Raw genomic sequence first — 107,649 nt, forward strand, 5'->3', positions numbered from 1 at the left:
TGGAAACAAACCATAATCTGGCTACCATGAGCTCAGTGGACATCAACCCGGTACAGCAAGCACGTATCAACGAGGGAGTTTTAGTAGAAAAACATGACCAAGTTCTTTGGGTATGAACAGAACAACATCTCTCAACTGAGAGCTATCTCATCAGGAAGTCACTCATTTAATACCCTCATCAACCCCTCTAGCTCTGACACCTATACTGCCACTGCTGCATCCTCTTCCCTCTTCCCAAATCAGCTGCTGCTGATCAGAGAAGCCTCTATACCCCACCTTGAAGTTTACACTGGTGAGTTGGGAAAGTGTTAGGGGTTCCTGTTGCTAGCGTGGTTTTTGGTCGTCAGACTCCTCAGATTAAGTCGAGATCGTTTGCATGGTTAAATTATTATGACTTAGGGCTCTGAAGTGGGCACAGGCCATAATTCATAAAAGAACACTAACTGCACTTTTTGCTTGAGAAAGTATTTGATTGACTTTTTGATCGTTCTTAAAATGCCAATGATGCACCTAATAATCTTCTGAGGTTGTGGCAGAGACAGCACTACTCTGCATTTTCTCAAAGGGGTGACAGAGATTGGATGGGAAGCTAAAGCTCTGTGAGGTGTGGCTCTAAAGAAAATGAAGGACGAGCTAGTTTCTAGGGATGACACAGACTCATCCCTTCAAGCTGGGCTCAGACTCAGATCAAAATGGTTCCCAGTTCCCAGTATGCCATGTAGCATGCTCCCAGCTTCTGCTTCCTGGCGAAGCAGGCTGGGAGTAACTTCACCAGAAAGTAAACACATTCCACCTGGAACATCAGACCAACCCAATTCAGATCAGCAGAGGTTCAGATGCAAAGTAGCAGCAAAGAAGACATACTGGTGAGTGGAAGGCCCTGAGTAAAAGTGGTTATCCCAGCTGGGCATTTGTCAAAGCTGGGAAGGCACCTAAAGTGCCATCTGATCGAGGAGAGGCCAACTGCTGCCTGAGCAAAAATCCTTAGTGATGCCGTATGTGTCAGAAGTATCGGAACAGTTGAGACGCATTTTTTAAACACCGTGTCTCCGTGGCTTTTAAACCCCAAAACACGCTGCGCCAAAAACTGGTCCAGCCCAAGGATCGGGTCCCCCGACACAAACAGAGTAACATAGTGTACGCTGTTATGTGCCAGGAGGATTGCCAGGATTTATACATCAGGGAAACAAAACAACCTCTGGTGAAGCGGATGGCACAACACAGAAGAGCTACCTCGTCAGGCCAGGACTCTGCAGTCTATTTACACCTACAGGCCAGTGGACACTCTTTCAATGATGAGGATGTACACATGCTGGACAGGGAACAACGCTGGTTTGAGCGTGGAGTCAAGGAGGCCTTTTACGTGAAAAGGGAAAGACCATCCCTGAATCAAGGAGGGGGCCTAAGGGTACATCTTTCGCCATCTTACAATGCTGTGATTGTAGGCATTTCCCAACTCTCTGTGAATGGCACTCATGGCCATTAATCAGTGGTCTTTGATCAGTGGGTTTTGATCAGTGGTTGCTGATCAATGGTCATGACAGTTTGCATATTAATGATCAAGGAACTGACCTCACAGCCCATTGTTCATTCAGTGGGCTAGGTTCAAGTATTGTGCAAAGGTACTGTTTACAAGGTTGGGGAAACCTACAGTCAGCTGAGACTGAAGAAGTCACTTGGATGAGTGACTGTTTCTCCCACTGAAAACGATACGTCCAGATGAACAGAATCAATCTTTTGGGTTACCGGTGAGTTCTTTGCCCAAAGGTGCATGCCTGCCAGTTTCTGTATGAGCGCTAGCGGGTTCCACTAAGCCAAATCCCCTAGACTACTGATGCCTGCAAAGCTAAGAAACCATAGTGCTACAGAGTTCGACTGATTATGGGCAAAGTTTTCTAGATTCAAATCTTATGTCACGGATAAAAATCTTACTTGAAAGCCTTCCAATTCCACTACATGCATTAGCTTTGAATGGAACAATAACTTCCTGGATTACCCATCAAACCAAACCCATCCATCTTATCCTGTCTAACCAATATGAAAACATATTTATTTGTTTCGGAAGCGTCACAGATAGTTCTAGGTCACCTATGGCTCATAAAACATAACTCTGATATTGATTGGGTAAAGGGAATATAACTGGTTGGAGTACACTTTGTCATACATACCTCTGTTCCCCTAGAAAACTGCAATCTAGCCAAGATTTTGCATAAAGACTGAGGTCTCTTCTTGCCACCACATCAACCTATGACTGTGCATGATCCCACAATCCACATTTCCCATAAGTTGCTCTAACCTGTCATGTCCTGAATGTGAGGTGATGTATAAATATATCTCAGAATCGTCTGTGAAGGTTCTCAGTCATCCAGGTCATCATAGTATAAGCAGCCTGGAAAGAAAAGCGTCTGGACTTCTTTAAGTTTCTTGAAGACTGAAGAAGCTTCTCGGATGAGAGGTGAAACATCTTCAAGAAACTTAAAGGAGTCCAGACGTTTTTCTTTCCAAGCTCCTTAGAATATCATTTATTTAGAATCATTCGGCCATCTTTTCCCAGGGTTTTTTTTTTTTTAAAAGAAAGACAAGACACTTTACCCATACATGACTACCATAAGTTAAATAGCATCACTATCAAAAGTAAATCCCCTTTGCTTGCCATTAATTCTGCTTCTGAACCTGCGCAGGATGCCACTGTCTTCTCCAAGTTGAATCTGCACAATGCCTGGTAGGAATCAGAGAGAACAACAAATAGAAAAATTCCATCAACAAATCATTCAGACACTTGATTATCTGGTAATTCCCGTCGGATTAACTAATGCTACGTTCACACTGCAGGTCTTAATGCTCAATTCCGATTTTTTGATCAAATCGGATTTTTTTTGTCTGCTCGTTCACACTGCAAATAAAATGCGACAGCAAACGATCTCTAGTGTGAACGCTCAAGGCGGCCCGCATACGCAAAAGAAGATGTCACACACAACGCGCTCTGTTTAGACCCGTAGATATTGTTTGACTGATGGCCCTTAATATAAAGACTTCGGACTTTACGTTTCCCAATTTTTGCTTTAAGTTATTTTGTTATTTACATAATAATGTAGATAACCTAATAATTATCCTTATTGCTGTTTTAGAGAGGAGCGGTGCTTCAAAGGATAGTTGCAGATTTCTGTCAGAATCTGCAGATTATACAGTACAAATAAAATGTTCACGTTTCTCCAACGTTGTCTTCCCAACAGTTTCACTGATATCTACACTGGATGGCTAGGAAGCGTTCGCGATGTCTTCTCGGGCGCTGATAATTGGCGTCTGTCTTGTGTCGGTGACGTAAAAGACGGATTTAATGCGACATGACCATTCAAACAGCAGTTGTTTTCTAAAACATCGGATATGTATCGGATTCAGTACCACATACGAAAGTGACCCAGATCGGATTTGGAAATATCGGATTTGTGCCGTTCACACTGTCATACCATGATCGGATATGGGTCGCATAGGGTCAAAAAAATCGGATTTGATGCACTTTCGCCTGCAGTGTGAACGTAGCCTAATGCACCTTGCTGTGTTTCTGTTGTCAGTGCTCTGTGATGGCTAAGCTGGTTTGTTTTTGTATATCTGGACAGATATAGCTGACATCCTGTTTTTTCTGTAAAACAGGCACCACGGAAACTTTTAAAGCACAAATTATTTGTAAAAGCAGAGAAGTGCGAGTTTCATGTGTCCTTGTGAGCTTAATGGGTTATATCATCAAGAGTGGGCAGGTAAAAGCTGACTAAGGGAGGGTGAAAGCAGCTGTTAAGTGGCTGCAGCGCGCCAGTTAATAACATCTCAGTTTTGGGAGTACGCTCAATTCTACCTGAGGAATCTCAGGAATTACACCATTAACTCTAGTGACTTCTGTCAGAATTTATTCCACTGTCAAAAAAAAATATTCAGTTCAGATCCAATCCTTGTTCATCCTAGTTCATCATACTGGTCCAGTCATTGTTAATCTCAGAATTGTTGATTATTGTTAATCACTATCCAGAGTAGACAACAAAAAAATGGATCCATGAACCTTATAAGCCTTTTTCTCTCACAGTCTCTCCCCAGTGAATCCTCTATTCATCTATGTGTGTGTGGTGCTTGTAGAAAACGAGTGGGTTTTCTCTCTGTTAGCGGCGTGTTCTGCTGCTCATGATTAAGACCTTTAGACAACAGTCACATACATAGGTGTTGTGCTGATGTCTAAGAGGATCATTAAAGAGGGAAAGGCAGAGAGGAAGATGGCCTTAAGGAGACTAAACATGCACACATGCAGATGCAATAACATAAATATACAGATGTGCAAATGTACTGCGTCCTGGCTAGCCTGAGGGCAGCGGTTTAGTCATTTCACTGGTGCCTAGTTGATGTGAGGAGCATTAGAGGGGCACAGTGTCTCCTTTATGTTTCAGAACAGAGGGGAAAATCAAACCCTGGAGATGGTTAGAGGGCGTGAAGCACAGAGAAAAAGCCTGGAGAGAAGACAGAGCAGTGAGAGAGAGAAAAGATGCATCAGATAAAATACAAGCAGGACAAAGAGAGAAAGGAAACATGGGAGACATTTTGTAACAGGCGATTCTCTAATGAGAGATATAACTGTGCTGAGTCCTATCAATGTGGGACAACCTTCAAATTGCAATATATGTGCTGGCCTTTTCAAGCTGGATCCCTCTGAGAGACAGGGAGGGTTTTGTAACTGATGTATTTTTTAGTATACATGATAAAATGTGCCAAACATTGGGTGACAGTTCCTATGACAGCTTAGCCATAAAATGTGTTTGTATGCTTCAACTAAAGTGAACTGTCAGCATAGAGAGGAGGACATAAAAGCAGGACATGGAGGCTGACAAAAAATGAACAAAAACAGAGATCCTTTTTTGGGTTGTTTCAAAAGTCCAGTAAAAGAAAGAAAGAAAACACAAAACAGGAATCTGAAACAAGCAAGACGAGTGAACCAGAAAATATGAGCACGGTTAATGGACAAAGGAGAAAGGGTAAATGGCAGATGCACTAGCATCGAAAAGCGCTTTCCTACTCAACTGAGCACTAAAAGTGCTTTCTTTCTAGAAGTCTCATTCACTCATGCACAAAAACCTTCATACAGACCTATGCCTAAGCATTTTTTAATATTCACATGCACACTAATACTGGAGTGGTTGCATCGGAGGCAACTCTGGGCAACTCAACTCTACTGTATCCATGGACCAAGGATACTTTATCATGTGGTCCACAGGAGCTGGGGATCAATCTACTGAACATCTGATTTGTAGATGACCCGCTTTACTATCTGAGCAACAGCCAGGAATACATATAGGGTAGACACAGGGAATTAAGAAGTGAACAAACCCAAGTAAAAGTCCAATAGATCCACAAGAAAAAGTGATTATCAAAATAAAACAGGAAGTGAAACCAACACAAAAACAAGACAGAGGTTTGGAATTGTAGGGAAACACTGAGGATAATATCATCATAAGCATTACAAATGCATGTTAAATGGTCAAGTAGTGTCTTAAAACCCTAACCCTATACCTAATAGCTGTATTAGGAATACACAAAAAAATCTGCAACTTCCTGTTTAATACTCAGTCTTGAGTCTGGTCTTGAGTTCCCACTGTTTGTCTTAATATTTGCCACTATTTAGTTTGTCCAATTGAGTACCACTTCATGAATGTGTCCAAGGATAGACTGTGTGAAAATGTGCACCACTGCACAAGCATGTAGAATTTACTAGGAATGGTGAGGACATGTCCAAATCAATAACTAGTATTACATCTGGTGGTAAGAAGTTGACAATCTCTGTTAACTAGATGATTTGCCAATGTTCTTAAATTTCTTTAACTTAAAAACCAAACTGGAAAAAGTTATGTATTTATTTTCTCAAGACTTGTCTCTTCTGAAATACAGAAAGGTCACTCTATAGAATCCAATGACAGTCCATAAGAATACCAATAGGCTTGTTTGCAGATTTAGCAGAGGGCACCTAATCACCCCAATTGGTTCATTCATTCCTGTAAGTTTTAGAGATGATTTTAGGATTCTGCTGAATATTTTTAAAACATATCTGGGTCTGGCCCCGAGCTACATAGCAGAAATGTGGAACCCATATGAGCACATTTGCAGCCTCAGTTCCTCAGCTGGAATCCTTTTGGCTTTTAGAAAGTCATTGCCTAATTTTAAAGGTGATCGTGCTTTTGCCATCAGAGCCCGCAAGCCACAAAGAAATTGGCCTAGCAGATCAGGCTAACTGAAGTTTGTTTTCTCTTTATTATCTTTGAGTTGTCCGGTATGTTTGCTTTGTTATCTCCTCTAATGCGACCAATCAAAATCTACAGTGTGGAACCAAAAAGTGGCATGACTATGATTACAAAAATTTAAAAAACATATTGGATTTAATTTTGAACAACGTCACGTCCTTGTTGAACTCTTAACAGCTTCCAGTGAAGCTCCTAATTTTAAAGCATTCCCTTGTAAACGTTTCAAATGTTTATACACCACTTTATTTAATCATTAGTTATTATTAATCACTGTTTCTCTTACACAGAGCATCTTTTTTTATATGAATAGATGAGGTCAAGAGAGTATGAAGTAACCCAAATAATGCAGTGCAGGTAAAACACGTCCAACATCGCATCTTCTGCATTAGTGCATATTCAATACAAACAAACAATTGGTGGATGAATCGAGCTTCAAATATAGCTCTAATAAAGTAGCAAATAATTACTCTTTATAAACCCATCACATAGTGTGCAAGGCTTCAGAGCAAAGCCCAATCGGCCTTTTCTGAGCCTCTTGGATAAGGACACACTGAGACACATACAAACATATTTCAGCTGGTAATCAGTTGGTCCTGCATCTAACAGAGCATGCTCAGAGGTCGTGTTGTGTTCTCAGTGAGCTGGCCTCACGTTGACACTGATGGCAGTGAATCTTTGCTTGTTCAAAAACAACCCGGCCCTTTGTCCTCACAGGACCTGAGGACAAATAAAGACACCCACTTTGAGAGATGAGAGGAGTTCTCCACACACTAACCAGCACATGCCGAATGCTCTCGTAAAAAAACAGACAATGCTGAAAGGAAGGATTCAGATGCTCTTTGCTTTAAATTGTAAATCTGTTTATTGGGACATGAGTCACAGTTAGACAAGGAGGGTGAGAACCTCTTACTAATAGCCTATAAGAGACAATAAAACACGAGCTTGAGGGTAAAAGGCTATAAAGAAGTATTCATGTAGACTACTTAAGATATGAGGCAGTTGAGTTGGAGCTTGACAAAATAGCATCTAATTTGCATATTTAAACTAATAACCAGGATAATTGAAAGCATTTTAAATAATATTAATCAATAGGAAAGTTTTTTGATGTTACCTATCAAACCTTTGGGGTTTTTTTAAACCGCTAAATTATTTTTACAAAAGTACAAATGTATGGAGTGCAGAGAGATCTGTTTATGCAGCACTTAGAGCCTAACTTGTAAGAATATGAAAACAACTGTGCAGAAAATGTACTATTTTCATCTACTTATGGTGATCTCCGTTTGGTTTTTTTTATCCTGTTTACTTGTTGCATCCCCTGATTTATGCAATATTTTTCACTTGGCATTATTTATAATTTATAAAGCGCTTATATATAAGAATCAGTCCATTTACCATTACTTGTGAGATTGTGATATTACTTAAACAAGTAATTTCATTGTTTCCCTAATTATTCAAAGGTAGAGTTAACAAGTCATGCCACTTATTATTTTATTTATTATCACCACCCAAGCTCTGCCACCTCCTAACTGTCAGTTCCTTCCCTCAACCTGAATCTGTGTGAGTCCTGGTAGTGGTACCGTGGGGTAAACTGTGAAAGCAAGCCAAGTAAGCACAACATTCATCTAAGTCAATTTGGAAATGAGCAGGAGTGTGTTCTTTGTGGTATCTAACCAACTGTGATCAGGGGACTGCATATGCGAAAACCCTCCTCACATGGCCATTAGAAAATAAGCTGGCAACCTCCTGACAGCAAGAACAAGAACTCTTTTATTTATTATGTTTGGCTCAACATGAGAAGGTCACAAAGAGACAGAACGGAGTGTTTAATGACTTAAAAGTGATAAAGCCTAACATGTGTGATACAGTGTAGAAATATTCCCTTTGTATATGTTTTTCCTGTAATGGGTTTAAATAGTCTTTTATGGTTCATTGTTTTTTAATGGCTAATTTAACTTCTGCCCAAGAGCTGGGAAAGGAAGGGAAGTCTAAAGTCCAGTCACGGTAAAAAAAAAAAAAAAAAACCCAAACAAATGATTTTTTTTTCTGCCAGTTTGAACAAAAACGAAGCCAAAATGCAACATTAGTGTGTAAAAAATACAATTCATGAGTCTTTTTCAGTCATTCTGTTCTAGATTTACAGCTGTTTTCAAACTCATTAACTGTGGCAAGACCAAAATTGGGCTAAGCTTTGGCTGTTAAACAGACGGCCTCACATTTGACCCTAGAACACTTTGGTATACCGAGCAGTTCATGGTCGACTCAGTGATTGCAAGATGTCCAAGTTCTGTAGCTGCAAAAGAAACCCAAATCATCAGCCCTCCACCACCGTGCTGGACAGATGGTATGAGGTGCTTGTGCTGATATGCTATGTCTGGTTTTCACAAAACGTGCCACTGTGCATTGTGGCCAAATATCCACTTTGGCCTCGTCTGTCCAAAGTAAATTGTTCTACAAGTTTTGTGTTTTTATTCAAATGTAACCCTTTTTTAGAGGCTTTCTCTCTGCAACCTTTCCAAACAAGAATTTTGTCATGAACTTTAACATTCAGCATACCAACTAAGGATATGTAAAAGTGAGTGTATTTTCTATTTATCACGGTCCCTCTAACATCTTAAAAATTGAGATTTATCCAATAATTGTCAGTTACTCTCATGTTCACTTCACACAGAGTATCACTGAATCAATATTTAACCAGATCAGGTTTTTTTTTTTTTAGAAATTAATAAAGACGTGGAGGAGTGACATAACATGTTTATCCTTGTTAAAGAGAAAAAGCAAACACAGTCGGTGCAAATGGGCTGATATCAGCATAGGATGGAGGGTTTGGGTGGGAGCGACACACAGATGCGCATAACTGATAAGTAGCTACTTAAACAGACAAATTTAAAAAAAATAATAGGTTCAACCACTAAAACTGGAGCACAAGCTTCTCACACGGTCTGTGCCTTACAGCAAGTCACATTACTTACCATATAATTACATGTAATTACATGAAAATGCTCCGAAAGCCACAAACACCATAAACAAGGTCAAGAGTCATGTTGAGTGACTCGTGTAAGTGGAAGTAAGGCCTAGTATGTCTATCAACAAAAACATGTCAATCAAAGCAGCCACACCTTCAACTTTATCCTTTAACAAAATCCAAACGGCTGAGCCACAAAAAAATTATGAAAGGGGTACAATGTCAGAACTAAATACTTTTTAACACTCTACATTTGTACATTTTAATGTGCGAGTCAATGTGGAACAACTTGCTTTAGGTCTCATGTGGCCACTCCAGGAACTCTGGGAATTTTTCTATCTCAGATTTTTAGTACTTTTTGTTGGCCCATGGTGGCAATATCAAGACTGGTATCAAAAGGTGTCATACAGACAGTGGTTTTAAAAGACTACTAGCAACATCTTTATCTCATCTTTACCCTCGACCCATCAGGATGGTGTTTAAATGTGACACAATTTAACTTAAAACATAGAACTACTGATCTTATAGTTCAAACTGATATTAAAATACTTTGTTTTGGATACTAAATTACTTTATTATGTGTAAACGTGTGTGGCAGTTCTCAACAAATTTCACAGGTGAAATTTTGAGACTCATGGAACCATTTTTTGGAGTTTGTGTGCAGACCCTTAGCTGTCTGATAGTATGACAGGAATATAACTGTTGGGGACATATATTAAATGAAATACCTTCATGTCAGATATTGATAACTTGCACAGTTAGAGGGGAAATCGTTTAAACAGGCCAGATAAAGCTGTGATGGTGAACTTCTGTAGGAATCCTAATAAATTTTTTTTTTATTGTGAGACATAAATTACCACAAAACCACAGTGTGAACAGTTCACTCCTGTGAACTGATTTTTACCACGTTTCTTTCATTAATGCTGGTGCACTTTGATGAATAACATGAACATCCTGCCTATCTTCCCTCACTCCCTCCTCTAAATAAAAAGAGGAGGGGTTGGGGGTTGCGCGGTGTGGAGGAGGGGGGGCAGGGATCAACCCTGCAGACTCTTGAGACTGTGTACACCCAGACTCAGCAGCCAGTACTGGAGAGGAGAGCACCAGTAGAACTGCGGACTGGAGCCACTGAGTCACACAACTGTAAGTTTTTTCATTAACTTTGGCCCCAGTGACAGACAGGACTGCTGCTGTTGGAGATGACTGAACTGTCACTGTTGGAACAATATTCCTCTGCTTTAGGAAATGTTCTCTGTTCTGAGAGCCTGAGAGTTACTGAGGAACTTTAAACTAAGAGACGCAGATATCGGAGAATTCCCACTTCAGAGTTTGGTAAGTAAGAACTTTAACAAGAGCAACTGGAGAGCATTAACTGACTCATTTAGGGACTGTGTTAAATTAACTGTTTAATCGATAAAAATGGGGAAACCTACAGCCTTAGTGTATTTATGTCTTGTTTCACTCATCCGTTGTTAATTGAATATTCTAACAGTTGTATTTTCCTTGTTCAGGGTAGGAATTCTAAAAACAGCCTTGTAATTTACCCCTGAACATTTAGTACAACGACGCAAAAACCTCCACGAGAAGTGAAACTAACCTAAAGGCATTTTTGAATCTACTGGGACTTTGACATCCTTCTACATTAGATACAAAGGAAAGCTGAAATAAAAACACTCTGCCTTATTCTCTCTCTCAAAAAAAAATGGAAATAAAAATGATCCTTTAGCCAAAGTTAAAGTTTCAACACCTTCAAATTCCTCAACTAATAGCTGACTGTAATACTACTATGACAATACTAAGAGGTGGTTACCAAAATGTGGTGTGGCCCCACAGGTAGGGTGCAGAGTCCCTGAAGTTGGGGTGCCAGATGAAAAATATGAAGTAAAAATGATTTGAATTATTAATTCATTAAGGGTTTTTTTAGGGGGAATTTAAAACACACACATTTTTTAAAATTAATTTCTGATCAAAGAAAAACTTGAGGGGTGTGGAGTACAAACTGTTTTCAGCTTCTAAAGGCCTGTTCACAGTATTTCTAATCTATGTTTCAGGAGCTCTAAAGAAGATCAGCTGCAGGCCGTTTGTTGGATAAAAGCCACAGTCAAAATCAAAGGATGAGGACTCATCTCCTCTGCTTGGAGTTACTCACTTTGGCAGTCCACATACTTGTGGCCAGTGGACAGCTGGAGCCAAAGAAACAAGTGCCCCAGGAGCCTCTCACCGTTACCCAGAAACTAGGGCTCGTGGAACGAGATGTGCAGGGTGCGGTGCGGCCCAACAGCACCATGCCCCGCCGCCGCCTGCCACCCATGTGCACCGGACCCACAGAAATCCGAGACACTTTCAAGTACATCAACACAGTGGTGTCCTGCCTGGTTTTCGTTATCGGTATTATTGGGAATTCCACTCTTCTGAGGATCATCTATAAGAATAAGTGTATGCATAACGGGCCAAATATACTAATCGGCAGCCTGGCACTTGGAGACCTGCTGCATATCATCATCGCCATTCCCATTAATGTTTATAAGGTGAGAAAAACTGCAGAATAGCATAGGAACAGTACTTAAGTCATAGGAAAGCATGAGCTGCTTAACATTATTTTTACTTAACTGTAACTTTGTGACGTCATGCACAAATATTTAGCTGCATCCCAGACAAGTACTCAAATATTCTTATTAAATTCATGAGCACACATACACACACATGCTTGTAAAAGCAGGCTTCCACATAATTTTCAAAATGTTATTACCTTACTGGATTCTGAGCCCCTCCATATCCCCTTATGTCTCTGGTATGTTTTAATCTGTTGGGCTCCTTTTGTGTGAGTGAGTGAGAGAGACAGAACCAAGAGCGTCTGTATATTTGGGTAAGGGGGCAAGCATGTTAAAACAACAGGTCACAGCCGCATACCATAGCAAAGACAGGACAGACGGGGTGGTACGGAGAGAAACATGTCCACATCTGATTTTAATAGGTTTTCAATCACATTCCAGACACCCATCCAAAGACAGCATGAAAGGTTTCATATCTTTCATGCTTAGCAGAGTTTTCTTCTTCTCTGCGAGTGTTCTCACTAGGTCACAGTGCCTGGAATTTAAACCGAGGCCAACAGGACTCGTGGTTTTAAGGAAAAGACCAAAATGTTAAACCTGGCAAGAAAAGAACGATAAGTTCAGGTTCACACATGCCTGGCCTGCACTGGATGCCTGAGGCTAAGTAAAAATGGGGGATAGTAAATTTGCTTCCTTTCCTACCATGGTTTAAGTCTGTCATCAACTCTTTCTCTCTCTATACAGCTCCTGGCGGAGGATTGGCCATTCGGGGTGACTCTGTGCAAGCTGGTGCCATTTGTGCAGAAATCCTCAGTGGGGATTACAGTGCTGAGTCTGTGTGCGTTGAGTATTGACAGGTAAGCATGAAGCCATGGCAAATGAACAACAATCTTTGCTTGTTTTTTTTTTTTCAATGCCGCAACTGCAATTAAAAAGCAGTGACTTTGTATCCTCACTTTTGCTCTTGTTCCCACTGGCTGCTGTCAACTTTGATGAATTATTATTGAACGGTGAACATAAAAAGGGCACAAATAAACCAAAACCAAAAAAAGTGTATGAAAGACACCTTGGTGATAAATCCACAATTTTTCTTTTAAATTCCAAAAGCGAAAGAATTAAAACAGTAACTTATGTCACACTGTATCGTAGTCACCATGGCGATGGTTTCTGGACTACTGTTTGGAAGCCTCAGGTTTAGCATTTTTGCCATTACAAGTAAGCAACTTCATGTTAGCAAGCTGCAAACATATTTGTGTGTCATACAGATACAGACAGTGCTAAGCACAGAACTAATGGGTAGATCACCTAACTACACAGGAAGCCACTGTATTTCTGTTAAAAATGCCAACACTAAAAACGTGGTTGAGAGACCCAGTGTAGTGGTGGACCTACCTGAGGTAAGGCTAACAGGTAGCAAGTGGCTCTAGCTGCATGAGTCATGCACTTCTAATGCAAAACTTTAAGAATAAATACATTTTAAACAGATGAGTTATATATATTTTTCATAATTGCTTTATTGCACAATGTAGTCACCATGTAAATATACCAGTGATAGCCATCTTATGAGCTGCCTCTCAATAAAAATGCAACTAAGTACATTCCCAAGCCATCAAACTCTTCCTTTAACTAACTGACTCCACATGTCACGCATCTTCCAGGTATCGTGCCGTGGCCTCATGGAGCCGTATCAAAGGGATCGGAGTTCCAAAATGGATGGCTATCGAGATAGCGTTCATCTGGATAATATCCATCATCCTGGCTGTGCCAGAGGCGATAGCCTTCGACATGATCACCATGAACTACAAAGGAGAACATTTGAGGATCTGCTTGCTGCACCCCGTGCAGAAAACCGAATTCATGAGGGTGAGCTGTAACACACTGACTTTTAAAGGTCTGTGGTTCGCTGTGCAGAAAAATAATACGTGTTGACATAGCTGTATGTCGTATAACACATACTTATATGGACAGACGCAGAGGTGAATGTGTACATGTGTGTGCATACGCTTATACGTACACTTAAAACCACAAGCACGCGTAATCAGACTGTGACAGCTTCCCCACTAGATCGGGGTTAGGAAGAGTTCCCAGAAATGAAACACTGTCAAAAAGAAAAAAAGTCATGGATCATAAGAATTAGAACTTGCGTGACAGAAAACACTACAGCGGTTGATTATGTGTAGCGTAATAGCTAATGGATTAATATAATGTATTTGCCATTACATTCGTCTATCTTCATGTAAAAAGAATGATACATTTACTCCCACTGGGGCCTTATGATAAACTGATTTGTAAAAGCATGTCAACAGCAACTTGAAACACACCCTAGAGTCAACCAGGTCAGACCGTGGCTACACACCATTAAACTCCATCTGCTTCTGACATACTTCACCTTTAACTAAAGATTTCCAGCACAGATGTTTGTGCCTAATCCAGTGCAGTCCTGCTATGTTCTCTGTGCAGTTTTATAAATCAGCAAAGGACTGGTGGCTGTTCAGTGTGTATTTCTGCCTGCCGTTGGCCTGCACTGCCATTTTCTACACCCTGATGACCTGTGAGATGCTGAGGAAGAAGAATGGCGTGCAGATTGCGCTCAGCGACCATTTAAAACAGGTAAGATGGTGAAAACTCACTTTATTAGGCCTGTTTGTCGTTGACTGCTGACGACAGATTTAGTTGAGTTAAAGTGATATTTTTCCTAATGTAATAGAATGACAAACAGACAATGCTATTAAAGTAATGTTCTGCACTGTTTTCTGCCTAATTTGAAACTCCCATTTCCTACTGAATTCAATTTGATAACAAATGTTTTACATTTTGAGGGGAAAACATGTTTCCAATGATGCCTAATTCCTTTAAGGCTTAAGTTTCACCACAGCTACTTCAGTGCCAAACTGTAATTTATGTGTTTTTGTGTGTGTTCAGCGGAGGGAGGTGGCGAAGACAGTGTTTTGTCTGGTTTTAGTCTTTGCTCTGTGCTGGCTGCCTCTCCACCTCAGCCGTATCCTGAAGCTCACCATCTATGACGAAAAAGATCCAAACCGGTGTGAATTGCTCAGGTATGGAGGGGAAGTCATGATAATTTAGTAGATAAAAAACTTGCCCCAAAGACAGTGTGAAGTGGAAGACTAATATGCCACTGTGACATATTTTAGTTTCTTTTTGGTGTTGGACTACATTGGCATCAACATGGCATCTGTCAACTCCTGTATCAACCCCATCGCCCTCTACATGGTCAGCAAGCGCTTCAAGAACTGCTTCAGGGTAAAGTGTAACTCACTCAAAAAAGGCTTTAATTTTTGGTTATTGTGCAAATGTATTTTGTTTATTGGTGTTAAACTGCATCCACACAGGAAGTGATTCACATTGACTTCCGAAATGTGAAGTGACGAAAGGCAAAAAAGATTCTGGTACCTCAAAGTAGGCAGGTCCCGAAATAAAATATTCTCAACATAGAGACAAGCAACTGAAGCAACTACCAATGAGTGTGCAGAGCCCCTTTTCCAATAGTACCTACTCAGATGGACTCAACTTGGATCACCTGGTTTTCCATTACAATCTAGTACCATGGTCATCATTATAGCAACGCAGCCGAGCCTCCCATAACACGAACGCTACAACAAAGGCGGACACCGAGGCAACAATATACCTGCTGCTCGATCTGTGGCTTTTCGTCAGACTCGTGGGAGTTGCTTTTTGTAACCAATTCCCTCGATGTCGGATATCAAAAATGACAGTTTTGATTTCTGTGAACGAGACTCTCTCAGAACTGACCAGCCATTCGGTGGCATGCAGTCTGATGATGTCACATTTTAGTACCTGGTCAGATCGCTTTGAACTCCATCTGAGCAGGTACCATTTTAGTACCTGATACCAGGTACTATCACTTAATGGAAAACCAGCGATACCAGTGATCACTACATCATAGCCAATCAACCATCAGCTCGAAAGCAATGCACAATGAACTAATCGCTCCCCGTGTGGACACAGGTTTTTGTCTTTACAACACAAAATTAAGCCATCTGTTAGGCTACGTTCACACTGCAGGCGAAAGCGCATCAAATCCGATTTTTTTTTTTACCCTATACCCATATCCAATCATGGTATGACAGTGTGAACGACACAAATCCGATATTTCCAAATCCAATCTGGGTCACTTTCGTATGTGGTACTGAATCCGATACATATCCGATGTTTTAGAAAACAACTGCTGTTTGAATGGTCAGGTCGCATTAAATCCGTCTTTTATGTCACTGACACGAGACAGACGCCAATTATCAGCTCCGGAGAAGCACCCGAGAAGACATCGCGAACGCTTCCTGGCCATCCCGCGTAGATGTTAGTGAAACTGTTGGGAAGACAACGTTGGAGAAACGTTAACATTTTATTTGTACTGTATAATCTGCAGATTCTGACAGAAATCTGCAACTATCCTTTGAAGCACCGCTCCTCTCTAAAACAGCAATAAGGATAATTATTAGGTTATTTACATTATTATGTAAATAACAAAATATCTTAAAGCAAAAATTGGGAAACGTAAAGTCCGAAGTCTTTATATTGAGGGCCATGTATTACATGGCCCTCTATAGTGTGAACGTAGCCTTAGTTAAGTGATGACATATCAACCCCTAGGCTGATTTATAGTCATTTTTGGCCTCTTCTTACTGCCATATGATGCTGTTTGTCTCAGCCCACCAGATATCCTCAGTATGAACTTTTACTGAAAATAGTTTAATCCTCATGCTAAATCTTTACGGTAGTATGGAGATGAAAGAGCATTTAGTGATTTTAACTCTCAGTGATGCCTCAGTGTTTGGTCCCAGAAATTTTTCTTAACTTTTACTAACTTGGAGTATTTCTAGACAAGGCTTAAATTTCTGTGCCAACCTAACTAGCTGCTGGCTTTAGCTCTACCATAAAGAAAGTAGTAGTGATACAACAGAAAGAGAATAAGCTTATTTCTTACAGTGATAAAATATTTCCAAGGCTGCAACAAAAAAAAGGCTGTAAGAATCAGTCACTATTTTGTCAAAGTGCGAACAGTGTTCACACTCTTCCTCTTTTCTCGCAGCCTAAGCCTCACAGTTTCTTTTCTTCTTTAGTCCTGTCTGTGCTCCTGGTGCGTAACGACAGAGATGTTAATGGACGAAAAGCAGTCGTGCATGAAGCTTAAAGTCAGCGACCGAGGCTCCGAACAGAGCAACTCTCGCATGACCAACAAGTCCTCGACAGCCTGAGGAGAGGCCCAGAAGTGAGAAACAACCAAAAAACATCGAAGTATGCCTGCGTAAATGAGGACAGGGACCCATTTGTTTTTATCTACAGCATAATATGAAGTGTCCTTAAACTCTTAAGATCTATTACATACCGAAATCAGCTCTCACTGCAAGTCAATCCAACCTGAAACTCTTAGCACTTATCATGGAGTGCAGCACTCATTCTGTCCAAGAATGTCAGCATGCCTCCAAAGCTGCACCCTTGGATAGGAAGTATCAAAGTTATACAGGCATGAATAACATTAAAAATGGAGAATTGAACAGGAGTAAAGTTCAACTATGTTGTGTAAAATTGGGGGTTAAGGGTTGATAAGCTAAGACAGCTTGCCAGGCTTGCAGCCTGGATAGTGTATGCATTGTAGTGTATTTGTTACATACTTCAGCATCTTGTAAAACAGCCATTTGGGGATTTTGCATGTTTTTTTCTGTAAAAATGAATGTACATGAGCATTTTACATGCTTTTGCATACTTGTTAATGCTTTGAAATGTATTTTCTTTGTGTATTCTCACTAGCAACAAAACTACTGACGCTGTGTGACTTCAGCTGTGATACCGTCAGCTATTGTATCATATTGTTCCATACTTGGCCTGTTCCTGAGGCTTTATGCATTTTGTCATTATATTAGTGCCTGATTATCTTAATTTGACTCCTTACCTTTGATGTAGGGTTTCTTTTTTCAATAAATATAACACATAAAATCATGACTATATTACAAAAACAAAACAGTAAATTATTTTTATATAAATTTTTAAAGATTTCTTTTTAGGTCTGCCTGCTATTGGCTTAAGTGTATGGTGTATTCTGTGTGTGTGGGAGTGTGTGTATGTTAGTGTGTGTGGGAGGGTGTTTGAGCATGTGGCCTCGATTTAAGTGTGACAGCAGGCAGCATCATGTGATGGTGAGTGCCAACACAGAACATTATTGTGATCTCTCTGTTTTTCTCCCCACTTCTTTGCCCCAAACACACACATACAAACACACACACACACATTTCTGACCTGGGAATGTTGCTTGAGGCTAAACCAGTGTCACGCATGTCACATTAGCTGTCAAAGAAGCTCTCTGTCCTCTGATCTCTCACCACCCTTTCTTTGTTTCATTTCTTTATCCACTCTCCTTGCCATCACTGTCTTTTTTATGTCTGTTTTTCTCATCTTTTTTACTACTTCTTTGTCCTCTCCAATACTTTTTACTTCCTTATCTCTGCACATTCCTGTTTTGTCTCTCTGCCATAACCTTTGTGCCTTTGTTCCTCCAGCACGTCTTCAAACAATCCAGTGTGGTTTGACATCAAATCAAACCCACCACTCCTGTAACTAGCCCTAACTGAATATAATCACATTCAGTACATTCCTCTCTGAATTACTTTTTTATCTGTTTCAAACAGAGGGTAAACTGATTTATCTGGTTTAGGATAATGCTGGCCCTCTTACTGGTGTGATTGATCACCTCCTAGATCAGTGGTACATAAATAAATAAATAATTAAATAATCTGCTACACAACTTGGATAACAGAGCGAATTTTGTTCAGTGAGCTACTTATCCAATATTCTATAATTAAACCACAAAAGTACTGTTTAAAATCAACTCATTTATTGACCCAGGCAAGTTTATTTTGGTAGTTCAAGAAGCTGTAAGAAAAGCTGTAAATGTAGATTTATGTGTCAAATTAGAAGTAGTCTGGTACTGCCCAGTGGTAAAAGAATCCTTTCCACACCTCAAGCTCACATTATTGTTCTTTTGTTTTTTACATTTGTACAAAAAGGGTTCTAAAAAGGTGTAGCTTTACAAAAGCCTATATGAATATTCCCTGGTGAGCTATAGCTTAATGTAATGTATTGCTTTTCTTTTTTAGCTGGTTGGCTTTTTACAAATGCTTCCAGCTTCTGGGGGTGGATGGGGGGATGAAGCTACTATGGAAGTGCCATAAATATAGTTCTAATACTCCTTACCTTGTACCATAACGTCTTATGTGTGTGTGTGTGTGTGTGTGTGTGTGTGTGTGTGTGTGTGTGTGTATATATATATATATATATATATACACACACACATATATATTACAGATAGGTAAATTTTTTAACTGGGGCCCTAAGTTATATGTAATATAAGACCTGGCTATTTTAAAGGACTAACAGGTATAACTTTTTATAGGTTTTCCAAAATAACACACTAAGGAGATGGCCATTTAGTTTTTTAATTTTCTCTAGTAATTTACCCAGAAACTTTTTGATTTAAGCCTGTTGTGCTCTAACCAAAATTAGCATTTTATTTAAAATACCTCGCTAACCAAGCTGCTAGCCAGCAATAGCATTAGCTGATAATTTCCCACCATTTGCTCATCCAAATAAACATCAAGGAGGGGACAGTCAAAATAACAAACCTGACACACTCTACAACCAATCCAGTCTTTAAGTGATGACGTATGAACTCTGCTTCCAGGTCCAAACTACGCTCTTAAAAAAAGGCAGTGATCACTGTCAGCTCTTTCAGTTTTTATTACCACTATTCATTTTACCTTACGATGTAACTACCGTCCAGCCCATGCAGCAGTAAATTAATGACTAACCTTGTATTGTGGATGGTTTATCTCAGTTCATCTCCTGACTGACGTTTGATCTGTTTACAGCATCCTAAAATGCAATTGCATTTGTCCCTAACCCTCATGTTAACTTTTATCGAGTGGAGAAAACCGTTCATCCTCCAGCTTCACTGTGCTAATGTGTTTTATTATGCTAACCATAGCTGTGTAGCTAGCCACCACATAGCACATCATCATAGCCCAACATCAGTAACCCCACAAATGTCACTGCTATTTAGTTTCTTGTCTTTACTTATGTTGGAAGTGATAGCAGAGCTGTACGTTTTAATTTTTTCAGAAATCCCTGAGTCAGAACATGGTATATCATCTTTAGGTAGAAACTAGCGAGCTAACTTCTTGCTAACTTCTAACTCCATTAAATTTCATAAATTCTGTTTTCGTGGATGGCATCCTGGTAGAGCAGCAACACTGATCATTTTATTAATGATAAAATAATTTAGACAGTTTGTAGCTCGCAGTGATGCCACAGTGTTCGTTTGACTTTGGGACCTGAAGCAAAGTTTGGACCCGGAAACGGCTATTGACGTCAGACTTAAAGATGACATCATTAGCCGTAGATGGATGATGTCACAGGGACTACATCCATCTTTTCTAAACAGTATGGCTTTAAGGTGTATCAGGATTTATCATGTTCTTCACTCTAAATGTGTGCATAATTTGCAATAAGAATTGCAACTGTAAAGTAAGAATTGGGGTTATTTTCTTTGTACACTGAGTAGCGTCAACTGGCTATGAGAAAGACTGCTTTAAAATAGTGGTTTCACTTTTCAGATGCAGAGGTTTTATAATATTCTATCTATACAGGTTGATCAGACAACATAAATGTGGTTGTGTTTGTTTGTAAGACAGATTGTTTTTAACCATTAGATAAGGCCAAGGTGGTTGTTCCTCCGTGCAAATTCTTAAACGTCTTTATTTCCAAGAAAGACAGCTTCTTGAAATACATTCACACATATACAGAGTAAATGTGGACACCAAATAATCATAATCAAACCTACACATACCAGTGCAGTTTCTCCTTTTCTCTCCACAGTCTATTGGATTGCAGACTTTATTGTTTCGAGTCTGGCTCTCAAGGGCTGGGTTGTGAATAAATCTGATCTGGTCCGTCTCTGTTCTTTTTTTCCCCTCCAAACATTCTTTTGCATTTTTCTACCCAATTCCATTCTCCGTTGTGCATATTTACACAGCATGTTCAGCAAGACTGCGCCAGCGAACTGCATTCAGAAACAATTAGGAGCATTTATATGATCATGATGTTTTGACTTCACTTTCAAATGTTTGAGAAGAGAAGTTTTTTGGCAAATTCTGGCCTGAGAGTATGCCAAACATCACTGCTTGGCACTTTTCAAGCTTTTGAACCCATATAGGCATTTTCATCCAGAGCTGTCAAACACAGCTTCTGACATCTGATGTCTAATAATTTAAAGGTGTATTCACACTTCTTGATGTATATGGCTTGCTGGCCTCCTTCTTAGTCATCTAATATTTATTCAGGATTTATAGCACAGGGAGGAGAGCTTTCAGTCTGGTACAGATTCTGCAAACATTTGGGCAGAACAAAGAAAATATGCTTTTGTTGTGAGTGTGAAAACGTGTGTGCAGTTGGAGTCATGGAAGTACTTCAAGGGAAAAATGTTAAACCAAGTGCAAACCGAGACCCCCGTGCAGGCTGCGAGAACACAAAACGAAGATATGTGAGTAAGCACGTGCATAAAAACAAAAAAAAAATGCTTTCTGAACTTTTTGATATCTCTTTTGGTCGCACATCACTGACTTTGCACTTCAAGGAATGGCTGATAAATGACACAAAAACGCAACTCATCACTCACTTTCACATGTCACACACTTGAGCACATGCATAGACAACACAAGCATGCCGAGCAACAGAAGACGCAGCAGAAGGTGAGCAGACGTGGCCAGCAGAAGGAATTCATCAGACTGACGTTCCATGGACTCTGGAGCTTTTCTTTCCTTCTATTTCCTCCTCAATTCTACATCAGGGGACATTCAAGCGTTGTGTCACAGTCTCTCACTGTTAGCACACTTCCCCCCCCTCTTTTTTTTTTTTTTTTTTGCTTGTCTGACAACGTGATGACAAATCCATGGGGCTAGAGTACATGATAAAGAACGATTCATCAGTCACAGATACGCATATGGCGAGCAGGTTGGATTCCAAATGCTGGAAAAGTGAAAGTTGTCAGTGCGCAGCTCACATCAGATAAATCTGCAAATATAGTATACTGGGGTCACTGGGCTACAATTTATAAACCATAATTGAGTCTATACAGTGTGGTTAGCACTGTCACCTCACGGCAAAACGCCCCTGGGTTCAGATCTGCTGGGTTGTTTCCGTTTCAAGTTTGTGAGGTCGCCGTACATTTCTCTCCGAGTACTCCGGCGCCCTCTCAAAAACAATCGTGTAAGTTTAATTGTTTTTTCTAAATGGACCATAGATGTGAATGACTGTCTCCATTTGTTATTTAATGTTGATATGATCCACAAGAGGATCAAATAACCTTGCTTTTAAATAAAAGGAATATACGGCCTCTTATCCAGCCCTCTTAAAATGTCCATTAAACTCTAAATGAACTATTGGCAGTCTAGCTGGACTGTGGGTAATGTATACACTGCATTTTAAGAGCAATGCTTGAAATAAAACAGAGGATATCCATGTTTAGGCTGCATTCCTGCATACATGCTCATGTGTTCGTGGTTTTCTTGCTAATTTTTCCTTAAGTTAAAAATGTCAACATGTTCTTTTTTATAATCAGTCGGTGTCGTGCTCGTTTAAAATCCTAAAAATCTAATGTGCATCACCCCTAAAAACAAACAAAAAAATGAAGCAAAAACAATGGAAACATTTCTTGAACCCAATATTTGAGATTCAGTGCATTAACTCAGTGACAATAACAATGAGCCCCCCCCCCCTCCCCAGTCTTTCACACAGATAAACACAAACCCATATTGTAATAATCAAATCGTGTGCTCTACTACTTTACAAAAACATTATGGGAGTGCACCTCGTTTTTCAGCCAAACCAGCACATTCCTCACGAAGCTGCCCGCCATTGCAGAAGTTGGGAAACTGACTAAAGAAATAAAGGAATGAAAGAGAGGCCTGATTTATTCCATCTTATCAGTCCAACCAAACCCAGCCCTGTGAAAGGTATACAATGTCCTGACATGTAAAAAAAAATAATTAATTTAAAGAAGGCAGCTGTACTGTGTAAAATGGGGTGGGGTGGGGGGTCATTCTCCAATCTTGAAAGCAGTGGCACAGGCAGTGGGACTGGGTGCAGAAGGTCGCCATCCTCAAGAGAAAACACACTGCTGGCAATGGTGAGACTCACTCACAGATTTATAGGGTACAAGCTGTCTCTGTTGCCGTTGTTGTGTATCAACAAAAAGAAAGGGAGGGAAGGAAATGAAAATGTGGATCAGGTTTTTTATTTTGAAGGCTGCTGATGCTGAGTTCAACCACTGGGGAGCGTCTGGGACTGGATAAAGTCAGAGTAGCTATAACAACCCGCTTTTTTAAACTCTATTATTCAGACTACATTTCACTGGGATGTTATTATTAACTGCACAAAGCAACAGGTAACACTAATAATAATCTGAGGTCAAATTTAGTGATATCATCAGCACACACACATGCCCTCTGCGTCCACACAGCTGTTGCAGATTGGTTGCTTGGCTCTCTGCTGCTTTACATTGCAAATACACCCGTGTTTACATTTGCTCTGCACTGACAATGGTCACTATGGGTTACCTTGACTCACAACACAGGTAAACCAATGAGATCTCGCAGCATGGGAGGGGAGGGAGGGGCGCGTGTGTTTGGGGGGGGAGGGGGGGGGAGGGTGCTCAGTTCTCTGGAAAAAAGAAAAGAGGAAGCGTGAACTGACAACGACTAGAAAAAGAAGAAGAAAAAAAATCACCATGATCTACGCTGATCTGTGATCTCACGTCTGCGTGACGCACTCTCTCTGGTGGCTAGACACTGACAGGAGGGAACTGATCCCACGCCTGTAAGCAGATGAAGGTTCTGTGTTTGCCAAAAGTAATGAGAACAATTTCCGTTTCCCTCTTGGATCTTGCAGGCAGCTGCTGCTCTGTCACATACAGGCACGAGCTGTAAACACAAAGGTAAGCAGACTCCTTCTTATTCCATACAACAGGCCTACTACTCTGTGTAGTATAGAAAGGAGACACAGAAAGAAGACCAAAAGAAAAAAAGAACTAAATATAACAAAAGAAGATGTTAGAAGACGTTTGGGTGTATGACTGTATGCTGCATGACATGTGCTGAAGAGAAAGTGAAAGTACTTTTCAGAGAGTGTAGGGCTGTTTGACTCTCTATAAATGCTGTGCCAGAAAATGTAGATTAAAAGAAAGAAAGAAAGAAAGAAAGAAAGAAAGAAATACCTTTCCAATGATTTACTTTCAGTGACGGCTAAACCGCTCACGTTTGCACGCGAGGGAGGTTGTAAAAACAGTATTGCGACCACCTCTGCTGTTCTCTGGCAGACCATATTTTACTGCGTTCATTTAACAAGGCCTGGTTACCCCAAGCAACAAGAGGGGCTTATCAGCTGCTCCCTCTCTTACCATGCTGTTATCAGCCTGGCCTAGTTCATGCACACACATATATATAACACTGCTCCTTTCTGTCAAACACACCCGCGCGCTTTCTATCTCAGTCTCTCACTCTCTCTCATGCACACACGCACGTAAACTGGGGAATGAATGTTACGGGGGGCTTATCAGTGTCCTTAGGGGCCTGGCAGCCACTTCACAGACTCAGATCCCAGTGCAGAGGCCACAGAGACGAACCTATGTGACCAGAGTGCTGATGAACACAACATACTGTGAGAGACTGCAGGCTGCAGGGCACGGTAACAATGAACGTATACATGTGGCAGCACAAAGGCAAGGCCCTGGTGGCTACTACTAAAAAAAAAAATAAAGAGAGGAAGGGACAAATGTTTCTATTAATGTGTTCTGTTGGGGTATGACGAGTGAAACTTCACCGCCTTGTTTACTTCAATAGAACAGAAAATGCAAGCTGCAGTCTTCATGTTTTGTACTTTGCACTTGTATTCACTGGAACTACGCAAGCATGGCAACTTGCCATGCTATATAACCAGAGCAGACTTGCAGGTTAGGACGTACAAAAAAGCTATTAGTTATGTTCATTATGCAGTTTAGCTTGGCTACAAAAGGCAAAAAAAAAAAAAAAAAGTAAAAAAAACTAATCATAGTAATAATAATTTGAAAATAAAACCATCTTGAAATATGTTAGAGAATGACTAATTCAACTCCCCATTAACTACATTGCATACTAAAATGTCCATTATCAAAAAAAACATTAACTTACATCAACTATATTACTAATATATGTCATAATAGGACATTAAACTCTATTTATTCTGCTTAAAATGGTATTAAACATGATGGAAATGTTATTTATAACATTATTTTAGACTGTTACGCTGTTATTCTGCTAATTTACAGTATAAAATTATAGCACCGAGTGCTACAAAAGTCATCTTACAAGTCAACAGCACATGCTATGCAACCATTCGATGGCTCAGTGATCAAAGACACAGCAAGCTTCTAAGATAATATTGAAATTAGGCTTAATGCTATTGCAATTGTGTTTGCATAAAAAACTATCTGATAACAAAATTTGTATTGGTAACTTTGCCAACACGTAACACTATAATAAAACAGGATACCGCAGTCAAATCCAGACCTCAAAGTATCATATTATCGCTGTTCTCACACTGCAGGTTTACTTGTGGTTCCTACAGGTTTGATGTAATGAGCGTTTCTTCTTCACTCACCTCTTTCCTCACCCTGAGATGAGTGCATTTAATCTAAAATTAACACATTCAAATAATTCAAATATTATTAAACTCGGGCACTTTCCACCATAGTCTGTCTCTTGCGCTCTCTTTTCTCTTTCCCCTCATCCAGTTGTTCCAGATGGCTGCCCTTCATTGCCGGAGGTTTCTTCCTGTCAAAAGGGAGTTTTTTGTTTCCTGTGTTGCCAATTGCTTGCTACTAGGGGGTTGTGTGATTGTTGGGATTTCTTTCTAATGCTGTAGGGTCCTTAAATTACAGGACAGAGTGCCTTGAGGTGACTGTTGTTGTAATTTGGTCCTATATGAATAAACTTGGATTGAATTGAACTGAAATGAACTCAGGAACAGTCATTAAAAATCCACAACATACCATGTATGATTTACTGTAGGAAAAACACAGTGCTAAAAGTTTTTTACAATTCACAGAGTGATACTGGTGATATTAATTTTTTGTTACTAAACTGCTGGTTCCAGCCCTAACATCAAGTGATGCACATTACATATGAACAAAAAATGACTACTTTTCCTTGCTGACTTCTTCTTGAACTTCTCTTGGTTTTGGGAGTAAACTATCCCCCAGTTCGCTAATGTCCCACCTAAATTATTGAGTGCCAAGTGGCTGCAAACATCACAGGAAATCGAAAATGAGAGGACCACTGCTGGCAAAGACATGCTGGCAGTGGTTTGGCGCAGGAACTCAGGAAGCGGTGCCTCCTAACTGAGCTGTGCTTCCTGCGTGATAACTGACCCAAACATATTTTGCCTCTATCTCTCACACGCATACACCAAGACAAAGAAAACCCACACGTTCTCCATCTATTTAAAAAGGAAAAAGAAAAAAAAGGAGGTGCGATACTATTTAGGTTACAGAGGATTTACAGGGTTATAATGTTTAGAATGGATTATCTTTGAAGCCATTTGGTCACAGTGCCACAAAACCTAAATGTTGGGATGATCTTCAGAACAATGATGCTGAAGGTAAGTGACGGAGTGGCAACAGTGTTCGGAGCCCACGGTAGATTTTTGCAGGAGGAGGAGGCAGCTGTACTGCTAAATTCACTTAAACGTTAACCGAAACTTGGGAATTATTAAACAGCGAGGACTGAAGAGAAGGGGTGGCTTTAGAAGCAAAGGGAAGACAAAGGAATTCAAGGGAATTAACAATGTTGTGATGGCCAGATACAAGAGGAGGGACAGAAAAACAAGCAACCAGGAGAGAATGAGAGGGAGTAATGCAAAGGAGTTGAGTGGGGGGTTGCAATTTTGTGCTAAACGTCCGCTTCACGGTCATGTCGTGATGAATGTGCACAAAATGGCCCTGAAAACCAAAAGCTGAACATTGTGCAAAGACATGATGTTGTCACCCACCCAACCAACCCCCTCGACTCACACCGCACACACAGCGCAGACACACATTTCACTGCAAACACTTCCTTCCTGTTGCTGGTTTAGCCCAGTTTAGAAGACAGATAAGAGCAAAAGAATGAGACGTGACAGAGGGGGGAAGCAAATTACGATGTTCATTTCTCTGCATCTGAGACCAGAGACATTTCAAACACATAAATAAATAAATGTTCGGCAATGCGCAAAAAAGTAAAATTGTTCAAAGCCTAATTTTAGCGTCTGCAGGTGTGGTCATGGTGTTTGTTTTTGACTCCAACAGCTCTTCAACTCCCCCACCTCACCCATATATTTTTTTGTGTGTGTGCCTCTCTGTTCTTCTCTGGCAGGTTGTCAGACCACAGGACAGTTTAGCACTTCCTCATTGAGAGCCGGTGCAGAGTGAGCGGGTGAGCGCTTCCTGTGACGCCTCTGCATCTCTGGTCAATAATTACACTCACATCACTCTACCACTACCAAGCCTCGCTGCATGGAAGGACGCAGGCTTCATCCCATCCAGGGGGAAGTTCTCTGACAAGTTATCTGCGTGTTCATCGGAAGGATTGTCTCCAGAAACGGGACCTGCCTTGATTCGACAACACATCAAACCTCTTCACTTCTTACCAGACTTCAAGGGGACGCTGTGATGCTATCCTCGCCCAGTTAAGAGTTTGTACGCGTGCTTTGGGACATTCAGCCATGCTGCAACAGTCAGAGCTCATCTTTGACTTTGCCAGTGACCACTTTAACATGTCACAGGTGAGTCAGAGCTAGACAGCGATGAACTTCTTTGTGTGGAATTGCTGGCAAACTTCTGATGTCGTCTAATTTCATGCCGTTTTTGTGTCCTGCAGCTGGGGAGTCTCACAGATTGCCCTGCGGTGATTGTAGAGCAGGTTCCACATTCACACCTGTTTTCATATACAGGTCTAGCGTGTGAACAGTCACAGGATCACCAGCAGCTGGTCAAAGGTCAGCACACACACACAAGCACACTAACACATACGCACTCACTTCAGCCTTTCTGTACCTGTCAGGCTCACATTTCATGATAGAAGATCCCCTGTCGTCTGCGACACGGTGCAATTCTTTTTTTTTTCTTTACAAAAAGAAAACGAAAGTTTCTATACAAATTTTATTTAAAAAAATATAAAAGTAATTCGCGGTTTCGAAAAAAAAAAAAAAACAGCCTTGCTGTGCACATGCGTGTTCTGCCCCTCGCGCACATGGACCACCCTCTGCTGAAATTCAGGAAGTAAAAAAAGAAAACATTCCTGGCTTGTTCCTGGGGGGGAAACAACAGTTAAATGAATCATATTAGGATGTAGACGTGGTCAAAGCGAGCTACAGCACACATGCTATAGCTTGTTCCTCACACGAACATTTGAAAAGTAAGTGATATCGCCGTGTCGGGTTATATTTCCGTCAGTGTTCAGGTTGGAGGGAGCAGCTGAATCGGCGCATGGCGAGGAGGAGGCTCGGTTAACTTTAGCTCACAGTAACAGCAGCACTTGTGGATAATTTACAGACACTTTACTTGAACGTTACAACCGTTTTGGGACAGCAGCCCATCTCGTATGTTTCTCTAAACGTGGCGGTTTGTTGTGACAGGCTGTGGGTTTGCTTCTCCCGACGGCAGAAAGTGTTTTCGAGTCCACGACAAAACAGCTGTTAGCTAGCAGATGTTTTCTAGCTCACTGCTTCTTCACGGGCAGCTCATCACACACACAAACACACACAAACAAGATGCGCATAAAAAAACACACACACGCAGATTCCCTTTTGATCATGTTTAGCCTCGAGGACATGCACGTGGGGAGATGTAAGCTGTTAGACAGCACAGCGTCTTTGTGAAGCTAACAAGCAGCCGAATATGAGTCTGTCAGTGTTATTTACCTGGACGGAAAGCACTTGAGGTCTAACTGCTTGGAGTCAGTGACCGTGACTCGGTGTCATTGAGTTTACTCAAGAGCTGCACATCACTAAGCTCTTTGTTGTCTGTAAGAATTCCAGCTTACTCTGTGCTCTTCCATCCGGCTGTGTTTTGGAGGCAAATATTCTTTGGACTTCTATTCTAGTTTTTTTTTTTTTATTAATTATAGAATTGGCTTCATTTGCTACTGATGTGTACATTAATGAAAGTGAACTAATGCTGGAAGAGTTTGTAGCATCTGCATAATAATTAAATGTATTTGTGTGTTTTTCTTCTTCTTTTTTCATTCCCAAAAGAAGGGAAGTGTAAAACAGAGTGCAATTATTTGCTGTCACGTAAGCCTTTTTCTATTTAACTGAAATCAGCATAGCAAAAACAAGCCAGATGTTTGTTTTTATCCAGCCATCACACATAAACAGCACATATAAACTATAAACTTTGTGTACTAAGTCATGACTTGGCTTGAGCATAAGCAGTACTTATATGTACCCACGCTACATTTTGCTCATTAAATATATTTTACCCTGCAAAAGGAAGCAAATGAATAAATACATATAAACATCATCAAAATTATTCACATCAGTACAGCTCAAAAAATAGCTTTGGATAACCAAATGCGAATTACACAGTTCGAAATGTTGTCTTTCATAATTTACCCTCAAAAATAGATATACATCTATTATATATAGTATATATAAGCATCACTCATGCATTAAAAACCTCTGTAAACATTCTGGGAGTGTTTAGAATTCACTCTAAATATTATTGTCGTTTTTTTATTTGTTTGGAAAATGAAATTTGATAAAGGATTTCAGCAGTTTGATGCCTCTGTTGTATTTTAAAATGTATTCAGATGTTTTAATGGATGGTGGGTCTGGACTGCAGACGGGCCTGTTTAACAGCCACCCTCTTTTACTAGTGATCCACGCTGTTGTAACATGTGAAGAACATTGTCTGGATTGTCTCGGTGAAACAAAAATTGTTAGTCATCATGTTGTCCTTCAAAACCTGTTTATCTGACTCAGCGTTAGTGATGTCCTTGCAGATGTGCTGGTTTTTGTTGTCATGTCACAGAGGTGACTGTAGCGCAGAAGGTAGTTTTCCACTAATCGGAAGGTTGACAGTTTGATTCCTGGCTGCTCCAGTCTGGTTGCCAAAGTACCCTTGTGCAAGATACTGAACCTGAAGTTGTTGTCTGTCCAGCTAAGTATGAATGCGTGTGAATGTTAGACAGAATGCACTTCGCCATAGAAAAAATACTTGTGTGAATGAGGCATGTATGTATAAAGTTCTCTACTAGAGTAAAAAAGCCCAATATAAGAGTAAGCTCGAACCAGAGAGCGGAAGCCTTTCTAAAATTTGCTAATATGTTGAGGGTTTTTATATATAAATATATATATATGCATGGTGGTTTTAACCTTTGTAGCTAGAAAGGAGTTGAGTTCACTGACAACAGTTTCAAGTGTCCAAAAGCACATGTATCGACTTCTACCACAGGACTGTCCAGTCTGTTTTTAATGCCGTGATGTTCATATTCATTTATGCCCACTTTCTAAACATTATAATTGTTGCTAAACTTTGCCTGTTTAGTTTTACCTCAATAATGTTTTTGATGTCTCTCCCAACAATAAGAAAAAAAACCCCTAATAGTTTGTAAATAGAAACTACATCTGCAGTTACTAAGGAGAACCTGGAAACGCTGTTTAGTAGCTCACTGTTATATAGTTGTAACTATTTGCATTGGACACACTCCAAATTTACATCAACAAAAACAAGTTTTACTCTTTGATCATTTTTTTGTGGTTGTTATTTTTTGTAGTGGAGCCATGTGAAAGTGGGGAGGAAGAGACCATGGAGACGCTTGTCTCTCCTGACTCGTTACTCAACATGGAGTGCGCTGACACCCTCTCCCTGGAACACTACTGTAAGCACAGCTGTGTTCACCTCGAGCATGCTGTTTCCTGATTATTTTGGTGCAAGATTTTATTTTTAGGCATTACAGTGCTGCTGGTTTTTTTAGCAAATCTGTTTCTGAACCCCTGCAGCGCAGACCTTCTTACCATCGCTTGGCGATGTCATCACTACTCCTGTTGTGGGGGAGGGGCTTGTGGGAACCGTCAATCAGTCAGAGTGGTCGTTGTTGCACAGAAACAAGCCTGCGTCGCAGCTGCGGTCCAAAAAGAAAAGTCAGTAACTTTCCTGCTCAGCTTCTTGTACGGGTAGAATTTCGAGGGTAAAATGTTTGTGACTGACTTTGTGCCTGTGTGTGCAGGCAGGAAACCTCGACATCGAAGAGCAGAGTCTCCCACGCCAGAAATTACAGTAAAGAAGGACAAATACAACAAAGGTATTGTCAAACAGAACAAGACCCTGTTCCCTATAAAGGCACAGCACAGCACAAGTCACCTGACTGCACCTGAAATGATATAAATGTGTGTGCACCTCACCCCTACCAAGTTCTGCACAAGTAAATTATGCAACTGTGCTTGTTTTGGGGAAGCGTGCTGTGAAAGTAGGTCTTCACCAAAGTGATTTAACCCAAATCTTATCTGTTGTTTTTCTTTTTCGTTCACGCGCTTCAGGCGGAAACACCCTTTACCTGTGGCAGTTCCTGATGGAGTTGCTGCAAGATAGACAAGTCTGCCCTCGTTACATCAAATGGACTAATCCTCAAGCGGGGATCTTCAAGCTGGTCAACTCAAAAGCAGTGGCCAGGCTGTGGGGCAAACACAAAAACAAACCAGATATGAATTATGAGACAATGGGCAGAGCACTCAGGTACAACACGGCAGCTCCCAGATAGAATTGTAATGTTCTTTGAAATTTCTCTCTCTGTTATTTGAAATAATAATAATAATAATAATAATGAACAATCATAGATGTCAAAAGTGCCTTTTAAGGTCATTTATGCTAATTTTCCTATATTTTAACTCGGAGGTTTTATTAAGCACAACTTGAAAGCAAAGACATAAACAGTCATTAACACGTTTCCTAGCTTTGGCTTTGTACAAGTAATGGCACATTTAAGAGTGTGAAGTAATCATTCAGTTTACAATGTTTAACAAATTTATTAGAATGCCACTAAATTAGCAGTATTGTTAATTAACAAAATTATTTTTTAATGTTTGTGTTTTAATGTTAGTCTGTGAGCACACACAAGCATTAAAGCATTAAAAATGATATTTTTAATGCTAGAATACAATAATTGTTGTTAGTTGTGAATTTTCAACAGAGCACAATGTTGTTACTTTTTGATTAAGATGCCAAATAACGCTTATTTACTTACATTCCTGAACATAAAAAAATAGTTTTAATGCTTGAGCGGTATGCCTGATTCGTTCCCGGCTTCTCAGAAAAGTCCGGTGTGTTGCCCCAAATTTGGGTATAAAAAGGTGAATTGAGTTTGCTGTTTGTCTAACACGTAACAATATCATTTGTAGTTTTAAACAAACTTTTGGCAGATTTCAAAATATTTGCATTTTCTTGTTTTTATGATAGGTCTAATAAATAGTAGAGCTTAATAAAATCAAATGGAAGCTTAATGTACAGTACTAATTTGACCTTTTTTAATTTTTAAACCAGTTTAACTCATTTAACTTTTAATTTATGTATGTAAATGCAACTGTTTATCCAATCTAGGCTAGTAAGAAAGGGGCAGGTATGGAACCTAATCACAGTACACCAAGAAAACGGTATTCTGTATTCAGTAAGACAGGATTAAAATGCATCGATAAAGAGTCAAAAATATATTTTTGACAAAAAACAATTTTTTTTGTCATTTTAATTTGAGATTTTACAAATGAGACGTGAATAATTAAAAACTGTAGCAGATTTGAAAGCTGTCGGTTTCTGCTTTTTCCATGCAGGTACTACTACCAGAGAGGCATACTGAATAAGGTCGAAGGCCAGCGCCTCGTTTACCAGTTCACCTCTCTCCCCAAAGACATGATTTACATCACCGATGGAGATGGCATCAAAGAGGAAGACGACGAGGACCACGATGACAACAGCGTCAACGACGAAGGCTTGAGCGACGACTCTGACAGCACCGTATCGTCTAATGACCATTCAGCGGAGGAGCAGGAAGATTCTCAGCCACCGCCAAAGAAATCGTCCCCCGTCTCCGGCCGCGCTCCCGCTTCACAGCGCACCAGGCCCGCTCCCAGGCCCTCAGCTCAGCGCGACACCGTCCTGCGTCCCACCAGCTCCAGTTTGATCCAGGAACAGCATCTGCCTATCGTGTCGGCTGAGATGCTACGCACGCTCCAGAACCTGCAAAAGGTCCAGTCTCTCAAACCCGCCGGTCACGCGTCAGTCTTCAAAACGGCTCAGCTGCTGGGGAGTCTGTGCGAGCGGCAGGCCGCTGCCGAGGTGGCCATAGGGAGAAAAGGTGCGCCGGAGATGCCCGAGAAAAAGTCGCACCCAGGACCAAAAACTCCACAGCTTATGCCTCTGATTAGCTCTGACCAATACAAATAACAGGTGCCCACTTTCTATCGAACACACAGATGCCTGTACACTCCACTGACTCAGGACCACTTACAGGGCTGCACTTTGCTATGACAATGCTGATTTAAAAACAAAGGGACTTTTGATGTAGAATATTATTTTAGATCATAAGTACAGATCAGTGCTTTCTCACAGCGCTGACAGGAAACAGCAGTTTACCTTCTCAGCTTTGAAATCTGATCATTTCGCCTTATTGTCATTCTGTGTAGCCCTTTGTTAAACCAACACCAAAGACAGACATGCACTGGAATCTCTGGCCTCTCTGCACTGCCTGCAGACACTTTCTCTGCTTGCACTTCAGCTCCAGTGTCCTGGAAGCGATTATCTTATCACCACACTGTGCCCTTCGTCTCTGCCTTTTGCTCTCACTTTCTCCTACGTTTTTTAGTTTTGTGTCTTTATGCAATCACGTGCTGAAGCATTCCTTTGCCTTAAAAGTGGCTTTGCACTAATGTTTACCTCTGCTGTATATTTCTTCTGAAGTGCCTGAAGATGTCAGTCCATCCTATTCCTGGTAATCATGAGGGAAAACATTCCATATTGTTATTGTTATTATTATTGTTGTTGTTGTTGTTTTTTAAGATTGCTGCATTTTTTTGTCTGCATTGTGAAATGTTGAAAACAAGGGATCACTGTTATTTTTTTCAAAGTAGTACTTTAGCACTTGCGCTGTTTATTATTTGTGTATCTACACCATGGGACTCTTTTTTTCTATCTTCTTCTTGACAATCACCAGTGAAGTGGCCTTGTAGCCACCCTGCCTCCTGTAAAATGATAGTGCTACTATTTAGCTTTTCTCTTGTGCACTAGCTATCCATATATGAGTGCATATATTAAACTCAGAATCCTCTATCTGTATGCGTCTATTACGCACCGTAGGGCCTCAACATTAAAACCACTGTGCTGGCTGAAGTGAACATTTCGTTACAGTGCAATGTTTGGCTGGCATTCACGTGGGTTTAGCATCGAGCTCAGCGTTGCAGAAGGCGCCAGCAGCGGCTTCTCTGCACAAAGCAGACCTACATATTACCAGGCTGGTGGTTTTAATGTTTTGGCTGATCTTTGTGTACTGTATACCTGTGAAAGCGCCTGACTTGTTCTTTTGATGCCATTTTTTTTTCCTTCCCTCAGGTTTATAAAGCATTTTTGTGCTGCACATATTATGTACTCTATGCAAGAAGTAAAAGTAAAATTGTAAGTTTAATATTTTCTCTTTGCCCGGTCTTAGCGTAGGCTCACGAAGCTGGCTTACAAGCTTCACCTCACTCCAAATTTAAAAAAAAACGACTGAAACTTAGGCTGGCTTTTTGAGAGGCTAAACTTGGCAAAGAGATGCTTATAAAGTAACTGTGCCTGCAGGGAACTCTTATGCAGAACTATTTTCACTTTGTTAAACCATGTTTGTTTGTTTTGGGGTTTTTTTGCCCCTTGCTTTTCAGTGTGTGTCCTGGTAATGTCTTACCTTAATAGATTTGTAAGCTTGTAGCAGAGGGAGAGGTGGAGCTTGTTTTTTGTTTTTTTTATGCTGTATTGTGTTTGCTTTCATGCTGTCCAGTGATGTTAAAGCTAATCGTCTATTATATAAAATAAATTTACATTTGTCATTGTGTGAAATCCATCATTGTTCCTTTGAAAGACTCGGAGCATCAGTAGACATAGCTTGGTGAGTGTATATGTCACATTTGAGCAGTGCGTTCGACTGCTGCTTTATTAGTAAAGGCCTAATGCAATGATACAGATCTGCCAGAACTACTTCTACAGAATTCTGACACGATCAGTTTGTTTTTCTTTTTTTTTTTTTGCTGTTGTCAGAAAGGTGTTAATTCTATTTTTGATTTGGCGAAGTTGTTTTTTGGCTTAACACATTAACACTGAACAAGCTGATGTAGGTTTTTCCAACTGATACCATAGTTTGCATCTCTGTTACCTTGTCAGAGGTCAAGCTCTGTGAAAATCTTGTGAACATATTAACTGAAGAAAAGTGTCACATAGGCTTTTCAAATTGATACCATTGAGGAGCTTGGCTTGGGGGTAGCAATGGCGACCACCAGTCTTTTTAACATACCAATGGTGCTAATCTGAGGTTGCAGAAGTGCAAATACCTCTGTTAAAAAGTGCTCTGGTAAAAGTTAAAGTACTGATTTGACTTCTTTACTCAAGTAGAAGTGAAAAGTACAGGCTCTGAAATGTACTCAAAGTAAAGTAGCTCTTTGGAGGACATTTCTATACCAGCTATTTTTGTGCAAAGCTAACTGAGCTATCGTAATATAGTAAAATGACAGTAGTACATGGCAATGCAGTCTTTATTATATAATTCCTGATCTAAAATTTATTTCTAATGAATGTATTCAACTTGAATCAAGTATGCAGAACATGAACATAGAAAAAGAAGAAGTTTATTTTGTGTTGCCTGCAGTGTAGAGGGTGACTTTTCCTCTAAACAAGAAAATGTGTCAGGGGTTAAAGTGGATTCTGCACATGGGGAAACCCCAAAATCCACTGTAGCGGTTTAGTGTGGAGAAAAGAATGAGAACTCACAATAATTTCTTCTGTGAGCTCCAGCAGATTTTCTTAGTGTACCGGCTGTGATCAGCTGACCTGCTGATCTTTGTGGACATACGCAACTGAATTCAACAGGATGTTACATGTTACACATACATAAAGCATGTACAAGGATAGATAACACTAAATACTTAAAATGTCCCAAGGAAGAGGAGTATTCTTCAGTCCAAATGTTTTCCTCCTCTTGAGATCAGCAACAATATTTTTAAACACATGCAGTGTCACTGGTAGTTATCTTTTGATCAAATAGCTACTTTACCCCTTGTTTTCCAGATGTGAACGTTAATAATGCACACGACTACCTAGAATGGATGTCTTTTAAAGTCTCGCATTATTTCCTTAAAGAGACGTGCAACACAAATTTGTCAACATCACAACCCACAGCCGAATCGCTGTCTTATTTCCGTTGTTCTCTGTCTGATTACAGATCCAGCTGATGTTGGAGCATTTCATCCTCCCAATGAATCACTGGACATTTTTGTGCTAACATAATAGGTTCATTGTACCACAGCTCTCACAGGAAGTCTGACTCAAGTCTGACTGAGATAAGCCATGTCTCCGTAATTCTCTGATATATTGTATCATTTATGTTTCCTGACAGTCTGAGGGAGTCCAAATCTTTTGTGTTTATATTACAGTGGGGCAAAAAAGTATTTAGTCAGCCACCGATTGTGCAAGTTCCCCCACTTAAAATGATGACAGAGGTCAGTAATTTGCACCAGAGGTACACTTCAACTGTGAGAGACAGAATGTGAAAAAAAAATCCATGAATTCACATGGTAGGATTTGTAAAGAATTTATTCGTAAATCAGGGTGGAAAATAAGTATTTGGTCAATAACAAAAATACAACTCAATACTTTGTAACATAACCTTTGTTGGCAATAACAGAGGTCAAACGTTTACTATAGGTCTTTACCAGGTTTGCACACACAGTAGCTGGTATTTTGGCCCATTCCTCCATGCAGATCTTCTCAAGAGCAGTGATGTTTTGGGGCTGTCGCCGAGCAACACGGACTTTCAACTCCCGCCACAGATTTTCTATGGGGTTGAGGTCTGGAGACTGGCTAGGCCACTCCAGGACTTTCAAATGCTTCTTACGGAGCCACTCCTTTGTTGCCCGGGCGGTGTGTTTTGGATCATTGTCATGTTGGAAGACCCAGCCTCGTTTCATCTTCAAAGTTCTCACTGATGGAAGGAGGTTTTGGCTCAAAATCTCACGATACTTGGCCCCATCCATTCTGTCCTTAACACGGATCAGTCGTCCTGTCCCCTTGGCAGAAAAACAGCCCCATAGCATGATGTTTCCACCCCCATGCTTCACAGTAGGTATGGTGTTCTTGGGATGCAACTCAGTATTCTTCTTCCTCCAAACACGACGAGTTGAGTTTATACCAAAAAGTTCTACTTTGGTTTCATCTGACCACATGACATTCTCCCAATCCTCTGCTGTATCATCCATGTGCTCTCTGGCAAACTTCAGACGGGCCTGGACATGCACTGGCTTCAGCAGCGGAACACGTCTGGCACTGCGGGATTTGATTCCCTGCCGTTGTAGTGTGTTACTGATGGTGACCTTTGTTACTTTGGTCCCAGCTCTCTGCAGGTCATTCACCAGGTCCCCCCGTGTGGTTCTGGGATCTTTGCTCACCGTTCTCATGATCATTTTGACCCCACGGGATGAGATCTTGCGTGGAGCCCCAGATCGAGGGAGATTATCAGTGGTCTTGTATGTCTTCCATTTTCTGATGATTGCTCCCACAGTTGATTTTTTCACACCAAGCTGCTTGCCTATTGTAGGTTCACTCTTCCCAGTCTGGTGCAGGTCTACAATTCTTTTCCTGGTGTCCTTCGAAAGCTCTTTGGTCTTGGCCATGACGGAGTTTGGAGTCTGACTGGTTGAGGCTGTGGACAGGTGTCTTTTATACAGATGATGAGGTCAAACAGGTGCCATTCATACAGGTAACAAGTGGGGGACAAAAAAGCTTCTTACAGAAGACGTTACAGGTCTGTGAGAGCCAGGGATTTTCCTTGTTTGAGGTGACCAAATACTTATTTCCCACCCTGATTTACGAATAAATTCTTTACAAATCCTACCATGTGAATTCATGGATTTTTTTTTCACATTCTGTCTCTCACAGTTGAAGTGTACCTCTGGTGCAAATTACTGACCTCTGTCATCATTTTAAGTGGGGGAACTTGCACAATCGGTGGCTGACTAAATACTTTTTTGCCCCACTGTATATTAACCCCATTTTTATTTTCATTAATGGCATTATACATTTGTTGGTGGCTGACCGTACCCAGTTTCAATTTAAACGTTTATAACGACAGATCTGCCGCCTAATTCGCTGTCCAGAAAATCGTCTCCTTAAAAAAGCAAAAAACAAAAAAACAAACAAAAAAAAGTTATCGCTGTTTTGCAATAACTCCTCCGGGCCGTTAGGGGGAGTAGAGGCAGTATGAGCTGTGCGCAGCCGGATGTTGACAGGCTCTCTGCTGTGTTTGAGCTGTAACTGTTACCGCTATCACGTTTCTCGTAGTCTCCACATCTAGAACTTTCCTGTCACTCCAGAAACAGTGCACATCCACAGAAGCAGATGGCAACCGAACGGTAAGTTCATCTAAATCTATTAATGAACTGTTCTTATAGCAGCAGACATTTCTTTTCTTTCAGTTATTTAACGCTAACTTGCTTTTTTGTTGCTTTTAGCAGCTTCCCCGATAGCTTCATTGACGAAGATCCACAGAAAGCTCTGCAGGTAAAACATTAGCCTCAGTTAGCCACAAACAAGTTTGTGTGATGTACGGTGGCTCTTGCAAGATGTCCATTTAACGTTAAATTCAGTCGACTTACTCTAGAAAGGAAATTGAGTAATACCCGTGGTGTTTGTGTTAATGATATTACCAACAAGCTAGCGAAGTTAGCCAACATGTTTGCTAGCCCTATTTAGTTATGAATAAAAGTAATCCCAGAATCGCTTCGTTATCATATCAAACGGTCACCTGTTTCTTTAATACCATTAAGAATTAAATATGTCTCATGCGTGAGGAGGTATTACTACATAACGTTAGCTCGAAATAGTCTGCTTGCTGGATACTAGCCCTGTCATCCTGACATGAAGTTGGTGTCAATTGTGAACAGACTAAACCAGTGAAGTTTATTTCTGCTGTTTTAAAAGCCACTAGTGAATCTGCGGTTATTTATGTGACTGACCGGGACAGTATTATGAAAATCATTACAGTTTGGTTTGCAGGAATAACACAGATTCAAATAGATTTACGGAGAACTGCTTGTTCTATAACGATATCCGACTGCGAAAGTGAAAGTTGCAGATGCATAACAGCGCTACTTTCGATTTAAGCATTTTCTAGAAGTTTCTTTCCTGCCACATTTCTTGAAGTTGAAAACACGATTTTAAGCCCTTTATACAATAATAGCAACCTCGTTATTATTTTCAGGAGCTTAACGAGGCCTTACAAGGAGACTCAGACAAAGCTGAGTGGTTTTGTCAGCGTGCCTATGCCCACATACTGCTCAAGAACTACAGCTGTAAGTCTGCACAGCACATGTGGAAACACACCACACTAATAGCATTTTTGATGCATTATGAAGTGCATGAACATTATGTGAGCATTACAAATACCTGTTGTTTAGCTTTTGAGCTTTTACATTGCATGTGACTCAGCCTGGATATATGCACTGCATAAAGAAACATAGTAATTTTTTTATTTTTGTTTTGTGTCCACAGGTGCTGCTGATGACGCCAAGAAAGCACAACAGCTAAAACCCAGCCTGTCCCTTGCTTTCATGCGCACAGGGTATGGACTGTGAAATGCACGCCTTTACATAGCAGTTTTCTAGCCTGACTGACCACTCATAGGGTCAAATTTACTAAAAGGGGCAAAATGGCAAGTGAGGACAATCCCCAAATAGTGCTCGCAGGTGTGGTTAGTAGGGATGCACCGATACCACTTTTTTGGAAACGAGTACGAGTACTTGCATTTCAGTACTCGCCGATACCGAGTACTTAATAAAAACATGATTTAAATTTGCAGGTAACAGCTTTAGTCCTATAATTTAACAAAAAAAAGGGACTGGTTTGGAATTAAGAACATTTATTTAAAATGAAAAGCATGTTGTATGCAACATATTACAGAATAAATAATTAAAAAAAAAAAAAAAATTTAATTTTAAATTTGTTCGTCTGTTTCTCTGTTTAGAAGTCTCACTAGCAGAGTCACAGCTGGGATGACATCAGAGGCTAGTGCGTCGTAGCTGCTCAATTTTTTAGTTAGTTCCTCAAAGGGGGCGAGGATGGCAACAGCCATCTCCATAAGAGCCCATTGGTGAGCGGTGAGATAGTCAGGGAGTTCATGCTCGGACACGCCCAGCACTTGCTTTTGCTCAATGAGGGACTGGAGCATGTTGTTAGGTTTTGCTACAAACCTATCACATGTAATACATGCTGTTCCAGCGCGTCTGTACGTCCTGCTGCAGTCTCTTTATTGGCTGGTTGAGCTGTCCCTGAATGTCCTCGAGGCGGGAGTAGGCTAAGGCGGAATGTTTAAAATGTCCAACTATTTTCCGTCCCACTGCTATAGCATCGGCTATGCTCCTCTGTGCTAATAAGCATGGGTAAATAAGCGTGGGTAAACTCTTTGTACTCGTTGTCGTGTTGGGATTTTAGGTGCTTGTGTTAAATGCGCTACCTTTTGAGCCTCCTCTGGACAATTTCGCTGAGCACAATTTGCAGTCCGCCTTTGTTTTCGCGTCTTGTTCACTTTGAAATAGTTCCACAGGGCTGATATGTCTCGCCTCGCCTTCTCCCCGTTCTGAGCTGCAGCCGGGGCCTAGGGGCGGGCACTCGGTGCCTGTGATTAACCCCTTACATGCTGCTCAAACATAGACAGGTCTCAGACCGTGGTATCGGTCCTCGGTATCGGGGGACTTTTAACGAGTACGAGTACTTTAGAAAATGTGGTATCGAGGCCGATATCGGTATCGGTGCATCCCTAGTGGTTAGTTTTATAAGCAATGTACAAATATACTTTACACTACAAGAAAAGCTTAAAAAACACTGTGGGCCTTCCTCACATCCATGGCCTATTCAGAATAATCAACCTAACCCACAGGGGTCCACCCTGGCATGCAGATGTTTAGCTCAGTTTAGACTGCACTTCATTCACCGTTTGATATGTTCATCTCACCACTTAAAAAAAAAAAAGGTAAATTAACAAAAATAATAATTAAAACATATAGTTTAATTGATTAAAAAATTATCCCTTCTGACACAAACGCACAGCCAACTTTATTGACAAGATGGTTCATCTCATCTTGTCAATGCTGTGTATGGCTCATGTTTCTGATGTTATCTGACGGATGTCACAAAACGTCTTTCAGCTCAGTGATTTCAATTCTGAAGGCCTTTTGTTCAGTGCTCCCCCCACACCCCAAACCTGACCTCTAACTTAAAGGAAAATTTTGAAAACCTGTCCTCGTCCATCAAACAAACTTCGGTTAAAGCTTTGTTTTGACACACAAATCACCAAGGTCGTACTGTCATGCTTTTTCACATTTTTTATGTCAAGCGGGCCTCGGAGGAGTCATCCTGGCCTTCGTCTCATCACGTTTGAACTATTGTAATCCACTCTACTCGGGTCTCCGACAAAATTCAGTCACCCGCCTTCATCTCATTCAAAACAAATTCACAGAGACAAGACAAAGTGATTCAAAGTTGAGCTGATGTGAAGCTTTTATTAAAGTTGTATTTGTTGTTACTTTAAAACCTTGCATGGGCTCATCCTACCTGCACTGTAGATTTAGTTGGTTGGTATTAATTGAGCGACTGGCTGCGTTTGTCGGGTCAGACCATTCTAACTGTTCCCACAATACCCTCATTACATAGGTGTTTGAGTGTTTTCTGTTACCATAGCAATCTCAGTACTTTGAAATCACTGCTCCATACTTTTCTCAGTAAATCTATTTTTACTGCCCCTTTATTATTTCTTTTTGTTGTGTTTATTCACCTGTTATTCACACAGCATGTTCAGATTTTATGCCTTGTTTTGATTTGTTACCTCTTTGTTTTTATATATTTATCATGTTTTGTAAGCAATTTGTAACTATATATATTTTTTTCTTTATAGTTCTTATTATGTGGTCACAATATAAATTTGGTGTGGTTGCATTATGTAAAACTTAACGTTTTACGCCTTGCAATGTAAGAATTGTCGGAAACACACAAAACCTACCAAAACATTTTGCTTTAACACGGTAAATCATACAGATGTTGTTTGTCAGATAAAGCTGCGTTTATTTTTCCAAGATTGTCTGATCTAAGTTCATGTGGCATGTTTTTCTTGCCCAACTGCAGAATAGCCGAATATCACCTGAACAACTATGAGTCAGCGCATGCAGCCTTCACTCAGGGACACCAACTGGACGGTGAGTGCAGCTCATTTTGGCCTCAAGTGCAGGTTCCTTAATTCCACTGTGTACCAACCACTGTTCGCAGCAGTGTCCTGTCCACTTTGCTCTCCTCATTGTTTTCATGGCTAAGTTTTGGGCCTTATCTTTAGGGCTTTTTTTTTTTTTATGACTTACACAGTGATGACCATCTTAGCCAAAGGCATTATGTTTTTGGACATCTTACATCCATGCGTCACATTCTGGAGAACAAACCTTTTTTTTTTTTCTGTCCTTGTATTTGGCACAGATGTTCACTTGGTCTTATGGATGAACTGCATAGTTTTTGTTCATCTGAGGTCAAGGTTACTGTAATCTTACCATAACAGCAGAATTATTTTGCGGTTTGTGACAGACAGTTATGAAACTGTGACAGTTTCATACAGATAAAATAACAAAGTGATGACATTCTGTATTCAAATGGTCAAGTCTGAGTAGACTTGGATGTAGACTGTAATTCACTGATGTGGTCAAACTCCCCGTTCTCCATTCAGTTCTTACATTAGAACAGCCTGTGTGTTCTTCACATGTGTGTAGTTGGTGCTTGGGTAGTTCAACATATTTGCAGATGCATTGCTCCAAATCTTTGCATGTCGTTACTAGAGATGGGAATCACCATACAACTCACGATACGATATTATTGCAATTTTTAAAAATATTTTGCGATATTCAGATTCTGTACATAAAGGTAAACTTTATCAATATTCATTTTTATCTAATATCAAAGTCTCACACTCAGTCTTTCTCTCATTTCAGTTTTATTGTTGACAAACTGAACGGTTTGTATTACAGTCTAGTCCAACTTAACTGAATGCAACCATCTGGTACAATTATAGCTATTCTGAACTATGCAATTTATGAAAACTATGCAGCCCCTTCAGCAAGTGAAGAATTTGAAAGTAAATTAAAACAAAATATAATTGTACATCAAATAAAAAAGTTTTAAACTTAATTAAAATAAAACATGTCTTAAATTAAAATAAGTAAACTGTCATGTTTATTGCTGCCAAAAAAAAAGTTAAACACATTTGGACAGTGAAGGAATGTCAGGATTCTTGCTCAGAAAAAGGATCAACATGCTCTGAAGTCAGAGCATGTTCCAGTCCACAAAAAAATTGTTTGTAACAAAATATCGATTTCTGCTGTCCCTGTATCGATACATTATTAGCAAACAAAATATCACGATACTACACAGTATCGATTTTTTCCCCCACCTCTAGTCGTTACCACATGGAGAGCAGTGGAATAGTTGGAAACCATTAGCATTAACAGGCATTGCAGTCGTATCACCTGTGCTTGCCCAACACAGTAAATCAAATGAAAACCCACCATGAGAACTGTATTCGTGCTGTGAATGGCATCTGATGGTTGTCCTTAACACACAGTACTGGGCTTTTTTTTTCTTCTTCTTTTTTTATTTTTTCAGTCTCAGGGGCTTCTAGACCAATACACCATCTTAAAGAGGTGTACATACAGGAGGTGACTACACAGACCACAGACTGTCAGTGACATTCAGTAACTTAAAGCCATGGCTGGTGAAATAACTGCTGGCAACATGAGGTGGCTTGTCCTGTGTTAAACTATTCTCAACTTTAAGGCAACAGACTGAATAACAAAGGATACCGTTGATGGACATATGACAGATTAGTAATATATTTAGGGGTTACCTTGACGACCAGTACCTGGAATGACTGCTAGTGACCAAACGTCAGCTACAAGGCATACTTCGCAGGCCAAACATTTTCTGTTTGGATGCTCCTTTAGAAGTCTTAAAGCAAGTGTACTTCAATGTCACGTTGTGGCCTTCTCAGGTTTGTCTTTTTTAAATCTAAATCTAACATGTCCTCAGAGTTGTGGTGTATTTTTTTTTTTTTTCCAAATTCCAGTATTGCAATAATCCCACTAACACTGTTCCAAAAGAGTGCTTGAACATTTTGGGAATTGGATCGGCTGCACATTATTTTACAAGTATTTTCCCAGTACTTGGTGACAAATGTATAACAGGACTATATATTTAGCTGTCTCTCATTTTATGAATGAACTCGATGCCTTCAGTTGGACTTCATATGAAAAAAAAATTAAATTATGCTAAACTCAGTCGCCAGTTGGCCACTATTGATTTAGCTGGTCACCCCACGCAAGTAAAGTCTTTACATGGGAAGGAATGTTCCAGAAAAATTAAACTTCTCCAGCATACAGTCAGTTAACTATAGCTGGCCTGCATAGTGTGTATAAAATGATACTAAAGCATTAATGTTAGTTAGGCTTCAGTAGTGTTTGATAAGCACATTGTACACAAATATTTCCTTGCAGTACAAGTTGTCATTGTGCTTCTCACAGGTGAAATTATGGAGCATTGACTGATTAGGGCTTTAGTGGCAGTTTGGCAAGTTGCCCAAGTGTCTTCAAGGAGCAGTTAGTGAATTTGTTTTTAGAAGTAAATCACTGGGAGATGAAGAAAGACTTAAAATAATGCACAGTTAAAAACAAACAAAAAACAAACAAACATTGCTGTGATGCAAGAACTTTATTTTCCCCACACCTTCTTCGGGCATGTACAGTGTTTTTGGACATCTGCTTACCAAGTCAGATTATGAGTGATTTCCTGATTTAGATGAAATGCCTTGAAATGAATACCTTCAACCTTGACTGGCCTTTACTTCAAGGGGACATGAAATGCTACACATATAAAGGCTACTTTAACTCACGGAGCCCTGCCCTCAAAAACGGACATAGATGTAACTCTGTCTGTGAAGCTGGATTTAAGAAATAAGTGCTTAAAGTTTTGAGAACACGTGTAGCGCCATCTTCAGTCAGTACGAAACGTTACGTCACGTGGTTGGTTTGGTGCGGCTAATAGACTTAGTTTATGTTAACTAACAGGTGACGGAATTGATGGCTCAGAGGAAAATAAGGACACTAACAATAAAAATCATTTTAAGGGATTACATACCAGGGTTTTAATAGTTTTGCAATTTTCATTAGTTTTTATTTTTATTTAGTTTTGACTTCAGATTTTCAATTTTATATCAGTTTTAATTAGTTTTTACCAATTGTTTGCTAGTTTAGTTTAGTTTTTATTTTTTTTGAAAATCCTTAGTTTCAGTTTAGTTTTGATTAGTTTCAGTTATAGTTTTAGTTGTGTTTGCAACAATTAAGTGTAACAAAAATCCCAGTTTCATCATATCAGTCATTCTGCTCATCCTTGGGTATGTTGCTATTCCAGCTACCATACTGCACCCTGGACAGCTCGCCTGTCTGTCGCAGGGCTAACACGCAGAGACAGACAACTCACATTCCCACCTATGGGTTCTTTAAATAAATAAATAAATAAAGGCAGATGAACAACCATTGATACCAGGCAACTATAAAATGTATATCTTGGCCCCAATGAGACTATTAACTCTCGCAGCACTGGGTGTTTGTAATTTTGGTTCAAGTGAATTGATAAACTTTTTGAAGGTAATTGACTCACACAGTTGTGTAGATATCCCCGTCCTGTTGTCTCGGGATGCATCACGCTGCCTTGCCTGGGGTTAGCTTCTGTTTTCTGGGGATGAGGGTTGAGTGTGCTCCCTTACCTTCTCAAGGTAAGCTAGGTTAGCCTTCTTGTGAGCTTTTCAAGTGCACTTTAAGGTTTGTGGGATTTTTTTCCCTTTAGAAATGTCCCTCATAATTTGTCTCTTTCCACTACATATTCAAAGTAATCCCAAATTGGACTCTGGCTCCCGACTTTTCCTGACATGATTCTGCGCGTGGACGGAGTAGCAACACAGACGACTCGACTAACGTACTGCCACCTGCTGGCATAATTAGACAGCAAGAAAAAAAATCTGTAAACTAAACTTCATTTTCACCCTTGACTCTTGTATGACACGCACACATCAATGAAAACTAAACACATTTTTGCTATAAATTCAGTTAATTTTAGTTAGTTTTGTGAACACTCATTATAGCTTTAGTTAGTTTTCCCTTTTTTGTTTTTATTTTTATTTCCGTTAACAAAAATGTTTTTTCACTTCTAGTTTTCGTTATTTCGTTAGTTTTCGTTAACGATAATAACCTTGTTACATACAGCACCAAGGGCGGATAGCACAAAAGTGATCGGGAAAGTTCACCTGTTAGCTGTAATGTTCAGTTTTGTAAAGCACTTTATGAATGAGGACTGTGATATAAATTAGCCTTTGTATGTGTTGTTTCATGTCCTCTTTAAAGCACTTGAGACTTGAGTAACCAGCTACTGATGCAGTTATGTGTTTTTGTAATGACTTTTTGTGTTGCAGTGTTTACTTAGTGTTAAACATGTAAGAGTGTTTATTCTTTTTTTTGCAGATTCTGACAAAACCTTTGAGGTCTGGATCAAGCGGTGTGAGGAGATGATGGAAAGTAAGTAGCTTCCTCTGTACTGTGCAAAAGTCTTGATCCAGCCATTGTTTGCAATAGCTCATCAGGCTTTATGAAAGTCTTTCAAAGTTTCTCTTTGGACATTGGCTACTTTTCACTCATTTTCAGTCCACTCCTTGTACCTAACAATTTTCAGAAGAATCAGGTTTTATTCTTTCAAGCTAACACTTGACCAGTGAAGCTTTTACACATGCAAAATGCATCTAAATCAAGGGATGAAGCAGTGACATATCTACACATAACAGACAACTTGGCAAAGAGCAATTTTAACCCCACAGCCAAAAAAGGCTGATGGTGTTTGTCGTCACCCCGGTGGGCGGGTGGCATGAGCACCCAAGATTGTGAACACGATAACTCGAGAACGAGGCAATATAGGATTTTCAAATTGATATTATAGGTGCATCTTCTAAGAGGCCGAGGGGTAGCACTGGTCACTGCAAGTTTTTTTAATTGTCTGTAGGCACCAGAGATGGGCAGTAAAGCGTTACTTGTAACGCGTTACTGTAATCTGATTATAGGTTTAAAATAGGTTTAAATGTTAAACTAATTTCTTCAAGTCAGAGAATGGTGCATATAATTTAATTTTTGCTTGATGCATAAAGTTAAAAGATTAAAACTGATAAAACAAGTTTAAAAAAAAAGACTTTTCCATTTGATTACATTGTGTATGATGGATTATGCAGAAAAGGTAGACTTGGGCTGAAAGATCTATCGCTTTATCACCTATTCAGGTTGTAAATCGTGTTTTTAAAAAGTAACTAAGTAATTAATTACTTTTGAAAATAAGTAATCAGTAAAGTAACGGGATTACTTTTTTGGGGACGTAATCAGTAATTAGTTACTGATTACTGTTTTTCAAGTAACTTGACCAACACTGGTAGGCACTTTGCCATTAGGACTCACATTTAATTTCCATTTTTTTAGTTGAATCTTCAGAAAATGCCAATGATAACACAGTCTGACATTTTCACACTAACAAGGTGAATCCTGAAGAGCTGTTGTCAGAAAACTTGTCATCGTGTGCACAGTGTGTTTTGTGTGTTTGACCAAAAACAGATAAGATAAAAAGTATTAAAATGTGCTGTTCCGAAGAAATAGGAAAGGACCTGACACAGGACCTGAGAGATGTGGAAATCGGTGCTCTGGGGGACTGATTAGAATTTTTGATTCAAATCATTGTCGGTATGTACAGCAGTCAGTGCTGCGCAACTGCAGTCATGTTGAATATCTGGAAATCTGCTTAATATTCATAGAATTATGAACACAGAAAATTACTATTGGATGTTGAGCCCTCATGCGGTAACATCTGGAAAGCATTTGATTGACAACAGCTTCATTGTATAGCATGACACACTGTCAATGCAGTAAAAGCATGGCTGGATAGAAAAACACACAGTGGAGCACTGTCAGTCATGGATTGGCCTCCGCAGAGCCCAAACCTCAACATTACTGACTTACAGAAATGCCAAACAAAACAAAACAAAAAAAACGAGTTCAGGCTGCGCTGAAGAATAAAGCTGCCTTTTTCAGTGAAGGTTTCCACGTTTCAGTGAATGACTGGACCTATTTGTAGCAAAATATAAAGAAATTATAGGGGGCTTAAGACTTTTGCACAACACTGTAGTTTTATGGAACTTTGACCAGTAATAATGCATCTGAAGATGTGTGTATGTGTGTGGGGGGGGATCTGTGTTGTAACACCCTAAATGTAAGTAAACAAAATTGCCTGGGGTACTTTTAGTTCAAACAAGCTTCAGACTTGCAAACTTTAACTTGTGCAGTATATCCTATTTACTGCCTGCCATCAAACGCGCAGCTAAATGGCACAGTCAGGGAGCAGATCAGCCCATCTGATCAAACAAATGAGCACGCACACGTCCATGGATCTACAGTATGCGCTCACAGTGGTGGAGGCTGAGCTGCTTAGTCCAATAAAAGATGCATGCCATGTCTGCGTGGTGTGTTTCTGTTTGCTGCTGATGCCTGGGCCCTCTGGATCATCTCAAGTAAACAAGAGCATGAGTTTTGACAAACACGCTTCACACCCGCGTGCATACGTACTCCCAGGAGCGCATGATTCATCAGAGTTAACGTTACTGATGTTTGAAAGCCCCCGATGAGACCCAGCCTCCTTGATAAGCCGGCTTGCAGACAGCATACACACACACACACTCTTACTGCTCACACCGGGAACAGCCTCTTTTTTTATCTCCCTAGTTTTTCCTGGTGACTGTGTTTACTGCGAGCAAACACACACACACAGCACCTGGTTGTTCCATCACATGTGGCACCCCGCATGCATCAGAACACACAGTCGCACACAAGCAGCCCCCCCTCCCTTGTCACTTCAAGCTCGACCTCATTAAGACAACATTAACACGCCTCCTATCATCTCATCTATCTATGTAATGAAGTCTGTGAATAATGTATGACAGCATGCTGGTAAACGGTGTTTGGGCTCGCTCAGGCTCACAGGGCTTTTAATGGGCGTGGCTGGACCAGTAAACAAACTGGTGGAGAGGCTCAGAGAGTGTATTTGTGTGTCTGTTTATGTTGTGTTGTGCCTATTGTCCGTTATTCCCCTATAGATACATTTAAAATTGGCGCTGGAACCTCTGCTCTTATCCAGTAATCTAATAGTCATGTTTTAACAGAGATCAGTGAAGCCAGTTATGGGTGTATTAAATGTTTCGAGCTGAAAGCCCACCTTTTTCCTTTTTTTCCCCTACAGATAAGACACAAAACAACAACGTCAACACGGTGAGTTTCTCTTTGAGGCCACCTGGGGGCATTGTTGCTCTCAGCATCAGCACGGCTTTGTCCACGCTTTGGCTTCAAACAAGGACACCATACTAAGCTTTTTTTGTTGTTGTTATGGCTTTTTTTTCACCCCCCTCCTCATTCCTGTGCTTTTCTGTCTCATCCATTTGCTTTCCCACCACGTCCTCCTCTCTAATTGTCATCTCGTGTCGTGGGCTGAATGACCCAGCAGACACCAGCGGCTCCACCTGTGAAGTAAGTGCACAAATGTAAATACGCCCTATCTGGTATTGCTGTTTATTTATTATACAGAGTTAATATTCAACTGAGCCTCAGTGCTTCAAAGCAGCCCCTTTCTTTATAAAAATGTAAATCCCATGTACACAGAAAATATATGTTAATGAGGATGGCTGCTTTTTAAAATTATTATTATGCATGAAATCTCCATTTTTGTCGCAATAAGTGGATTAAGGGGTCAAATTCAAATAAGTCTTCCTGTGCCGTTAATTCTTGTGTTTTTAATCGTTTGTCTTTCAGGCACGACTGGTACCAAACAGAATCGCAAGTCATTGTCACAGTGATGGTGAAAAATGTGCCCAAGGATGGCGTGCATGTCAGCTTCATGGAAAAGGAGGTATAAACACACACTTGAATGCTGTGTTGAGTCTCTGTTTGCTCGGTGTGTGGAGCAGAGATGGGTTAGCTCTTGGGTGTTTCCTCAGGGGGGCCCATTAGATGGGTCTCACACACACACACACACACTCCCCATGGACCCAACTATGCCTCCAGTGGTGCCTTGTTAACATTGCCCCCAAAGTACAGATCTAAGAACAATTTACCCTCCCCAGCTTCTCCAACCTCCTAATTGTCTATAGATGGAAGGCATAACTGATCTAGGATCAGCTGCAGAACCCTCTAGGGACAACCTCCCTTTCTTACTCTTTCTTACTCTTTTCTTTTCTGCCTTTTGCCTTCTTTCCCTCTCTCCGAGGGGTAACTGTGGGGCACCCCAGGGAACAGCTTTGTCTTTCCTAATAGAATAACAAACTGAATTTACCCCATTTCAAAAGAAATTGTTCACTCGCTTCGAATCACACAGTCACTTGTTAAGCTCCTACCGTGGTGCAAACTACAGATAAGTTCATATATTTTTTACTAGGTCAGTATATACAAAAGAAATTAAAGATGAAAGGCGGCGGTTCCATTTATTTTCCCTGGTGACTGCGTTTGCAGAAGCTGTATACTTACAGACAGCGCAGGAATTCAACTTGAAATGAATATTAAGGCTTTGATAGTTTTGTGGAATTCCCCAAAAGCAACTTGAGCTAACTTTCGAAGCTTTTATCCCCAGTGAACTATTTTTTTTTCTTTTTTTCCTCATTCATTATGGGTCCAAAATCAGAAAAGTCCACTTTTAGTGAAGCGTTAGGTTGCAGATTAGAGTTGAATACACTGCTGGGGCAGTGTGCTGTTGATTCGAAAGTACAAGACTGCATGAGTGTCACATTTGCCAAGTGATGAGCATGTTAGAAGTGTGAGGGTTTGGGCCGTAGCTGAAGCCCTGTCCCTCTAAAACAACAAGCCGCCCACCTACCCTGCCCGAGTGAGTGACAGGCCGTTAGGAGCTGTCTGATGCCCCCTCGTCACTGGTCACTGTGTGGCTCAGGGGGACAGGTTGAGGATACTACTGGCCGTCACACCAGCCACATCAGATGATCATTCTCATGGACACTCTGACACCTTCGACCCCCCCCCCCCCCCCCCCCCCCTCCCTCCTTATCTCTTTTTTCTAAGGATCACTGTGCCATAAAATCTGTATACTGATGCAACAATTCCAACTTGCAGATGGTTCCATATTTATTTATTATTTATACTTCGTGGACATGGTCCTACCTTTAAAACCATATCATATTTGTATATTTCACAAATTGTTTACTACCAAAGCTAATGCCAGTATATAAGGGGAAATAACTTATATCTTTTGTGTGTGATGCCTTCAGATGTCTGCCACAATACAGCTGCCATCAGGGGATAACTACAACCTCAACCTCCACCTCCTGCACCCTGTTGTCCCCCAACAGAGCAGCTTCAAGATCCTCACCACTAAGGTATCATTTTAACTTTAGCTAGCGGAGTTAATGTGCTGTAAAAAAATCTTTAACTGTTTCCCCCTTGGACACCTACTAAGTTTGGAAAATACAAACAGATTTACCCCCTGAGTGGTTTCTGCCACATTTCAAGCCTGACTTCAGAACATAATGATTGCGTGTGATCAGAATTTGGTGAGGGTGATCTCTAACTAGGGCTACCCTTGGGAAAACCCGATGGTCAACAAACCACGTCTTTGTTGAAATTTAATGAGGTGGCAAAACCCGTCATTAAGGGTTCGAGAACAGTCGTCAAGGGTCAAATATCATCTTTGTGGGGGAAACACTTAAAATTCCCACCATTGTTTTTAACAGTAGCAGCTGTGCATAGTTACATCGAGCATGATTTTAGTGTTTTGACAGGTTTAAAAGACTTTTTAAATGTTCTTTTTTTTAAATCAAGACCGATTCATGAAGCAGAACCAGACCACACGAATCAGACCTGCAGTTGTGTTAACGGTCCATTGTTCTGTAAAATGTACTTTGAAATATTGAGACGTGTGTATTCTGCTCGCTTTTTGTCCAGTCTGGGGTCACACTGACCCCGTCTGACCAACGCTCAAACAGCTGAGATGATAAATGGCCTCATACGGGGTGATGATGTGCTTGCCAGAATACAGTTTATCATTGCCAGGTCATTTCTGGAATCTTTTTGAAGTTTTAAAAAGGTGTATTCAAGCCACGGAGAATTCAGGAAATACTTTGAGATGCTTTCTGTACACAGCAGACTCGGCTTTGGCAGAAAACAAGTCTGTGTGCCACTTTACAATTTTATTTAGTAGCAAAAACACAAACAAACGAGGAAGAAATAACATATTTAGGTCATAGAAACACTTCCGTTGAGTTTTTGAAAGTCAACGAAAAGTCATTGAATTTTACTCGGAATCATTGGGAGCACTGTGTTTATCCCTGCCACGCCAATAGTTCCTCTCAACAATAAAGCAGCAGACTATCAAACATGTCGGGGGATGCGTTTTATGCCGCTGTAAAGGGAATAGGACGTAGTAATGCTGCACGCTGTAGAAATGTTGTTACTGCTCTGAAGTGCAGATGCATCGGATGGCGTGTTGGTTTCTGTGGATTCAGACTTTTCTTTATTAAAAAGAAAAGATAATGAGGCGGGTGTCAGATGGCAGTAAAAAGGCAACGTGGAAAAGCGTGCTAATGCGAGTTTAAGCAGCTTAGTGAAATTGTGACCGATCATTACTTTGGTTACCACTCTGAGATCAACATCTTAATCTCTCTAGTGATTTAAAGCAGTATAAAGTAGACTGTCGCTACCTATAATTCCTTAATGCTGGTAAAGCTCACTGCAGCTGGAGCAGAAATGAGAAAATCCACTCTGGCTGTATACAGTGCGGCTCCTGCAGTTCATCTGTGCAGCTAACAGGAGATTCACACATATGCACAAATCCTCACTCCTACACACACGGCTGTACGCGCAGAGTTCCTCAACCCTTTTTAAGGTGATTATGGACCTAATGAGTAGGAAGGGCACTTTTTACTATAGACTAATTAGTGTATATTATAGAAGATGTGGGTTAATGAGTGTGCTGGCTGAGTGTGTGCTGATTCAGGGTTTAGACCCCTGTCAGGCTTTAGCCTGCAGATCAAAAGACAGCCTTCTGTGTGACTTGTTTTGATTGGTTGGTTGTGTTTTTTTTTTCTTCATCATTAAGGAGGGGATTTGTTTTGTTTTTTTTGTTTTGTTTTTTTTAGGGCATTGATCATTCCGGTCTTGTCAATACAGAACTCCATCAAGCTTTGCTCTTTTCTCTTGACTCTTGTTTAAGAAGCATCTGTAGATGCTGCCTGTTTCAAGTCATTTGGTTTAAAGAAATCAGCTTCTCAGAATAGGGCTGTGCGATATGACCAAAATCTTATATCCCAATATAAGAATTCTATCGTCCGAAAACGATATAAATCACAAAAATGTAACATTTTTGTAAATTCCGTGAATCTCGGGCAGCTCAACTTGCGGGAAGTGTTTCCAGCTGCGCGTCATGTAGCTGGAGTCGAGTGTTTTAACCGATGCATGAAACTATACATTTTTAGACATAAGTTGTAACAGCTGCCGTTTTCTTTGTGAGTATTTATTACACGGCATTAACGTTTGAGTCTAAGGTTTATTTTTTAGCACCTGACGGCTGTTTTTTACTTCTCATCCGTAAATAAGCTGCTCTTTCATGTGATTCAGTTTATTTTGAAAAGTCTCAACAGGATCTTGAGCTTTATTGTGAAAGGTTTATGTGGAACATAAACAAGCAGACACGCAATGGTGTTACCGTCGTTGTTGCTAACGATGACGCATAAAAACAGGCGCTTGTCCGTCTGTAGTGTGGTTATATTAAATATAAGAGAAAGAGAGAACTTTAAGAAATTAATATAGCCACTACAGTGACCATCAAAACCATGAAAAAATATTGCCGTAAACAGTTTATTTTGCGACACCACGAAACAAACGATAGCGTAAAATGAAACGATAGACGTTTTTATATTGTCATCCGATATGTATCGTTATATCGAACAGCCCTACCTCAGAATGTAATTTATACTAAAGAAATTATAGAACTATACAAGTTTCTGGGCTGAATATTGAACCTTAACAGTTTGTTTTTTTTACCCAGCCAGAGTTGAGTTTCTCAAACTCAGAGATCAGTTTTCCTGACTTTTAGATTTAACGTGTGAGTCTTACATATTTGAAAAGTGGGTAAATACTTGATATTGAAAGGACTCTCATCGTTTACTTACCAAAGTTAGACTCGACATGGAGAAAAAGTTTATCGCTTATAGTTGGTAAAATTATAATCTTCCGAAGTATTCCATCTGCAGGTAGCTGACCTTTATGGGAAATGAAAAAGAGATGAACAAAATGTACCGAAGCCACCTACAGAAGCAGAGAGCGATGGAATGAAAATGGTATTTATGCAGATGATTAGAATACTAAAGATGAGTCTACTCATCGGCGTTATATAAATGTCTTATCAGCAGACAGAACAGCACTGATGAAGCGTGTTGTGATTTATTGTTTTTTTCTTCCCCCAAATACAATTATCATTAAGTTTGCATTCAGGCTTGATGAACATACTCCACAACAACCCCGCCTCTTGTTTGTTTGATGCAAATTACTGGGCTTTGCTCAGGTCTTGCAGTCTTGCCTCTGTGCTATGTTTAGCTGCGTCAGCTAACTTTGAGGATTTTGCACGCAAACATGTCTGTTGCAAATTGCATGACCTGAACAAAGTGAACGCTAAGAGACGTGTAAACCTGCGTTAAGATGTCTTTCATTTAACAGCCTTTTCTTAAATGGAGTTTGCGTTCTTAAAAAGCCTGCTTTTTAAGACCTTCTCTAATGAAAATCAAGTCTGTGACCTTGGTGATGCGTCTATACTTTTAGTGAGTCATTTATGGGTGTGCTAGACTCACTTTCCTGCTCTCACATACACTCGTGCAGTGAAGCCCACAACAGAAAGGTAAAATGAAATATTAATCAAGTTGATGAAAACACATCGACAATAAACAAGATGAAAAATAAATAAGAAGAAAATAAACATTTTTTTGTCCTGTTCAAAGAGAAAAGGAAAACAAAGAAACTATTTGCATTGCAGGCGCGAAATGCATCCACACTTTTAAACCCTGTGCTGTTAGCTTCCTCGATGCTGTGTTAGCTCGGCTGTTTAAAAACCGGCGCACTGAACACATCAGCTTGTTCTTAGAATATCTGATATTGCTTTTTGGTCCAGCGTCGGACAGATAGCCGATCCAAGTGTAGGATTGGAACGTCTGTGATCTATGTACACCCAAGAAGGTAAAAGTCGGACTTTACCTGGTATAGGGATGCAACGATACCAATTTTTTCAAACCGATACGATACCGATACTTGGATCTGAGTACTTGCCGATACAGAGTACAAAAAACTATACTTCTACCACACACACACACACACACACACAAATACAATTAATTGGAAGACAGGTTTTATTATATTCCCTGCCAATAAAAAATAAAATCTTAATAAAAATGACTACAAAAAAAATTTCAAGTGAAAAATAAGCACTTCTGTTAAATTATTGCAGAGTCTCCACATTGTAATTTTACAAAATATCACTGAACTATTGGCACTGTCTCGAGCTTTCAGAATAATAAATAAACACTTCTGTTTGGAATAAAATAAATACAAATTAGGTTTGCGAATAAAATAAACTTTTAAATGATTGCAGAGTGTCTATATTGTAAACAAACAAACAAAATAATTATTATTAAATAAATAATAAAATATAAAAAATTATAAAATAAATAAAATAATAATTGGCCCCCTAGTGGCCAATCTAAAAAAAACTACAACAGAAATGACAAGCCACCCTCTGACTAATGAAATAAGTTGGTATCGGTTTATGGTATCAGTTAAATTTTACGAGTATGAGTACACACACATTTTACAGTATCGGCCCCGATACCAGTATCGGTATCGGTGCATCCCTAACCTGGTAAAAAGGTGTCACCTGTTGAGATGAACCTACCTCACTCCCATGATGTATAATCCAGTTCTCTGTGAACAGGAGTAAGCTGCAAAGCAATTCTGGTATAAGTGGCACAACTACAGTGACAAATTTTCCATTTTAGAAGCCCAGCAAAAGAAAAACAAAAAATAAATCCCAGCAAACAAACTGAAACAAAATCACTGGAAAAGGAGCAACTCAGAATTAGATCGGCAATGTTATAAGTAATGTTCGGAAAGTGTGAAATATTCAAGAGACGCTCTGACCCAGGCGTCTGACCAGCGTCAGTTTGTCTCAAACTCTGTCAAATCCTCACCCTCACCCATTTTTCCTAACACATCAACTCTGACTATTAAATGCTCACTTACTCCCTAATATAGCCCATAACTAGCAGGTGCCACGATGAAGAGATAATCTGTGTTATTCACTTGAGCTGTCAGTGGTCATAATGTTATGCCTGATCAGCGTATAGCACAGAGTGCTGTGAGCATCCAGGTATCTTGTGGAGGAGGCTTGGAGACGTTCTCCAGCATATACGGCGTCTTCTAATGTGTTCAAGTGAATCTTTTAAACAGATCAACTTGATGCACACATCTCATTTCTTCAGCCCCCAGTTGATTGATCGAATTAAGCCTGTTTTGTCTGTTAGATCAATACTTGTATATAAATATATATATATCTCACTAGCAAAAACGAATCAAAAAAAGGTTTGTCTCACAAGATATAGTATTATATAAACATCTCAAAAATCTTTAAGCAAGCTGAGCCACAGCGCACCTGAAAGCAATGAGGGGAGTTATTTAAGTTTACTTTGCAGCAAGGCCACAGGGGGAATGAAAGGGCAGTAGACGACAGTGGGTGCTGGAATTACATACTGTATGGTGTCAAAGAAGGAAAAAGCATAGAAATGGAGCACCGCATAACCTGTATGTCTCTCTATATATGTGATGTCTGTATTGTGAGCATTATATCCACTGGCTCCACTGTGTCGAATAGAAGCTGACCTGCACAGAAACTGCCCCCTTTCAAAAAAAAAAAAGCCACATTTCCTCTTACTTGCTTTCTCACTTTTCCATGGCAACAGCAGACACTGCATACCAGAGGTGCACGTGGGTTGCAGCTTAAACAAGGGCTCAGTCTTAGAGACACCGCAGCTGAAGATGGTCTTAGTAACAGTGGGTGGAGAGGGAGTCTGTCTTTTTTTTTTACTTTTAGGCCTTTTTTCCCTTTATCCTCATTTACCTCCTTTTTCTTTTGCTAATTTCTTTATGGCTCTCTCACAGACAAACACACCTTCTGTCGTTCTCTCCGTGTGTGTGTGTGTGTGTGCGTGCGGATAGAAACACAAACACCGCCCTTCAGGATAACAAGAGAGGGTGTTCTCAAACCTTCCTCCTGTCCCACAAAGACCCAACTGTTCCCTGGTCCAGTAGGCTCCTCGGGCACACACGGCCCCCTTCCCCATGCACACATCACTCCAACAGTATAAGCCCTCATTGGCGATTCAAACGTTTAAAATGGCATACGAACTCCTAACTCTTTATAAACTGGATGTGTGCGAGCCCATGCGCATGACAGCGTGAGAAACCCCCTGAAATACTGAGCAGCTTTCTCGATGCATGTCTCATTTAAATATTTTGGAGCCGTTTCGTCTTTTGAAGCCAGGAAGCCACTGGGGGGATAAAAACATTCAAATGAACAACGGCATCAGCAAATCAAGTTTCTCCAGATTGGCATGCATCCCTAATGAGCGTTTAAAAAAAGAAGAAAAAAAACCTCAGAGCTGTTGACTCACAACCAATGTTGGTCGGTCTGTGTCTGTAACAGGCTGCCCTGCACTCTGTGCTCCACAGTGTTTACGCTTCATCTCCCCGCTGTCTTTAAAGACAACTTAGCAGGGGGAAGCTAAGCTGGGTGTGCACGCGTACACACACACACACACACACACACACTCTCACTCACTCTGGTACAGTGACAGAGGCTGAACAGTAATCTTTCAACACACTTGTGCCATTTAAAGGAACTATTTGAAGTGTGCACGTGTGCACGCGTGTCATCTCTAGCACATTATCGTCAGTGCGACCTCGTCCTGTCCTCCATCACGGCAAACATTCCAACCGCAGGGGTCACCGCGACAACGGGGAGCCAATTACACACCAGTGTGTTTGATCAGAACAGACGGCTGACGCGCACACGTGGGCGTGCACGCAAACACGCCGAGCGGTATCGGAACGAGCGCTCGCTCCTTCGTTCAGCTCGAAACTCATCTCTTTTGGGCGAACGGCTAAAGTGGCGTCTCCCCTCTTTAATTTGCACGCCTGTCAACGTCGAAGAACGTTTATGTGTATTTCATTTGTGTCCTTTTTAGCCGAGCTTGTTTCAAAATCCGCAGGCATCTGGGGGGAAAAGAGGGAGAAGATGCCGGCCCCCTGGCAGGAAGGGGGGGGAGCGACGATGGCTACAAACACATGTGACAAGCGACATGGGACCTCAGTGCCCCTCTGTAAATAGCATGTGTGCGTCTGTGTAGCACAGGATTGTATAGTCCAGCCTCTGGGGTCCTGTGGGTGGTGGCCCCTGATTGTGGCTCTGCTGTCACATCCCTTTACGAGCCTGTCATACACACAGAAACACACACAGAGAAACACACACACTGCGCCTGGCCTGCCATGTCCCTTAAAAGCTAGGAAACGCAGATGTGGCAGCAGATTAATGTTGTATGTCCTAGGAGCACACACAGAAACACACACAGTGTCAATTCGATGCACATCGCTACAAAAATATTATGTCTGGTAATTCCAAGTTAATACATTTAATTCTCTCAGCCTTTGATGCTTCGCTTTCACTGTTGTTTAGGAAAACTTAGAACTTTATAGGTTTCTAATTTAATGACAGATAGAATTTGATTACTTTATTTTTGACACCGCTCCTTCATTGGATTGCACAAAAAACATCACATGATTTTTAAAAAAAATGAAGACGTCTCTAAATAGACTACAAGTTGTTTTGAGTCACTAGTGCTGCTACAAAAGCGGTGTCGGGCTGAACACCAGTTATTGGTGATTTGAACTAACGGTCTGATGTGCGCGAGTCTTCAAAGCATCACGAGACCACGAACGGAGCTCAAAAGGCATCTACGCCCCAGACTGCAGGTGGATCTGTCAGAAACAAGTGTTTAATATGCCGTGGGGAGCTTTTGCAAAACCTAACTGATCGGCAAGCTTCAACAAATAACCGTAGAAACGTCTCCGGGATCATTTAAAAATTCTTTACGTTGCAATTTGGCCATCTGTTCGTGTTTTTGAGGAAATTATGTATGACTGGTAGATCTTAAATTACTGCATTTCCAGTGAACTGGAGCTGATGTGTGTGTGTGTGTGTGTGTGTGTGTGTGTGTGTGTGTGCGCGTGTGTGTGTGTGTGTGTGTGTGCGCAGCCTTTTGCAGACGAAAAGCTGTAGCACTCAGCATGCTTTAGTGTTGCAGTGTGGAGGGAAAGTTCACGGTTCTCCACCCGAGAATGATCTAGAACACAAGCTAATTTGATGAGTACATCATCCAGCTTTTACAGTGCGTGAAGTTTCCGCTCGGTGTTGGAAGTGAAGCTCGCTAAATTGAAGTTTTTAAACAAAAATGCACACTGGATAACTGTAGCTATGCTTTCTAAAAGCAAACCTTTTTGGATGCTCAGAAAATTGATGACAGTCCCTTTATTTGTTAAAGCTGAAAGTCTGTGATTGGTGCACAGAAGCAAAAATTCAAAAACTGCGTGTTGGCTCAAACGTGTGGAGCCACGTTGAAAGTCCTTTTCTGTGGAGGTCTTGCTTATTTAAGCAATGCAATGACAAAATACATTTTACATGTATTATTAAGGCAGCAGACAATTCAAAATATGACACAGTTTCTCATTTTTGATCTTTTAAGATGTTTTCTGTGTGCGGTTTTTAATTAAACTCTGGCTTTTAAATAATTACCAAATGCCTTCATTCTGTCTTTATTTTCTATTTCACACAGCATCACAGCGGCTGTGATTTTTGTGAGAATCAGATATCTCCCAGCACAGCTCTTCATGTTCCTACTGATAAGTTGATTAAGAGTTACATGCCAACCCGAGGATTAAGCTGCTCCACAGATGGTTGCGTAACATGCGCGAGATGAGGGGCGAGACACAATGAGGAATTTGCATATGCCGAAAACAATGCACGTTCTCAGGCTGCCTCACTTCGCTTGGAAGATGTTCAAACTGTTGCAATTCTTTGCAGTGACAAAAAGTGAAGAAAGCAACAAAACAGAATCGGCGCTTGAATTGTGCGTCAATATTAAATTGACATTTTTTCCCAAAAGAAATTGTGGGATGCGAGCCTCTTTTTAATTCTTAGAAACTTTCTGACAGGCACTTCTTTTGAAGCATGCCAGCTTTTGTGTGTGTGCGAGTACCTGGGGGTGAGTAGACGGTGTACTAGAAATTAAGAATTCTCCCTTTTCGCACAATCCGGCTGGTCTGCTTAAAACGGCAATGAATTATTCCAGCAGTAACCTGTATTGTCAGGGGACACCTTGTGTTTTTGGGTTTGTTTGTTTTTTTTTAAGCTGTTCAGCCCTTTGCAGCTGAGCCCAAAAGTTAATTTCGGACACTGCACAGATGCCTCGCCGTGTGCACGAGGCCCTTTGTGGAGCAGAAAGCGCTGACACACACCAAAGCGATCTATCAGTGTAAAGCCACTCGCACTAGCTCATCACCTCGGCGGAGAAGCTAGCAGCGGTCATACTGTCTCATTTCCCTCAATCTGCTCCCCTCGCTCACACCTCAGTCTGTGTCAGTCAGCCTCCCTGCCTCCCCGTCCCTAACCTCCTCTCTTGGCACCCTCATAAATGAATAATCACATCGCCTAGCAGAGCAGAAATGTTCCTTAATTGCGCCGACATCACCAGCTCTGTCTTTCACATGCACACATATCAAACACACGCACCATTAATGGGTGAAAGTGGACTCTGTGTGTGTGTGTGGAAGGTTTGTAGGAGGCGGGGGGACGCGTGGAGCTGCTGCTCGCGTGTCTTGCTGCTATGTGCCCTGTCAGTGTGGCTCAGTGTTAAAAGCATGTGTCCATGTCCTCTCTCCCCTCATTGTTTTCTTCCTCTACCATGTTCTCCCGGTGTAATGATTCGGATCAGATGCTGCTGTGTGGAATTAGGATCTCCCGCCCTCCTCCCCCTCACGCTCCGTCTCTCACACTGGCCCCTCTGGCTGACAGGCATCTCGTTAGTGCAGTATGTCTGTCAGTGAGGTTTGAGATTGAGCTGTGCCCCCGCACATCCCTGATGTGTCTCTCTCTCCCGCTCACACACACACACACAAAGTTGACGGCGGCTCTGAACGAGCCGGTCTCTCCGGCCTCAATAATGATCTGATGTCCTGAACTTTTAAGCTGCCACTTTAGTGGAAGAGTTATTTTTGTGCTACGCACCAAAGACAACATTTTTTTTTCCCTTTCTTTTTGCTTCTTTTTAAGAATCGTTAACTCCCCTTTTTCTCCTCTCGTGTCTTCCTCCTCTTCTCCTCCGTCAGGTGGAGATCAAGATGAAGAAGACGGAAGCCGTCAGATGGGAGAAGCTGGAGGGAGAAGGACACGAGTCCAGCGTCAAACACTTCAATCCAAGTCAGTCTGCAGCTTCGACATTTGCCCTCTTCCACCCCACCTCTCACCACCACCACCAGACTGTTCTCCTGTCTCTCTCCTTTTCTCCCTTCTTATTTCTCCCTCTCTCTGCAAAGATCAATATAAGCTCCTGTGTTTGTCTGTTCTGCACTAAAATGAGAGTGGGCAGTCGAGCCCTGCTGGAGTCTTTCATTAGTCTGACGGCGAAAGTAGGCAGTGAGAGGGAAAGGTATGACAGCGGAATATGACTCAGTATTTTAACCCACACATTCCTATTACTGACAGGATTAATTACTTATGTAAGTGTGTGTTTGAAGGGGAGTAAAAGTTAAGTGGGGAGCCAAACTATGTTGTTTTTTCCCCCTCCAGCTCATTCTCTAGGACATCTTGTTTATTAGCGCTCGCTTTTAAATTGGACTGCGGTTTCATTTAAACATCATATTTGATATTTTATTTTTATGGCACGGCATCTCAGTTTGTCCACACTTGGCCTGAATCTGTCTGCTGTGCATTTTGCTGCTGTATTTATGTAAATCTGCGTCTGGATTACATTTCCTGCTCTCCCCCCCATCCCGCCATCTCTTGTTGGGATTATGGTGGGTGTATCGCATCCAGAAAAATATAGAAATCAAATCACAATGGGATTCTTCGCCATCTAAGTCGGACGATTCGGTGGCAAGGAGAGTGAAATTGGTTAGGAGCTGACAGTTGAGTCTGTGCGCTGTGATTGGATGATAAAAGTCAGCGTGTTTAATTAAAAATGTTAATGAACATTTGAAGTGTTTTCACAAAAGCAGTGAGCTCTTTTTATTTTGGGCTCTGATGGAATTGAAAGATTTCTGCTCAATAACTCTGCGGTCTTTCTTCATCAGACCAGTACCCCACATCGTCCCACTACACCTGCAAGTGGGACAAGTTGGTGGTGGAGATAAACGAGGAGGAGAAAAATGAGCAGGTGGAGGGAGACGCGGCACTCAACAAGCTCTTCCAGCAGATCTACTCGGATGGTTCAGACGAGGTCAAACGAGCCATGAACAAGTCCTTTGTGAGTATTATGTTTAACTTGCGTTACGCATGTTTCACACTGAAAACAGTCGTACACGTGCTCGTTCGCAAAAACGATCTCTTCTCAGTTCTAAAAGGAAAGGTTTAATTTTCCTTCCTCACCGCATAACAGAGGTCAATAAGTTTAATCTTTGTAACCTGAGCAGCCCACGTCTCACGTTACACTTCTCATCGATCCGATCTGTTAGCTGTGTTACGTTTGCACACATTAATACAAGTAAAAACCTGTTTTAATGTGTGCTGTTATTTGCATAATTTAATGATAATTTATTATTTTGAATCAGAATTGAAGTCATGAAGAGAACAGAAAAACATTTCTTTTTTTTGCACTTTTCTTTCTTTTAATTAAAAAAAGTTATTTTAAACACTTTCCACTGACCGACAACAACACAGAGCTCTGGTCTCTGGAAGCAGTTGAAGGAAATTAAGAGTTTATGCTAGCTGACAGCTCTGGGACGGCTTAACTAACCCAGACTAGATGTAAAGTTGGCCAGTTAGCAAATAACACATCAGGTCTTTTGAAGAAAAAAAAATAAGTTGAATATTTCAGTTGTTGCTGTAGATCCTCAACCGATCATTTGGCATTACTGGGGTATTGTTTCTGTTTTTAAAGAAAGCCAGTGATCTACCACATTGGTCCCTCCAGTCCGTGTATAGACTCGCTCAGCTCTGTTAGGTTTTGGAAAGACAATGGCCCAAAATTGTAATTGGCAGGTCAGATGTTTGGCCCCCCAAAAAAGCAAAATCATTAATTGGAACTGACCAAGACAATTATAAATTTGACTTTTGGCTTCTCAAATAAACTTTTGTTGTTGACTGTTAGTTTTCTAGCATGCCTAATTGACAGCAACCCACAGACTTACACAAACGTCTAATTGCAGCAACAATTATCAGAATAAGTTCCAGATTTTAAAAAATGCTCTCATTTTCTTTAGTTAAAGCTTTAGCGGTGCTATGAAAATGCAAAGCTCCATCAGTAATTATTTACACAATTCTCATTATATTGAGTGAACACACACACACACACACTGGGTTGATTGATGCAGCAGGAACAGATTGTCTCGTTAATGAGCGTGTATTAAAGTGTAATGAAGGAAGTGTGTATGATTGCAGCCAAATGTTGATGGATGAAGGCGCGGATGGGCATTCATTAACGATATGATCTCATGATGCTGGAGAAAAAAGTATTTACTGTCATTTCCAGCATACAGCCTGAAGCCAGCGGTGCTTCGGTGTGATCAGTTGTCATTTCTGCGATTTAGCTTAAACATCTTAAACACGAGTTCTTGTTATGAAACATCAGGACAATGAAAAGTTAAACGGCTACCAGTCACCTTGTACTTCAGCTCTGCTGCGGTGGACTTACCTGAGGCTCACTAGCAGAGAGAAAGTGTTGCATAACTGCTACTGAAAACCTGTGACTTCTCCTCTTTGTGCAGATGGAGTCAGCTGGAACGGTCCTGACCACCAACTGGGGAGATGTAGCCAACAAGAAAGTGGAAGTGAAACCGCCCGATGATTCAGAGTATAAGAAGTTCTGAGCATCCCCTACTTCTCCATCACTCCCCCTCCCCCACCTCAGTTCATCATCTTTCTTGACATCTGTCCACCTGAGCTACAGCGGGATTCGTCGTCGCCGCCCTGCAGCCTGCATGGCTGGCCACTGCTTCGCCTCTTCTTCGTGTTTGTCACTAAGAGCCAAGCATTCCCACCATCACCCAAGCAAACTACATATGGCCTCTTCTCTGCGATATATGTTCGATTAATTAAAATGATCTGTTGAAAGGATCGATCAACATTACCTGATTTCTTTTAAAGGCCAATGAACTCAAAAGGGAACTGAGATCGGGCTTAAAATTGACGCGCTTCACTTCAACTTCCCGCCGCCCCTCCTAATCACTCACAGCCTTTATATTTGGGAGCCTTCTATGACTTTGCAATATTAGTACTTGTATAAAAAAGTTGCTAAAACATATGTGAACACTACCTTTAAACCAACTGATTGTGTTTCACAGATCATGCTTTTTTTGTTTTCCTCCTCTTTTTTGCACTCTGTAAAAACAACAGTCCTCTGTAAAAACAACTTATCTGGAAAGTGTGCGACATGTCTGGCTCGCCACCGGTCTCTCTCTCTCTGTGGGATTCAAGCTTCGGTGTAAATAAAAGATTTGGCTCACAAACTTTGCCCCGTGTTTTATGGTTTCTTGTCTCCCGGAAACTGTTTTCGAGCAGCTCGGAAAAGTCTCGCTCAAACACAAAAACGGCAATACATTACAACAGGGATCTGTGCTCTGTGATTATGTGCTGGGAGCGATGAAATGTGGTATTACTGATATGAGCTCAGGCAGTTGAGATACGGTTGACAGCTCGAGGATATGGTTTATGTATTGCGGGTTTCGATTGGTATCGAGTGGAGGAGCTCGGAGCTGCAGGTGAGGATGCGGCCCTGAGGTGGAGCGGTGATTTACAGAGGGGAGATGTGAGGGAAGCGGGCGCCTCCCCTGTCCTCCTATCGCATATATGCGGCAGCCGAAATTGTGAGGGGGCGTCCTGCCGAGGCAAGAGAGCATTAATATGGATCAGCCTCCTAACCACATCATCAAGCCTCTCACACTGAGTTAAGTGTTAAATTCATCACACATCGTTTCATCTCTCGTGACGATCAAACGCCCATTTGTGACTCTGGATGGAACTCTTAGCTTTGTAACACTTTTTTACACACACACTAACACACTCCTTCGCTATCCCTGACACACACACAAATACACCGCCCCCATCCTTACCCCCTACCCCCGCCCGAGGCAGCTCCGTGACATCAAAAGGAGCTAAGCGCTTTGCATCGTGGGTAAGATCTGGGAGCGTGACGGCTACAGAGTCTTTAGTCTCATTAAAGAGTTCTAGAGCTGCAACTCTCACATTAAAGAACTCTGGAAACTTCTTTCTGCTCATCCCTTTGGAGCAGCTGCCAGACGTGACACTTCTCAAAACTGTTTTTGAGCGGAAAAGAGAAGAGAGGGTGATCCCGAGTAAACTCGCCGATGTGAACGCCGTGTATTTACAAACGGGCTACAAAGTCATTTGGTCAATTAGAGAAGGAAGAGAGGAGGACGCCTTTAATGTTTACTTAAAAAAAAAAAAGTTTATTCAGTGATATTGCACTTTGAGATCACTTCCTCAATGCTTTACATGGAGATGAAAGTTTCTGAGGCTATGCGTGCAGTACATTGTTTTAATGAGAGCTTCTCATGAAGGCGAAAGAGAGATAAAGGGCTGGAAAACATGCATTTAAGATGCAAGTTAAGACTGCCATTATTGGCTGAAGGCACATTTATTTACAGAAAGGAAAAAATGAATGAAAAAGGCTGCTTATCAGCTCTAAAAATACAAGCTCACCTTGCTTTTCCTAAATGCGGGTAGTTTTACATGCTTCCTTTTTATGTGGTGTAGAGCTGCACATCATAAGCTGTGTGATCTTGATGGAAATCAAGAGTATGGTGTGTGTGTGTGTGTGAGATCATGACTGCCCTAGATTCTTTACCATGCATTGATAATGTGTGGTCACAGCAACCTGCTGAGGATGAGAAGCCACCATCTTCCTTTTCTAAACTTTATCCTTCTCCTATCTCTCCTCCCCGATCCCTCCTGCACTCTACCATCTCTCACGTGGGCGGGGAGGCTCACACCAGACCCAGGATGCGTGCCACCCACCAGTTGCAGGGCATGATAACTCGACAGGCCACCCTGCAGCCCCTGTAGTGGTAGGGCCACGGGTGGAAGCCTTGGAGAGGCTCGCAGATCCTCTGACAGTGGGTGTAGCCGCGGCGGCACTCTCTGCAGCACACGCCCTCGTGGTCCAGCCTGGGGTCGATGTTCATGTCCTGCTCGCCCTCGAGGCCTCTCTGAGAGGAGGGAGAAGAGAGGAGAGCGGTCAGAGTGAGGCGTTCCTCGGCAGGGCAGCAAAAGCTCGTTTCAAACCAATTGAAAATGGATTTCCGACAGGCTGTGATAGGGGAGGAGGGGATGTTGTCAGATGTGGGTTTTTGTTGTCAAATATTTTCTTTTTTCAGAAACGGCGCTTGCTGTTTACCCCCTTCTGTGGTTGTCAGGAGTGGGTTTGGTGGGGTTGGGGTGGAGGATTAGGGAAAAAAGAAAGTGGGGCCTGTAATGAAGGGGTGAGGATGCATGTGTGTATGCATGGGAGTCTGCGTGTGCTTAGCAGGGGCAAAGGGGCTGCTGAAGAGGAGGAGGTGGTGGGATGTTGTGGAATTATTCATACAGCCTCAATGCTGAAAGGAATGCTTTGGACAGCCACACACAGAAAACCGCACGCACAGACTACACGCCCACGCATACACTCAGATTTGCAGTGACAATCCGGGCCCCTCCACCGTGACCCCGGCATCTGCTGCCGCTCGCACAGCTGTGAGAATCCCTCGCTGGGAAAAGCGTCTCAGGTAGGCCTCGGATCTGATCGGACAGCTGCGACGCCGCGGCCCAACGTAAACGCAAGAGAAGAAGAAAGTCACGTTTGTGTGTGTGACTCACCTGATAGGGGTTCTCAGGGTTGAACTCCGCTTCCACGTCCTCCTCCACCTCCTGACCTGCGGCTCCGGCTGCCTGGCGGCGCTGACGGGGGGCAGCCCTCCTCTTCCTCTGGCCGCCTGCACACATCACACTCTCAGTATCTGACAGCAGACCAAATCTAGGAGCAGAATGGCACTAATGTGGCACACAGCCGTTTCTCAGGCAGCATTTTTAAGTCCGCAGCTGAAGCAGAAGGAAAATTGTGTTTTGAGAACTTTTGACCTCTCAGCACGCTAAGAATTCTACACTCAGCAGCTCAGAAACTTCAAAAGGATTTCTGCCTTTCTGTCTTTATAGCCTGTTTTTCTCTTTCTCTCTCTGTAGCTTAAACAGCTGTGATGTTAAATGAGACTGTTTGACCCATATTCTCTTTGTTTTTTGTAAAAACAAGAAAAAATGACTGTTTTTAAAAAAAATCCATACCACTGAAAAATCTGTTTGCTTACTACTCGAGAAGGTGGGACGGAGCCAGAAGATTGGCAGGTCGCCGCACAAGTCCTTGATCTTGTTGCTGAGGAAACCAGAGTCCGAGAGGGGCGTTTCAGCTGCTACCCAGATCAGATCATCGTCAAACTTGGCCGGGATCACTTCATCCTCCTTTTGTGGGTGGGAAAAGCAGATGACACTGATATGCAAGTAAAAATCTTTCAAAACACACACGCACGGCTGCCAAAGGTGTAACTTGTTATGCTTTAAACAGTCCACACTCTCTGCATCCTGCCCAAGTCTAATCTGAATTAATGCTGCGCTGTTAGTGCTTTTATGTGAACATAAAACAGAGTAGTAAAAAGGGAGCCCTTGAGGCTTTAGTGTACACATTTCCCTTTTGCGCTGACGTCTCGCTGTACACACAGTGTCAGAACTCATCAGCTTCTGAAGAGGAGAGACTGGATGTCCTAAATTTGCAGGTTTCTGCAGATAAACTAATGAGGTTTGCAGAGGAGACACTGAATAAACATACATACTCTGTATCCACAGCCTGCAGGTAAGGAGGGGCAGGTGAGGCACGGGTGGGGGTGGGGTGGAGGCGGCTCTGTGGGGATGAATTTGCCCAGAGGCGTTTGTTCCTGAGGGCTGCGCTGCACTAGCCACAGACATGTTTATGGACTGTTATCCTCCAACCTTTTAGAAGTGCTGCTCTGTGTGTGTGTGTGTGTTTGTTTGTGTGTGTGTGTGTGTGTGTGTGTGTGTGTGTGTGTGTGTGTGTGTGTGTGTGTGTGTGTTTTCTCTCTCAGCTCAAATGATTTGCTGGAGGGACAAATAAAAGCGGGGGTCCTTCTTCACTGTTCGACTGACTGATAAGAGTTTATCTGACCCACTCTCTCTCTCTGGAAGGAGATGTGTGTGTGTGCTTATCTAACCCATATTTGCCATCACTCTAAATTATAGCAAATGACCAGCCCACGGCAACCATTATAACAACATCTCCATGTCTCCAAATGCATGCACACAAACACGCGCACACACACACACACGCACACACATACACAACGTCCAAATAATCATTTATGAGGCAAAGAGAGGCAATAACGCAAACGCGCACAAAAGCGCAAACGTGAAATAAATGATCGTTTATGAGGCAGATAGAGGCAATAAGCGCAGCCCTGCGTGATAATTAATTGTGTTTGTGCACGCCAGTGTGCGCGTGCACACTGGCGTGTATGAGCCGCGTGCTCACGAGAGCAATTTGGTTGATGTGGATTTATGTGGATGTGAGGCTTATGCAGAACTAAATGATTTTAATTATCAGACAGCCTCAATTGAACAATCACAAGCTGTGGCACTGGTGATTACAATCCTCATATTGAGTGAAGACCTGCTGGGTTTATTTCTAAATCTTAATAGAGTCCAAGTTATATGATGGGAAGCCACACACAAAAGTCGCATATGTGGCTTGGAGAGCGCTTCACCATTTTAGCATCAGATCAAATGAACACAGCGTGCTAAACAGAGATACTTTATGAGAGCTTTTTATAGTGTAACTGGTGACATCAGTAATAATCTTTGCTTTGCCTGATTTGAACTGATTCAAAGCAGGCTGAGTGAGAAGGCAGTTAAAGCGCTTGAGAATAAAGTGTTGTATGAGTATGTGTGAAAAGGGAAATGTTGCTTGTACTGAAAAGTGCTTTGAGTAATTCGAAATATTGCTTTAGCATATTATCCCGTAAAATGTTTTTTATTTTAGCTGTCATGTTTTAAGTAAGTAAAAATAATGCAGATCATTTCAAGAACCAAAGGGGCAAATTTGTTTGCTCCTGTCTGATGTGCTAACTGTAAGTCTGCTCGAGCAGTGCTACTTTAAGTTAAATGCTAAAACGCTTGACACAGTAAAGTTTTGCAACTTTAATATTAGTAGCGTTAGCTTAACATTTTCCCCATCTATCATTTACTAATTAGTGTACTGTTTTGTATGCTAATTACTTCCCTATAACTAAGCAATGCTATTAATTTGACAACATTTTTACACAAATGTTGGTGACACTGAAATTCAGACTCAGTGACGGTGTTTTTTTGGAGAAGTGAGCAAAAAAGCTATAACTGCTGACCCTGTGGGGGACCTCAGGATTGCTGCTGTATTTTGTGGTTGCTCATATAACAGAGGAGCTCTCAAATTTACAAGGAACAAAGAAAGCCCTCGTAATGTTTACACTAGCTTTCACTGCTTTGGCTTTTTGCTCAGTTGACTGTAACAGCTGATTCAAATATTTCTCCATACCTGTCCACTAGCTTGCCTGCTAATTGGCTAAGCTACACACCACAGCACGATGTATCTGTGATTAAACTAGACATATCGTTTTATCACAAACTAGCACGATATGTCACAACTGTGATGGCTCAAGGATGAAGTGAGAGCAACACAATATGTTGTGTTGTTGTTTATATATGCAGTTTTTGTTTGGTTTTTTGTCAATGATTCAGGCTAATTTTATGATATTTCAGATTATATCGATATTTAAATCACCAGGGGCGATCGTGGCTCAAGAGTTGGGAGTTCGCCTTGTAATCGGAAGGTTGCTGGTTCAAGCCCCGGCTTGGACAGTCTCGGTCGTTGTGTCCTTGGGCGAGACACTTCACCCGTTGCCTACTGGTGGTGGTCAGAGGGCCCGGTGGCGCCAGTGTCCGGCCCCAGGGTGGCTGTGGCTACAATGTAGCTTGCCATCACCAGTGTGTGAATGTGTGCGTGAATGGGTGGATGACTAGATGTGTAAAGCGCTATATAAATACAGGCCATTTACTCTTTGAGAACTTGAAACCTCACTCATCTCAGGGCATGATTTAAAATTTACTTTGGTACTCCAAAGAAAAACTTGGAGATTACTGAAGGTCATAAAGGTGTGGCCATAAAAAACTGGAGTTGCAATACAGTAGCATGGACCAATGTGATGGACCAGCACACGACACTGCCTCACTATTTGAATGAAGGAAGAGAGAGGAGTTTTTGTTTGTAAAGGAAAAATAATTCACTCTAATTTAAATTATTATTTGAAAAAAAAGCAAGTCCAAAGTGACCGCTGACATCTGGAAAATACGGAGGCATAACTAAACACAAATTCTTCAGCGTTTCAGTTAAATGTAGGCCTGTACTGAGAAAAAAAAGTGCTGTTGGTAACAAAACATACAGCATAAAATCAACCCACCAGCTCAAACGTCATCGATTCCTTGTTCAGAGCCTCCACGTCTGGTAGATGACCTTTCACCTGTGTCTTGATGTAACACTTCTCTCCTGCTGAAAACCGGATCCCTGTGATTCCCTGGATAAAGAATTTGAAAAACCAGGGAATGGGGGACACAAATTAAAAGATGTACACTACACCTCCTAACTTAACTTCTGGGGACATTAACCTATTTCCCCCCTTGACAGTCTGAAGGTTTCCATCACAAACATATCACAAATAAAATCTGTCAGGTTTTGATTGAATTTATGGCAGTCATAAATGTGAGCACTCTCTCAGATTGAGAAAATACAATCACAGGGGACACTGTGATTAAAAAGGTCAAAATTTTAATACATAAAAGGCTAAAACTGCTGCTTCACTAGTCTGATTGGCCTGGTTGGGGCACTTTAATTAAAGGTCAAAAACCACCAGTCTGAACGTAATGAAAATTGGAGGGACAGTGCATCTCGACACTGATTGCCCCTGAGGGGATAACTCGCCTGCTTGTTCTTAATTTCTGCTCCGTGATAATGAGCTGATGGCTTCGACCAGTCTGATCGACTTTTCCTCTGATGCTTTAAACAGCCTCTTGATACACATTAACATATATATATATTTTTCATGTGGTTACATTGACCTGAACTCACAATCTCAAAGTCATGGACCTCCACGGCCTCGTCTGCTCCGCTGCCGGTGCTGAATCTCTCCATGTTATTGGCAGTGTCGATCTCCATTGAACCTTCTTCCACTTTGCCATTGATGCTCATGCTGTAGTGGACATTGTAGACCTACACACACACACACACACACACACAAGCTTTTCTGACTGGCATGTAAGGTATGAAAGTCCTGAGACTCACCCCACCCCAGGCATTCGCTCTTTCACTCTCCCTCCGTCTCTAATCTTACCCTGTGACTTCTCCTCGCACATACCACCTCATTTTTTTCCTTCTCAAATGCTCATCAGAAGAATAGTACCCTCACAGCTCCCCAGTAATGTAATTACCCGCCTACAGAGCCTCTCCATCATGCGTTAATAACATTTTCTAACTTCTTACTGGAAGAAACACACTCAGAAAGCAAAATTTGGCCTCTCATTTCGTACACCTCTTGCCCCTGGAGCATCAGCTGGACCCTGAAAACTCTCCCACAACCCCACCCCTCATTCCAACCCAGCCAAGGGTCCTCTATATACACCACCCGCACACACACAGGCACACAACGCCTCCATTCACCAAGCTCTGCCTCAGACTGTACCATGAAATGGGAGTGTTTCATTTACATTTTTACTGTTTGCCTACACTGCAAAAATAACCCATCTTGAAGAAGTGCTTTAGTCTGCAGAGACTTTTTTAATTTAAACAAGTTTAAAAAGAAGAAGAAGGAGAAGGAGAAAAAAACTACCAGTGATGACTACGTTTCACTTGTTCCTAATTTCAAACAGCTTGTTTCAACAATGTCTTCAGTTAAGGGATGTTAGTTTTATAGAGTGTGGGAGCTGTTTTTTTCTTTGGTAGCAGGGACTAAATGGGTGTTTGGTGGCTGTGCATGGATAAAAGAGGGAATGGTCTTTGGAGCCTGTGCTGCACCCAGTCCCTAGTAATATATAAAGATCTGATGAATACCTAAATAGATCTTGGAATATGCAAATAAAAAAAGTAGATTCTGAGCTGGAATGCTCCATATATTCACTTGCATGTTAACTATATTTGAATAATAACTTTTAGGTAGTTTAAGATCATATTTTCATACAGTTTAAAAGTTGATATGATATATATATATATATATATATATATATATATATATATATATATATATATATATATATATATATATATATATATATATATATATATATATATAACAGCAGTAAAGTATCACTCTTACATGGTTTTCATTGTTGTTCCAGAAGTAGAAGGCTCCGACGGCTCCCAGCAGAAGCAGGAGGGCTCCGGTTATGAGCACCGCGACCCCGGCCTTCAGTAGGCGGCCGGTGGCGGCGGGTTTGACCGCCAAGGCGGAGTACGCCTAAGGTGAAAAAACAAGCAACCCTCTAAAAATGAGAGCATGGTACAACAGCACAGCTAACTCTTGATAACACAGCGTTACGGCTGTGCAGCAGTTAGGTGGATTCAAAGTTATCTATCCAGCTTTTGGTCTTGAACACACACACACACATGTCTAGTTTGCTATGTTTGTGGGGACATCCCATTGACATAATGCTTTCCCTAGCTGCTTGCCCTAATCCTAACCATTAAAAATAAATGCCTAACCCTTACCCTAAACATAACCTAATTGTAACCCTGACACTAAAACCACATTTTGAGTGTGAAAAATGCCTTCAACCCCATGAAAACCTGGATTTTCGTCCCCACCACAGCTGTTGGTCCCCACCAGTATAATAGATTTCAGATTTTGGTCCCCACCAACATAGTAAGAACCCGTACACACACAAACACACGTAGGACAGCCTGCATCATGGAGCAGAGAGGCGGGCTGGGTACAACTCACCGGAGGCATGAACTGATGCAGGTCCTCGGGTCCCGCCAAGGCAATCGGTACTTTCTCTGAGTTCTCAGCCATGACTGAAGCCAAACACCTGAGGAGACCCCAGTCCACTCTCTCTCTCTCTCCTCTCTCTCTCAGGGGAGGGGGAGGATAGACACTCCTCAGTCACGCAGGCACTCAAGTCCAGTTTTCTGTTGCTGTCCTGCTGAAGGTTTCCTGACTTTACAGATAAAACTAAAACTTCCAGCTGATGACCATCACATGCAGTAACCTCTTATGAGCCAGTTTTATACCTTCTGTCAAAAAAAAAAAAAAAATTAATGATTTTTTTCCCCCCCTCTTTGAAGTTCGTATAGGCTGCTCATGCAACTTGCATGAGTTTGATATGACTTTGTGACAACCTCAGACCGTGAAATCTATTCGGCAGGACGAGGGAAGGATAGGGTTGTCTCCCCGTATCACCGTACCCTCCTCCCTCTCGCTGCTTTTCAAAGCTCTACAGACTGTTTCGGGGTCAAAGGTGACTCTGGTGGAATGTCGCATGGATTTTTTTTCTTTCCCACCCTGGAGACGGTGTATTTACATGGCACTGTGCAAAGGCAGCAGCTTGTTGGACAGATTCCCATCGCATTTTCCCCCGTCTGCGTCCAGGGCTGTGGTTGCTGTTATTAAAAAAGAAAAAAAAAAGGAAAAAAAAAAAAAAAAACAGCCCCGAATCCATGAATGATAATGATGGGATTACGTAAGGGGCGCACGGTGCGCATTTGGCAGATCGACAAAAAACATCGTGACAGGATAACAGGAAAGCTTTCCCCCACAAGGACTTCATGTACTTTGACAAAAAAAGAAAAGGAAGGAAAAAGCACAGGTGCTCTTGGATTCCTGTGTGCACCGTCAAACTTATTCTTAGGCTCCTCTGATGTATGGAATCTCAGAAGACAAACAGCAGACGCGCTTTTACGCGTGGCCCTTGTCAGTATGAGCCTCACACATAAGCGCGCTCTCCAGGTTTTAATGATTTATATAAAGGAAACCTGAACATATCTTTAATTCATGTGTGCTATCAGCATGCAGGTCCCGTGAAAATAAATGTAGTTATTAAGTGCCTGAAAGAGTGCACAGACTAACGATGGAGGTCTTTGCTCGATATGCATGAGAGTGATTTGCTCAAAAAGAAAAAAAAAAAACCTTGGCGTCTGTTCTGGCATCTCACCAGCGAAAATCGTATTCACAGAGGGGGGAAAAACTTAACTGACCTTCTTCAGCGGGCGGCAAGGACAGAGGCTCACTACCGCAATAACAGCGACACCTATTGGTTTTTACAAGACTGATGCTCCTGCAAAAAAACAAAACCCAACGCTTCCCCCCACCAAAAAACAATGATCCTGCTCGCCCTCATTACCAATCAACTCACACTTTTCAGAACAATTTAAAGTTTATTTCCTTTCAGCGTATTGTGATGATAAAAAAGACTTTACAGTTATTTAATTATTGCATTCAAGTCCGTTTCTTTATGTGGTTGTCAACTTGATACATTATTGGTCACCAGCCCTCCATGAAACCAGATATTGGGGCCATTTCGTTTTAAATAGCAAGCATGCATAAAGATTGATAATTACAATTCATATGTACACATCTTTTGCTTCATTATACTTTCATTATAAAAATAAAAATCTCTCAATGTACAAATCTTGCATATTATACACATCCAGTCCAGCAAGTTGTCACAAAGTGATTGGATGGACTTCAAAGGTGGCTTTTACATTAAAACAAATGAAATTTTGGGACATCAACGTGTGCACACTCTCCACAGCAAATAGTTACATTGTTCTCATTGTCAGTTAATCATAAATTAAAAGTCTGAACACACTATACAGTTCCTTGCAAGTGAGCTTAGGGCTGTGTGTGTCTATTTTAGTCATCATTGTTGGGACAGTGTGTTGGGGTCGGGGTGTAAACGGGGATGCTTATATCGCTGATCTCTTGCACCCTCACAGGTCTGGGTGGAGTGACCAGAACGTAGTCGTACTCCCTGTGCAGCACCTTCTCGTACACGCTCTGCAGACCCACAGTTTTGGGGATGTGGGCCTGGTAGTAGTTGTCCCTGCGGTGAGGATCCCGGGGCAGAGAGGCCGTTTTGGAGAGACTGCTGAAGGAAGAGAGAGTCGGGGCCGGAGATGGGGCTGCGTTGGCTCTCACTGCTGAGGGGCTCCAGCAGCGATCTGAGTGACCCAGGACCTTACACTCATTGGTGCAAGCCCACAGAGCTGGATGAGAGGAGGGCAAGAAGGTGGGGTTAGATTAGGTGCACACCACCTAGCTCACATCTCATCTGATGATAATTTGAGCTTGAGTTAATTTTGTTGCTCTTACCATTTTGGCCACCCATGGGAGGAACTGCTGCCCCTTCTTTCTTCAGGCCAGTGTCTCCACTCACATCACTGTCACTGTCATTGAAGTCACTGTCCCCTTTGCCACTGTCTTTGCCACTGAAGGCTGGGTCCCTGGCAGAGATGGTGGTGTAAGAGTTGCCCTTCCAGATGGTGATGGGCCTCACCGCCTCTTTGCCATTCCCATACCCGGGTAGAGTAGAGTAGCCCTGCAGGAGAGGGGGGGATAGAAAAACAGAGGTTAGTGTCTGCTTGTTGTGTGCAACCTCCTCCTCCCCACCCTCCCCCAGCACGCTTGTCCCAAAGGTGCATCTCACCTCGTGTTTATTCCCCCGGAGCTTGCTGTTGTTGTCTGAGTCATACACGCAGGGCACTTCGCTGCCGTCCTCCGAGGCCGAGCACATGTCGCTGCCCCCAGGGTGAGCCGAGGTGAACGCCCCTGGCTGGCTGCTGTACGACTGTCCGTCAAAACCCGCCTCTCCCCCGGCTCCGTGGAGAGGCAGGAGCGGGTTGTCCACCACATGGCTCCTACCCCGCTCCAGAGCGCCCTTCTCCCCGTACGAGTCGCTGTCATCTCCGCTCTTGTCCCGCTTACGCCGGTTGCAGGTGGTGGCGATGAGGATGATGGCGAGCAGCAGGAGAGTGCAGCTCCCCGCGAGGACAACGATAATCACCACCGACAGGTCCCACTGCGCGTGCACCTCCTCCCCGCCGCCCGGCTGGTACACGGTTCTGTCGCTCGGCGGGGAGCCCGCGATGATGAGGAAGTGGAGCGTGGCTGTGGAGGTGAGTGCGGGCCTCCCGTTGTCACTCACCGTGACGGTCACGCTCAGGGTTTCGTCCACGTTTTGGCTCAGCACCTGGTTCAGGTAGATCTCCCCTGTGGCTTTGTTAACGGAGAACACGGAGGGCTCGCCGGTGGCCAGCCCGTAGGACAGCTCCGCGTTCACGCCCTCGTCTGCGTCCCGAGCCTCCACGCGGGTGATGACGTAGCCGCTCGGTGAGTCCCGGGGCAGGAGGACTTCAGCGGAGCCGTTGTTGAGCGCCGGCTGAGTGATATACGGCGCGTTATCGTTCTGGTCCACTATCCTAACGTACACGCTCGCGCTGCCGGACAGCGGTGGGGACCCGGCGTCGCTGGCCGTGATTCGGAGCTCCAGCTGCTTCATAACTTCATAGTTGAAGCTCCGGAGCGCGTAAAGCGAACCGCTGGCAGGGTCTAGAGACACAAAGGTGGAAATGGGGGAGCCCATGAAATAAGTGTCCGCCAGTTTATAAGTGACCTTCCCGTTTGACCCCATGTCGACGTCCCGCGCCACAACTGTGGTGATGTATGCGCCGGGCGCGTTGTTCTCCACGACCGACACTTCGTACACAGGCTTGCTGAACACCGGCGCGTTGTCGTTCTCATCCGTGAGTCTGATGGTGTACTGAGTGATGGTCCTGAAGGGAGGGGAGCCTAAATCCTCAGCCACCACTGTGAGGTTATACTCGGGGATTTTCTCACGGTCCAGCGGGCTGGTGCTCACAATCATGAAGCTGTCCTCGTACGCCTGCTGCAGTCGGAAGTGATCGTGTCCGTACAGCGTGCAGTGCACCTGCCCGTTAGCGCCCGAGTCTCTGTCCGAGGTGCTGACCAGAGCCACGAAACTCTCTCTGGCTGCCGCCTCGGTTATGTACGCTATTCCCGCCGTGATGGACGTCATCGGGGTGATTGAGATCTCCGGCGCGTTGTCGTTAACGTCCTGCACCTGCACGACAATTTTGCAGATGGCCGGGCTCGGGTTCGGACCCAGGTCAGTGGCCTGGACGTCAAACTCGTACGTGGTCTTACTTTCAAAGTCAACCGGGCTCTCCAGAGTGAGCCGCCCGCTTTTTCTGTCCACTCTGAAGAGTTGTCGTATTTCCGGGGGAACCTGGTGACCGAACCCGTACACCACCTCACCATTCAGCCCTTCGTCCGGGTCCTCGGCGTTCAGGTCCAGCAAGAGGGTGCCCACCGGCGCGTCCTCGGGCAGGTCCACGGAGAAGCTGCTCCTGTCGAACACCGGGCTGTTGTCGTTGTAGTCTTTCACCTTGATGTTTATGCGCGTCGTTCCGCTGCGGGACGGGTTGCCGCCGTCCATGGCGACCAGCTCCAGCGCGTAAGAAGCCTGCGTCTCCCGGTCCAGCTCCTTCATGAGCACCAGCTCCGCATATTTAACCCCGTCGGCCCTGCTGAGCACGTCGATCGAAAAGTGGCTGTTAACAGAGATCTGGTAGCTTTGGATGTAGTTTGTCCCAACATCCTCATCCACGGCAAAGTCCAGGGGGATCCGGGTGCCCACCGCTGTGTTCTCGGAGATCTCCAGACTCGACTCTTTCCGGGGAAACTCGGGAGAGTTGTCGTTGATGTCCTTGACCTCCACCTCGACGTGAATGAGCTTGAACTGCTCTTTGGAGAAGCTGACCACGTCGAAAGCGATGAGGCAGTGCAGGGTGTGTTTGCAGATCCGTTCTCTGTCTATCCTCTCTCCGATGGTCAGCTGCCCGTCGCTCTCTCTCAGACGGATGAAAGACGAGTTGAACTGTTTCATCATCCTGAAACTGTTCCTGGAAGAAGAGGCAGAGGAGGAAGTGTCCTTGGCTAAGTTTCCAATCACCGTCCCCGGTGCGTCTTCCTCAAATGTCTGATATTTCACCGTCTTTCCGTGCGTGACAGCAGCCAGGCTTATCAGAGAGGCGCACACTAGCACCAACAGCCCGTTCCACCCTGTTTCTCCCATCTTCGCACCTTCTCTCCTAAATATTCTGAAATTCAGCAGAGCGTCCTCACTCAGTCCAATTCAAAGTTTAAACCAAACGCACCTGAGAAAAAAACAAAAACAAGAGTTCTTCCCGCCCTCTAATCAACTCTCCGGGGTTGTTTTTTGTTCAGATAAAGCCCGCAATAAATATTCCATATGTCTTTCAATGCGCACTCTGGATGCGCTCCGCTCTCTCTCTCGACTGGAGGTGTGCTGCTCGCTCAGCGCAAGAGGGCTGCAGTGTCTGCAGGAGGGTTTATACGGCGAGGCATGCAAATGAGCCTCACTGTGACCAATCCGGGCTTTGAGTTAGAGGGGAAAAAAAGAGGGGGGACTTCAGAAAGACCTCTATACCCTGTTTAGAGATTCCTGGACTGTGCGGAGAAACTTGGCTCCCAATATGTGGGCTAAACGCGGGGCTTGATTTAATACTGCTATAGTTTCCTTTGCTTGTTTATATTCCTGGGGCTGTTAAATGAGTCTGCGCACCGACACGCGGGGAGGGGGGCCACGGAGATGCGCAGTGTCCCTGAGCTAGAGGACAAAGCATTTGAATAGGAGTGTCTGCTCGGGATGCTTTACCTCTACAAGCCTTATTTCAGTATGAACGGATTTATGTTCAGACGCTGTTTGCTCGGATCATCAGGCACGCGTGTCCTGTGTCAGTGTGGAAGCAGCCACTGGTGGTGGTGGTGGGGAGGGGGAACTGCCCCAGTGACCTCTCCATCTCTGATACAGTACAATAACTTAACACATGCAGGAAACATGACACCGTTTGTTCTGTGTTGGCACTGAGGGGCTCAGACGGATAGAGAGGATTTCACGTAGTTTACTTTTGATAGACTCATTATGCTGACACAGCTCAGCGTGCCGAATGACTCAAAAAGAAACGTGGCTTAACTGAAAGTAAGGGACTCGTTTTTTTTTCTTTTTTGGGCTCTTTTTTTTAAATTCTCATTAATAAATTCCTTAAATTTCCTCTGCCCTATGTTCACTCATCCCCCCTGTGTGTTGTAATCCAGTAATTGTTTTCCTATCAGATCATATTTGAGGCGGGAAACGGACTACATCCACTGAAGCATCGATTTTTATTCTAAATCTGTCTCAGGTCGGATCTTCTCACGAGATGTCTTGTACGAGAGAGCGGGGGATTTTTTTTTTTTTTTTAAATTAAAGCCAGTGTAACGTCCCGATTTAACATACGACTCTCTTTGGCCTCGGCTGCCAGAACAGAGAGGCGCAGGTGAGGACGACACACACACACACACACACACACACACACACACACACACACACACACACACACACACACACACACACACACCCGTTACAAATGGGATTTGGCTGTAAACGCGGGGGGGATTTATCAGGATTTCAATAGTGAGATTATATCAAAGGTCCATGAAGCCCTCGTTAGTAGCGGTGGGATAATGGCATGGCAGGGCCTCCCTTTTGCAGGCGTCCATGCCGGTATTGTGGCCCCCTGAGCCGGTTGTGGGGACCCTAACCCCCTGCAACCTCCACACAGCCCTCGCCTAACTGCAGCATAATGAGGCAAAGCCACATGTAGCCTTTGTACCCTCCCCTCCACCCCCCTTTCCCCACGACTCCTTTCATTACATGGAGATGGGAGATGAATTGCCCTGGACATCAGGGTCCCTTCTATTAAAATACATTTAGAGAGAGGGACCGGGCCCCGTCACGGATCTTTAAGGGGATTTTCTCATTCTCGCCCACTGGACTCACTTTCCCTCGCTCTCTTTTCTCCTCACTCACCCTCCTACTCCTCCTCCTCTCCCCCTCACGCCTTTTCAGTGGCAACACTTGCCTTGCAGTGGAAGCTAATATCACTTGGCATGTTCTATAAAGAACCCATCTGCCACAGAAAGTCAAATAGAAGACACCTGAATGGACAACATCCAGTCAAGCAGCTTGCAGAGTTAGACACAGTCAGGCCTGTCCTAAAAGATAAGCGCACATCACTCTGTGATTGATGAATTACTGCAAAGCTACATGGCTGTTACAGAAATATTGGTAACCCTTTCCAATCAGGCACCAACAACACCCAGGATGTGCTAAATTCCTTTGACTGCATGAACCCTCGGGGACAGATCAGACTCTATAAAAAGTCTGGACAAAATTATGCATTCACTTTTTTGTGTAATAAGTGCATAATCAACCTTTCTAACTACCATAAAAAGGTTTCATTCAAAGCTTTATAACTCATATTGTTCCAGTTTCTATATTGTAAAGGTTCTTTATAGATGACAAACATCCTGAACCTTCACAGAACATTAGGGACATTTTGCAAATTACTTCTCTATTAGTTCCCTATGCAATTTTAAGAAGGCATTGCAGCTATGTTACTTTCCCATTAATGACACTATCAAGATCATATGAGTCTATTTTTGTTGTAGGACAATCCGTTTTGTTTTATTTTGTAGTTACGGTGGAATAGGTAACATTCAAGATGCTTAGAGTACCACTTCACTGATAAGAATATTATGTTGAGGAAGTAATAAGAATGCCGGTATATGAGTTTAAGTTTGTCACGTGATAAGGAGCCCTTCATGAAGATGTTCCAGTTTGGTTGTGTCACGCTTACACTGCAGCATTACACAGAGCACATGTAGGACATTCAGATAAGATTCCCATATTTTCCTCTGTTAGTTGCAGGGAACACAGGGATGCTCGACAACTTATTAAAAGAACTTCTGTGGGTTTTCGAACCGCGATAACTCCCTCATGTACATTTATGCATAACACATAGGACATGTAGACTTGAAATATGACTGCACTATGCTGTTGTCCTCAAAGGAATTCCAGCAGTACTCGGTGTTGACTCCAGTAAATTCTACAAGACATGCTGTGTAAGTAAATACAAACAACAACAGTTTAGTCTGCATTTCTTGAAAGATCCTACCCCGCAAACTTAGTTTAGAAGTTGAAGTGAAGTGAAATTTATTTTCTGCCCAAATTATTCTGGAGATGAAAGTTGTACAGATACCATGTAATTAAAATAAAATATTGACTTCGTTTTACATCTAGAGTGAAGGCTTTCAGAATGAAAAGTGGCCATGTTTGCATAGTTTTTAAAATTTGCTTTCATGGAATTATTGTGTGTTTGGTGGCGATCAGGGTTATCAAGGCTGATGAGCAGGAAATTGAATGTTACCTCGGGGGATATTGGGGAGGGAGCCTGTGTTAGTGTGTGAGTTTGACCTCAATAAACAGTTTGGGTATGTGCAGCTGTATGTTCTGGAAACTTGGCGGAAGAGAGGAGCTGAGCTATCAGCTGATCACTACATTGTGGTGGGTTGGATGAGGTGGTGGGGGAGCATGCTGGATGAGAACGGGCTGGCTGCATATTCCTGGCACACCTAAACATATAGTGAGGGTGGACTGGGGTGGCCCCAATTCAGGAGATCTTCAACTCCCAGTTTGAGGAATGGGACACTGAGTTAGAATGGACAATGGTCTGCACCTCCATAGCTGAGGCTGCTACAAGGAGCTCCGGGTGCAAGGTGGTTGGTGCCTGTTGTGATGGTAAGCCCAGAAGAGAGCCATCAATCTGAAATCTGAAGAAGGAGTCTTATTGGGATTGGTTAGCCATCAGGTGTTGGCCTCCAGCTCGCAATGGAGAAGTTCACAGCCGAGTTTGAAGCGGTGGGAATGAGAATCAACACCTTAAAATCTATAGCCATGGTCCTCAGCTGGAAAATGGTGTAGTGCCTACTCTGGGACAGGAACGAGTTGCTGCCCTGGAGGAGTTTAGGTATCTCAGGGTCTTGTTCATGAGTGAGTGAGAAGCGGAGCAAGAGATCGACAGATGATTGGTGCAGTCATGTGGACGCTGTACCGGTACATCGTGGTGAAGAGAGAGCTGAGTTGATCTACGTCCCCACCCTCACCTGAGGTCATGAGCGTTGGGTAGTGACTGAAAGAACGAGATTGCAGATGTTTAGGCTACTGCCCCTGTGACCCAACTGCAGATAAGTGGAAGAAAATGGATGGATGGTATAACTGTTTATGTCACGTTTGCAATATTTTTGGGCTGCAGTGTAATAATGCAGCTTGATTGTCTGTTCTATAGCAAATGCAGAAAAAAATGTTTTAAGAAGGACAAATATAAAGAATCCAAAGAATATGACTGTTTCCTTGCAGGACACCAGGAGAGATGAGTGCTCTGTCACAGATGGTGTGGTCAGTAAAGATGGTCACCTGCAGGTTCAAGGTCTTTGCATCTCCAACACACATCAACAGCCATGGAGGTTGTGACAATGTTAAAGACTTTCATCATGCAATTGCTTTTGGATGACCTGCATCCATCACAGTCATTCAGGCAGTAATGCCAAGACTGGTAGCAAACCATCTTTAAAATATTACAACATACGAAGCTTCTGTGTTTAAATTCAAAACAAATGTGGTGTTTGATCTATAGACTGCACTTGTGATTGAACAATGAATACTTTTTATATTGATTATGAGGCTTAAACTTAGTTTCAGAGTAATTAAATCTGAGACTGCTTCTTTGTAAAGCTATTAAAGTTTTAAGTGTTCTAACAAATAAATATAAAATTAAAATGTGATCATATTAAAAAAATATTATTAAATAGCACAAGCTGCAATAGTGGCAGTATATTTGTTTGTTGTACTTTTTTGCATTTGAAAATAAAAGTTGGTCTGATTTTAACTCCATTACAGGAAGTGTTGTTAATTATTATTTTTTAATTACACTTACATACAGTGTTTATATTGATTAAGTGTTGTATTAGAAATCTCTCAAGCTCAATGATGATAAAGCATATTGTGATTCAGCTGCATTTAATTTGTTTGTTAGGAAAATTAGAAACAGTAAGTGACCATATTTTTTTAATGTAGTTGAACTTGTATAAACATAAACAAGTTATTTTCAGTACTGTGTTCATACAATGAGTAAGATGTCATAACTTGGTCATCTTAAGTTCGCTTTACTTACAAAATTCTTTAAGTTACGGGAACTAATTAGATTGTACAGTGTACGGGAACTGTACAGTAATGTAACAGAAGCATTGTGGTAGATAAAAGATAATGGATTAAGATTAGTGATAATTTACTGTAGGACAAAACAGCATTATCCCAGCTTTAATAATGTTGCAGCGTTAATATTGTATTAAAACATTTATATTTTTGTGCAGCTTGGTGAACAGTCTGCTCCGCCCAGACCGAAGGCTTGATTTGAGGCGTAGTAATGCTGGGCTGTGTGTGGGAACCGTCCTGTTTATTCTCCTTTCTCTCTGTTTAGAGTACACAGGACTTCTCTCTCTCTCTCTCTCTCACGCACACAGAAGGACAGAGAAATCAAATGATGTCGAGTCTCGCCTCGTGGATTAAACGTCACTGCACGTGCGCGTGCATCATGCTTTTTTGTTGTTGTTTTAAACAATGTTGGACAGACTCATGCATCCTCACGCACTAACGATTCACACACACACCCCAGAAAAAAAAAAACAGAAACGAAAACAAAGAAGTCTCTCACGTGGTCACCGTGTCAATCTCACACGTCTGCACGCGAGTTTAACAATAGCAGTATTAGAGTGAGTCTCCGAAATCCCCTCCATTCTTCACGGGACACATTAGCATTTTCTTTAACATATATAAATATGTCTTTAGAGGGCCCCTCCCCTTCCCCCTCCCTCTGCCTGTGCCCTTTCTTTCTTCTCCTCGGCATTGTGCTTCCATTTGCTCTAGTGATCGCCGGGTATTTGGGGTCTGAATCCGGTCGCCCGATCCGTGCCTCTAGTTGGGGCTTAACTCTTTGAGATGGAAATAGGCGATTTGGTCGCTTTTGTCCACCAGATAAGCGGTGGAAGGAGAGAGAGAGAGAGTGAGAGAGCAGGAGGTGAGAAAGAAAAGATGTGCGTGCCTGTGTGCAGGAGAGAGAGGGGGTCTGAGATAATCGATCAGAGCTCTGACCCCCCCCCCCTTCCATCCATCCTCGCTCAGTGCTAACCTTTGCTTAACTCGCGTGCCATCACAAGCACGGAGCCCTAATTGGTTCCCAGCACTAATTATCCAATTATCGCCTCTCCACCAGAGTAGCGCACTCCAGGCGCTCTCCGGGGTAATGGCCTCACTGTCTATTGATGAAAATGATTAAGAGTGAATGCGTCCATCACGCTCCGGTCTGCGGCACTCGAGGAGCTTGTGTCACCGGCCCTGCAGAAGGGTCTTAAATTGAGGAGCGCACTTTAGTTAAATGTCGCCAGTGAATGTGTGATGCCCGAACTCTTATCGAAATGGCTTTCATGATAAAGGGGCGTGCGGGTTCATTTGGAGCCATTGTGTGGTCCTTAATGGGTTGTATTTCAGCTCGTCTTTGCTGCTTCTTTGTTCCGAAATTGTGAGCTATCTGTGTAAGTTTTTAGTTTGGGGCTCAGACAGGTATTTATGGTAAAAAAAAAAAAAAGAAACATGAAAAAAAAAGCTAATTGAGTTGCACCTCCACTTCTTTGGGGTCTTAGACTCACCGGCTCATTAAGAATGATACAACTGTGTTTTGCCCCCAACCCACCTTTTTTAATCTAAACCTTAAGATCTTAAAGGGACTTCTCGTGTGCGCCACTTACACTGGAATAGTAGGACAATAAAAATCATTCTCGCCATGCCCCAACTTTATAGACCTGTTATTAAGTGAATGGTTAATTAATGATGATCAGATCTAAGTGCACAAACCGCACAGGCTGTGCTTTTTCTTAATGTATTCAGTATAATCGATAATGTTGGCTGTTAAATGGACACGCTGGTAACTTCTGTACAGGCCACAGTTAAGGCAGTGAGTTACATGTAACTACAGCAGCGGTAATAGACTGGCACCAGGACGCCACCGGATTGAAAACGTCCAGTTTCATAAAACCTTCTTTCTGCCCTTTCCGTCCCTTCCTTTCCTCTTTCTTCCTCTTAGTTAACTTCTGCGCACATCCATCACCTTCCAGCCCATCTGTCGCTGATAGCTGCAACACTTTGAATAAATTCCTCCCGACGAAACAAAACGGTTAACATCTCATGAATACAGCTTTTACACCCCGCACACAGATTGTGGGGAAACTTTAGGGCCAGTGGAGTAACTAGTGTAAAGAAATCTGTCCACGAACACTCCCTCTTCGCTTCCACTTCATTACCGGTATTGTGCTCGGGAGCGCGCAATCTGTGCGGCCGTCTCCGCCCGGTCCCGCCAGCTTTCTAATGAGTTTCCAATGATGATTTAAAAGCTCACACCACTCCCCACAATTTCCCCCCCATTCCAAACTCCTCCCACCTCTCCCTTTCACTGCTTTTCAGTTTCATCCGCTTTTGTCTCGGAGTGTTTTCCATCACTCTGCAATTCTGAGGCAGGGGATTCAGGGGAGGTCAGGAGGAGCGCACATAAACATTCACACATCAGCCTCGAATAAAGGAACGATATATGGGGGGCTACATGGGACCGAGGTCGGCCCCTGACTCAGTCTAGAGCGGGAGAATCTGGGGGTGGGGGGGAATTAGAGGCTTGCTTGTGTGTCTCCTCTTAAGATGCTTCGCTAATAAAAACTTCTTCAAATGCCTCATTCCCGTCTCTTTTGAAGACAAACAGGAACTAAAAGTTAGAGATTGGGGGAGCTCGCGAAAAGCTCGAGGCCTCTGTGTGTGCACACCTGATGGCTGCACGGAGCCAGATTGCGCGGTGCTTTACAGGAACAGATGGGAGCCGATGAGTTAAGAGAAGCATGGAGGGAGGGAATGGCAGGCGTCTGGATATCACTCAAGTGAAGTTATGACTCCCCTATACCTCTCTCCTCATTGCGTGGTCCACGTGCGCTGAAAACACAGCATACAGATGAGCTGACCGAAAAAAATAGCAGTGGTAGTGAGATTTTAGAATCTATGGAGGCAGAATATATTTGTAGGATGGCAGCACTGCTTCAAAAAAAAAAAAAAAAAAAAAAAAAGAAAAAAAAGAAAAAGAAAAAAGAAGGAAAAAACATTTTTTTTTTTAGCTGCTTCAGAGACAGATCAGCACGTGTTTATTTAGAGCTGACAAGTGTGAGACTCCACTGAAAATAATAACAAAATCAACATGTGACAATGTGCAGCATTCACAGCTTTCTGTCCACGCAGCGTGGCTACACTGATGTGCAACGTCACCTCACCCACTGCTGAATGGATTATTTGGAAGTTTTGACAGAGAGAACAAATTTAGTCTCAACCAGGTCAAAATAAACATTTTGTTTTCTTATTTACATGTGAACAGAAAACCTTCTAGCATGTTTCACGTGCACATCAAACACATAAGAGATTTTGGCTGCGTGTGTGCATGTGTGTCCACTCAGCAGGAACAATATTGTAGAGAAAAGTTGTGATTATTTGAAAGCAGTGCAGTGTGCCTGAGAGCCTCGTGCATTATAATGCAGGATATGTGTAAAGTTTAGGTTGAGCTTTGGTGTTTTCCCTAAGATCTTGCCAGAACAGCCTGGTGCTGGTAGAGGTACAAACTGGTGCATAAAAAACAACTCACCAGAAATGGAAATTAAATGTCAGAGGCTTCAAATTTCCTGCGGGAGCCTCACCAGAGTGCAGCTATTCATTGACACACTGATCAGATGGATGAAGGTCCTATAGCTAGATATAATAGCTACAAGATGCTGTCATTAGTAGCACCTGTGTTTACAGAGCATTTCATGCCAAAATAGCTTCTGTGAAATTTTTTTTTTCTATTTAAACATCTAATGAAGATAGAGTTGCCTGCTTTTCTGTGCATTTGGATGAACACTGTTGGCTTTTTCTCTAATTGACATTTGGATTGATTAGTATAATGCCTTTGCTTTCCTATAAAGCTCTGCAGATCTTTAACATTACTCAGTTTGGTTATTTAGTTTCAATGTTAGCATGTTAACAAGCTCTTGTATGATTATGAGTATGGCCAATAATACTTCCTAAACATGGGTGTCTCAGGATTGCCACTGGGAGTGCGTTTGCAAATTGTTAGCATTTAGCACAATCTTAGCACACCCTCACAGACCACTGGCAAGGCTGGAGGTGCTCAAGGCACGTCTGCACAAAAGATTTTGGCTGTCCGTGTGACAGAACAGATTTGAATCAATCCAGCTGTCCACACAGGCTCGTGCTTTAGTCTTGCTATATTGCCTTAAACGCAGTCTGAGGCTGTTTTGATGCATCACTTAGCTGTGTTACACGGGCAGTTCCTGTAGATTTCTTGAAAAACAGCGTGTTTCAGAGGGAAAGTTCTTTCTTTGCCACATTTTATGTAAAATAAAGTACCCCCCTCCAGCTTTTAACTGCATTTTAAAGTCTCTGCTCAGGGAGTGGAGCTGGCTCAGGTTGGCGTGATAACAGTGCTGGTAGTTTTCCGAGTTCACGCCTTGCTTTGCCGCCCATGCGTTAGATCCCCTCATCATGACAGACTGTGACCTGCTGCTTTTGTCATAACACGGGCGCCACTCTGCTCCAGTGTCTTCTTCATACTGATCCAAGACATAAAATGCTCAGATTATCAGTTACTTTGTACGAGATCAAAGAACTCCACCCGCGGTCTAACAAACAAGTCATTTCATACCGTGTGAACTTCCAACATTTAATTTTAATGATTCCTTTCATTATCGTATACTAACTTTGCTGCAGAATGAGTCTCATCATGAAGAAAAACATGATTTTTTTCAGGCTTATTAGCTCTTATACTTTAAGCAATAACCCACTAACCTACTTTATGGACTATGAGTCACACAAGACAATCAGGCAGTGCATTAGCAGCCAAGGTGGAAATGCTTCTTAAATTTGCCTGTTTGATAGGCAACAGAACTCCCACATACACTTACATTGTAATTCCTCTCTTTTATCCCTTTCTCCCACTCCTCTTCCATCTTATCCATTCCTAGTTCTCCCTCTCCGTTCCTCCACTTCTTCTTGCTGTTTCAAGTCCCCACAGTGCTATTTAGAGCATGGCACTGAGCTATATTAATGTGACTAAAGAGGATTGTACAGGTAACACACAAGTCCAGCTGGTGCTACGCTCAAGCGATGCAGCTCCTCACCGAGCATTAAAGCTCCCCTGTTTATGGAGTCGCCCTTCATAAACAATACTATATAATTCTCTTTGAACAGTACAGCACATGGCTCATATAAAAGCACCACAAAATATGAGGGGACACCAACACGCACCCACGCATAAAGTGGAAAGACTCCTAATGCGTGGCACGCACACACACAAAGAAGGCAGGCTGCTCTGCACGTGCACACAACCACAGTGTTGTGTGATCAGTGTGTCCTCTCTGCATGTGCCAGCGCAACTTTGAAGGGAAGGCATTGTTTTCCCTTGAGAGTAAACAACCGCACAAGAAAAATAACTATATGCAACAAATGGTCTCTGTGCACCAGCAATCCCCTCCCCACCATGCACGCACAAAAAAAGAAGTAGAAGAAGAAGACATATCTTTTTGCCCAGTATAGAACTAATCAATATTTCAGCAGCCCGGCCCTGATTGTTCATGCAGGCCATGAGAGGGCTAATGAGGCAGAGCTGCAAAGACAATGCGCTCACCAACGTGGGCTATCTACTAAAGGACAAAATTACCTTTCAGATCCCTGGGATCATTCGCGCTCTGCCTGGGGTGAGATGCTACTGAAGTGAACCACTCGAGACCCCGCGCTTGCCTGACAGCTTATGAGCAGGCATATCTGTGTGAGTGAGCGAGCACAGATGTGGTTCACTCTGATCTGCTGTGTCAAAGCCCTCACACCTCATATGCTGTTTGTTGTCAGCGCACTTTGAATTGTACTTTTTTATGGGAAACGTGGCGTGCCTGTAAATGATGCTCGATGGAACGAAAATAACCAAGGTTGAATGTTTAAAGGAAAAAAGAAAAAAAAGACAATGTGAACATTACCTACAAGGGCTTTGGTGAGGGGCCGTGCAAAAAAAAAAAGAAAAAAAAAAGAAAGTTAGACGACAAGAAAAGTGTGATGTATTTGTTGTTGCTTTAAAGGCGGGGTGCTCTAACTCATTCACCTGTTCTCCTAACACAGTTTGAGTTTCCTAAATGTGTTTTCTTTAGGTAACGGTGACATTTAGAGTTCTATCAAAGGCACAGCCGTCACTTGCTGTGTGATTCATAGCTGTGTCATTTGCAGAAGATGAACAAGTTCCAAATTAAACATTTTCCACACCCTACAGAGCGACAGAAGCATTTACCGATTTCACGCCTTGGTGACAGTCAAAGACTTTCAAAACTATTAAAACTCATTTTAAAAAATGGCTTTATGACTAAACACAGAGCTGTTATGGATTTGGTTAACTTTAGCCGCGAAGATGTGATTGTGGCTCGGGGCAGAAATGAATGACTGAGTAGTTTCACTGGCATGTACAAATCCAGTTATGAGCAGTATGCACTGACTGCAGAAGGTAACCATATGCACCATTGTGATCTCGTGTTTAGCAACAGATGCGTTTCTGGTTTTTGATCTGCTCCGAGTCCTTTTGACCAATCATGTCTGGGCAGACTTTGACAGCATGCAGGTAAATGTTCCATCTAAGGACAAAATTCCCAAAATGCAATCTTGCAGCCTTTAACTATCTTCTATTAAGCTTGATGACACTAATCAATTAGTTAAACAGCAGGTATGTGTCCAAGGATGGGATTTTCTGTCATTTTCTAGTCCTAGATTCTTCCCCAAAATTAGGTTTTTGTACTTGGCCCTAAAACAAATAGAAACATGGTGTCCAGCGTCTACTGTGGATGGCACCATGACCCACCTTCACCTTTAGGACCACTGTGAGGAATCTCAGTGTCATTTTTGACCAGGATATGTCCTTCAATGCACACATTAAACAAATATGCATGACTGCTTTCATTCACATCTCTAAAATGAGAAACATCCAGTCTCAGAGTGATGTGGGAAAACATCACTTTGTTCATGCATTCATTACTTCTAGGCTGGACTAGTGTCGTTCTTTATTATTAGGTTGTTCTAAAAATCTCCCTAAAACGCCTTCAGTTGATCCAAATTCTCCTGCAATCTATCTCTAACCCATCGCAGCTGATGTCTGCTCACCTATGAGCCTGGTTCTGTGGGAGGTTTCTACCTGTTATGGGCGTTTTTCCTTCCCACTGTCACCAAGTGCTTCTCACAAGATATCATCTGATCATTGTTTATTCATTTCTAATTACAGCGTAGCAGAGATTTCAAACCTATTTTAAATCAGGGGCCACATACAGCCCACTTTGATCTTAAGTGAGTCAGACCAGTGAAACTCCTCTTTCTGTCAATTTAAAGAACTTTAACTACACAACTGCTCCCTGAGATATCTCAGTATGAGAAAAAGAACTATGGTTTCAACAGTACATATCAGCTTTTTTCACATATAAATAAATGCTGCAGTAGTTAATGAAAGAAATCTGTCAGCTTTATTTTTCTGTAAAGCTGACAGATTTCTTTCATTGATGTCCTGTCAAATGTCCTGTTTTATTAATTTGTTTGTTTTGCCCTCAATACATTGTAAATAAACAAATAAACAGATATGATAAAAAAAAAAAAACAGGAACTTTTTTTGTCATTTAATTGCTTGTCTATTACTTTATTACTCTAGTAAGAATGGCTTTGGTAGATATCTTTATCAGCAGGACAAGCTATAAAGATTTATGAAAATACAATTAAAAGTCCAGATTTTATGGCCTCCTTTATGTTTTCCCAAATATGTTCACCAGATTGGAGTCCTTGCTGGGGCGATTCTGGCCCCTGAGGCGTTATACTTGACACCCCTGCAGCAAGGTCTTAAATTTACAATTTAAAGCACCTTGAGAATGGTGATTTATTTATGTCTTGTGCTGGTTATATACACCAGAACCTCCCAAAATGAGCCACATTTTTAGGTTTTCACATTGCTGACTGCCTGATTCTCGCTGTTAAACCTGTTCTGGTTCTGGTACCTGCTCTTTCTGCTCTTAGCTCTCTCCATTTCTGACAAACAGCCCCACACAGACTGCTTGGGTGTCTCAGGGGCTTCGTCAGATTCATTCAAGGAGCAGAGCAGCAGTACAATCTCCACTTGCTAGTTGAAGTGTTAGGCTGTGGATGTTACTCCTAATGCACATGTTCTTTTTGATACTTTTGTGGTGCAATTAGCGTCCACAGTTGGTTGAACTTTGCTTACTGTATAAGAGCTTCAAACCATTAAACTTAACTAAAACAAATCTTGATTCTATAAGTTTGCAGCTTTATATTGAACGCTGCCAACAGCTACATTTGAATGAGCTTATTGTTTTACATCCACTCAGCACGAGTATATCAAGCTTGTGTGACACCCAGTACATCTATGGGTCTGGACTTGGTTTGTATCAAGGAAAAAATCTTAAAGTATTAAAATTGAGTTTTACAGTCCTGCTGTTACACTAATAAACAGTTCAGCATCATCTTTATTTATTACACTGATTATTTAAATAGTAAAACACAGAATTAATCTTGCCTCACTACTAAATGTAGTTTTTGTTTGGTTCCTAATTGTGCTGTTAAATCTTTGCTCCTAAATCTGCCCTCTACTCAGAGAGCCCCATTTTTTTTACGCATGAAAAGCTGAAATAAAGTCTCATGGCTGCAGGACTTTAAATTCGAGTGATAAAGTTACGAAACACTATTAACGCGTGCCGCATTTTGGGTCTGCCATCAAAGAGGAGAAAAAAAAACCAAGCAAAGTAAACACTGAGATCTTTGCAGGCACACAAACACACGCAGCAGGCAGCACCCAATTATCTCTGCTCACAATAAATGAGGAATAGTCAAATGAGTACTGGGTCTAGGAAGTATCTTCATAGATTAGAAAATAAAAAGCAGGGGAAAACATCCTCACTCACAATTCCTCACAGGCCCTCGACACAAAGCCAAATGTAGGCTATTTCATAAAACTACAACCCCGTGTCGTCAAAGCTCTCCCAGCGGAGGCGGTATTCTTGATCGCTCCTCCCGTCTAAGCGCCCTATTTCTCCACATAGTCATCTTTGTTTGCAACACTTGTCTCGCGTCACAGAGAGGAAAAAGCCCGCGTTCGATTCATCTTAACAGTTTGTGTGTCACTGGGAAAGAAAAAAAAGGGGGGGGGGGGTTGAAACTTTAAAAAATTCAGTCTTTGTTGCTAGAGAACAGAAGGCTGACAAAGTTTTATAGAGGCAGCCATGAAGTTCTGCCTCATTAGATAGAATAGCTGTTCTATATTCAGGGTCTCTGTGGGGCTAACAAACGCAACGAGTGGGCCAAACTTGGTTCGTTCCGCCAGAGCAACGGCCATTTTTGTCTGCTTTCTGTGGGTGGGGTTGGCTGGGGTACAGGGGCCGGGCCGGCCCTCCAAAACCTGGATTTTCTTTATAAATGAGCAGACGTATTAGGAGGTGAACGTATGTAATGGTCTACATTGGAAAGCCTGTAGGATTTCAGGTTCCACAGCTCATCCTTAAATGATCTAATCCAGCTGGTTACATCACTGCAGAGACCTGGGCTGATCTAGCATGAAATGCAGATGTCACATTGTTATTTTTGCCACACTGCACCACAAAGGAATTACAGTGCTGGCTGTGACTGAATGAATAATGTCTTTATCACAGGTGCTGTGATTTGAAAACTCCACTCCACAACAGCGTCCACTGGTCAGACATTCATTTATTTCAATTTGGTCTCATTTGTATGAAGAGGGCTGTTATTTCTGTCAGTTGTGACAGAAAATCTGCGCACACGCACATTAAAAGCTGTCAAAGCCGAGCGGGAGGTCTGTAAAGCGTGGTGGGTGCGAGACACAGTTTGTGTGGTCGTTTTACAGCGTGGCTTTACTTTCTCTGTTATTCGGCTAACTCTGGAGGTTTGTTTACAATCCGTCTGATCTTCCCGTCACTCACATTTCTTGCCAAATTGCTCTTTAATTAAGCCAAATTGCTACATTTCCAAATCTAGGCAGTTAACTACTGAGCACATTTTGTCATAATCAATAAAACAGGCGAATAAACCCAAAAGAGGCTACAATTAATATTTTTATGCTTCCAGTACTAACATGGCTGTGCAATATAATATAGTGACAAATTCTACTCCAACTCCCAAACTGGAGGATCAGGGGACACCCTTGGAGTCTAGTGTCTTGCCTGAGGATACTCTGGCACTGATGGAAAGAGGTGGGAATCAAACCGCCAACCCTGCACTTAGTAGACAACAAGCTTTGTTAACTGCATCACAGCCATCCTTGCCGTGAAGAGGCCACATTGAATTAGCACCCTTTTCTACAGTTCCCATGGAGCACCGCATTTGGCATCTTTTAGCTCATTTTTGCTTTTAAATGTGACATCTTTATGTTTTAGCAACTGTCATAGCAGCGCTGAGATATTTTTAGCAAAACTTCGTGCTGCCTCATGCTGGCTGCTCAGCACATATCACATCGTTAAACAACTGATTTTTTAAAATCTCCTGCAGGTGGAGACCAAAACAGACCTCAGAGGGAATATTTGCAGAAGCTGCGCATGTGAGCATGGCTTCATAGGGGACTGTTTGCTGCATGATGAAAACTGGCCACATTGTATATGTTTACTTATAAAAAGTCAGTTAATGCAGGCTTGATAACTGCCTTATATAAGGATTGCAAACTTTCTGCTGCAGTTTGTTTCTGATCACCATGATCACCATGTTTTTGTCTTTCTGTCCCGTAAACATGATAGCTCAAAATGTTTTGAATGAATCCCGATAAAACGTTGTACGGGTATAAAGTGGGGTCACGTTAGTGCTCCATTACAACCCACCAAGGTCTTCGAGGTCAACTTAATGATTTATTCATCAAAAACAGACAAAAAGCCTTTTGATTTAGAAACTATCATTCTAACAGTTGAGGTATGTGTCATCAACATATAGGAAGCACTGTATAAAGATTTAAAACATCGTGTCACATTGGCCATCTGACCTCTGCTTCAATGTTAACAAAAGCCCTCACTTTGCACTTGCTTTTACTACACTACAAATTTCCTGAAGTACACGCCACAGTGCTTCATGTTGTTATCGATGCCCAACTCAGTAAGCTAATCAGTGATGCTTAAGTACAACAAAAGCTGTTAAAGAGGAAATCAAAGTTTAAAGCTAACCATCAAATAAACTGCCCGTCATATCACACCTGTGGTACCAGTTTAACCAAGCTCTGCCCCTGCTTTATGTTAATGGGGAAGACAAATTAGCAGGGAGAATTTTAAATGTTCTCCAGGACGTCATCCCACCCACTCTGACCTTATTATACTCACTAATAAAATCATATTCTGACTATGTAACAGCAGCTTTGTAAAACGTGAAATTATTGCAGGGTGGCTGTGATGGATAGCATGAGAGTCTTCCTAATTAAGTGGTTAGTGTGTGCATTCCTATCCTGGCATCATTATCTTACATCTGTGATGGCTGTGATAACAGGATCTCTCATCATATGCATGTTGCTCTAATTAAACAGTGTGGAATACTTGGGTTTGAATAAGCCTCCCTTCATTAAGCACTTTAAAATCACAAATGTAACTATATGCAAACAATGCATGATTGGTGTAGTTGAAAAGAGGCTATACAGCACATCCGTTCATTTTTCAAATGCATTTATTGGGTTGTGTGTGTTTGTGTGTTGGTATAGTTTAAAAAAAACAAACAACCTACTTAGTTTAAGGACACATCTCAGAGTTGTCCTTCTAAAAAAAGATTAGAGGATTAGGAAACCATCTCGAAGTTGCTGTTTCATGTCTGTGTCCTAGATTCAACTTGATATCCTTTGATTGCGCACAGAAAGCCACTCAGGCTGTGGAGCTGTGGAGCTGTGGGCCAAGATAATGGAGAGAAATTTGCACTGTGTCATTATTTTCATCTCAGCCCGCAGCGATTCCAGGCGGTGTTTCATTGATAACGTTATAGGAATATCCTCTATCCGCGTCGGCTCGCTCGTTATAATGCAAATGTGATACAGGCTATTAGAGGTGTTTAGCAGGCTTGTGTCTGAAGACGTGGGTATTTGTTGGGCAGATGGACTCAGCTCCGGGGTCGCCCTCACCCCTGACCCCCCCCACAGATGTCCCGAAAGCCAGCCAGAGCTCCGTCACGAAGCAGTGGAAAATCAGTAATACACCGGAACAGACTAGTGAATACCCGGGACAATTAGGCGCATTCGAGCGCCACTTCTGACTGCGCAGCGGCGCTCGGTGCAGCGATTAGAGCTTAGATGAAAGAGGGAGAGGGGCCAAGCAGTGCCTTTTGGTGAAGGCCTGTTTGACCGATGGCTCTTGCCTGAATGAGATTCTGGTGGTCATACATAAATTAAGAGGTTAAGTGAGCCATCAGGAACAAATGTTTGCATTTATTAACTAAGGACAATAGCTCCCAGCGTGAGCCTGCAGCCTGCGTGGGGGTTTCCCTTCGGGCTGGCTTCTCTTACACAAGTTTGAATTTACCTTCAGTTTCCTGCATTAGTTTAGACTTCAGGCCGACCTAATCTACATCAATCAAACCCAATTACCTCTTCAAAGCTCATTTTTATTATCGTACAATATAATAACGGGGATGCTGCAGGTCAAGGGGATAAAAAGAAGAAAGAAAACGCACTAAAAGCAGGCTGTTAAATACCCGCAGCACACACAGCACATCTGGAATATTACAGCCTGTCTTCCTATTAAGGCGCTCCCAGTGTTCCAAATGGACAGCCGGCGACGACATATATATGATATTCAAAAAAATGTTGAAAAAACCAATAAGCTGCGACTTCATTAAGACATCAGAGACTGAAAATGCTCGAAGCAAACATTCCCACTCACACGTGAGGAAGGATCCCGCAGGAATGCGTGAGGCAGGTGTAAATTTAAAGTGTTAATGAGGCGCATCAAAAGCATCAAAGACACGTCGTGCTGAGCCATTCTGCCATTAGTCCATACTAGACAAAAGCCATCAGAGAGTTTTCCTCGCTAAACGGTGCAGAATGGGCGCAAACAGCGGGAGTTATATTGTAGCCGCAAAACCCCCGCGGACTGCCCCAGGATACCTCACTAGCCAAGTCCTGTGAGTTTTACTAACGAGACAGATGAACCCTCTACTATTGGCCACAGCATAATGTAGGGTCTATAGGCCATGATGGGGACAGCGGTATGGAGCCATACTGGGGTAATAGTTAAATAATAAATGAAGATGTGAGAAGTATGGCTTCCTGCATATGGCGTTTGACACAATAGCCTACTTCGTTACATTTCGTTATATTCCATCTCATAGACTTTATATTTAAAATACACTATGTTATCTTACAAAAAACAGCTGTTCCATCTATTCAAGATCATTTAAAGAGTCAGGTTTAGCTCCAGGCTCATCACACTGCAGTAACCTTTCACTCAAATGTTTCAAAAGTAAGGTTTCCCAAAGCAGAAAAAGTTCTCTTGTGAGCTGTAAACAAAGCCCACTATTATATGGAATAGTTTGTGTACTTCACTGGAAACCAAGCTGACCAACATGGAGCTACTTTTGATTTATATTACATTTTTGACACCAAATGATATTTTTTTCCCTCAAAAGTTAACCATATATTTAGATCAAGCCAGTCTAGCTGTAGTTCTTCCACGTTGGTGCTGGGTTGGTTCTTTGTGGAGCTGATGACTGCTCTCCCCGGCCATTAGCTGTATTTTTTTTGCATTTCTCACAGCTTTGGTATGGTGGTTCCCTTTACCACTCAAGCCAACGTCTGAACCCATCAGCATTCAGCCTATGCACAGTGCAAAGGTGATGCGCTGTTGACTTGATAAGCCAGATCTCTGTCAACAGCAGGGTGTAGCACTAAGATGATTTAAAATGCATCCTCGTAGTCTTTGAATTGGTGGAATTCCCATAATCCTTTTCTTTCTCTGTACAGACACCAACTGGGGACCATAAATCTGCCTAAACCCAGCTGTTTCCCGGCTGTAGATATGAGAGTGACAGTCTCCTCATAAAGCCGAACTCTCAGGAAGAATATCATTTTTTAAATGTTGAAATTCTTTGACTACTTTTGGGTAGATTAATCATGACACTGGATTATACTTAAAAATATCACCAAAATGTTAAACTAACAGACAAGTAAAACTAACTGGGTGTCAGTTTACAAGAAAAAAAATAAATGCATGTAATCAAACACAGGTACCTTAAAATCGGCACATTTTATTTAGTATAATTTAATATGCACTCATATTTGCTGTCCAACCTGGTTACGGCTACAAAAATCCATCTCAATAGGAACATTTGACCTTAATCTCCAAATTCACATTGGCCCTCAGCATCAATCAATTTTAAATCTGTACAGCTCTCTGCCAAACCCTGAAACTTCAGGAGCAGTTCTTCTGCTACATTATAATAGAGCAGCATACCTCCTGAAGCCACGTCCTTGATGAGGCGCAGGAGATACTGACTTGGCGGAATAATGGAGTATCTTTTCATCTGAATGAAATTTACATCATCTATCACTTGTGAAGCAGAAAATACTCTGTTATCTGCAGAAAAGAAAAATTCCTCTTGCATATTGCCAGAGTGACCTTCCACTTTATTTGCCTTCATCAGTGTGAACTTACCGATGCATGGGAGTGGAAAACTTTTCTATCTCGTTTCTGGCAAAGGAAACAATGTTCACTAATACAGGGAAAATTGTCCTAAGGCGTAGGAATAACATCTTTGAATGATGAAATCGAGCACGGTTCCCTTTGGCAGGCAAATTCACTTAGATCCTTGCATCTTACCAGGCATGTAGGGGAAGGTTTTGTGGGTGTGGGTGTCTCCGTGTGTGTCTGTGTTTCCCTGAGGGCTGATGGAAGGCTTGCGTGTGCATGTGTATGCTTGCTGTAGGTGGTTACATGTGTATGTGTGTGTGGTTTAAATGAAAGGCAGCTTATGCAAATTAGCTCATGTGACCAACTCATGGGACAAGCGACAGTCTCATGCGGAGTTTTAATGCGCTGCTCTACCAGTGTTTTACCCAGGACTAACAAGGCACGGCGCGCCATCAGGGGCTGAGGAGCGGTGTTCACAAGCTAGACAAGTCCACGGGTTTCATGCGGGGTGACACAGAGGGCCCCGCTGAGCATGGGAATGAGGTGCGGCGGGAAGAATTAGCAGCAGTCAAGTCTGTGGCCCACTTCTTTCCTTTGGGGACTTGATGACAACCCAAGTGCGTGACACACTGGCATGGCAGTCTGCTGTTTGTGTGGATTGTCAGGGGGGATAACAAACAAGCGGGATGGGGGGCGTCTACTTCTCCTCTCCTGGCTTGTCAGTCATTTCTCATCCGTAGGACAGCGAAGGTGGCGTGCCTCCAAAGCCTGGCCTACTTTCCCGCTCTCCGACAAAATGGAAATGGGCTCAACTTATTTCTTTGCGAGTGTATGTCGGGATTTAATTAACATCACAGTCGTTATCATAAAACAGCGCTCTGTCTATATCTTACAGCAACGCAATCACACATCCTCCTGCCTTCTGAGTGTGTGTGTGTGTGTGAGGGAGTGACAGAAACTGAGGGCTGAAATCCATAATTTAACCAAATGCCCACGAGCTTCACACAGCAACACTGATTTCAAGACACTCCTCTCAGGTCTCACATGAACAAGAGCTGCTGTGGGTGTTTCCTAACACACACACTCTCACACACACTCTCACACACAGACATACAAACATGCTCAACCTACTACTGTATTTTTAATTGTTGTTCATGTTCTTCACTCCCCCAAACATATAGCAGCATACAGTTGGATGTTTTAGTAGCGTGACACTCTCCCTCTTTCTTTTCTCTTTCTGTGTGTTTGCCATGAGAGTATTTATAGCATATTCTGTCAGACAATGTGCTGCATTTGTGTGTATTCATTTGGAAATAATAACATTGACAACTGCTTGAGAGATGGAGGGGTTGCGAAAGGGAGAGGGACTCATTTTGAGCATGTACCCACTAACGAGCTGTATTGTGCTCCAGGCGATGTGTATGATAGCTTCAAGCCGCTGTGTTTGTGCATGCGTGTGTGTGCCTACTTATTGGCAGCTGAGGGATCTTAACAGTCTCTTATTTTCTCTAATTTTTATATGCTACTCTCCTGTTTTACTTTCTTCATGCCTCTTGTTTCCCATCCTTTCTTCCCATCTCTTCCTATCCCCCCTTTCCCTCCCTGTATCTCATCTCATCATGTTGTCCCTTTCCCCTCTTTCCTCTCTCTTCTTCTCTTTGTCTCCTCTCCTCCACCATTTTTCACACTCAGAGCAGGTTTTGTTCTATTACGGCCCAAAAAAATCCCTCATCCGTGCCATTGTTTAGAGTGTAATGCATTATCCATCTCCATTCCACTTTGTTCACTCCACTTCACTTCAAGTGGCTGCGGCTTACGAGCAACTCACGGTCACGCCGCACACGTGCACACACACGCATGTCGGCGTTCACACGTACACAAGCACGCCGTGCCACAATCCCATTAGTGTAAATATTTCAGCGGCGTCATAGCGTTCACCAGCGGCCTTGTCACCGCCTGCTCCCCGGGGACTCCGATCCTAGATCAGCCCGGCTTCTCCTCACCTTGTAAAATCACCACCAGGACGGGGAAAGCACTCAGCTGACCTCGGAGGATGAGCTCCCGCCATCACGCTCAGCATTCCCAGGAGTCCCCCACAGCCACCACCGCTGCTGTCATCTCAGGGGAAGAGCAGATAGAGGGGAAGGGGATAAAAAGAGGGCCGGAAGGAGGGGAAAGTGGAAGTATGCATAAGGTAGTCTGTGGGAGTGGGGGAGAGGGAATGAAAATAAGATGAGCAGAAGAGGGAGATACTGAGAGAGGCTGTGTGGGTGGGCTATGGGTTGCTGATTAGGCCCTTGGTTTAAAGTACTCAGCAGCTTACCCTGGATGCAGTGACACACACACACACACACACACACACACACTTTATAAGTCATTCAGTGTTACAAAGGCTTTAGAAGTGTACGGTGAGGGCAGTGCGCTGCGTTCAGGCATTCTGTTAGAAATCCTCTGCTCTCTGAGGTAGAATATTTCCCTTTTGTTCTGAAATTCATGGCTATGATAAATTTTATGGAAAGGTCTGCTGCATAATAGGGCTGCTGTGTATGCGTGTGTGTGTTTCTGTGTTTTATCTGCCTTTCTGTGCGTGTGTCCATCTGTGTGTGAAGAATTGAGCTGAATATGAAGAATCGTACAGATGTGTCCGGCAGTAATTCGTCTTTGTGTTTACCTGAGGCGCCAAAATCACGTCACGGCTGTGCCCGCGCTACACTATGCCTTAACTCCCATTTCGTCAGGGTCTGACCACTCGTTAGCTATACGGGGGCTGGAAATGTGAAAGGACAAACACACACACACACACACACACACACACACACACACACACACACACATGCACACGCACACACACACACACACACACACATGCACACGCACACACAAACACTCATGCTATGTCCTGAGAGTTATAACTCATGCATGATCACTAAATGGAAACATTTGTTATCTCCACAACAATACAGCCAGAGGAGCTAAATCTTTTATGGCTCCCTTAGCCCCCCCCCCCAAACCCATACACCACCACCTCCCACCCGCTCAAAAGCCCACTAACATACACTGTGGCACACACACACACACAGATGCCACACGTTAGAGCTCACAGGTCATCCTCCTGTGAATAAACCCAAAGAGGATGCATCGAGGCATAAACAACCACACAACACCTCCCTCCTCAAACCTTCATCAAATATTAAACTCACGATGGGTGTGCTCACACCTGCATTAACACACACACACGGAAACACACGGAGACACACATAGGGGGGACACACGCCTTGCTAAACCTTATAGTTATGAAACATTAACACAAATACATCCCTCTTGGCTTACTATAAAACATTTATGTTCTTTTTCAGACTGATACATGCTCTCCGTGCTCATCCACTATTCACATGGACTAAACATTCGCTCTGGGGGCTCGTCTGCCACCTTCCAACACAAATGTCTTGTTTGTTCCCCAATTTCTCTCATCTGCTTTTAGGGGAAAAACCTTGGTGTTCTGACCTACATAAGAGACTTGCAGACCTTTCTGCTGTCACTCCATGCAGCCAAGTAAAGGCATGCACTGGTGGTTTTATTTTGGTAACTGCAAATGTTTGGAACTTTCATCGCTGCTGAACGTTTATCCAAATGCGACTTTAAGTTTTTGACCAAGTCTTCCAGCCATCCACAGTGAGCATGTGGAGAACTGCAGTGTCTGGTGCATCTATATTTTTCAGACATAGGCTTCTGCTCGGTTCGCAGCATTGTTACACAGCAAGCCCACTGGGCACTCGAGACTTCATTTCATTAGAATAACAACATCCATCTTAGCATTTCTGTGAGGCTCAAAAGCAGTGCAGTGCTTTGCATGGTGCTAATGCCAGCATCATAACATGTTTCCAGTTACAATGATAACATGTTTTCTTTCTTTTCTCACTTAACAGGGATAATGCAGGTTTACATAGTTCACATGGTTTTAATAAAGAGCATGAAGCTGATGTGTTGCACAGACAGTTTATAGCTAATGCTAATTTCCAAATCTTGTCCCTAGTAAGGTTTCTGCATCCACAATACACAAATACAATTTTACATCATTATATAAAACCACAACACACAGAAGATAGAAAACTACAATAAAAACCCATTAAGTTGAAGAAAAATGAAAAAAAGCTCAATAAAACACATAAAAATATATATTTATTAAAACATGATGCATTCATTATTAATACCTAAAAATGGAAAATATCATACAATGTTACCTGAGTTGGCATGCAGTGTAAATGTGTTAATGTTGAGATTTGAACTGTGGATCTAGAATTATTCCTAAAAACAACAACAACAACAACAAAACCAACCTCCTCTAGTTCTGCACTCCCTAAGTTTTAATTCTTCAAGTGAATCACGTTTTCTAAAAGAGACACACATAGAAACAGCATTTCCCCCCAAATTCTGTTATATCTCAGCCACTGATGGAGATCATTCAAATGTGCTGTTAGAGTTGTTGCTGCCTTAGTAGAAGACTTAGCTGGTACATGTTTAACTACATCTGCACAAAGATGGCAGCCAGCCTATCGGCAACTGGCAGTCAGACTATTGACAAACACACCGAAAAGCAGTGGGCCAGGGATTAGTCCTTGAGGAACACCCATTTTACCCATTTTACAGCAAAGATGATTTTTCTTGGTCGACCCTGACATAGTGCTCCTCATATTACTGCCGTTGTCATTTCCATCAATTTTGGAAATATTTTAATTTGAAACCAAGTTCTTTTGGTGTTGTTTGGTCGAGGATGACGCCATTAATAGAAATCATTTGGGAAACTTGAGTATCCTTGAAATGTTGTTCCACACCCTGATATATTATAAATACAAATACAACATAACTTACAAAAAATTCAATTCAATTCAATTTTATGTATAAAGCCCCAAATCACAGCAACAGTCGCCTCAAGGCACTTTATATTGTAAGGCAGACCCTATAATAATACACAAAGAGAAAAACCCAACAATCATATGACCCCCTATGAGCAAGCACTTTGGCGACAGTGGGAAGGAAAAACTCCCTTTTAACAGGAAGAAACCTCCGGCAGAACCAGGCTCAGAGAGGGGCGGGGCCATCTGCTGCGACTGGTTGGGGTGAGAGAAGGAAGACAAGATAAAAGACATGCTGTGGAAGAGAGACAGATTAATAACAAGTATGATTCAGTGCAGAGAGCTCTTTTAACACATAGTAAGTGCGAAAGGTGACTGAAGAAGAAATATTCAAAATCTCACCTCCTGATGGCCTGCTGATGATGACGATCACCACCAATGGTCTTCTTGGCATTGTGAATCAAAATTTAATTCAAGTGCACTAGATGTCTCTTATAGTTCAGTATGGTGGACCAACATTCTGATATTGGGATCCCTATACGCACAGTTGCTCGTGTTAAAGTTGCTCGTCTCTTTAATTCAACAAACAGTTTGACCTGTGAGAAGGGCCAAGGCCTTGTAATGTTTGGAAGATTTTGAATTCTGAATATCAGCAGAGCCTTGACGATGCTTCACAAAACATTTTTAGAATTTTCAGAAATAAAAGGTTGACAACATTGTGTTTGTGGTGACTTACCTATTAGAATCTGTAGCGGTAAGCCTTGGTGAGAGGAATTTGATCTGAAATGAATGGCAAACAACAGCTGTCTCAAAGCTACAAAATTAAACTTAAATCGTATGGTAAACTCTGTGAAACGATCAGCAGGAACACAAAGCGCTGTATACACAATTTGTAGTTGGTGGGCTTAAGCTTTCAAGATCCAGTGTGGACTGCTGTCACTTTATAGCGAGCTCAAAATGGAGAAACTATTGTGTTCAGATTAAAATCGTATAGCAGTTGTAAAGACACTCACACTCAGAAAAGAAGCACAAAGCGGTACCGTGAAGAATAGCCGGGCGGAGAATGGAGAGAAAGGAGAGGGGCTGAATTAGCCCTTGGACACACACTCGCAAACACTTTCTCTCTCACACACAAAAACTAAATCATCATTGGAAAATCATTAGAAATCTGGCGAAGTAGAGGGGCACAGATTGAGGGACAAACCCCCCATTCAAAGGCACACAAAGACAGGCCTGCGCAGACACAGCAACGCACTCACAGCGAGGCAGCCGGGTGGAAGGGAAGCAGGGCGGTTCCAGCGACACACTGTCACGCACACACACACACACAGCTCCAGCCTCACAAACAACCCTCCATACTTCCCACCCCCGTCCGCCTGCCCGCCCACCTCCGTCGACATTTATTGCTCCTTCTGTGTGAATATCTTCGAGTTTCATTCTCATGTCAGCTATTGTGTGTGTGTGTGTGTGTGAGACACTGTGTGCATGTGCTCGTGTGTGTGTCTATGGGTTTGTCCCTGTGAATGAGGGCTCCATTAGTGATTCATTTGTGTGTAGTTAACCATTGTGGAGAGAAGGCAACATTTTATTCGTCTGAACCCAACCCTGACCATATGGCTGCACCTTCCCCTGCTCGCTTCTCTTTCCTCCCCTTCACGTCTCCTCTCAGATCGCCTCCTTCCCTGGTTCTCCCTCTGGACTTTACACATTCCTCTTCCCTTCCTCCTCCTCCTCCTTCACCCACAGTTCATCTGTTCAATCCATCTCATCTGTGCTTTTCTGCTTCAAAGTTGCCTCCCTGCCTCCTTCCTTTAGCTGACTTTTTGGAGAGCCATCTTTCTGCATGTGTGTGTGTGTGTGTGTGTTCTAGGTCGATGGGGACAGGCCTCTTTGGCTGTCAGCTGCAATCAGCCCTCACGTGTGCCAGTAATGTTGTGTATTGTCCGAACACATCACTAGAGGAGCATCTGAGACGTCCATTAAAGTTCAAAGCAATTTATCACCATCTCCCTCCTCCTCCTCCTCCTCACCGCATCCTCTCCCATCATCCCTCACTGCCTCCTCCTTCTCTCCATGCTGTCACTATCTCCTCCTTCTCTTCTCCTCCTCCTTCCAGTCTCATCCCTCCGTTTCCATCCATCACATCCATTCGCTCCTTCCTCTTTTGCTCAAATTAAAATTCAAATGGGATTAATCGGTATGGTTTTAATTCGCTGGCTGAAGCAGGTTGTGCAAGGTGTAACGTGGAAAGAGAAATATTGCACAGCGACGCTCCCTCTCTCTCTCTTTTCTGTTCCATCTTGTAAAGTGTCTGTCTCTCTGCCTCCGTCTGTCACAATCGCTAATGCGCGATGCCCTTGACATCTTGAGTGTGATTTGTGACAAGTTGAGGCTCCTGAAGGCTTTGAGCGTGTGCGTCCAAATGTGTGTGTGTGTGTTTCCAGTGTGACAGGAGCCACCCTGGAGTATGATAACTGTAGACGGCGAGTTTAAATATTAAACTGGCCTTAACAAGTGACAGCTCTCTAACACCCGTTCAACATGCATGCTCTGTTTCTCAAACACTCGCCCACACGTGTTCCAGCCGTGACAGTAAGTAGCTTTCCTCAGCAAACATGCCTGTGTGGACGTGCAAGTGCAAATTATATACGTGCCTCTCTATCTGCCCGTGTGTGTGTGTAAGTGCATATGCGACACAAGGTTGGATTTGGATTTGTTTTTAATCAGTGGGATTTTGCAAATGGCCTCGGGCTTCTCCCAGGGACTAATTAACGATGTGACTTCAGCACGATAAATAAACACGCGCGCACACGAGCACACACACCAATACGGCATCAAAACGCAAAAAATAAATAAATAAATAAATAAACATAAAAAAAGGAACACAGAAGAGAGCGTTAGAGTCGGGATTTACAGATGAGATGAAGAAAGCCTACATTTACAAGGGGAACAAACAAATGTGTGGATGCTGCCTGATCCACACTGATGCTTTCTGTCTCTCCCCTAATTTCTTCCTTTCCCCTTTCCAGTGTGTTATTGTTGAGTTTTCACTTTGCATTTCTTTCACTCAGTCTCTCTCTCTCTCTCTCTTTCTCTCTCTCTCTCACACACACACACACACACAGATTCCACTATTTAATGTGTTGACAGCCTGCGCCCAAGTGAGAGCAGAAGGTTGACGGCCTAAGAGAATTCCTCCGGCTTTTCTACACTGCACCTTATTACACACACACAAACACACACACACACACACATTCTGGCTGTGTAAACCAGAGAGATTAGCAGCTCATTACCATACCACAGGGGGGCTACACACAGGGGACTGTGTATTTCTCTGTGTGTGTGATGGTGTAGTGTCTGTGTGTGTGTGTGCCAGTGTACCTCAGAGCATTGTCTTCTGGTCATAACAACAACTGTTCCATTATTTGTTCGCGCGTGCCAGAGTGAAAGTGTCTTTAATCAGGAGGACAGAAAAACAGAGGCCACAGAGAATTACTGAATATGTTTTCATTGCAGAGACAATCATCAGATTAAACAAATTCACCTCGTTAAGCAGCTAATCCATCTGTCCAATCAGCAGGGAGGACAGAGGCAGCAACACCTGCTCACCTCAGACAGATGTGGAGATGCGGAGGTGATCCACTTTCAGAGTCTCTGCTTGGATTCTGGGGGAGGATTGTTCCATCCTTTTGAAGTCTCGCATTTGGCATAAAAAGGGGGATGCAACCCAGTTTACAAAATTTCACTTACATGAGAGGCAAAGTTTTGCCTCATTTTCATACGTTGTTTTCAGTCTGTGGTACTGTAGTGCCATATCCACATTCAGGGCTACTTTATAGTTTTAAGTAGTGTTTCTTCGATATCTGTCCAGACCAGTGCGTTGAATCGATCCATGCACTTTTGGCTCCCCCAGAGTCAGTCTTTGGAGGTCTAACAAATTTCTTCAGTATTCATTCAAATAAAGCTGAAAGCAATGGACACTCTGCCTGGACTCTAGCTTAGAGAGAGGCTGAAGAGCCCGGTCATTCAGGAGGCTTTCAGGTTAGAGCTGCTACTCTACTACTTCAAAAGGAGGTGGAATCACCCTGCAGCATATTATATCTGTCAGCTGGCTTGGGAACTCCTCTGGAGTAGGTGGCTAGGCAGAGGAAGGTCTGGGCATCTTTGCTGGGAGTGTTGTCCCTGCGACCCTAACGGATGGATACTGCTTTTGGGCACACTTATTAATTTAGATAAAACTTAAGTTCGAAGTTATGATATAATTATCTTTAGCTATGGCCTGCCAATATAATTACCTGGTACAATTATATAACTGTGGAGGAAGACAAGACATCTTGATATATAAAGACAGGAATGTGCCACATATTCCCCTTTAATTGCAACATATTTTT

General features: G+C 42.3%; 5 protein-coding genes across 8 annotated transcripts; 3 read left to right on the forward strand and 2 right to left on the reverse strand.

Annotated features, from left to right (window-relative positions):
• The first annotated feature begins 10,322 nt into the window (after positions 1-10,322).
• Positions 10,323-17,762, forward strand: LOC102778294 (endothelin receptor type B-like). 2 transcript variants are annotated; one of them, XM_087831822.1, is made up of 9 exons: positions 10,324-10,377; positions 10,477-10,566; positions 11,286-11,762; positions 12,531-12,643; positions 13,445-13,649; positions 14,247-14,396; positions 14,709-14,842; positions 14,939-15,047; positions 16,886-17,762. In XM_087831822.1, exons 3-9 carry the CDS (start codon positions 11,349-11,351, stop codon positions 17,018-17,020), a joined length of 1,260 nt encoding a protein of 419 aa, XP_087687948.1. In that variant the 5' UTR covers positions 10,324-10,377; positions 10,477-10,566; positions 11,286-11,348; the 3' UTR covers positions 17,021-17,762. The 2 variants fall into 2 exon arrangements, with proteins under 2 accessions (XP_087687947.1, XP_087687948.1); XM_087831821.1 differs by having other exon boundaries at positions 10,323-10,566.
• Positions 17,763-26,535: 8,773 nt separating this feature from the next.
• LOC102780394 (ETS-related transcription factor Elf-1-like) lies at positions 26,536-34,965 on the forward strand. Of its 2 annotated transcripts, XM_006786967.3 has the most exons (7): positions 26,536-27,668; positions 27,764-27,881; positions 30,662-30,766; positions 30,888-31,028; positions 31,115-31,189; positions 31,425-31,620; positions 32,709-34,965. In XM_006786967.3, the coding sequence occupies exons 1-7, from the start codon at positions 27,609-27,611 to the stop codon at positions 33,319-33,321; spliced, it is 1,308 nt and encodes a 435-aa protein (XP_006787030.2). In that variant the 5' UTR covers positions 26,536-27,608; the 3' UTR covers positions 33,322-34,965. The 2 variants fall into 2 exon arrangements, with proteins under 2 accessions (XP_006787030.2, XP_006787032.2); XM_006786969.3 differs by lacking the exons at positions 26,536-27,668; positions 27,764-27,881 and adding an exon at positions 28,172-28,300.
• Positions 34,966-38,398: 3,433 nt separating this feature from the next.
• On the forward strand, positions 38,399-65,094 carry sugt1 (SGT1 homolog, MIS12 kinetochore complex assembly cochaperone). Of its 2 annotated transcripts, none has more exons than XM_087831936.1 (13): positions 38,399-38,525; positions 38,625-38,673; positions 39,374-39,464; positions 39,664-39,733; positions 42,289-42,359; positions 46,713-46,766; positions 49,516-49,544; positions 49,777-49,799; positions 50,082-50,178; positions 51,545-51,652; positions 61,755-61,845; positions 62,718-62,890; positions 64,350-65,094. In XM_087831936.1, exons 1-13 carry the CDS (start codon positions 38,512-38,514, stop codon positions 64,449-64,451), a joined length of 972 nt encoding a protein of 323 aa, XP_087688062.1. In that variant the 5' UTR covers positions 38,399-38,511; the 3' UTR covers positions 64,452-65,094. The 2 variants fall into 2 exon arrangements, with proteins under 2 accessions (XP_087688062.1, XP_087688063.1); XM_087831937.1 differs by having other exon boundaries at positions 38,628-38,673.
• Positions 65,095-66,058: 964 nt separating this feature from the next.
• Positions 66,059-74,091, reverse strand: LOC102781333 (leukocyte cell-derived chemotaxin 1-like). The gene is made up of 7 exons (XM_087831647.1): positions 73,662-74,091; positions 73,038-73,178; positions 71,798-71,938; positions 71,133-71,246; positions 67,941-68,091; positions 67,456-67,571; positions 66,059-66,809 (listed from the first exon to the last, which is right to left on the reverse strand). Exons 1-7 carry the CDS (start codon positions 73,731-73,733, stop codon positions 66,588-66,590), a joined length of 957 nt encoding a protein of 318 aa, XP_087687773.1. The 5' UTR covers positions 73,734-74,091; the 3' UTR covers positions 66,059-66,587.
• A 983-nt stretch (positions 74,092-75,074) lies between these two features.
• On the reverse strand, positions 75,075-79,056 carry LOC102781628 (protocadherin-8-like). The gene is made up of 3 exons (XM_006786972.2): positions 76,366-79,056; positions 76,032-76,257; positions 75,075-75,925 (listed from the first exon to the last, which is right to left on the reverse strand). The coding sequence occupies exons 1-3, from the start codon at positions 78,811-78,813 to the stop codon at positions 75,573-75,575; spliced, it is 3,027 nt and encodes a 1,008-aa protein (XP_006787035.1). The 5' UTR covers positions 78,814-79,056; the 3' UTR covers positions 75,075-75,572.
• Positions 79,057-107,649: the final 28,593 nt, after the last annotated feature.

Source organism: Neolamprologus brichardi, chromosome 18 (genome assembly GCF_056152115.1).
Source record: "Neolamprologus brichardi isolate AB-2024 chromosome 18, ASM5615211v1, whole genome shotgun sequence".
NCBI lineage: Eukaryota > Metazoa > Chordata > Actinopteri > Cichliformes > Cichlidae > Neolamprologus > Neolamprologus brichardi.

Excerpts from the sequence above, each read along its gene's own strand:
- LOC102778294 (XM_087831821.1), top strand. The coding sequence starts at position 11,349 with ATGAGGACTCATCTCCTCTGCTTGGAGTTACTCACTTTGGCAGTCCAC. Across the intron at positions 13,650-14,246 it reads AGAAAACCGAATTCATGAGG|TTTTATAAATCAGCAAAGGA; the intron begins GTGAGCTGTAAC and ends TTCTCTGTGCAG. Across the intron at positions 14,843-14,938 it reads AACCGGTGTGAATTGCTCAG|TTTCTTTTTGGTGTTGGACT; the intron begins GTATGGAGGGGA and ends GACATATTTTAG.
- LOC102780394 (XM_006786967.3), top strand. The coding sequence starts at position 27,609 with ATGCTGCAACAGTCAGAGCTCATCTTTGACTTTGCCAGTGACCACTTT. Across the intron at positions 27,669-27,763 it reads ACCACTTTAACATGTCACAG|CTGGGGAGTCTCACAGATTG; the intron begins GTGAGTCAGAGC and ends TGTGTCCTGCAG. Across the intron at positions 31,621-32,708 it reads ACAATGGGCAGAGCACTCAG|GTACTACTACCAGAGAGGCA; the intron begins GTACAACACGGC and ends TTTTCCATGCAG.
- sugt1 (XM_087831936.1), top strand. Across the intron at positions 51,653-61,754 it reads TCAAGATCCTCACCACTAAG|GTGGAGATCAAGATGAAGAA; the intron begins GTATCATTTTAA and ends CTCCTCCGTCAG. Across the intron at positions 61,846-62,717 it reads CGTCAAACACTTCAATCCAA|ACCAGTACCCCACATCGTCC; the intron begins GTCAGTCTGCAG and ends TTTCTTCATCAG.
- LOC102781333 (XM_087831647.1), bottom strand. The coding sequence starts at position 73,733 with ATGGCTGAGAACTCAGAGAAAGTACCGATTGCCTTGGCGGGACCCGAG. Across the intron at positions 71,247-71,797 it reads AGGTCCATGACTTTGAGATT|GGAATCACAGGGATCCGGTT; the intron begins GTGAGTTCAGGT and ends TTCTTTATCCAG. Across the intron at positions 68,092-71,132 it reads AATCGATGACGTTTGAGCTG|GAGGATGAAGTGATCCCGGC; the intron begins GTGGGTTGATTT and ends CACCCACAAAAG.
- LOC102781628 (XM_006786972.2), bottom strand. The coding sequence starts at position 78,813 with ATGGGAGAAACAGGGTGGAACGGGCTGTTGGTGCTAGTGTGCGCCTCT. Across the intron at positions 76,258-76,365 it reads TCCGGGGGAATAAACACGAG|GGCTACTCTACTCTACCCGG; the intron begins GTGAGATGCACC and ends CCTCTCCTGCAG. Across the intron at positions 75,926-76,031 it reads TCCCATGGGTGGCCAAAATG|CTCTGTGGGCTTGCACCAAT; the intron begins GTAAGAGCAACA and ends CCTCTCATCCAG.